Source organism: Rhamphochromis longiceps, linkage group LG3 (assembly GCF_057381845.1).
Source record: "Rhamphochromis longiceps isolate RC_006_pf linkage group LG3, R_longiceps_female_GT1.1, whole genome shotgun sequence".
Taxonomy (NCBI): Eukaryota; Metazoa; Chordata; class Actinopteri; order Cichliformes; family Cichlidae; genus Rhamphochromis; species Rhamphochromis longiceps.
The window spans coordinates 36,024,273-36,168,451 of record NC_140559.1 but is presented as its reverse complement, the minus strand read 5'-3'; the positions used below and the strand labels follow the sequence as shown (position 1 = coordinate 36,168,451).

Genomic DNA, 144,179 nt, shown 5'->3' with positions numbered 1-144,179 from the left:
TGCTCATTCACCGAATGATTTGTGAACATCCACACAGGAAAACCAGAAGCAGCTTTCTTTTGGAGGAAGTGAACAGTGCCATATTGAAATATCTGACAAAAGATATGCAACAAAAATCAATTCATCTGCATGAGAAGCTTTTTGTTTGAAAAAGAGAACATTTTCATTATAACACAGTAGGTGTATGTGTGGGTGTCAGGGTAAAAGATAAAGTAACAAAAAGAATAGCCTCTGGGTATTAAAGTGAAAAAAGCAACCCCACACTTGCACAGCATACACACTGATATGTTAACACACACACACAGTGAACTTCGCACAGGTCAGTGTCACTGAAGTTCAAAACCACCAGTGAATAACTGAGGAACCGACAAAGCTCCAATGTGATGTAAAACACATTAATGTGTGAGTATGACGTGAACGCAGGCAGAGTGGAAGACTATTAAATTCGCATTATTGCCTCATAAAGTTTATTTGCAAAGATGTTGCTAATGATTGCAAGTAAGAGTTTCATACAGACTTTTTTAAAGCCTGAAAGCTAACCCACCTGAGCCTGAATAAAACCCACTCTTTGATGCTGAAATGCACTCAGTATCCCTTGCTGACAAGACATTGATTTGGAGCTTTGTTATTGGTGTCATTTAGATGATTTTGAATGAAATCAAAACGTTGGCAGCTAGACAGTGTAGTGGCAAGACTACACACCTTTAGAAAGGGAGTTGTAAGTTTGATTCCCACCCAGTATACAGTAAGGGTCCTGGTTAGAACCCCCATGCTAAAACCAAGCCCTGGAATGGCGCGGCTACGTCCACCGCTTGGACTCAAGCATTTTACTACATGTTGTACTCTGTATGATTGTGTGACAAATATAGGTTTGTTGTTTGTTTGGACGATTTTGAATGAAATCATCTCAAAGATAATAATGCCTGCTGTGAGGCACTTCTTCTTCTTCTTCTTAAGTCCCTTGCCGAATGGTGTTGACAAACATGGTCCTCCAAAAATGCCGTTTCTTCATCCAGTCTTTCATTCCAGCAGTGATGGTTTCGCTCCTTCTGCCTCTGTTTCTTTTCACTTTCATTTTTCCTAATGTAACATCATATTCCAATCCTCCTCTTCTCTAAAGAATCTTATCTCTGATGTTCTTATACACTGATCTTTTGTTGTTTGCTCTTTTTTGTATATCAAAGTTTTTTTAAAACATTCCTTAGTCTTTTGGTGTATGATTGCCATCATCTTCATGATGAACCACATCTCTGCTGCATTAATGCTGTTGTTCATTTTCCAATCTCAATATGTGAGGATAGGTGTAATGTGTCTGTAAGTTAAAGGAAAATCTTTGCTGGATCAGAGAAAGCTTTGTTTGCCATTGCAATCCAAATCTTGATTTTATGCAATGTTGCTGTGAGATATAGCCCAGCTAAAAAGTCTGCGCTCTAGTTTTAGTGAGTGAAATTCTAGTATTTTTTCTTGTATGCTTGTTTGCACTAGTTGCCATGTATTTTTTTCTTTTCTTTTAAATGTTCCTGCACAACAATCATACCTAAAGCAATATGAAAGCTTAAAGGAACAAATGTTCATCTGCACATACTCTGATTCCGTCTCAGATGAACACACAGTTGCTCTTTGCAGCCACCTGATGTATTGCTGCTGCACACATATAATAATAGTTGCAGCATCTAAGTGGAAAGGAAAATACTTCTCTGAGTAATGTCTTAGTCTGACACAGTCATCCATCATAATCATGCACAATCAGATAATCAACATCTGGAATGAGATGGACATGAGTGCAAGTTGACCGTTTCCTCTGGGTTTTAAGATGTCTAATCAAAAAGTTTTTCATAAAAAGTCAAGTTCAGCTTGCACAATTGCTCCCTCTGCAAGCTGCTTTGCAACCCACTTCCACTTTAACCCTTAATGTTCTAACATTCATTGTTGTGACTGTCTTCGATCCCTGCCCAGTACTTGCTGCTCTCTCTGCTTTCCTCACTAAAGGGTGAGCTGGTCCCAGAAAAGACTAAAGATAGTAGTAAAAAGAGAGAAAAAAGAAATCTCTTTTGATTAAAGATGCTGACTGAAGTAATAATAAAAAAAATACGGCCAGTTGTTCTTTATACAACACAAGCAGAGAGGGCAGGTAAATTGATTTAAAAAGGCAGCCTGGGAAGCATTTCTCACATTCACTGAAAGTATCAGTAAATCTGATATTTATGTAGAGATCAACTGTGAGCATAACTGGGGAAAAAATACTCAGGGGCTTCAAAATCAGTCGCCAAGACAGGAAATATTCGGAGGCTAGATGAAAGAACTAGAGTGGAATACTGAAGTTGTGAAATGCTTTTGAATTCCCAAATCTCATCCTTTACAGCATGAGCTGGTGCAAAGGTAGAGTTAAGTAAATAAGAACAGCGATAAAATGAAGAGGGTCAGGTCTGTTCAAAAGCATCTAACAAAGAAAGCTAAGAAATGTGTCTGGGTACACAGCAAAAAGGATCTTGCAGATGTAGTCACAGAGGCGAGAAGTGAGACAAAGCACTCTGTTTGGTAAAGATGAATGACAAGAACAGATGACTTGATTAATGTTGAGCTCAGAATGAATTACCTCGCTCCCAGGATGATGTGCATGCGTTTAATCATTTTCACCAAAATGTAAGTTGGTGAGATTTTAAAATGGCCAGATAGAGCTGGTGGAGAAAACTTTAACAACAAAAAGAAAAGACGGGGCAGTAATGAGAAGTGTTTTGCACTCTGATTAATGAGTCCCATCAGGTCCCTCTGTTAAAATATTCTTATTCAGTGGTGATGCAGTTGGAAGGCAAAAGATTTGGGAGTGGCTGATCTCCACGTGTACATATGCTAATTATTTCAACAGGAACAAACTGTTGACTGTCAACATGAGACTAAGGGAAACTAACGAAGGGCTAAAAACCCCAAACTAATTTCATACCATCCAAAAAAAACATTTGTTGACATGGGGAATAGATCTCTGATGCCCTTATGTTTAAAATCTGCATATTAATCTTCTCTGTATTTGTTTCACTGATAGACCCAACTTCAAATGGCCTTTTGTTTATAACCTGAAAAATTGCATTTTCTATCATCAGGACTGGTAAATTTGGATTTGCATGGAAGAAATATTTCAAGTTAGTACTCCAAAATTAATTCAATTTCTGAAAAAAAAGTTTAAAAAATCAATAGAAGTCAAAGGACTAAAAAGCTGAAATATGGATCAATTACAGTCTTTGCCTTCTACAGTAATGGTCGATTCAAGCTCTAAAGAAGTCCAGGAACAATGAATGAAATTAGCACAGTAAAGCAGTTTAAACGCATGAGTCCATTAAGTGTAAAATGTGTGCTCAAGCAGAAGCAGTTTTTAAAAAGGGTTTTTTGTTAGCTACAAATTTTAAAAAAGGAATGGAGGTGAAGTTTACCTGATAGGTCAGATGAAGTATTAGCAAACAAAATGCTGCAAGCTAATATGATGAAGGTCTTCCCATGAAAAAATAACTGATCTCTTCAGGATCATCCCCTCATACAGCGCCTACTTTGAGAGCTTCTGCCATTATAAAAAGTCCATTTGTACTTGTGCATCTGTGATGTGCTTTTGTGTTACTTTTGTGTATTAGTGTTGAAACATGTATTCAGTTAGCCTCCTCTGTGTATGTCACCAAGTTGAGAAGATGGTATAAGAAGTTGTATGCTAGTTTGAACTGTCAATTTGTCAACCGTGCCATGTTGGAGTGAGGACCCAAATGCAAAGACAGAGAGGCAGGGTTAAGCCTATGAGCCTATGCTAAACAAGGCGCTTGCAAAACACAGAACCTCTAAAATTAACCGAAACATAACAAGGCAAGATATGAAGACTTAATATCTTCACACGAGGACTTTTTTTTACAGACTGTTTTCATTACTAGCTAAAGATCAGAGTTCCAAAAGTCAGGAAATTATTATTCCCCTTCACTGTCACCTTTTGCCTCCCTGCAGTCTTTGTTTTCCCCGCTAAGAAGTGTTAAAGTGACCTTTAAAGATATTGTTGAATTTTTAAACTCACTCGATCAGTCGTGTCTCTGATGATAGATCCGTTGGCCTTGCAGCTCCGACTGCTGCATCCATATTCATGCAGCTTGTTTCGGTTCTCAATCATCTGGCACTTACTCACACACACAAACACAATCGCTGGGCTCAAAAACAGCCTAAACCAAGAAGGCTCCATTGTTTTGGCTCATTCATTTTTCCGCCTCCTGCTCTGTCTTGCCACCCTCTATCCCTCTTTTCTCAGACAGGATGAGGTTGCCCTTTCCTTTTTGTCCAGCTGGGGAATGCTAATGGCAATGCAACGAGGCCAAGAAAATTAACCAGTAAACACACACACACACATACTATGGCGTAAGCAAAACTCAAACATGTTGTGCGTCAATGGACAACAGGAAATACACACTTGCAGGCTGAAGCCCATGTATAAAAGGAAACAATTGGTAGTGTCTAGCTTTTGTTTCTGCAATTCTGAACTTCAGTCCAGGACAGTAAAATAGAAGCGAGAGGTAGAGACACAATGACAGAAATGTGAAGAAACAGATAGACTTTGCTAGTGCTAACTGCATCCACAATGAAAGCTAATTTGATTTGTACAGGTTAGCTCATGACGGAACATGCAACACCATCTGCTGCACATGTAGCTCCACAGCCTCCCTCAAATCAGTACACTGTAAACTGACTGTGCACCAATCAAGTAAATTCCATTTGACCAGATTCCATTAAATGTAACATTTTACACTATGTAAGTAAATTACATGAAAAGATATACATGTAATTAATTAAAGTCAGCATTTTGGGTTAATTTCTAATAACCTTCACTTTTAAGGGTAGCAGTTGAAAACTAACCTGGGTAAAATACAAGCATGTTCAGCTGAGCAACTCAACTGCACAGAAAATCTCCCTAGGTGTTCCCATAATTGTTAAACTTAGCCGATTAATGATTTATAACAAATGCATCTCAGTGGTCTTTATGGTGATCTGAAAAAATCACTAAAGGCCAAGTGAGAGAGGGATCCCCCACCGAGTAATAGCAGATCTAAAGGGCTCTGGGGTGAGTCTTTGATCACCTTCCCTTGAACCCACAAAATGCTGTTTTTCACAGTTTTAACGTTGGGGGAAAAAATTAACTTTTAGATTATAATAAGCTGCAAAAGTAGATGGTATTCTCTGTGTTAAGAAGCAGACAATAAATCATGTTTTCATTATCCTAAAATATTATCTTATATTCTTAATTATCTTAAAATCTAATCTGAAAGAATAAAGTTCAAATATAGCAATCATCAAAACAAGTGTTACAAAGCTATAAAACAAACTAAAAGGAAATGATAAAAACAGATCATATATTAATTTAAATAGCCCATGCAAAACTCAAGTGCAACATCAGAATAGGGATAAAAAAATAAGATACACTGAGAATCCATGGTTACAAATAATTAAAAATGAACATAAAATTCTAAAAGCTAAAAAAACAACATGGTATTAAGCTGAGAATGTTAAAACATTTTAAAAGAAAACCTGCTAAGATGTATAAAAAACCCTGATGTATGTAAATAAATCTTTGGCAGTGAATTCAAAGCACACGGAGACAAACCAAGCCCTAACAGCAAAAACTAGCTTGCATTTTGTCTTTAAGCATGATGTGGGAACAGCTGGCTGGTTTCTGCCTGAGAATCTCAGGCTGTGCACTGGTTGGGAACAATGATTTGAATATGTGTGTGTGTATATATATATATACATATATATATAAAAAACACCCAGCACGCCCCTGCGGGCGGTTTATCCTTCAAGCTCGGGTCCTCTACCAGAGGCCTGGGAGCTTGAGGGTCCTGCGCAGTATCTTAGCTGTTCCCAGGACTGCGCTCTTCTGGACAGAGATCTCCGATGTTGTTCCCGGGATCTGCTGGAGCCACTCGCCTATCTTGGGAGTCACCGCACCTAGTGCTCCGATTACCACGGGGACCACCGTTACCTTCACCCTCCACATCCTCTCGAGCTCTTCTCTGAGCCCTTGGTATTTCTCCAGCTTCTCGTGTTCCTTCTTCCTGATATTGCTGTCATTCGGAACCGCTACATCGATCACTACGGCCGTCTTCTTCTGTTTGTCTACCACCACTATGTCCGGTTGGTTAGCCACCACCATTTTGTCCGTCTGTATCTGGAAGTCCCACAGGATCTTAGCTCGGTCATTCTCCACCACCCTTGGGGGCATCTCCCATTTTGACCTCGGGACTTCCAGGTTATACTCGGCACAGATGTTCCTGTACACTATGCCGGCCACTTGGTTATGGCGTTCCATGTATGCCTTGCCTGCTAGCATCTTGCACCCTGTTGTTATGTGCTGGATTGTCTCTGGGGCATCTTTGCACAGCCTGCACCTGGGGTCTTGCCTGGTGTGATAGACCCCAGCCTCTATGGATCTTGTGCTCAGAGCTTGTTCTTGTGCTGCCATGATTAGTGCCTCTGTGCTGTCTTTCAGTCCAGCTTTGTCCAGCCACTGGTAGGATTTCTGGATATCAGCCACCTCCTCTATCTGCCGGTGGTACATACCGTGCAGGGCTCTGTCCTTCCATGATGGTTCCTCGTCTCCCTCCTCTTTCTTGGGTTTCTGCTGCCTGAGGTATTCACTGAGCACTCGGTCAGTTGGGGCCATCTTCCCAATGTATTCTTGGATGTTCGTTGTCTCATCCTGGACTGTGGTGCTGACACTCACCAGTCCCCGGCCCCCTTCCTTCCGCTTAGCGTACAGCCTCAGGGTGCTGGACTTGGGGTGAAACCCTCCATGCATGGTAAGGAGCTTTCTTGTCTTTATGTCAGTGGCTTCTATCTCCTCCTTTGGCCAGCCTATTACCCCAGCAGGGTACCTGATCACGGGCAGGGCGTACGTGTTGATGGCCCGGATCTTGTTCTTACCATTCAGCTGACTCCTCAGGACTTGCCTGACCCTCTGCAGGTACTTGGTGGTTGCAGCTTTTCTAGCGGCCTCTTCATGGTTCCCATTCGCCTGCGGGATCCCCAAGTACTTGTAACTGTCCTCTATGTCTGCAATGTTGCCTTCTGGTAGTTCAATCCCCTCAGTTCTGACTACCTTCCCTCTCTTTGTTACCATCCGACTACACTTCTCCAGTCCGAACGACATTCCAATGTCATTGCTGTATAGCCTGGTAGTGTGGATCAGTGAATCGATGTCTCGTTCACTCTTGGCATACAGCTTGATGTCATCCATGTACAGGAGGTGGCTGACAACTGCTCCGTTCCGTAGTCGGTATCCGTAGCCAGTCTTGTTAATGATCTCACTGAGGGGGTTCAGGCCTATGCAGAACAGCAGTGGGGACAGAGCATCTCCTTGGTAGATCCCGCACTTGATGGTGACTTGTGCTATGGGCTTGGAGTTGGCCTCTAGTGTTGTACGCCACATCCCCATTGAGTTCCTGATGAAGGCTCTTAGGGTCCCATTGATCTTGTACAATTCTAGGCATTCCAGTATCCAGCTGTGGGGCATTGAGTCATAGGCCTTCTTGTAATCAATCCAGGCAGTGCACAGGTTGGTCAGTCTGGTCTTGCAGTCTCGGCTGATTGTTCTGTCTACCAGTAGCTGGTGTTTTGCGCCTCTGGTATTCTTGCCAATTCCTTTCTGTGTCCCGCTCATGTATTGACCCATGTGCCTGTTCATCTTAGCCGATATGATGCCTGACAGGAGCTTCCATGTAGTACTGAGGCAGGTTATTGGTCGGTAGTTGGAGGGGACCGGTCCCTTCTTGGGGTCCTTGGGGATCAGGACCGTCCGGCCTTCAGTTAGCCATTCCGGGTGTCTCTCGTTAACTAGCAGCTGGTTCATTTGTGCTGCCAGACGCTCGTGGAGTGCAGTTAGCTTCTTCAGCCAGTAGGCGTGAACCATGTCGGGCCCTGGTGCTGTCCAACTCTTCATACTGGAGACCCTTTCTTGGATATCTGCCACTGTGATGGTTACTGGACCCTGTTCAGGGAGGTCGCTGTGGTCTGCCCTCAGATCCTCTAGCCACTGAGCATTGCCGTTATGGGTTGCATCCTTCTCCCATATGCTCTTCCAGTATTGCTCCGTCTCCAGCCTTGGTGGTGCTGTTCTCTTATTGTTCCCTTGCCACTGAGAGTACACCTTTGCTGGTTCTGTGGAGAACAGCTGGTTTATTCTCCTGCCTTCTATCTCTCTGGTGTACCTCCTCAAGCGGCTGGCCAAGGCTGTGAGTCTTTGCTTGGCAGTTTCCAAGGCCTCAGGTATGGACAGCTTGCTGTATTTCTTAGGCACCTTATTCGTCGCACCTTTCTGCAACTCCGTTAGTTGGCTAACCTCTCTCCGTGCTACTTTGATCTTGCCCTCTAGCCTCCTTCTCCATGGAGGGTACTGCCCCTTGTGGCTGTTCAACTTGTAGCCAAGCATCTCACTGATCACTGCTGCCGTATTGTAGATCAGCTTGTTAGTGTCGGTAATCGTGGTTGTAGGTATTGCCCGTAGTGCTGCATTAACATCATCTAGCAGACCTTCTGAGGGTACTTCACGTAATCTTGGTAACCGGCTACGGGGGATCCAGGTTTCAAGCTTGGCCATGATCCTATTTTTCAGGTCAGTTCCTCTCGCACTCAACGATCCTTCTCCTATCACACTTGGGGCTATGTACCCAATCTCGGGTGGGGGTGATGATATCTCCCCCCTGACCTGGCGTCCTGACTCCTCCTTGCCGTAGCATTTGTGTTGTACCTCGTCAATCTCTAGCTGTGAGAGCAGTCCCTTCTTTCGAATGTTGGAACACTGAGCTACTAGTTGTTTCGCCGTCATTGTGGATGTTGGGTATCGAAGAATCCATAGGTCCCTCATCCTATTCATGTAGCCCCTTCCGCCGGGGTTACTTGCGTAGTAGCATTCCAACAACGCCCTGTTTTCGTCCCTTGCCCACCGATGCCTTCTTGTTCCAGTAGCCCACTTTTCGTCAGGGTGCCCTGGTTCCTCAACACCTGACGCGGACCTTGTTGATCCGGGCGACGTCCGAGCCGGCATGCCTTCATATTTATCTGTCTCGCTCATGTCTGCGGTAGGCTTGCTTAGCATAGGGGGTCTAGCCTTAGGACCCTTACTGGATACAGACGCCCCGGGCAGGAATCGAACTTGCGATCCTCTGTTCCAAAGGCGTGTAGTCTAACCACTACGCTATCCAGCTGCTCTATATATATATATATATATATATACACACACACAAAATACACACCTGTATGTGTGTATTTGTAAAATACACACCTGTATGTGTGTATTTTGTATGCAGAGGAATTCATCACAAAACTACATTTACTTCTGACACAGATCCTCACCAAGAGTTTAGGATGTGAAGAAATTGCACATTATCTTATGTCCCTTGAGACCTCCAACCATCTCCAGAACCACAAACTTCACTTGGGTCTTTTCAGGAACACCACTTGCAGGTTTTCCAGTATAAACCTGCATAAGTTTTCCTGGCATCACATGCTGTACATATCTTTATGCTGTGTTTAGACTAGAGATGGCACAATACCACTTTTTTATGTCCGATACCGATATCATAAATTTGGATATCTGCCGATACCGAAATGAATCCGATATAAAGTGTTTTTTAATCAATAAAACTGTTTTTTTAATATCTTGCTGCATTTTGTATAAGTTCATACTCAAGTTCAAATAACAACAACACTAAAGCTATTCTGTTATACCTGTATGTAAAAAATACACTGCACCCAAAATATTTCATAGTTCAGCAACACTGATCAATCTAATAAACTTAAACCTGCTCCATCCTGCCTATTCTGGTATTTTAAAGAGTCCTTAGCAGAAATATTAAACAACCTAACTAATAGGGTTGCAAGCTTCCAGCAAAAAAAAAAAAAAAATAGGGAACCACACCCCACCCTCCACCTCATGATGCTTAATCAACGTAATCAACTTTAATTTGATGCAGCGTGAAAAAAATGCACAGAAATGAATTTTTTTTCAAGAATAATTAAATAGATTCAACATCTTTCTTCAACAGAATTGCAGACTGCACAGATGGTAGGAAAAAGTACTATAGCTTACTAGGGTATATTAGACTTAACAGTTACTATATACAGTAATGGACTTCTATACATTTTACACCAGATTAAAACTTTGGGTGTAAGATTCAGATAATTATTTATTAAAAGCTAGACATTTTAAATGAGAATAAGAAAGAAAACTATGTCTTTGTGCCCCCTTTTCCCTGTTAATGCCCTATCGGCCCTCCTGGCTAAACTTTGCTAGATCCGCCCCTGCACAGTTACCAGCCGTCAGCTACGTAGAAAAAGATCCTGGTGTAGAAAGTGATATTAAATAAATTCTAACAACAGCTTATCAAGCTTAAACGTGCTGCTGTTGTTCAGCTGCTGGTTTCCTCTTTCTGGCTTGAAGTGAGCGATAAACAAACAAGAGACGGGAGTCATGACAGAAAAGCCGATCAGCTGATCATTGATCAGTTTCATGATTGAAGTGGCAGCAGGAGAGAGGGAGAGAGAGGCAGCCGCTCCATATATCGGTTGTTAAGCTTAACGCGGGAATGCTTTACAAACATTCAGAGATGAACTTACACACTTGCTTTACTTCTCTCTGGGAAAACTTCCTCGGAGATGAAATGCTGGTTTGGTAGCGAGACTCCAAAAACACACAGCCGCTCTATCACGTGAGCACACTGCTCCTACGTGCTACGGTTATGAGCCGAGTTACGCCGTTTCACAAGTTTTGTGAGGTGCTTTTTTGATATTTAATGGATAGATTAAATTTTTTTTATTTCTCGACCGATATCCGATCCAGTAATTTACGTCAGTATCAGACCGATACCGATACGTAATATCTCTAATTTAGACTGCTTGTTTGCTTGGCATATACTGTTCAGAAAGGAAGTATCCCCTAAAACCGATCAGATGCTCATCAACTGTGATGTTTGAACATGGGTTATAGATGAGTTGCTAGCACTCCACACACTTGTCCCAAACCTCTCTGATCTATGCCAGTTTGTCTTGTGGATGACAACCTAGTCTATCACGGCTGTCAAAGCAAATCAGCCGTAACAACATCTAAAACTTCTGCACTGACATTGTGGACCAAAAAATTGTCCATCTAAATTCTGCATCCCATAAACTGTTGGTAGATTCATTTCTAAATCTATACACACCACTCAAAATCAAGACTTGTGTGTGCTTTGATGTCTTTCTGGGTTATCTCTTTGCTATTGCCTTTGTAGGTACGTTTCCCTTCCAGGTTAGTCCAGGTTCTTTACATTTTGCTGTCAACAAAATTGATGTGAAGCTTTCTTCTGCCAACTCGATAGCCTTCATCCAGCTGTTCTACGATGCTAAGCCTGTCAATAAGGTTGCTATTCTCCAAGTGGCTACTTTTCTGTTAAGTATTTTAAGTTTGGGAATTCACTGTGGTCCACAAGGCTTTGATACCAGGACTTTGAAGCAGACATGGAAAGCACACCCCGCATTCAGTTAGTCAAACGTGTTTTTCATACAGCTTGACTGAGAAGGTCCATGTATATGTTCCACCAAAATCCATTGACTGCTGCTGAATGTTTCATTCTTGATAGTTGGGTCCATGCTTTTTAATTCTCTCTTTTTCTTCGACCAATGTAAACGTAAATGTTGCTGTAAATAAACAACTGAATGTAACTTTAAACTTGTTTGTATTGTATTGTTTCAACAGCACTCAAAGTTGCCATCCTGAGTCAAGAGCTAGCTAACAAGAGATGACTGTTGTTCAAGACAAGAGTGCCTGTGCTGTGACTATATGTGAATGATGTGAATTGCGAATTGAGAAGTGTCAACACAGGAGTTATTCGCGTGCACGAGAGGCTCTGCTGCTGAGCAAAGGTTTCCATAGTGGTTGCCAGGGAACCGAAGATGTGACATCACCAAGACTATACAAATGTTGAATGAAAGACAAAAATCTATGCAAATTAACCGAATTTATTTGGCATGTTCCTTTGAAGTATGTCAGTGATTTTCACTTTTCAGCAACAACTGGCACAATCACAATCCCACAAGCTCTCGTTATTGTTTAGATTAATATCCCTGTCCACCAGGAAACTACTGAGGCCAGGTACAATTACACAGAGTTAGAGGAAGTATGAGTGTGGGAGTATCTTGCTGCAACACTGAATCACATCACTCAACCCAGGGGTTTAATTATTTTGCTGTAGTCATCTGTCTGAGACATTCTCCAAAATGATTGCTCGAACAGCACACAGCTCACACATTCTTACATATACACTTATACGTTTAAGTGCACGTGTTTTACTCATCAGTTGTCTTAGACATATTGCATATTTTAATTAACAGTGGGCGTACAAAAAACATATGCTTGATTGTTATTCTAGTACTCATGGAGTTTCCTTGTCTTTGTCAAATGAACAAAGCAAAAACACAAAGTGTTTGGGGTTTTTTTTAATGTAATTTTGTTTAGTTTGTTCAGTGGCAGAAACAAATTTCCATACTAATCAGTGCCTTATGTCCATGTAGTGCTGTTTGACTTTTCATATTTGTAAAAGCAGATGTTTTAGCAACATGTCACTCATTGAGCCTGGATTCTGCTTTTATAATGGATTTTGTTCAGTTTCTCTACAGTTGAGTCGTTATTTATAGGTCATGGTGTTGTTCCCCTTTTTGTTGTCGAAACTTTTTCGTCAATTTGAGCCACAGTAGCTCATCTGTTGGATGGAACAACAAGGGCCATTGCTCCACCCTGTCACTGGTTCACCACTCTTCAATCCTTGGACCACTCTTGACAGACCGGGAACAAGAGCTGCAATTCAGCCCTTGTCAAACTCGCTCAAATCGTTACGTTAGCCCATTTGTCCTGTTTCTAGCACATCAACCTTGAAGACAAAATGTTCACTTGCTCCCTAATATATCCCAACCACTAATAATTGCCATGATAAAGAGAGATAATCAGTGTTATTCACTTTACCTGTCAGTGTTCATAATGTTATGCGTGAGCGGTCCACGTCTGCCCGTGTCTTCTAAACTTTTCATGACAATGCTACAGGCCTACCCTGTCTAGCCTCAAACTAAATAAGGGAAGTGATAACTAGTATTTTCTATTGAATATTCAATGCAGATATCTGCTACATTAGTGGTTTAACATTAAATATCACAGCAATATAGGGATCATCAAGTTCATATGAAAAATCCAGTCTTTTTGTAGGTTTAATCAACCACACTAAATGATTTTAATCAAGTCACATCTCAAAAGCAGCCAGTCTGGGTGCATAAACACTTTACTTGAATTTGTTTCCAACCTCTAACCAGTTTTCCCATTTCAGTAGGAAGCCAGCATTGACTAATTCAGCCAGAACAGAGTTAGTCAAGTATATTTGCTCACATTCTTTAACAGTGATACCGAAAATACGAGAAATTCATGTGCTTCAATGATGTAATGTGACTGTGGCTGAGAAGGAAAAATGGGAAATCCCATAAAAGCCGAGCTATCTTTTTACTCTCCTCCTCTCTCTCATTTGAAGAAATCGTGCTGCAGCTGCAACTCCGAGGTGAGCACCAAAGACTGCAAAGCTGCCAGCTCTCAGTCAGCTCCCTCTGATTGTGCAAAGCCAACCGACTGAAAGCCCGTTTCCCAGCCCTCCACTGATCAATAGCTCATATACGGTTTGGCAGCGCCAGTTTAGCTGCGTATCACCCGGCCCAATGGGCAGTATCTGCACCAACACAATTTAATCAGCCTCAGTTATTGGTGGGTCTGTGACTGTGAATAGAACTGTGGGATGCACACACTTACCCACACACACACAACACATACACAATCAATTGATCAGGTGAATAACAAAGGAAGAAGATTCTGGAAACACATGCCAGTGTGTTCCAGTGGACTGTGTGTTTGTATGAAATTAAATTGGCAGGGATCTGTATACAGTATGTCTGTGTGAGAGTGTGCATAATAGACTAAAAGGATAAGCTTATGACTGAGCATGTGTATTCTCAGGGCACGGTTATTTTAAATTCACAGCCCACCTGTAATTATCCCCTTTTCTTTACTCATCAATCTGTTTCTGAGTTTAACTTGTAGACAGAAAGTAAACTAAGGTGTAGACACGTGCTCAGTGGTCCAGATGGTGGCAGGTTTGATGCAAATCTGTGTAGATGTACAAGAAGGCTTAACTACCATTTTTTAAAAATCGCCACAATCAGGTGTTCATGCTTAAAAAAAGTAAAATTACCTGCAAATCTAGACAGATGAGTCCCATTTGCTGCTTGCATTTACATTTCCACCTTAAATAACCTGCATTTCCAGGAGAACTACAAATGCATTTTGAGGAAGTGGTGCTTCAGAGACAGTAATGAAGCGAGGAATCCATCATTCAGAGGCGGATCTGCCGATTTCACAAGTGGCACCAGCCTTAAGGGACTGCGATTCAATGCAACATTGGGTTGTTGTCATTCAGCGATGATGTAGACGCGCTCCACTGTGGCCACTTAGACATAAAATCCATATCTGAATGCAGCACTACTCGAGTCCCACGCTTGTGGTTAAAAAGTTGTTTGGGGAAATGTTAAGACTTAATTGAAGTAAAGCAGGAGAAGGCAGGTTGAGGGAATAATGAGGACATGCCCAGGTGGTTGAAAGTGGAGAGCTGTAGCTCGAGAGCCAACCTGCAACATGTGAGCTGCTGTAAATAGAATGAAGGCATGTAGCATGTTTGCTCTCAGGAGAACAGAAAAATGAAAAAGTACACTTTGCTACAGTCAAAAGTGGCACTCAGTCTGTCCCAGCTCCATCTGAAGACACAAAATCAATTTCCACACCTCTGCCCCCTGTTGCAGGCTGTCACTCGGCCACTGAAGGTGTCTGTAGGACGAAACCGAGCAGGAGGATTTTTCTTTTTTAGAAGCAGAGCACTGAACTTATTGATCTGGACAAATCTCCAGAGCTCAACTGCTACACTGATGACCGCCATCTGAGGATTTTAGGGGAGAAAAGCCGCAAGAGGCTTCTGGGAGTAGAAGTCAGGGACGCAAACTTCAAATTAAGGTTAAGATGCTGCATTCTTCACCAGTGGCTCGCATCTCAGTCATATGCAATTAACCCCTTAAACCCCAGGAGGCTGTTTGACTTTTCAAACTGTGCAAAAAGGTTTCGCTCTGTGGAGGAAGAGAATTTTGAAACACACTAAGTCTTCTTATCTCGACCTTCAAGACAGAGAGAGAATCGACAAATTCCTCCAAGTAGTGACAACCAACTTTCTCTTAATGAAAACTGTAACAGTGAGGCGATGACACTGATGTTATTGAACCAGTGCTAAAAAGCTGTCAAGAAATGACACGTTTGATGCAATAATCGAGGCACTAACTCCACACTATGTTATTTACAACTTCCAATAATGTTCCCTAAAGCAAGCTTGTGGTACAAAAGGCGCACCTGGATAAACAGGAAAACAAAAGCCTAAGGAGAACCTGGCTGTGTGTTTGATTATGTGGCATGGAGTGACCCTTGTTTCCAGAAATGGGAAATTTGACATGGAAGCCAGAGGCTAATTTCAATCCATCCATCCATGTGTGCTCTATGGCAGAGTTTCCCAACCTTTTGGAGCCACATATTTCACATTAGAAAAATCACAGGGCACACTACCAAACAAAAATGTCACAAAAAGCATATTGATCATTTTACCCGTGCACCAGGCATAACAGAATTGGTTCAGTTTGTCCTGGTATACCTTTTTTGCTTTCTTCTGACCAATACTCATGTTAGGGCCTTCATCTGGGTCGTAATTTTCTCCAGGACCATATTTATCTATTGCTATTACACGCTGCGTTTTCTCGCAGCATGACTATTATGTAATTTCTTTTTCGTCTTCTTCTGTTTTACTGGCAGTTGGCAACCCATTTAATTAGAGTAGGTAGTTATGTCTCTGGTAGAAGACAATGCAATTATTCTGTCCGTTACTCACACCGATCGCTTACTCACTACTCTTTTTTTGGGTGGGGTGGGGTGGGGTGGGGATTGCATAGGTAATGACTGAAGTGTGCTTTGCTCAGGTCACAAAGGATGTGTCTCCTCAGGGACAGGAGTGCCTTACCACAGTGGAAGAAGTCTGTAATAAGAGTAATAAAGGCGGGGTCTAGTGATTTCAGCCACAGATCCTTAGGTTTTGGAAGTAATCTCAAACTCTGACCTCGGACAATGTGGACTGAACAACTGATGGACACTGTTGATTGTGAGAAGATGTTGGAGAGGCTTAATTATAAAAATGAGATGGTTAAAGAGCAGTGGGACAGATTCTGTGAGTTCTTATCTAAAGACGAAGCAAAAGCTTAATTTGACGTAAGTCCGATAGCGTCGAATGGATGTTTAGTCAAAATGTTTTTCTTGTCTTTTCTTTTATTGTGTAGTGTTTTGATGGTTTAGCAATTAATTCAATAAAAATCCTTTAATAAAAAAGGCAGATGCAATAACACTTAAGGTAAAAAATGCAGAGGTTTGCTGTGACATGATGATCCACAGTGGTGACTCCTAAAGGCAGCAGCTGGAAAAAGAAGATGATGATATTTTACTGTCATATGCTTTGTTGTTTTTTGATGTTCTTATTTCAGTTTTTTGTAGCTCTTGCACATTTAAAGTTGTGCTTGATTTCTGAAAAGAACCTAAGCAAAATAACTAGAAGTTATTAAAGTATAAAACCCATAATATTTATGCAGAGATTTACTGGTTGCAGTTTTAACTGCTTCAAAGCTTTGCTCATCCCGAGGCTGCCGGCTTGCAGTTGTCTCCGAACTTTGGATAGCTTTAGCTTTAGCCACAGTCCTTTTTGTTTCGACTCTTCTCAATATTACATGCAATAGATACTTCACATAACTATAAAGAAGCATAAAAATGACAGCCATCAGCGTTAAACACACTCTGAATCATACTCTGACTAGACAGAATGCAAACACTAAATATAATTAGTCCATAAATATTGGCTCAGACTATGACACCACCACCATCTCCTCCCTAAATTCTCATTCGGTACTCCAATCTTTGAGAACGACCGATCTAAATCTTCACTTTTTTCTTTTCTAAATGCTACCAAAGCGCCCTGTGGTCAGCCTGGACGCATCCTGTCTAGACTTTAAACATCTGCTGCTCTCCGTTTCTGAACATTAATCCTTAACTCAAGGTCTGCTGAATTAAATCACACTAGAGATTAGAGGAGTGGATGAATTATTAATTATATTTGTTTATATTACAACCACAGCATCAATCAAAAGTCACTGTTTGGCCCACGGGCAAAACAGGGTCGCAGTGGACTAAAAGAAACATTTGCAATAAATCAAATGTTTGTTTCATGAAGACAAACCCAGCAACTCTTATTTTAATTTATAAACAGTCTGAAGCATCATCCCTGAAGGAAGAGTGGGGCCCCTCATGGCGCACTACTGGCCTCTAGTGGTAGTAACACAAAATCCCATCCTGCACGTCACAGCAAGGATTTCAAACTCCGTTTGATCTCAAGTAGGCTGGAGCAATAACATGTAATATCAACCTAATTTTCTTTTAAAAATAAGCCCAATTTCAACAGCGTGTCTCATTTCGTGAGCATTACAGATCAGAGCAGATCTACACTCAACTCAGTCTCCACATGAACTTGTATGAGCCGGATAATTTCTCGAGACTTAAAAATACTTTTCCCAGATAGATGCACTCATGTGGAGTATGGCTGCGATGATCTACTTTAAATGATCCATAAAGACTTTCAGTGTATGTAGGCTTTTAATAATTATCCTTTTATTTTTAAACAAATAACTGAAATAATTGTATAAAGGACCTTCCTAAGAGGGTGTATGTGATAATGTGGGTTGCTCTTGGTCTTGCATCACCATAATTAATGTCAAGCCCAGGTTCAATATTGCACGTGACCAATCAAATTATTGTGATGTCATAGTTTTTTTGATGTAAAAAAAAAAAAAAAAAAAAAAAAAAAAAAATTTCAACGTCCATTCAGGGAAAAAAAAAAAAAAAAAAATTCGAAAACAGGGGCGGTTAGGGTTGGGACTTTCTGTTAGGTGTATGTGATGGTGCTTTCACATCACAAAACTTGACATCAGAATGAGATTAGTCACTTGAGGTGCTGAACCTGGACCAACACTACCTTTCATGATCCAGGAACACCAACACGGGGATATTAGATTGTGTCTTCAAGGCGTCAGCAGTTCGCTCATTGTGCATTGCGACAGTTAATCACTATCACACATTTCAGTCTCTCTTTTTTAACACTCTCATTAGTAATCACTTTCCTGGCTATCCTCAAAGTTGACTGGTTGATTGACTTCCTATTGCTTTTCCAGTAGTGCCTCAAGCATTTGTGTCCTGGACGAGCATCAGTAAAAAGAGGTTTCTTCCTGTCAAAATGGAGTTTTTCTTTCCCACAGTCGCACTTCGTTTAAGGAAGAAACAAGCTGCATATAGTAAAGAGCGTTTTTATTAAACATAAAAGCAAAACAGAAACACTTCTTTATTTTAAGAGTACGCATGACAGCCACTTAAAAGTAGTACGGCATCGTCTGATCGTCTTTTATACAAATAATTTGCATAGCAATAGTAACATGATGAACACTGTACAATGCATGAACACGCAAACACACGCATACTTTAACTTGAAGAACATGGTAACATACAGAACTTGTGGGCCTGTGCATAATACGTCTTGGAAAGTAAGATTTACAAACACATTTTAAATCCAGTAAAACACACACACACACACACACACACACACACACACACACACACACACACACACACACACACACACACGTTGACAAGTTAATAATCAGGATGTTTTTTTCCCCCCTAATCTTTAAAAATGTATAAAATACATGCTATAGTTTTCTCAAAGGTAATTAACGTCTTGCAAACAAACGCCCACATTAAAAATGCCTTTACATCAAATGGGAATTATTGTCTTATTATAATATTATGGTATAAAGGACAGACTACACAACACATAAATATTAAACATATTCACATTTTATATACATGTTTCCTCTTGAGGGAAATTTGAAAAATACTTTCACTCATCTTAAGCTTCATTTTCCCAACTTCTGAACCAGACACGTCACTAAGAGCTCAAGGCTTTCTCCAAAATGTCGATACTGAGCAATGGCAGAGACGCAACTTCAAAAAACACCCTGAAAACATATTAAAAGAACCGATCGTTAGCCAAAAACAACATTTTGAAATTATTCTAGCGCCTGTAATCTTTCATGAAGACTTACTTATGTGAGTATTTGTTCTTGATGGCTCTCAGTTTATCATCAGGAGGTGCTGAGAGCATCGAGTAGATTCTCCTGACAACGGGCGCCAAATCTGACGCCTGATAGCCCGAGTGAAACTGCAGGATGGGAGACTGCAGGGAAAAAAAGAGCAGCACTCATTTAAAAAAAGAAAAAGAAAAGCCAGCCATGTTGAACCCCTTTAAAGTTATTAAAATCCAATACAACATTACACAAAGATAATATTACTTCTAAATTGCCAAAAGCTTACAGGAGATGATTCTGGAAGCCGGCGCAGGCAAGAAATGAAATTACCCACCACCCCTAACAGCAAAATGGAAGCAATAAGGGCTCAATTTTACATACAAAAAACAATTTATATTTAAATTGGGAGGACTGTTCAGGAGACAGAGCTGCAAATGAGAGGCTGGTAATGTCGCACGAACTGACACGGCATCAGATTTAACAAAGTCTACATTTAATGGAAAGGATGGAAATAACACGAGGAAGAGAAGCTTCTTCAGTGCTGCAAACATTACACATGTTAGAACAGATCAAGTAACGTCATTAGATGGTGTTTACTGTAGAAAAGAGTGCTTTGTATAAATCATTCTGAGAAAAAAGGTTAAAAGTTGCCAGCAACCAAACCCTTCCCCTGCTTCATAGTCAGCTATAATAATGCAAGTTGTTTGTATTGCTCAAAACTTTGACAAACAAAAAGCAGTCCAGGTGTCTTTATTTCAAATGCCTTATGTTACCTTTACCAGGGTGACCAAGAACATGCAGACAAAACACATGTTCACATGTCAGATTTCATCCACATTTTCCAGTCATGTGACCGACTCACTACCCTGAATGGGCAAAACTTTCCTCCATAATAACGGGCAATAGTGGACAGTCTGTAGTACTGCAGGACAAAAGCATTAAGCTTATTTTTCCACCTGACTGGAGCCAAGACTACTTGGATCATCCATCCGTGGAGGAAAACAAATATATGAAGTGAAACTATGGGTTTTTGGGGACTTGGGATCCATTTTTATATTTAAATCCCTGAAAGTGGTTGAGTGACATCTACATGCATCTTCTACAGATTCCCTCACCTTACCTTGCTGCTAGGATGAAAGCATGTACTTTTGATCTGGATGGGTTAATAATGCCGGCACGTGACAGGTGAAGAGCAAGAAATTGTTCATTGTTACAGCAAAAGCAAACGCTACATAGCTAGCTTAAAAAAAAAAAAATTCAATTCCATATTAATAATCTAGTACCAAATCACAACAAATGTTTCCTCAAACTGCTTGACATTATAGGAAAAAGACCCTACAGTAATACAGAGAAAACAGAAAACACCCCCAAAATGACCCCTTATGAACAATCAAAAGGTGATAGAAGAAAAAGTCCCTTTTAACAGGAAGCAACCTTTGGTAAAACCAAAGCTCAGGGACGGGCAGCCATCTGTGAGTGGGGGTGAGGGGAAGAAGAAAGCACAAGAGACAAATGCAAGTATGGGACTATTAATTTGTCACATTAATGTGGTGTCATAACAGTAAAGCTGACAGAATTTTTCCAATGTTGGGTAAATAGTGTTTACGGTGTAAATGCCACTGACAGCCTTGGTCGCTGTTGACAGCAGGGATTGGTGCAATTTGGCTTGAAAGGGAGGAATAGGACAGGTGTGTTCAGATGTTGGTGCTGTACTCATTTCTGTAAAGAAATCTGATAGTCCAGCAAGCTTTGGCCAAGTTAGACTCAAAGACTTCCAAGGACTGGGCTGGAGGGCGCCGTGTGGGTATATCCCAGTAGCTCTGACATCGTGTGAAAACTGTGGATTGTGGTCTTCTATTTATAACTTGAGTATCTGGGTATTGAGAAATGGCCTTAGTAAAAACTCAAAAAGAAAGAAAACCTAACTTGCCAAAAATCAACTTAGGAGAGCGAAAACACTAAAGATCAGTGTCAGACTTTAGGGAAGTATTTTAGACTGGTCCGTTAGTCTAATGCAAGCAAGACAAGGAACAATATGGAGGTAACCTACCCATCCTCCCAGGTCTTTGGTGACCAGCGCCATCAGCAGGCAGGCCGAGGCCACCAACGAGCCTCTCTCTGGAACAAGGTCCATCTCCATGAGACTCATCTCGCAGTAGTAGCGAGCCAGAGTCAGCGTGTCCATGCTGGCGCTCACGCACTGCAGACACAGCCACAACAAACATTCTCGTGAGATGTGAACGCAGGTCGAGTCACACAAAAACAAACAGAGAGCTGCAGTCAGTGGTGGAGTAACCTCTCCTGGTCATGCACACCTTGGCATAGCGTCTGAGGAATCGATACGGGATGGGGATGTTGATGTCAAAAGACAGCGTCTGCAGGATGCTGGCCTCCATGGAGATGAGCTCCTCCCTTTTGTATGCGTCGTCACAAATGTACAAGAAGTCGTCGACGCAAGGCGGGCTGTGCTCCTGCGGGATGGTTAAAAAACACGAATAAGCATTAGGTTGAAACCTGATTGCAATTCGACCGTCCCCTTTAATGCATTTTCGAGTCCTGCAGTCATTTCACTGCGTATGCACAAGGTCAGGTCTCACAGTCCGTTTGATCTCATTTCTGTTTCATGTTTTGAGCCTCTGGATAGTTGCTCCCCTTCAGTTTTCTCTACGTGCACTTCAAAATAAAAGCCCTAGGCTGTAACAACTTTTACATGCTTGATCTAAAGCTGGAAAAGCTCATGCCAACTGTGCCCGACATCAGAGGAGGCTGAACTTCTACTCTGGCCGCGGTTACGACAGAATAAATAACACTTTTCACCCATTTCTAAAGACGTACAGAGCTTGAAAGCACCGAATGTCAAAAGTTTATGTTTTTTCTGAAATTCAGTACGTCCTCTGACAACCTTTCTTCTCTGGCTGGTCTTCTATATGTACACTCTGGCCACTTCATTAGATAGGGCTTTCGCTCCTTACTTAGACCCCCAAAATGGCGGATCGGGCCAAAATCCTTTCCACGCCCACCCCCGTGACATCACGCTCCAAAGCCCTATACACCTGTTCAACTGTTTGTTAATGCAAATATCTAAAGTGTGGGCTTGGGGGGCCCCTGGTGGGCCGCAAAGATATTGCAGAGGGGCCGCAGTTTAAAATTAATTAAAAACTGTGTACAGCTACATAGTTTACAGATGTATTTTCTTATGTAAAAAGGGAACTTAAACTGGTAATAGTAGGTGGTTAGTTTGAGAGATAACTCATTATGACCTAAACTCACTGCCCTTGTATTTAAGTTTGCATTTTTTGTAATAACATTTTCAAGGAAATCCATCACTGTCTCATGTTTTTTGATTAGATGGTATTTTATGTTTTTTTTAAAGCACTCAGCTTTGTAAATGGCTGATGGCATGTAAATAATGGTCAAGACGATCTGCTGAGAGTCAAAACCGAGGATCGGAGCGGAATTAGAAAACCTGCAGCCACGCTGTAAAGAAGTGTGCACTGAGTGTGTGTCTCTGTTACATCGAGGAGCCCTGATAGGTGCAGTTAATCAACCTGGGATTGAGACTCCGTGACTTGCCTCCCAGGAGCACTTAAGAGCTGAATATCTCCGTTCACGTGTGCTTTTTATCCTCACAGCCTTGTTTTTTTTACTTTTCACCATTTAAAAAAAAAAAAAAAAAAAAAACAAAAAAAAAACTTTTTTTAGAAACACATTCACCTTACAAGCAAATGATTGCGCTCTGTTCCCATTAATAGACTTGTATACTAGTTTAATACCTTTCTTTACCATTACTTACCATAGCTTGTGAGACATCCTATGAGAAATTTCAGACTCCCATGTGCCACAGTTGGGTTCTCACCTCAAATTTGGAGGCTACGAGCATGGCGGTAGAGCCAACGAGCTGCAGCATCTCCCTGTGGACCGGGGTTTTAGCCAAGTAGTGGTCCGTCATCTTTACCGCCAGGTAGAGGGTCTCATGGTACAGCTCGAAATTCTCCTAAATAAAGGGAGAAACAAAGTGTCACTCAGAGCAAGCAAGTGTTTCTAACACAGCAGGAATGCGACGTTTAACTAACACCTCACCTGTACTTCGACCAGCCAGTCAATCAGGATGGCCCTCATCTCTGAGTTGAGGCTGGGCTGCGTGGGCATGTAGTTACAGAGGACAAACTTCTCCTGCGGACGATAAAATTAAAGAGAAAGGAAATGTAAACAAAACCTGTGTATATTTAAATTTATTTAACTCACAAAAAAAGAAAAGAAAAAAAGTCCAGTGCGATAAAGGCTTTACAATTTGTCTCACCTCTCTGTTTTTAAGGTAGTCAAAAATATCCTTTGCATACTCTGGACACATGTAGCAGTCCTCAGAGTTCTCAGAGTCAATGTCAAACTCCTTTGGGATCTGCATGGATGGGTGAAAAGAAAAGGAAACAACTCAGGAAAAGCTTTTCACAGCGTCTCTAGCTTTCTATAAATCTATAATTTCCCTTACTTCTTGTCTCCGAAGGTGTGCCGGCGCTTCACGGGCAGCAGGAGACGTAGCAGCAGCAGCCTGCTCTTCTACAGGAGCTGCCACATCGACCAACGTGTCCCCTTCCTTCTCCTCCTCCTCCGTATCGGTCCTCTCTCGCTCGGATATCGTTCCCTCTGAGCTCACAGACGACGACGACCTGCACGGAGGGAGAGAAGAGGGGAATTAAAGAAGTCTGCCACCGACTGGCGCAAGGCATGAAAGGGGAACAAGAAATTTAACCTGAGGGTTATTAGAACAGTTAAATGGACCTACTTTTTCAGGTTAGCTAGGTTGCTTGCAGACGCTGAGGTGGAGCTGGTTTTCTTTGCAGTCTTCTTCCCTGGTTCCTTCTTCTTCCCAGGAAAGCTGATCTGTACCTTATGAGCCTGGGAACATGACGAGAATTAGTTTTAAACATGGATCCAGTTTGTGATACATTTTACTTCAGACTCTTACAATTTGTCCTTTTATGCATGAAACAATTTCAAAATGTGACTCGAGTCCAGACAAATATTCCACACAATCGTTCTCTGACACACCGCTGGTTTGACAGCAAGCGTTCAGGTGATTGTGAGGTGAAAAAAAACAAGCAAAATGTTTGTTTCACACCCCCGCCAGGCAGCCGAGGACTAGGGATAGGTATTGATAAGATTTTAACGATTCCGATTCCATTTTCGATTCTGTTTAACGATTCGATTCTTTATCGATTCTCTTATCGATTCTTTTTTTTTTTTTTTTTTAAAAAGGAGAACACTAAGGTCGATTAGCTCAGAGCTTTGTTTTATATCTTCTCTTTGAACAAGATAGAAATTTAGGAGTAACATGGCCTTACAAACCCAACAGTGAGATCTTGAGAGATCCAGCCTACGGCTCTTCAATGGGGTGTCACAGGGTCCCCAGGAAAAAAAAAATTGTAAATGTAAAATAATAAAATAAATATTCTTGTGAGACATATCACATATTGACGGGGTCGGGTTATGTTAAAAAGTATAAATTGTTATACTTTGTTCATTGGTTCAAAGGTACCCCACACTTCTTTTTTTGTTTGCTTGTTTGTTCTGGTGTATTTTTCATTTGAACTGTTACTCTGCCAGAGTACTCATATTTACAAGATGGCATTGAACGCCCCATTGGTGTATCAGGAAAACTATTTTGTACGTATGTTCCTTGAAGGGGATTGAAGTCGTTCTTTTTTCCACCACAGCGAAGGGCTAGGAGTAGGAGAGGAGCTGCTGTATGTTTTTGTTATCGAATCGATCTGATTGTGAAATAAAGCATATGCAGTGAGAAAGCAACTCCAGGAGTCATCCCTGCCTTAAAGCTGCAACATTCTTCTGTAGCAATAACAAAGTATAACATAAATTGTTCTGTGGCAATTACACAAGAATATCCAGTAATGTCCTGCCTACAATTAAACACATTCACTTACCAAAAATCGGGGGCATCTGCTGTGGCAAATGGGTGCAAGCCTTTGACCACAAACTTAGACACTGCTCGGTGACATTCGTCTATCCTGGCCTGAAAGGAGACGCTACCGGTAGACTGCAGCGAGAACTGCCAGCGAGCGCCAGCCAGACTCTCTCTGTCTCTCTCATCATGGTCACCTACATGTACAGTAATGGCAGGTCTTGTAATAAGGCAGATCGCGCTAACATAATATGCACTGTTAGTTGATTATTTACCTGCCGCATTAACGGGAGAGGACGTGCAAACGTTAGCGCTGCTGCTGGGTTGAGAGTCACGAGTCCGGAGCGGAATTAAAAACGCGTGTCATCGCGTGTTTTGTGAGCAAATGCTTTTGCATATTCGTAGTGTTTCCTCCCTTAAATGAACTATCTACTTTGCAAGTTGCCCTGTTGTCATCGGTTCTCATAAAGTATAATCAAACTTTTGAGCGTTTGAGCCGCTTAGGCGCCATGTTTCCTGCCAGGTAAATGACGCTCCGCAACGTGGTGACGTCATTCGGGGCAACTGGAATCGATAACGGAATCGTTTGCAAAAATGGCAAACGATTCCAAGGAATTGAAACAGTGGGAACCGGTTCTCAACAAGAACCGGTTTTCGATACCCATCCCTACCGAGGACACATTCACACCACAGTGCAGATCCATCACACACTGACGCACTAAAATGTAGGATTAGAGTGTCGCACAGGCTTCAGACACCACCCTGACGGAGGTGGGATCAGTGAAAATGTTTAAAGTGGATTTTGTTTGAAACTTCAAATTGCCCAGCTTTATTAAAACATGTTTTGTTAAGTGACACACTTTCTCATTTAAGAGTTTGCCATTTCTTTTTATAAGAATTTTTCTTTATTAAGAAACCACGCATGTTTCAGTTTAAGCGTCGTTTTCAATGAATTGCATGCTCAAAAAAAAAGTTTTCTCACTCCTATTTCTTCATCATGTTGAAGCTCTACTTTGAACCTTATTAAGATCCAACCATGCAAAATATGATTTTTTTTGCCATTTTTCAAGTGATCGTAAACATTAAATGGAACTGTATCAATACGCCCTGTGATATCTGGGATAGGCTACAGTCCCCCAAAGACCTGAATTAAATAAGTGGAGAAAAATAAATTCAAAAAGTCCTCATACATGAGAACAGAGCTAGTAGCTGTCTGTAGAATACACCAAGCAAAGACTGAACACTCGAGCCAGGCTGGACTAGGCTGGAAATGGAGTATTTGAATTAGTGACACCACGTCTCCTACTGCTACTGTGTGCTAACTGTGCTCAGACCACTTTGATGGAATCCGTATCTGACGACTGTACCTTGTGCAAACCGTATGTGCAGCTGTAAGTTTTGATGGCAGCAGTAATGTCAGCCTTACATCAAAAGCAGAATAAAGTCCGATTTAAATGTTAAGAGGTCGACGTCGTAGCTGGCATTTATGCTCGCGATGGTGCATTACATGTTTGTTACCATATGGTTGTCATGGTGTTTTATATGCAGTGCCAGCCAACGGCGGGAAATGCCAGGAGTAGGGATGGTATCGTTTAGGTTTTATCCGATACCGGTGCCAAACCGGTACTTTTGAAACGTTGCCGGTGCTTAAACGGTGCTCGAACCGGTGCTTAAAGAATGGAGAACACAAACTTTGTCCAAAAACCTCTCATGTTCAGCTGTTTTTTTGTAAAAAGGTAACAATGTTAGCCTTTTCTGCAGCTATAGGGCATATATGGTATGGTATGGCTGGAAGCAGTGCTTAAACAATGGAAAAAACACAAACTTTGTCCTAAACCTCTCATGTTTAACTGTTTTCCACTTTTTCTTTGGTCATTTTAGCCTTTTTGGCCAGGGTGAAGGGAGTATCTGCCATCAAACAAGAAGACAGCCGCATGTAACTACGACGGTGTTTGCTAGTTCACCTTACATGCATTAATTTAATAACGTGGATAGCCTACTCAACGTAAATTACACACGAACAACATTAAGCTACTCGCCCAGAGAAGAACGGCTGCTGCTGCCATCATCATCCTCATCATTTCTGCTACACTGGCAGGGCTAGGGGCCAGGACTCTCCTCTTCGGGTTCTTGGGGAATGTTGCTAACTCCGGGACCGATAACAGGCACCACGCCCGTAGTAGGTACGGTGCATTTCTCGGCTTTAAAAAAACGCTACGTTGCCGGGTGTTTCATCAGATTCGAGGTGTTACCTCCTTTGCACAGTATCACCTTAAAGTACTTGTTGCAGGCTGCTGAGTTTGCATCTTTGGCTGTGAAGTACAGCCAGACTTTTGACAGCTTAGCCTCCTTTGGGCATTTTTAATCTGTAGCTAAAAGAACGTACGTACCTGGGCCCGCCTACTATGCTTGCAAAGGTAAAATGATTGGCTAGAATCTGAAGTGTATGACATCTGAGGAAATAAAGCACCGAAATGTGCGCTGCGTTTTGGTCTGGTTACTACCGTTTACGTCAGAACCGGTGCTATAATGGCACCGGATACCGGTACCCATCCCTAGCCAGGAGTTTCATCCCTCTTCTGAGTCCTCGCTCATTGTGATCTGATGTTTTGGGTTGTAATATATTTGTCCCTCAAGTTTTTTCCCCTCCATCTTCTTGTACAAACGCTCACATCACTCTCAATAAATTTTCTCAGTCTCTCTCCCTCTCCGTGAGTTTGACATTTGTGAGTCTTTACATGGATGCTGTGATTATTATTCATTGTACTGAGAAACTGTTTTTCTCTCACTGATAAATTCAAAAACTGTGGCAGAATGAAACAGGAGGAATCAATGCTGAACAAGCTGATCACAATGGTTGGGCCATACCACACATTTGTGTCGAGAGGAAAAGAAGTCAAGGATCATTTTATATTTGACGTTAGCGTGAAAACTGAACTAGGCAAAACAAACAAACAGTCCCACTGAAGCAGGACTTATAACTTTCTTATATGTCAACACAATAAAATGGTTAAATGTTGACAACTTTAACCTTTCACATACAAAAAAGCACACAAACTAGGAGCCCATGAAATCCTACGAAAGGTGACATCAACTGTCAGGAAGTTCAATCCCGACTCTTGATGAACCATCTTTGCGATAAATATGTCTCTTTGTGTGCTTATTGAAGCTCTGATCCTGCTGTTAAAGCCCAAGTCACAACCTTTAAAAAAAAAAAGAAAGAAAAAAGTACTTACATTGGTGATATCGATGAAAGCAGTCCTCTTCTTGGGAGCTCCACGAGGAGGGGAGGAGGACCTCTTAACCTGTGTCGCGTCCTCCTGTATGCACAAACAGAAAACACACCACATATATAAAGTTTTGCACAGTGCATGGGCAAAAGAAGCCTCGTTGCGTTGCATTGCAAAGCAGGCATCATCATCATCTCCATCCTTCCCATGCAGCCTTCAGGTGCAGCACTACCTGCTGTGTTTACATCAGAGCGAGCCACCAGAAGACACATGAATGCACGTGCATTTTACCTGGTTCTCGGACGCTGTTGCATTCAGTTTGGGTATTTTGCTGCCAGCGGCCGCTGTGGGTTTCCTTCCCCTTGGAAAAGGCATGGCTCACTCCCTGACGGTTTCTTCCTAAAAACAAAGCTCTGCAGCCGCTGCTCCGTGTTCTGCTACAGCAAAGAAAAGCACGCAAAAATTGCGGGATGATTAAAAGGAAACAGTAAAAGAAAAACAAACAGATTTAAAATTGTTTTGAGATAACGTATATGGCTAAACATCACATGCAGAAACCCTGGTATTAAAGCTTTACGCTAAGAGGGCGGAGTTTCTCAGGTGAATCGGTTGTGTACTAAAATTTTAAAAAATAGAACGCCAAAATGGCGCAGATAAATTTGTTTATCCTACCTTATGGTATAAAACTTTCTTCTTTAGTCCGGTGACTTGTTTTAGAGAAGCAAAAATGCATATAGTTTGGGTTACTAATCCGATTCAACTGTGTTGTTACTAAGACGAGAGCTCAAACAAAAGTGGTTCAGCCGAGGATCAAATCTGCTGCGCTTCGCTCTCATTGGATAGAATTTGAGTCTGGCGGACCAATCAGGACGTCGCTAAGGATGCAGGTTGCCAAGGAGCGCTGGTTTTATGTTAACAGCTACGCCCGGTGCGTCGATGGATACAATTTCAAAATAAAAGAGTTAAAAAGATCATTGATTGTTTAAAAAGAAAAGGCTCTATTTTATAATTTAACTAAGGTTTATTTTTAAAATTGGTATTTTCCTATTTAATTAAGGAAGCAAAACTTACGGTTAGCAGTTTAAACAACTACAGCTTCTGTGCCGCCCAAATCTTTTTGACAATATCAAGCAAACTCCAAAGGAGGAGCTTTCGCTATTTTCAAACCACCAAGCAACCAATAGGAGTTTTAAGCATCGAGGCTTGTATTTTATTGACATTCATATGGTTGAAACACGCTTTTGATCTTGAATTTGTACGCTAGTGCATATACTCAACACACATATATACACACATACCATTTAATATTCAATATTTGTTTTAATTCAAAACATCTTTCTACTATAATACTGCTGGGGTAGCTGTGAATCAGGAAGTATACTGAACACCATGTTGCTCTTTGATCCCTTCATTGGAATATGAATGTGTATAACTATTAGAGAGAAAGCACTTAAGCAGAAGAATAATTTGTATGAATGGGTGTAAATGAGTAAATGAGGCATGTTGAATAAAGTGCTTTGAAAGTATGATAACCTGTATCCGGTTGTTCAGTGATGACGCGACGAATCCTACTTCCGGGTCTAAAGTAGTCTGCGTTTAATATGGCTTTTGTGTTGTTAACATGTTTAATGTTATGTATTTTCTTCTATTTGATCTCAAAAAGCTCCTAAAACAGTCAGTGATCACTGTTGACCTCCCTCGGCTTTTATTACTGCTAATCATTTATTTAAGCTCAGTTTTTAAAACCTTAGGATGTAACTACAGCCCAGCCCATGCAGCAGTATATGAATGACTAACCTCGTATTGTGGATGGATTATCTCAGTTGTTCTCCTGGCTGAAGTTTGGTCCTTTTACAGCATCCTGCCATGCGATTACATTTGTTCCTGACCACCGAGAACACTCACGTTAACTTTTATCGAGTGGAAAAAAAGTTAGCTTGTTTATATTATGCTAACATAGCTGTGTCGCTAGCGGTCACGTAGCACATCATTATATACCAGCTAGCCCAAGTTCAGTAACCCTACAAACGTCACTGCTGTTTAGTTTTCTGTCTTCATTTATGTTGGAAGTGATAAGAAAGCTGTACGTTTTAATTTGTTTCCAAAACCCCGCAGTCAGGGACATGCTATATTGTATTTAGATAGAAGCTAGCGAGCTAACATCCTGCTAACTTCTAACTCCGTTAAATGTCATAAATTCCGTTTTCATGGATGCCTGGATGTTAAACTCAGTTGTTACACCTGGTAGAGCAGAACACTGATCATTTTATTAAAGATGAAAGACTTTAGACAGTTTTTCAACTCTCAGTAATGCCATAGTGATCGTTTGATATATGGACCCGCAGCGGAGTTTAGACCCAGACACTGCTAGTGACGTCAGACTGAACAACCGGATAAGAACCAGTCCATTTACCATAACAGATTAAGGCCAGTGTTATGCATTTATGTCATGTAGCTGAGCAAAGGATGCTGAGCACATTTATATTTCAACTTTAAGTGCTCAAATTTTGATGTGTTGGAAGGCAAACATGAAATCTAAACTTACAAATAAACTAAGCCATGAAAGAAAAGTAGAAAGAAAAGTAGAAGTGTTATTAAATAAGTAGAAACCTATAAATCTTTATTGCCTATGAATGATGTGTGGGTGGGCAAGCTGGAGGTAGTAGTGCTAAATATGTTAAGATTTAAACTGGGAGTTACCAGAATGGACAAGATTTGAAATAACTATGTCAGAGTGACAGCTCAGGATGGAGACTAGAGGCTAGGCTGAAATGGTTTGGACATGTGCAGAGGGGGGCAGTGGATATACTGGCCAAAGGATGTTGAAAATGGAGCTGCCAGGCACGAGAAAAAGAGGAAGACCACAGAGGAGATTAATGGATGGAGAGAAGGAGGAAATGCAGAGGACTGGTGTGACAGAGGAGCATGCTATTGATAGGGTGAGATGAATACAGATGATCTGTTGTGGTGACCCCTAAAGAAAGCTGCTGGAAAAAAAAGAAGAAGAAGATTGGTTTAGTTTTAGTACAAAAATAGTTTTAGTTTAAAACTCGACAGCTGTCTGAATTTGCATCGTGTGAGAGATAAGCTTTGAACTGACTGCATTATAGAGTCACTGACATTGTGTTCCACATAGTCTGGCCCGGTGCTCTTCAGGAATCTGTTTCTGTGTGTGGCACACCCAAAATGCATGGCCACTTTTGTGTTAATCATTTAATTTAATTTATTTAATTTGTTTATCAGTTATTTTCTGTGGCTATTAATATCCAAAATGACTTTGACAACATGACCAACCTAACCAGTGCATTATTTTGTCACATAAACTGTATAGAAGGTACAAAGAAATGGAGCAACACCCCAGGTGGAACTATTATTCCAAGACAGGTGCAACCCGGTTGCTTTAGGGGGATGGACTTCCGCCCACGAGTCAGATGCAATCTGAGAGGCAAACCGAGTGCACCGTCTTCATTGCTCCTGAACTTTACCTGTGTTTGCAGGTTGGTACCTGGTAAAGAAATACTACTACTGTTTGTACATAACAATGTTTTATCTCCATGTTAACTTGTGAAGAAGTAGAACAGTACCTGTAACACTTATGGGCACTGCCGCGCGGTCGACTCGCATCAGTGTGAGACAGCGGTGTCAGGCTGCGCAGGCCGCTAGCAGAAACGGCGCGGTAATGTTTTGTATTGTGGGTCGTTAGCGCCCAGAGCATTGTCTTGTAGGAAGGTCATTCATATCGATTTCTTTTCTTTTCATTATGAAGGTTGGTACTCCCGCACACTTTACTATTTTATATAAAGCTTATGATACAAAGATGTTTTATTGTTAAGTGTCATTGAGGTTTGAAAAGTATATAGCTGTTTAATATGTGAGTGTTAATGACATGTGAAGTAGAAAGAAGTTGTCCATGTTATGCAAAAGTGAATTTCATCCTCAGTGTGCTGTAAATGTGTGTCTAATTCTGCTCAATTTCAGTATTCAGAATCTGTACAGTCGTATATTGCTGTAAATTCATTGTAGATTACAGTGGCTTCCAACTACTTAAGTAAGAGCAGGTGTGTACTTTTGTTTTGCTTAGACTGAGCGATCGCATGAAGTACATGTAAAATAGTGGAACGTGTAGAGTGTGAATTCATTTATTTTTCTACTTGTGACTTTGGGGAAATGGACAGATATGGACACTGGGACTGAAAAAGTCATGCACACGTGGATATTGTTAATGCTGTTCATGTTTGTTGAAACTTGAATAAGAGATGCAATCTGAGAGGCAAACCGAGTGCACTGTCTTCATTGCTCCTGAACTTTACCTGTGTTTGCAGGGATTTCTTCTTTGTTATTGTGGCACCATTCCTGGGGCCCGTAACAAATTGTGGGGGCTCGTCCGGGATCCACTTCCTGTTGAGTCTTCTAAGGAAGAGGGTCCAGAGATACTAGAACCAGAAAGTCAACGTGAGATGGCATCGCTGTAGCCGAGACGACAGCTGGTGGGTGTCCACAAAGAGAAGTCAAGATCTGTACGAGGGTCTTCACTCCACCAACGGAACTGCACCTCTGTGTCTCATTAGTCGAAGCTCATCATGGCAGCAGCGCGCAAGGAGCTGGTTTGGAGCATCAAAAAGAACTTGTATAAGCTTTCAGGTGCAGAAGCCTATCAGCTCGCAAGGGACCTGGTCACAGACAGCCAGAGTAGTGAATTAGAGTCCACTGATGAAGAAGGTTGTGTGGATTGCATTATCAACTATATGCAGTCAGATGCTTTGTTAAATTCTGAGGATGAGGGAATGAGTCAGTTGCTGGTGCTAAATGATCTTGTATGCAGTATGGTTGAAAATCGTGGCCTATTGAACACTGCTAATGGGGTGGCGCAGCCACTGGAGTCACCAGTTGTTAGTGCTAAGACAGTCGAGCGCACTACAGTGACACATGCTACCTTAGGCCAGTTACCACCAGTTACTAACACTCAACAGCATACCACCCCCTTACTTTCCATCCCCAGAGAGCCTACAACATCACAGCAGACTGACTTTGGTGCACAGGCTCGCACCACCAATCTGAGTCCAACCCAGCCTAGAATCATAAATGATGAGCGGGGTGGAGAGCCATAGCATTTTAGAAATGCAAGTAACACACATCCTAGTGGGGCACACAGTATAGGTGACCCAGTAACACATGCAGCAATACCTCACCCCTCATCACATGTAACCACTGAGAGAATGGTTTCCTTAAAGGACCTCTCTTACCTCCAACGGAGGGAATTTAAGGTACATGGTGGCCAGATTGGGGACCACAATGCTGACATAACTTATAGCAGCATGTGTAAACAGATAGATGAAGGCATTAGAGAGGGTTTCACAGAGACTGAGGTTATCCGGGGTGTACTGAGAATTGTAAAGCCGGGTGTCTTCAAGGATATGCTCATCAACAAAGATGAAATCACTGTGAATGAACTCAAGGGCTTTCTCAGATCACACCTGGGTGAAAAGGCCAGCACTGAATTGTTCCAAGAGCTTATGTGTGCAAGACAGAGTGAACAAGAAACCCCACAACAGTTCTTGTACCGCATGATTGGACTCAAACAGAAGATCCTGTTCCAATCAAAACAGGTCAGTACAGACATTCGTTATGAACCCAAAACTATTCAGGAAGTCTTTCTTCACAGTATCCACCAAGGCCTGGGCACAAAACATACTGACATCAGACAGCAACTAAGGCCACTCCTTTCAAACAGCAACGTCACTGATGAGGAGATTCTCAGACAGGTTATGAAGATGATTAGCGATGAAAATGAACACCAGCGTAGGTTAGGTCATTCCCCCCTGTCAAAAAACAACACATACACATAGTGTCCAGGTGGAAGGAGGGGATGTGAGTGCAAACAGTGGGGATAATGATGCAATCCAACAGCTTAGTGCACAAGTAGAGGCTTTGACTAACATGGTTGCGACTTTAATGGGCCAACAAGCGGCAGCTATTCATACAACCCAATCAAAGACTGCACCTTTCCAAACGCCAGGCCAGGACCAATTCCATGGCACCCAACCTCTTGTTAACCAGGCACTCACTCCTCCACCAAGTCAACCTTCAGCTGCAAGGAGAGGTAAAATACCCAGCTGCACCAAATGTATGCAGCAAGGCTCAGAAAACTGTAATCACTGCTTTGTGTGTGGGGATGCCGGGCATAGGGCAATTGGCTGTTTAAAACGAACCAACCAGCCGGGAAACGGGAGCCGGTCTCTGTTGAGGGACAGACAGAGACCATCCCAAATCCCCAGTCCCACTCAGTAATGCCCACTAGCAAACTGAGACGTCTGAAGGGAAAGGGAAAAAAACGCTGCAAAGAAGAAAGCCAGCCCTCCCCACTGAAAAGCCAAGCAGTTACTGACAGTACAGCCCGAACAGTGCCATTGATTGGTAAAAAGAGCCTACTAAATTGTTTTGTCAACGGCTATGCTGTGACAGTACTATTTGATACTGGCTCACAAGTGAGCATCATTGATAGATCCTGGAAGGAGACGTTCATTCCCCAATATGCAGTGAGGCCCTTACAAGAACTTCTTGATCCTGGGGAAAGCCTTGACCTGTGTGCAGCAAATGGACAGCCAATCCCATATGATGGGTGGGTGGAGCTAACAGTTAAACTCCCGGGGAACACCGATCCCAACCTTACAATGGAAGTACCCTTCCTAATCAGCCAGCTCCCCCTCCCCCAGCCACTACTGGGAGCCAATGTCCTCCAAGGGATGATTAATAGTCATAAGTGTGATGCAGATGCACACACTATGATCCTCAGCCTTCTCCGCAAAGCCCTAGGAGTGGAGGAAGAACAGGCAAGAGCCATGGTCAACTTTATCAATCTGCAGAAAGAGTCAAACCACAGTATAACCACCATTAGGGTAGGGAAGGAAAATGTTTATGTTCCACCTGGTAAAACGGTAAATGTGCGATGTAAAGTACCATCTACCTTTGACATTTCCAACCCTGTTGTCCTGTATGAGCCACTAGAGGATAGCGCCACGCTAGAGCAGCTGAGTGTGGGGGAAGGATTGTTGGAAATCAGTAACACCAAACAACCATTTGTTAGTGCCAATTTCCAACCACACAAACCAAGTAATCACTCTGCCAAAGAGGTCCCAACTTGGCTCCATCCAACATGTTGCCAAAGTTCTGGAGCCAGGCGAACAGGACGTTGGAGATGGGGGTCCAACACAAGCTTGTGTATTGAAGGCTGAAGTTAATGTGGCCTCTCCTGGCACTCCCCCTGCTGACCTGTGGCGACCACCGGTTGACCTCAGTCACCTTAGTTCAGAACAGCAGAGAATAGTCGAGAAAATGTTGAATGAGGAATCAGCTGCTTTTGCACGGGACGGCAGTGACATTGGATATATACCCTCTCTCCAAATGTCAGTTAGACTCAAAGATGACACCCCAGTCCAAAAGGCTTATGCGTCAGTCCCAAAGCCATTGTACAGGGAGGTTAAAGAATATATACAGGAGCTGCTTGTGAAGGGGTGGATTGTAAAATCACACTCGCCATATGCTGCCCCTATTGTTTGTGTGAGAAAGAAAGACGGATCATTGCGCCTGTGCATTGATTACCGGCTTCTCAACAAAAAGACTGTGCCAGATCGGCACCCCCTCCCCCGCATACAGGACCTGATTGACTCACTCGGAGGCTACAGGTGGTTTTCCATCCTAGATCAGGGCAAGGCTTACCACCAAGGCTTTATCGCGGAGGGGTCCAGGCACCTGACTGCATTCACCACCCCATGGGGCTTATATGAGTGGGTCAGGATCCCGTTTGGCCTTTCTAATGCACCAGCAGCCTTCCAAAGAAGCATGGAGGAAATGTTGGACACACTCAGGGATGAGTGTTGCATCCCTTATCTGGATGATGTGCTATGTTTCTCCAGGTCCTTTGAGGAACATGTTGAGGTCTTGCGGCGTGTACTTCAAGCTCTGCAACGCCATGGAGTTAAGCTCCGCCCTGAGAAATGTGAGCTACTTCGCAAAGAGGTCAGGTATGTAGGCCGCCTGGTGTCGGCAGATGGAGTGAGGATAGACCCAAAGGACCTAGAGGCAGTACAGGCGCTAAAGCAAAAAGCCCCTCAAACAGTCGGTGATGTCAGGCGGCTACTGGGTTTTCTGAGCTACTACCGGGCTTATGTGCAGGACTTCTCCCGCATAGCCAGGCCGCTTTATGAATTGCTCAAGACAAACCCCAGCCCACCTCTAACTAACCTTGTAAGAGAAAAGGGGAAGGGGCCGCAGTTATCTTCACGGACTCCAGTAGAGTGGGGCAGCCAACACCAACAGATTCTTGAGCGTCTCATAGACATTCTAACAAGCCCACCAGTGCTAGCCTACCCAGACTTTGATCACCCTTTCATACTGCACACAGACGCGTCCCAACAGGGCCTGGGGGCGGTCCTGTACCAGAAACAAGATGATAAGATGAGGGTGATAGGTTATGGGTCACGCACACTGACCCCAGCAGAACAGAATTACCACCTCCATAGTGGGAAACTGGAGTTTCTGGCCTTGAAATGGGCAGTATGTGAAAAATTTGTCGACTACCTGTACTATGCGCCCCATTTCACGGTCTTCACGGACAACAACCCCCTGACCTACATTATGAGCACAGCCAAGCTCAATGCTGTGGGTCATCGCTGGGTGGGGCAGCTTGCCGATTTCCATTTTGAAATCAGGTATCGGCCAGGCAAACAGAACATTGATGCAGACACGCTTTCGCGCTGTCCACTTGATATCAGTGTTTTTATGGATCAGTGCTCAGAAAGACTACCAGAAGAGGCAGTGTGTGCCACCTGGGAGGGAACTAGGACTGCAGAAAAAGGGGATGTAGCATGGGTGGCAGCCCTCAACATAACATCACAACACCAGACACATGCAGACACTGGAACATTTCCAGTCATCAGCTGCAAAGAGCTCTCAGATGAGCAGCGGAAAGATCCTGTTATCAGCAAAATGTTAGAGTTAAAGGAGAATAACAGAGATCTAACTGATGAGGTTCGTAGAACATTGGACAAGTCCACAAGGAAATTGTCACGAGAATGGAGTAGGCTGCAGGTGGAAAATGGCTTACTCTATAGGAAGACTCCCAGCCGAAAGCAGTTAGTCCTGCCTGCCATCTACAAACAAACTGTCCTCTCACACCTCCATGACAACATGGGACATGTTGGTGTGGAAAGAGTCCTTAGCCTAGTAAGAGATCGCTTTTATTGGCCCTTTATGAAGAGAGAGGTTGAGGAATATATCACCAGACGATGTCGTTGCATTAAGCAAAAAAAGCCAGCCTTACCTGACAGGGCACCTATGGGGAGCCTTACATCGAGCTCGCCCCTAGAGCTCGTATGCATTGACTTTCTGCACCTTGAGACCAGCCGGGGTGGGTACGAATACATACTGGTTGTAGTCGACCACTTCACCAGATTCGCACAAGCATACCCCACTAAAAACAAGGCTGGAAAGACAGCTGCAGAGCGAATCTTCGGTGACTTCATCCTACGGTTTGGCTATCCAGCTAAGCTTCACCATGATCAGGGCCGGGAGTTTGAGAATGAGTTGTTTAGGGCTCTCAGACAACTGGCCGGTGTAAACCATTCTAGGACTTCCCCATACCATCCACAGGGCAACCCTGCAGAGAGGTTCAATCGGACTCTGCTACAAATGCTCAGGACGTTGGGCGAGAAAGAGAGAGAGAGAACTGGAAAGATCACCTGTCTCACGTTGTGCACGCATACAACTGCACCAAACATGGGTCCACTGGGTTTTCTCCATATTACCTCCTTTATGGTCGCCATCCACGTCTCCCCGTCGATCTCCTCTTTGGGTTGGTAGCTGAGGACGAGGCCGACACTCCAAGTGGATATGCAAAACGATGGAAAGAGAAAATGATCGAAGCGTACAAGATAGCCAGCACGAACAGCCAACATTCGAGTGCCAAAGGCAAGCACTATTATGACAAACGGAACAGGGGTGTAACCCTACAACCAGGTGACAGGGTTCTTGTTCGCAACGTTGCAGAAAGGGGAGGTCCATGCAAACTGAAACCCTATTGGGAGAAAACTATCTACATTGTCAGAGAGCAGGTTGGTGACAACCCAGTTTATAAGGTCAGCCCTGAAAACAGAGGTCACCATACTCGCACCCTCCACAGAAATTTGTTGCTTCAAGTTAATGATCTACCAGCAGACATTACAGATGATCGCATGCCTGATAGACCGCCAAGGGCAAAAGGAAAGTCAAATCAGCCACGGGAAACGGTCGACCAAATAGAGGCTGGTGATGTAAGTGGATCTGAAACGGATGAGGAGGCACCTTGTTACTGGCTGCGGGTACCCAGAGAATCATTAAGGACCAATCGGGACATTCCTAATCAGGTCCCAGTGAGCGGGTCATTGGTTAGTCCTGAGACACCTGGTGACATGCAGGGTGGCGATGTTCCTATGGGATCAGAGTTTGACCGAGTGAGTGTAGGAGAGATGGAGCAGGAGAGAGAGAATGACATTTCGCCCCCTGTGGAGGAACCAGAGTTTGGCGAAGAGCAGCTGGCGCCCCAGACCAATGACTCCAGTGAAAACACTCAAGGGTCTCAACCTGGACCTCAGCCCGTACTAAGGAGATCTACAAGGCAGAGGAGACCTGGCCAGATACTGACCTATTCTTCCCTTGGCCAGCCAACGTATCAGCCACGTCTTGCTGTTAGTTCTGTGGGTGTAGAGCCAGTGTTCTATATGCACCAGTGTCCACAATCGTACTGGCATTCAGTCCAACCCATCCATATTATGCCTGGTGTACACTCCGCTGTCACTTACCCGATCTGCTGCTGAGTTTAAGACGGGCATAGGACCTTGGGTACATATAGTGTTGGGTATTCAGAAAATGTAGAAAATCATTGCACACCCATATGTATTTGTAATTTGTGAGTATATTGAGTGAAGAGTTAAAGTTTGATTCAGAGTTAATGGAAGTTTACACTGTTAATTGCAAGTGTCGGGAGCCACTTTTGGTTTGTAGGGGAGTGTGTGGCACACCCAAAATGCATGGCCACTTTTGTGTTAATCATTTAATTTAATTTGTTTATCAGTTATTTTCTGTGGCTATTAATATCCAAAATGACTTTGACAACATGACCAACCTAACCAGTGCATTATTTTGTCACATAAACTGTATAGAAGGTACAAAGAAATGGAGCAACACCCCAGGTGGAACTATTATTCCAAGACAGGTGCAACCCGGTTGCTTTAGGGGGATGGACTTCCGCCCACGAGTCAGATGCAATCTGAGAGGCAAACCGAGTGCACTGTCTTCATTGCTCCTGAACTTTACCTGTGTTTGCAGGTTTGTACCTGGTAAAGAAATACTACTACTGTTTGTACATAACAATGTTTTATCTCCATGTTAACTTGTGAAGAAGTAGAACAGTACCTGTAACACTTATGGGCACTGCCGCGCGGTCGACTCGCATCAGTGTGAGACAGCGGTGTCAGGCTGCGCAGGCCGCTAGCAGAAACGGCGCGGTAATGTTTTGTATTGTGGGTCGTTAGCGCCCAGAGCATTGTCTTGTAGGAAGGTCATTCATATCGATTTCTTTTCTTTTCATTATGAAGGTTGGTACTCCCGCACACTTTACTATTTTATATAAAGCTTATGATACAAAGATGTTTTATTGTTAAGTGTCATTGAGGTTTGAAAAGTATATAGCTGTTTAATATGTGAGTGTTAATGACATGTGAAGTAGAAAGTTGTCCATGTTATGCAAAAGTGAATTTCATCCTCAGTGTGCTGTAAATGTGTGTCTAATTCTGCTCAATTTCAGTATTCAGAATCTGTACAGTCGTATATTGCTGTAAATTCATTGTAGATTACAGTGGCTTCCAACTACTTAAGTAAGAGCAGGTGTGTACTTTTGTTTTGCTTAGACTGAGCGATCGCATGAAGTACATGTAAAATAGTGGAACGTGTAGAGTGTGAATTCATTTATTTTTCTACTTGTGACTTTGGGGAAATGGACAGATATGGACACTGGGACTGAAAAAGTCATGCACACGTGGATATTGTTAATGCTGTTCATGTTTGTTGAAACTTGAATAAGAGATGCAATCTGAGAGGCAAACCGAGTGCACTGTCTTCATTGCTCCTGAACTTTACCTGTGTTTGCAGGGATTTCTTCTTTGTTATTGTGGCACCATTCCTGGGGCCCGTAACATGTGGTTTAAAAAATGCTCACAGACAAACATGAACTTGTTCAGAAACATTGTGCAAAATTGTGACATTTCTGTATCTAACTAAAACTGGTTGTGTAACACTAACAGGTTTTGGCAGCTCATAGCTACACAGCAGTCCTATAAATGTTCTTTTCCCGGCTTATATTTTTCAGGTTTTCAGATTTTTTGTGTGTCAGACACCTCTGGCATTTGTATGATTTTTAAAATGGGCAGCCACACAAGATCGAAACGACCCTTTAAATTTATTTAAATCATCGTGTTGAGCAATGACCTCACTGACGCAGAGAAAAGTATTTCCTGGATTGGAGGGGAAAGAGTACAGAGGGCCTTCTCGGGCTCACAACACAGCGTTACTGCAGTAACAGCATGGGTAATAGAGTCACAGGACTGTGGATTAAATGGGTTCAGGATGGACAGTGGGAGTAGCTGGCAGCTAACATCCACCCACACGCCAGGAGTTGGGAGGGTGTCATCTATGATTCTTTTCTGAATAATGGGAATTGAGGCCATAAAGTGTATCTAAGAGAACAAAATAAACTCATTTCTAACCAGGGGACCTCAGCCTCAGCCACGTCATCCTCAAATCCACCCTCTGATCACATCATTACATATCTCCGGACACCCTCATCACCACCAAACTGAACAAACATTCCTCGGTTTTCATTTCAACGCCAAAGCCAAGCACACAAGAGAGCAGATTCAACAAAATTTTTAAAAAGGCCAAACAAGTCCCTCGGCTTCACCCGTTTAAACATTTCCCCCCATACTTTCAGTTTATTTGAACAGGACACACTAAAGCAGCTACAAGACCTGCAGTTCAAACATGGAATTTGGTGTCTAATGAAGTCAACAGAGAGATATCATCTCACGACACAGTTTTTATTTCATCTCCTCTCCATGCTGTCCTCCTTCCAAGACGAAAAGTCTTCCAGATTGCTTCCATCGGAGCTTGGAGGAGTAGTTTGTATGATTCTGAGGATTTGGTTAGAGCTGCAAAGAAAAGAGTGGAGTTTCAATGTTAAATTCAGGGTCATGGAAGTAGTATATCACGTAATATTATTCAAAAGTGATCAGACTGTGGGCTCAGTTCCAGTGGTTGGATGTACAAATTCAGGCACTTGGACCCTCTTTTTATGATTTGTCATGTTCTTTCTATGCAATGGAAAATATTGCAGTGCTTATTGCTCATTAAAAAATGGATGGTTTCCTCACGTCTCCAACTAATATTTATCATATACACAACACATTTATTAGACTACCCCCCAATGTAATGTTCATACATTAAAAATTAACAGCATTTATATGTTTCTCTAATAGGTAATTCACCAGTATGTGAAAGCTATTTAATCAAAGTGATATTTTTAAGGCTAAAGTGTCTGGATTTTTACTTGTTACAGATTAGCTTCACATAAAGGCTCTGAATTTTTCCATCACCAGTAAAATCATCTGTGTCTTTTATCTGCTGTTTGCCCAGACCAGGGGTGCCCAATCCCGGTCCTCGAGAGCTACCGTCCTGCAGCTTTTAGATGCATCCTTGTTCCCACACACCAGAATCAAATGAATGGCTTGTTATCAGGCCTTTGCCAAACATGATGGCATGCTGAAGAGGTAATCAAACCATTTGATTCAGCTGTGTTGGAGTAGGGATGCATCTAAAAGCTGCAGGATAGTAGCTCTTGAGGACTGGGATTGGGCAGCCCTGGCCCAGACTTTTCCTTATCTTCTTTTTTCAAGGTAGATGTAAGTCAGGCGGTCGAGAAGCTAGCTTATCAATCAGAAGGTTGGTGGATCAATTTCTGACTCCTTTAGTGCACATGCTAAAGCATCCTTGGGCAAGATGCTGAACCCTAAGTTGCCCTGATGCATCCACCGCAGTGTGTCCATGTTAGAAAGCACTCAGACATAGATTGTATAGTATTGTGTGATTGGGTGAATAACACTTGTAGTAAAAACTGCTTTGAGTGTTTTAGAACTAGTCCACTTACGTCTATAAGACCAAAAGTGCTGTTGTAACCACAGCCATTGCTCCCTTTGAGGCCATTGAAAAGAATGCAGGCACTTTTGTTTTGGCTACACGTTTCAGACCCATCTATAATTATTAATAAAGGTTTTTATTTATTTTTTTAAACAAAGGTTTAAGCAAAGTCATCAACATTTGTAAGCATTGTAAACAAAAGATTAAAAAAAAGGTATTGCAGCAATGTAATGTGTTTTCTGAACATGCAACTGTGTAAACCTTCTAGACAAAGCACAAAATAAATACAAGCCTGCAAATGAGCACAACATGGTGAGTTTTCCTTTCATACATAAAATTGTTTGACCGTTGCGGTGCACCAAACTGTAAATAAGAGTACTGTATTTTTAAAAGAGTAAATGGTGAGCATCTGGAATGCTTTACCTCCTTCATAACCTCTCCTCCTCTGCCCTTCATCTGATCCTCTTCTGTTTTAACTCATGAACAAAGGAAGACGATTAAGCTGACAGAACCGTTTTATATCAGACCCAAATAGGTTCATCTAATGCCCATGAATGTGTCATTTTTTGTTGTGTCAGTGAGTTATATTTATGCACAATGGCTGATCATCTCTCTCTCTCTCACTCTCTCTCTCACACACACACACACACACACACACAGGAAGTGAGTAAAACTTCTGAACTTCTTTGTCAAACCACTTCCTTGTACACTCATTTGCACTGGCTGCATTAAAGCGTCAACTGTCACTCTTCTCCCAGCTGGTAAGTTTCTCTAAATGTAGGCAGTTTAAGTTGCCTGATATTTACTGCATCTTGTTTATTTTTATTTTTATACAGTTCTGTAGTACGTAACTTTTGAGGCATGTAACTTTTACTTTTAATCGTATCCAAATGGCCTTCAAGATTCCTCCTGAGTCTTGCCATATACCTTTAAAAATCAGAAGCTGGCCATTTTGAGCTGCCGTACTTCATACATTGTACACTGTGAGTTGATTCTGGTTCTGTTTGGGCAGAAGTCTAGTTGCATGAGTAAATTTGTAAATCCTTATTTGTACGGATGTTCTTGAGCTTTCAAAGACTCAACCTAATTCAAGATAGGTTGAGACAAGATACAAAGCAAAAGAAAAAACTTTGGATTGTAACACTGAAACTGGAAGAGGAAGAAATAAAGGTTAAACAGAAGGTCATTGTAGGCATCGGCTCTTTTTTTTAACCAGTAATTTGCATCTCTGACCTGCCTTTGTGCTGTTAGCGTGGGCGCTAGAGAGAGTAGGCGAGGTGTGTTAGTGTAATCAAATTAGGGACTCACAGGATTGTGTAACACAGCAATCACAGGCCCAAATGTTCCTGTCTCCATGTGGAGGTCCAAGTCATATTGCCAAGAGAAAAACATTTTTTGTTTTAGCTGCAATTTACTCCACATCTGCACTTCATTCCCAGTCTCAACCTCATCTTTGGGCTCTGTCCATTTTGAACAGAGGATGGTGGTCAAATTAATGGGTAATGACAGGATAATGGTGTGACACACCATATTAAATGTGCAACATGTATGCCAGTAAAGTAAAAATCATTTTACATTGTGGCTACATGAGGAAAACAATGGGAAGGAGAAAATTATTGTTTTTAATTTATATTTACATTCAAGAGGTAAACGATCCTCTAAAAGCTGCAACTGAACCAGCCAGCCTAGAAGGCCAATAATGCCAATTCTGACATTCACAGCCAGATTCAGAGACCGTAAGCTAATAATAACACAATAACTGTGATGAAACTAAAGTTAAGGAAGTCATTCACGGTACTAATTTTAGTTCCACATTTCTGACTCATTATTACAATTCAACTAGAACCGAGGATTGGTTCAAAATTCTTATTTTTATTAGTTTAGAAAATACAGTTTTATGCCATTAATGCATTTCTGTACTAGCAAAGTAAAGCTGTGTTGAGAGGAGTAACTATATCGTTAGCCCCCTCTCTTTATTTTTGTCTTCCATCTTGCCTAATCTGTTTTGTAGTTCCTCATTCAGAAAGCAAACTAAAACAACAACAAAGTCTCTGCCAAAAAACACCAGAATTGGTACTTCGTGAGGAATGGTTGCAAGGTATTATTTTCAGTAGTTTAGATGAGAACATTTGATTGCAATTATGTTAGCAAGTGCTAACAAATTCAGTAACACACTGTGGGCTTTGCGAGAGAGAAGACATACTTAAAATACAGGTCTATAGATCTGTTGGTTACCATCTGAAAACAACCATTTGAAAAAAAGAAATAAGTATTCAACAGGTCTGTAAACACTTGCAAACTATTCCCAAAGCTGTAGTTAAACAGTAAAAAGTAAGACATGAACCAGAAACTTTTCATATTTTGAAATGTGATTGTTACACTGGTAAGGCACAAATGTTATTTTCAAGGTGAATGTTCATCATGTCTGGTTTCCATTGCGCTTTTTCAAGTTTCAGTACAGCTCACAGAGCTAGTTTCCAAGTCTGTCTTGTGTTTGCAGAAAAGTCATCTTACGTGTAAACTGCAGAAACTTTCGAGCTACCAAAGCAAACAAAAGCAGGTGTCAAGTGCAGCACCCTCTTTACAGTCGATGTCATCCAGAGACTCCCATTAACAATTTGCCAACTGAGATTACACATTTTCCCATAGCAACCATAGGTTGCCACAGACTTACGAACCAGTCTCCAGGCCTACAACTGAGACCTTAAATAAGCTCATCTCATCTGCTTTCTAATCCCAATAAACAACCAAATTAACACAGAGCAAGGACTGATAGAAGATATTATTTTCAGCGGCTATAACTGCTGTTTGAAGGTATTAATGTCTTTGTAATCTAGTTAGATCAAGCTATACCGAAAGCAGTTTAATCTGCTTTGTAATTTCTGAGTCAAAAGGAATACTTAGCAACTATCCATCCATCCATCCATCCATCCATTTGCTTCCGCTTATCCTTTTCAGGGTCGCGCGGGATGCTGGAGCCTATCCCAGCTGTCATAGGGCGAGAGGCGGGGTACACCCTGGACAGGTCGCCAGTCTGTCGCAGGGCAACTAGGAAGTATTAAAATAAGATGCATTTTAAATAAGTGTCTTTTTATCTTTCTATGCCAGCCTAAACATACCTTGAAACACAACCTAACTAGTACTCAGTGATAAGTAGTTAAAAGGTGTTATCCCCCCAGTATTTTAGATGAAATAATTTGATGGAAGTAATTAATTAGTCAGCCAAAGTTACACTAATACTAATAAAGCACAGGGAGCAATTCGCACATCTCACATCCCTTTGAAGCTCACAGGTTGTTGTTAGTGGTCATTTCAAGCTTCACTTCAGTTCAGTGTATTTACTGTCCAATCATAGGCCAGTCACCAGTGTCCTATGCTCCTGTTGGTAATTGCTTCAATCGCTCGTCTTGAAGTTAAAAAAGTGTATCTCCACCTACTTCACATTGTCAGCAGTTTTTTTCACCCATAAGTACTGAAATTCATTGACTTTCTCTGGTGTCTGGTCACAACGTTGCTGTGGTTGCTCCCTATATGGATGCAGCTTAACGCCTATTAAGTTAACCAGAATTTCACACCATGTGGTCATAGGCCTACTACACTAAGTGACACACTGTGGTGACACACATCTCACAATGTGTCACATTGTTTTTGTAGTTTCTGAGTCAAGAAGCATACTAATAGTAAGGTATGTTTAAAATAAGATGTAACTTTAACAATAAGGGCAAATCCCATTACACAAGCCTGTTTGTGCTCTCAAATGTCATGAGTAATGTTTATGTAAAAGGCCACATTTTGCCAAGAATTACATCAGAAGATCAATAGCTCATCTGCTCGCAGCCAGACAAATAAGAAAGAAAAACATTCCCCTATAACCCCCATAAAAAATAAAACATGCTGTTCTTAATTGTCATATTTTGAGAGATTTAAACAAATAACACATAAAGTTAATGATAAGCTTTAGAGATGGTGCCAGGCAGACTTTTATTACCACCACAGTGTTTGGATGTTGTTGGATGTTGTTGGTAATTATCTTCTCATTGAACTCTCAAAAAGAGGAAATAAAGAAAGGCTTAGTGTCTTTTACAATATTAAACTATTAATTTAACATAAGAGGAATTAGTAAAACAAAACAGGCTGCCTGAAATTTATTCAATCTGACTCTTTAGAACAGTGGCAGCTGTAGGACATTTTATGCTATTTAATGTCAATAATGCACACTCGGAGCCTCGAAATGAAGCTGGACTTGAAAAACAAAGACCTTCTAGAAAATTATTACGCCTGTCAAAAGCTATCATCATTTGCTCTCCGGGTAACAAACCTTTCTCCATTTCTGTACAAATTGTGCATCAGCTGTCGGGCGAGTTGGTGCTACTTGAGACCAACAGAGTGTTTCGTGCTAATCTAATAGCAAACCGAACTTCCTGGTTGTCACATCCTGGCTGGCTGACAGCTCATATGGTGACAGGCTGTGGTTGAGGCCTTAATCTTACTTTCCATCTCATTCTGCAAGGGGACTTCCTCTATTATTTCTGTCTCATTATTCTTTCTCTATGCTCTCCTTGCTAGACTTTCTTGTTTGATTTTTCTTGTACTTGTAGCATTCTTGTAATCTCATTTTATTTCTTGTCTAATCTGAAACAGCTGAGGGATAAGAAAAATGTTTCTTTGGGGGATGAAAGGAGAAAGCATACACCAAGGGAAATATTGACATCGTACTTAGCTTACACTGAGCACGCTGGCAAGTAATATTCAAATAAAAGTGCAAAAATAAACTAATTTTCCAAACAAGCAGTCCAAACCAGAGGTTATTTTTCTTTGCTTTCCATTACCTTCTGTAGCTGAAAAGAAGCTGCAGGAAAATCAATATCCCCTGCACTTTCACGGAGATTATTGTTTTTATCCACACAGGATCCAATGAAGACAGAAAGTGCAGATTCGAGGATGCCAGAGCCCCCTCCACAAGACCCTGGTATTCCCGAAGGCCTCAAAACAAGCCCCCTAAACACAGAGGCTCTCGGGGAGTTTGCCCAAAACATGTCAGAGCACATACTTCGATCAGTTTTTAGCCAAAAGGAAACAGTAGAACCTGAGGAGTCCATTTATAACCAAGAGCACGAAATGCTAGCTGAGGCGCTAGCATCTGCAGTGATTGAGATCGCTCTGAGTGAAGTGTGTAGAGGAAGAAACTTAAAGGACCACATGGAGGGTGCTGAAATAGAGATGGAGAACAACAAGGGTGAACACCAGTGTTTTGAGGATAAATCTAGAAGAGACCAAGAACACCAGACTTCTACCCAGCCTTGCCATCCACCTCTATCCCAGTCAGGGCTTCCCGCTGTGGGATCCCTCGACTACCCCGACGCCCCACCGACCACGCCTCTTCTCCCAGAGCTGGAGAGGAGCAGAAGCAGCTTCGCCCGTAAGCTAAAAGGAGGCCTGGCAAAGGTTTTCCTACCCTCGCCTCCTCCACCAACGCCAAAGGACAAGGAGGACAACGGAGACGCTTTGATCAGCGACCCTCATGTGGAACTGATGGAGCATCTCATGCAGTCGCTGTCTACAGATGATTTGGGGAGAGGCAATTTCGAAGTAGCACCTCTGCATGAACCAACTATAGAGACTTTTGCACAGGCTCTGTCATGTGATATTACTAAGTGGGTTCTGGCTGCCAAAAAAAGAGAACAGATGTCACATGACAGTGATCTCAACCTACTGGCCCAACAGCTGGCTGAAACCATTATCACGTCCTCCATTGATGAAGCTAAAGTGCTTATCTAGGATTTAAAGTGATTCATGGAGTCAGGTATGATGAATAGCCTATATATATGCACACACAAGCTCAGTCCATGGACTATATATACATAAAAGGTGGACATAGCCACCATAACACAATCAGTTTAATTGTCTTTTGTAGCTATCTTAGTGTTTTTAAGTCAGACACGAAAAGTGAACCACTTATTGGTTAACAGCTTATGAGTAACAAGTCATTAACCAATTAGCATTTCCTGGTTTATCCACCTTTCTGACTCAAATAATGATGACAGATTTACAAAGGAATTTCATACTCTGTACACTATGATGTAAAACTAGCAACTGAGCCTCAAAAAGTTACCAGGTATTCAGTGACATCAGAGAGTATGGAAGTACATCTATAATAGCAGATGGCTTTTTAGAAACCTGAGTAATCGCCCCCTGTTGGGCATCAGAAAGAATGCAGGTAAAAGCAAGATAGATAGAGACATTTCATTTAGGAATGTGGAATTTTATAGATATATACACTTGAAATTTGCCCAAGGACACAACGACCGAGACTGTCCAAGCCGGGGCTCGAACCGGCAACCTTCCGATTACAAGGCGAACTCCCAACTCTTGAGCCACGATTGCCCTATAGATAGATAGATAGACTATCTCTAGCATATACTTCTGTCCTACTCCACATACTCCTTCGCTACACGATGACATGACAAAACATTCTGTTCTGCAGCACAGGGAGAGAAGATGCCTGCCACTTTGAGTTCTCTAAGCCACTAAAACACTGTGGATTGTGGACTATCTTTAGAGTTGGTCTATATATACCCTTTCTGTGCAGCTTTTGACTACAATTCTCAGCAAGTCCATAGTCCTACCCATTACCAAGCCAGTACTTCTCTGTTGGTCACTCTGTAGACTTAGAAGCTAAATCTATCATTTATATATAGTCTGTGGGGTCTGTTACTGTTATTTCCTCTAAAGTAGGCAATACACATTATCTTACTCCAAGATTTGGGAATTTCATTTGTTACAGGAGTTAATATGATTCATTTGCATTTGATTGTAATATTATATTAATGCTATTTATTAATGATAACATATTATTATGAGTTCAACTGTGTATTCGTTTGTGTTTCTTGTTCAGAAATGAACTTGTCATTGAGGTTAAGTGGCATTTCTGCATCCTGAAAACTGCTGGATGATAAGTAACTGTTACATTTCATGATGAATTAAAGTACACTGGATCTGACTTTTATTTCTTTCTTACAAAACAATACTTGGCTCCAAAAGCAATAACCACATTTGTCCTTTGGATGGCAGCACAGTAAAGAAATTTCAGCATTTTTCAGCATGAGCTCAGCAGTGCTGACCTACTTGGGACATGACAACAACTGGAATTAATTTTGTTTTCCATTTAGGAAATCATTTACTTTTAAATGGTGGTCACCTGTCAGTAAAATTGTTTTGTTTTGTTTGATTTTGCTTCTATGGTCAGGTCCTGCCAAAAGGGAAAGCCCTGCTAAATATAATGCAGAGTACAACGACTTGCAGACTGCTATATCTGTAACAGAAGATGAAACTGGACAGCAGATGTTCTGTAGATGAACTTGTATCACACTGGATTATAATCAGACATAACATTGGCAAATTGTTTGGTTAGTTTTCTTTGTAATCACCCTCAAAATCTTTATGTATCCAGCATGACTCATTCAGCCCGTACACTGAGCAACGATACTGGCATTTTGGACAAATTTGTGTTCTGGCTCAAAGAAAGCTCGTTTTCATACTCACTTCGTCCTTGATGTCAGACCTTGGAAGAACAAAAAGAAAAAAGAAAAAAAAACAGGGCGCCACAGGTCTTAACCAAACACTGATGCGATCCTGGAATCGAATAAAAACTCTGTTTTCTTTTTAAATCAGTAACTACTTAAACACAGTTGGAGATTGACAAATTTACTGCAAGAAAATCTTTGCTGAACTTTTAAAGTGCTGTTTTGAATAAAGAGTCTCATTGTTCCTCTTAGTCACCGCTGTTTGAGTTCACACACTTTTTTGGTTCAAGAAACTAGGTAAGTGGGACACACAAACAGACTCAGACCCCCTTCCGCCCTCCCTTTTATTTTGCACAAACACAAAACACACACACAAAAGCCCCACCATACAATAAACAACCCAAACATGTGCAGATGATATGAAGCATATTTCTCTCTTTCCACTAAAAAAACCCCAATTAGGTCTGTATGTTAATACTTACAGACTTGTCTGGATGAGGTATAAACATATTAACAAAGAGTTCGAGCACAAATTACTAACATACAGCAGACATAAGACTTAGTGCTTTTATCATTTTCAGTCAACACTAGTAAGAAGGCAGTCAGTCGCTTCTGTGACGATGGAAATATTTGAAAACCAGTACGTCTTCATTCCTGGCAAGTCATAGTCTGCTCTTATTTTCAAATACAATGCCCTCTCTCAGACATGCACGAGGTGTCCTTTTTCCATCAGTGCCATGTTGTCTCAACAGTGAGAGAGGTCTCCCTCCCAACTTATACATTATTCTACAGATGTCATGATCCTTGTGTTTTGTTGGGTTCTTTTGTTGATTTTCTGGTAATAATGGAGTTTTAGTTATGGAGTTACTTAAGAGAATGGAACACATTGTCATTGTACATGTACAATGAACTTGTGAGTGCTCCACACCAACTATGCTAGAATAAAATATAAATAGTAGACAGCAGGAATAAATAGCAAGCAGAATAAATATATATGATGAAGAGGGATAGATACAAAACAAGAGAAATATATACAAAGAAAAAAAAGCCTTGGTCTGAGTGGAGTCTGTGTGTGAGTGATGAGGGTTACTCAGACTATGCCTCAGATGAGTGAGGTGGGTGGGCAGTTGTAGGGTGTGGGGGTTAGTGTTTGTTAATAGTCTTAATGGCGTACGGGAAGAAGCTGTTTGTGACTCTGGAGGTGTCCTTTCACTCTAGTATTCAGAGTCTACTTAGAAGAATTACTATGTTTTGACATTATTTATTGTTATATTTATTAATTTATCCTCTTCTTTTAAGTCATCATCTCTGTGTTGTTTCCTTGTTATGTTACTTGCTGTTTTATTTTGATAATCCTTTGTCTCACAGATCTTTATTTTAGTTATATTTCCCTTGTCTCATCACTTTATTTAATGAAGCCGCGTCTAGTTTCCCAGGTGTCTCCACTCTCAGCCTCAGTTTTGTCAGGTTGGGTGTTTTCACGCAAAGAAAAGTCAAAGTGAACTCCAAGCAAACTAAAATGCAGCTCTACAAACCACGTGAGAATGTTCAGCCTGCTAATTGGCCAGATGTGTCTGGGGCAGGAGCAACAAAAGTAAATAGAGGAAGAAGGTGCTGTGTTCTGGGCTATTGGAAAACACAGAGAACTTACCTTTATTTCATGGCTAGCTGCTAGCCTTTACAGATTATTACACATCTGTAATAGCGTCCAACAGTGAGAATACAAAGCATTCTAGGCTTGTAACATACAGTAATTAGTTTGGATTGGGGTCGGATCACATTCACACCACAAAAGTGATATTTTGGCAAGTGTGAAAGCACACTTTGGTATGCTTTGTGTGCTATATGTGTTTGTAAAGACTTTTGGAAACAGGAATTTATTTCCTGTTTTGGAATGTGACTTTCTTGGTCCCCTGTACTGAACTTTCTTAAAGTCCTTTTTTTTTGTGCCATTCTTCAAGTCTGTTTTGTGAGTCCTACATTTGGGGCCTTTTGTCCAGAAATCATAAGAGTAGAAAACATTTTTTCCTGTGAAGGGGTATTTTTTAACCAGCGATGGGCACCTAAAGTCTCAAAAGTTTAAAGCTTTACTTCTGTTTTTGGCAAAAAAGATCCAAAGTTTTGAGGCAAAGAACAACATCTGGTGGCGAAATGAAGGCAAAGCAACCTCCAGAGCACAACTGAACCACAAGCATACCTTATTGTTTCAATCTCAGATCATGAATAAAAGCTCTGAAAAGACTAATGAATGCATCACTATTATGCATTAAAAAAATAATTATCTGTTGTAACTTTCATTTCTGGTAAAATGTCAGTCTGTAAATGTACATTGTCGTGCATCTGGAGGAATCCGAGACCAACCACCGTAGGGTCTGACAATGGGTCCAAAAATTTGTCTTTAAACATGTCAGTCATCAAGGTACAAAAAAATCAAATCAAAAAATCAAAGTTGATTCTTTACTGTCCCAGAATCAACTATATGGGTCATCCAGATAACTGATGGCAGTCAAGGTGCAGTTGCCTAGAACTGTAGAATCTCATCTGTGAAATGCACAGGGTGCCAGTGTTGGACCTGCCAATTTTAGTATTCAATAGCAAATGTCAAATGGGCTCCGTGGTACCAAGCAGTGAGCAGCAGAGGATGACAGGCCCTCAGACACCCTCGTGTTCCTGTTTTGGTCAGAGACATTCTCACCATTGGCCTACTGGAGGTCATTTTGTAGGGCTCTGGCAGTGCTCATCCTGTTCCTCCTTGCACAAAGGAGTAGATACTTGTCCTGCTAATGGGTTAAGGGGCTTCTACAGGCCTGTCCAACACTCATAGAGTAAATGCCTGTCTCCTGGAATCTCCTCTCAGATATGATGCTATACTCTGATTTGAACTTTTTTGAGCAGTGTATTTTTATCTTCCAAAGAAAATGTTTTTGGTATGAGTTACAGATTTTTGTCAGGGCAAGCAAAACAGCAGTGCTTACTAGAGCAGGGCGATATGACCAAAAATATTTATCACGATACACATTTGAAAATTTGCAATAACGATATAACTGACGATATAAATGACACTAGACAAAATACTCCTCAACTTTATTAGTGCAAAAAAAAACAAAACAAACAACCATCAATGTATTTTCACTTAAACAAGCAGCTTTTTTATGTGCATTAAAGTTATATAAAAACGTAACAGTGCAAATTCCTTGCTGACAGTTTAACCAAAAGGCATTTCCAGTGGAAATTGGCCGACATATCCTCAGCATAACCATGTATAATATCTACAAAACTTAAAAAGAGGTTATACATACACAATACGGTAATATTATGTTGAAGCACAGTACGTATCACTCCGCGAGGCGCCTGCCTACGATAGCCGTAATGCTCCGACAATCCATCAAGCGGTGCGGCTTCGTAGCTTAGCAAAGTTGTACTAAAACATTTGACAGATTTTTGAGCACCATGTACCACATAAAATCATTTCGAGGTCAGTAAACACAACCAGAATTCATACATAAGGCGCACGGGATTATAAGGGGCACTGTCGATTTTCAGAAAAATAAAATGATTGATTTTAAGTGTGCCGCATTTTCCAAACAACACGGTAATAACGACGGCCCGCTAGCATGCTCTACCAAAAATAGTGCTCTGTTGTGTATCTGACGGACGAAAGCTAGACCAGTTCCACACCAGTGAAGTTGCAGCATTTTTACAAACCAATTCTGGTTCATCTGTTTCATTCAACGATCCGCTTTCGCTCTTCTCATTCTGCGTCGCCGCCATGTGCGTATGTAAACAAAGGCACTGCGCATGCGCGTTTTACCCATATTCTATCGCGATATTTCCTTTTCTTATCGTTGCCCAACATTACACCAGTATTACCGTGAACGGTATGATACAGCCCAGCCCTAGTGCTTACCCGTTTAAAAATAGACATAGATTAAAACCTACCAAAGCTCTTTCCCTGCATGTCAAACAGCACTCTCTTATAAACCTGTTTGTATGCATTTAAACTCAGAGGTGTGGACTCGAGTCACATGACTTGGACTCGAGTCAGACTCGAGTCATTCATTTTATGACTTTAAACTTGACTTGAAAAAATGTTCTAAGACTTGTGACTTGATTTGGACTTTTACACTAATGACCTGGGACTTGAATTGGACTTGAACCGGTTTACTTGAAAAGACTTGATATTTTACCCCAAATATAAAATTTAACATGCATATTGTATAGAAAGTGTGCATCATGTATTCAAACCACACGCCGTACGTATGTGTGTGTGAACTGTAGCACAGCCAATCAAATTAACCAGATTTTTTTTTAAAAGAAAAAAAAAAACGCTTAAAAATTTTATTTTTTTCAGGTACATAAACTATGAAGTAGTCAACAAAAAACCGAAATGCAATATGCAAAACATGCAAGAAGAGAATCACAGACAGATATGGAACAACTTCCAACTTTCTCCGACAGTTGAAGTTACATAAAGAACAGGAGGTGGTGCTTCTCTTTTGCTACAATGAGATAGCTGACTTCATCTAACTAGCAAATGTTGTCCAGGCTCCGTTGGTGATACAGTTTTTTTTAATGTGTATGATATTTTTGTCATGCTATTTTAAAGCCGGTCCTACAAGCGCATCCAAGAATAACATGCAGCTTATCTCAGAACTGTCGGTGAAAATTATTCTTGGAGCTAAGTTAAATTGAGCTGCATTTTATAGAGGTGCAACTTCACAATTTGTGTATATTTTCTAAGTTCACTATTTTGTCATGTGTTGAGAAAAACACAGATTTTAAAATTACATGGTCTAATATTTACATTTAGCATATAACTGCAACATTCTTTTTTCATTTTTTTTTAAAGACTCGAAAGGACTTGAAATTCAAAGTTTCAGACTTGTGACTTTACTTGGACTTTTACACCAGTGACTTGAGACTCGACTCTGACTTGCCTGACATTACTTGAGACTTGACTTGTGACTTGAGGATAAAGACTTGAGACTTACTTGAGACTTGAGGATAAAGACTTGAGACTTACCTGAGACTTGAGGATAAAGACTTGAGACTTACCTGAGACTTGAGGATAAAGACTTGAGACTTACCTGAGACTTGTGGATAAAGACTTGAGACTTACCTGAGACTTGAGGATAAAGACTTGAGACTTACCTGAGACTTGAGGATAAAGACTTGAGACTTACTTGAGACTTGAGGATAAAGACTTGAGACTTACCTGAGACTTGAGGATAAAGACTTGAGACTTACCTGAGACTTGTGGATAAAGACTTGAGACTTACCTGAGACTTGTGGATAAAGACTTGAGACTTACTTGAGACTTGAGGATAAAGACTTGAGACTTACCTGAGACTTGTGGATAAAGACTTGAGACTTACCTGAGACTTGTGGATAAAGACTTGAGACTTACCTGAGACTTGAAGATAAAGACTTGAGACTTACTTGAGACTTGAGGATAAAGACTTGAGACTTACTTGAGACTTGAGGATAAAGACTTGAGACTTACTTGAGACTTGCAAAACAATGACTTGGTCCCACCTCTGTTTAAACTACTGCAATATTGTGGCCACAGCTGGCTACAGTTTCTGGAAGCAGGTTTTTCCTCTGCTTAATTACAAGCTTTTGAAATCTGTAGCATCCATCAGTGTCATGGGTATGTCCGTGTTTTGTTATGAAGGTTGGAACTGGGCAAGCTGAGGTAACCTTTCCTGGTTTGCAATGTGAGGGTTCTGTCTGCCCAGGCCAATGAAAATTGTGAAGAATTTTATTGCTGTGTCCCCACTCCACAGAGATCTAAAGTCCTCCTGAGATGACTAAGGTAGATTAAACCTTTTAGCATATTTTGTTGCCTTAATGTCAATTTTAAATGCCTGACACAGCTACTACTAAAGTCTCTTGGCCTTGTTGCCTTGGTGATATAGCATTCAAGCACATCAACAATAAACTCCTCTCACCTCTACACAGCTGGCTAATCTTTCTGTGATGTTGAACAGTTACAGAAATGGACATTATCGGGCTCCTTTAATCAGACACTAGGGATGTATTCGGTCATCGAAACAAAAATTTTGGCCTTTAAAAAACGGAAACTGAAGATTTTGGACCTAAAAGGTGCAAAGCATACTTGCTGACTTAAGGTAGAAACACATTCAAAGAGACCACAATACACACACGCTGGCTTGGCTGCAGCAGTATGTGATAGTCCCTCAGCTCTGATACATAATATGTCATGGAATGCTTACTCTGAACTTTTAACTCCCACTGCTGATCACCATTGTGTTTTCCTACCACGGGACGCTAACTGACTGACACACTCACAAATATACACACTGACACACAGGCGCATAGATAAGCTGCAGGGCTGGGTGGACAGCTGTGGTGTCAGAGGAAACACACACATCTGGAGAAATGCTTGTTGTGTTGTCAGGTGGTTGGCTGCCAGAAAGACAAAGGGGGTGGAGAGGGGAGAGATGGAAAAGGGAAGAAGTGTAATGATACACATAGGAGGCATAGCAGGGGGGTTCTGTATACCCTAGTAGTAAATAAATTGCTGCAGCTGTCTCAGTCTATGGAAGGTAAAGCCATTGCTCATATGAACCCTGAATTAAATTTAAAAATAAATAAATAAAGAGAGCACCAAGATAAGCATTTTAGGGAAAACTAGGAAAAACTTGGGGTTTTACACTGTTATCACATTTCTTATGAAAGAAAATCACCAATGAGTTCGTAAGATTTAACACCAAATACTCAATGTATTCATAAATCAAGATAGATTTCTCAAAATCAAGCCACACAACAGAGAAGTTTCAAATAATGAGGTCTGTATATGTGCAAGTAATAATTCAGCTGCTTGTTTCAGATAGTTTGTGATCATTAAGGCCAAGTATAATTAGATAACATTTATTTGCAACTGTCACGAATTAAATTTAAAGCAATAAATGAGCATTTGATGCCTTCAGTACACACACATTGCTTTCTATGTGATAAATGTGATTTAATAAGCAGAACACCTTAAAATTCTTGGTCTCAGAGGTTTCTCAGTATTGCACGTAGAAAAGGAAAACTGCTGATCTGTGTGCTGATCTGACCATCCTCCATAAAGCTTTGTGGTCCAGAGCATTACAAGTGCCGTACCAGGTCGTGATATAACCAGACAGAAATCTCTTGATGGTGCATCAATAGAAGTTGGTGAGTATTCTAGAGTCCATGCCAAACCTCTTCAGCCATCGCAGGAAGCAGAGCTGTTTCGCTGCTTTTGTGATCAAATCCATGTAATGTGACCAGCTCAGGTCCTCACTGATGTTGACGCCAGAAACCTGAAGCATCTGATTCTCTCCAACCCTGTCCTGTCGATGTGAATGAGGGTGTGCTCTCCACCCCGCAGTTTGCTGTAATCTGCAATGAGCTCTTTGGCCTCGCTGATGTTGAGCAGCAGGTTGTTGTCCCAACACCATGATGTCAGGGCTCTCATCTCTGCTCTGTAACCAGACTTGTCTCCATCTGAAATGCAACCAATAATCGTGGTGTCATCTGCAAATTCGATGCAGTTTGGACTCTAGTGTCGAAAGGGCGTAGCCATGTTTTTTTCTCCAATTTTAAAATTAAGAAAAGGAAAACAAAATTGCAATAATTAAAATCTTTTATATCTTTAATAATCAGATTTTTAGATTTATGGAGTACTTGAGTGTATATTTCAATGGCAGACACTTTCATGAAAATCTCTTAGAGGATTTTAAGTGTTTCTTGCATCACCAAAGTGTTGCCAGCTGCGTTTCTCCCTTTGCTCCTTAAAGTACCTGACTACTCAAAGACCTTTTTCACCAGTCCTCCACTTGATCTTCTTTGATTTCATTTCAGCCCAATGCCAGGACCGCACAGCGTTGCCATGTGGATGGTACTTTTTGTTTTAAATAAGAACACCATGTCTTCTGATTTAATCCTGATCAAAAACACTGTATGAAAATCGTAACATTTGTTTTCAGTATCTTTCCAGTTAGTTATTCTATCATTTCACATAATGTCAGTTTAGATTAAATGGATTTGTTTTTTAAAAAAAAGACCCTTAAAGCTCTTTGTCGAGACCTACATTGATCTGATTGTGCAGCAGCAGGAGAACTTTATACACTGACTTGCTGTACTACTGGTTTCACTGCTTTGACTCACTGAGAAAGTGGTGTCTTTTATTCAACTTCAATTAAGTTGTTTGTTAAAGTCTTAAACCACCAAATTGTGTGCTGAATTGAATTTCTTAAAACAGCCAATAAAACTGAAAAACTAAAATCTCAAAATACAATTGAAGCAGGTATGAAGACAATTTTTCTTCACTGCCAAAATAGCCTGCAAAAACCTGCGCAGTGTACAGATTGTTCTATTTTACGAGGGTAAAACTGGCTCAGCATTCATAAATCAGAGTGAAGTGTAAGTTGGACACATGCTGTGCAACAATACTCGTATCGATATTGAACCGTTCGATACAGTGCTTTCGGTTTGGTGCGCATATGTATCGAGCAATACAACGTTTTTAATTTAGTTTATCAACTTTCCTTCTGACGATGCTGTCTGTGTTGAGCGCTCAGTGGATCTGCGCTCGACAGTGCAGCCTAGGAAGAGTAGTCGAACGCAGATTCACTGAGCGCAGGGCAAGCTAGCCAGACAGAAGTTAAGCTCTCCTTGCAACATGGCAAATTGAACCTCCCCCACCCTCATTCAGATCTGGCGTTTGGAACTATTTTGGTTTTCATGTGACGTATGACCCTGAAGGTAAGAGCGTCATGGACTAAAGTAAAACAGTATGTTGGATGTGCCATGCAATGCTCAATTACATTAGTGGGAACTAGTGTGTTAGCGCAGTTAGCTCGTTAACGTGTTGGCCGTCCAGCCCCACGCACGGGGCGATCCGCGGTAGCTCGTTAACGGAGATTTGCCGTGTTGTGGCGTTAACGTCATTTCAACGAGATTTATGCTGACAGCACTAGTGGGAACACAACGAATATGACTGCACATTTACGCCGACATCATCCTAGTGCAAAGACAAGTGGAAGCAGACAAAAACAACAAGCAAGCATGCTACAAACTTTACCCGAGTCATTTAGAAAGCCGTTAGCTCATGATTCTCCTTATGGGGACCTGATATGTTTAATATGCTGCTGAGAGTATAGCCCAGAAGAAGCGTATAGTATAGCTTTTATTTTGGAAAGAGACATTTCTCTGTAATAAACTGTCTTTTCCAAAGATGAGTGATTTCTCGATCAGATAGATTTATTTTTTTTATTACTTTGTTGTTTCAGCAACATTAAATTTAAAAACTGTAATTTTGAGTTAATATATATATTTATAATTTTAATAAATGACAAATTAAAAAGGCATGAACATTTTTTTTTGTATCGAAAAAATATCGAACCGTGACACCAAAGTATCGAACCGAACTGAACCAAACCGTGAATTTTGTGTATCGTTGTACCCCTGCTGAATAGGGCTGATAAGTTAAACAGCTTTTCATCAGAAAAATGTACTGCCATATTTGAAAAAACAACAGACAATTTAGCATGGTATCCACTGATGCTTAAATACTTTTCTTTTTCCTTTCCTCTGACCATCTGGTTGTGAAAATACTCCAACTGTTTGGAAAGTTGGCACTTTGTTCCTCTTTTTTCCAAATTGAATAAACATATATCAATTTTCTTGCTGACTTGTCCAACAGCGGGCTGGAGTCCATCCCAGCTTCCATAGGGCAAGAGGTCCTGAACAGGTCATGAGTCAGTCATGTGGCTACTACAGACAATCAGACATTTGCATCTATTTTGAATCACTGGTTAATCTAACATGCGAGTGTTTGAACTGCATAAACCCATGAAGGCACAGGGATAGCATGCAAACTTCACACATAAAGCGCCCAACTTACTTGTTGCGCAATGACAGTAGTAATCAATTTAATTCAACCCAATTTTATTTTATTAATATAGTGCCAAAACACAACAACAGTTGCCTCAAGGCATTTGATATTGTAAGGTAAAGACCCTACAATAATACAAAGAAAAACAGAAAACCCCAATAATCATATGAGGAAGCACTTTGGCGACAGTGTGAAGTCAAAACTCCCTTTTAACAGGACAAAACCTCCAGCAGGCTCAGGGAGGTGCAGCAGTCTGGACTCACCTTGATTCCTCACAAACTGTTTGTATGAGGTTACTGCTGAGTGTAATCTAACCTGCTTACATGAATGACAATTGTGAACAAATCAGAGCTAAGGAGTTTTCTAAATATGTAACATTAAATAATGGTCAAATTTAAAATTTCACCTGAAGGAGCAGACATTGTCAAAGTTTGGATCAAGCTGTAGACTTTTGTGATCACTTAGAAAGAATAACCTGAAACTAAAGAGAAATGCTGTCTTGTTCTCTGAATATACATCATAGAATCACATGAACTGTGGAAGAATACATACAGCAGCCCATTCTTTCCTTGTCATGCTTGCAGGCTGCATTAAATGCTCCCAAGGGTCACTATTAAAAAATAAATGCAAAAGTGAGTTGAGACAAGGAGGTCCAGATCGCCTTTCTCTGGAAACAGTTAAGTCCACCTTAATGCATCATGACGTTATGTCAGAGTTGTTACCAAATTAAATGAAGATATTTTTAGAAGGTAAAAAGATTAGATATTGTTTTGTAACTGTGACAAAGTCCCAGTATTAGTTTTTTTAATGGTAGTATTGCATAAGTTTAAACATTAAGCAGATATTAGAGAACAATAAGGGACATTACCACTTTATTGCCCTAACTGACAGTTATGGACAGTTTTTCTTGGCTTTTCTGGCAAAGTTTAACTTGGATTTTAAGTGATTTGAAAATATCCATTCTACACTGATTGTACTGCATGCCAGCCACATTGTTTCCAGGCTGAATCACTTGCACATCTCAACACTTACAACTTGTCCGAGACTTGCATGTGTATCAGTGCAGGTGCTGTGTATTACATGTGGGGTCAAACCCATGACCTTGCAGTGCTGAAACATCATCCAGTCAAAGACACCTCCCACAGTGGTGGCAGAATCAGCCCACCAGGGGTTAACTTTTAAACCCAAAACAGTGTCCCCTCCATCATAACAACCATTTTTGTGGACATGGAAAGAATCTGGCTCTTCTTTCACCATCTGTGTTTTTATTTCTTTCATTCCAAATTTGATTAGGTCTCACCTGCAGAGTACATCACAGTCTTCTTGGACACTGAGATTTTAAAGTCCCAGCAAGATGTCCCAGTTGGAATGAATAGCTTTTACATCTGGTTCTAAAACCTCTGGCACTTCTGTATCACACCACAACAACTTCCAATCTTCAAAAGGCTTTTCCCAGAAAAAGTGGCATTGAGAGCAGTAAACGCTCTCAGATTGTACTGCTACAGAGTTTCACGCATAAAAGTATCACCTATTCTTCAATGCAACAAAACTGAAAGAAAAACGAAACACGCGGGGAAGTGCCTCCGACTCTGGTTTCTCTGGTTTAAACATCCTCGGAGGCCAGTCCTGAAAATGTTTCAGTTTTTCTTCAGACTAAAGTTTTAAAAACAGAAGTGTTGCTCTCCAACTGGCAGCAATCCAAGGTTGCCTCCTTTGTCAACTCATTGCCTCCCATCATTGATAAACAGCTCTGATGCTGAACAGACACACGCAGCTGTTTGTGGCAGTGTGCAAAGGGCGTTGTTTAGAGCTGAACTGCAAACACTGTTTCTGACTGTCCACTAAAGCTTTAGATATGCACTAAATCATGATTTTATTTCCAAAGACAATAAGACAACCAAGACATTGGTGATTTAAAGCAGGATGGAGTCTTTATGCAACATTTTGACCCTAATAAAATCATCCCCAAAGGTCACATCTCTGAAAAGACCCAAACGCTGCTTTGTGATGTTTTTGGAAACTGATGTTAAAATATATAATTGTGGCTGCACAGATAAACTGGGGGGCGTTGGGTAAATATTTGCTCTCAGACAGGGTAAAGATTTAGAACAGACTACAGACATGCACACAAATGTGGCTCAGACAGCCGCTCAGAGAATACAAAGATTACAAGACAGAAAAGGAAAAACATTATTTCATCAATCTGTTTCAGCATATTTATTAGTGAAGACTAAGTAATGGGCAAAAATTCAGGTTTGAGAAGTTGGAACCACAAGATTCAGTTGTGTGTGTGTGATTATTGAAAGGTTTTTGTAAACAGCAATCTGATTGGTCTTTCCAGATCTCAACAAGCAGAGAACCTTCATGAGATCATTAGAAAGACTGCGTATTTAAGGCAACAAGATCCTGTGTTGAATGTCACTGCATTTTTGTGCTACTCTGCATTTAAATACTAGTATATATTAATGTCTGGCTCTCTTCCACAGCATCTTTGTCAAGTCTTCCTCACACACAACCAGTTGAGACGGATGGATGCCCCTCCCAATCCTAGTTCTTCTGGAGGTTTCTTCCTGTTAAAAGGGAGCTTTTCCTTCCCACTGTTGCCAATACCTTGCTCATAGTGTCACGGACTGCGATGGCAGACCGTGGGGATGTGGGGAAGTAGGACCCAAACAGACTTTGTGTGATGAAAGCTGTGAGTTTATTTACAGTGAAGTAAATTATATACAACAACAATAAATCCCCGTGCTTCCCCGACTCTCGTGCCGTGTCTTCTCCCTAGTGACCGTTCACCCCGTGCTCGCTACCCTCTCATTTTCGCAGTCCTCCTGAGATAAATCACAGAAGCAGACGTACGAACACTCTCACAGCGACAAGCTTACACTCAGACTGACTTGCCGGGAAACTGACGGGAACTCTCACGCAACGATCCAGCGTCCAGGGGAGCTGAGCCACACTGCTAAGTAGCTCCCCCCGATGAGGCTGACCAGCTGAAAGTGTGTGTCATCATCCTTGGGTGTGGCCAGCCACCTGGAAGGGTACACTCGCCGGGCCTGATGGTGCTTGTAAACCGGCCTACCGGATACACCAGCACGCACACCTGCAGCAGGGACACGGGGACATCAGCACAATACGCACACGCCTGCCATCAAAAATATAAACAAGTCCAAAAAACACATGAGCTCTGGGTTCCCAGACTCAGGCCCATGACACATAGTGTTTTGATTGTTGGGGTTTTCTTTGTATTGTTTTGTATATTGTAAGGTAAAAACCCTACAATATAAGGTGCTTAAGGTGACTATTGTTGTGATTTTGTACTAAATAAATAAAACTGATTTGAACTGAATTAAATGTCTTGCACGAATGAAAGTGTGACCGTTTTTAATGACAGATGGATGCTGACACAGCAGGCTACAGCTGGTAGTTCTCTGCTAGGTTGTGACTCAGGATGTACAGCAGGTTATCTATTTATTGGAAGGTTAATAGTTTGATTTCCAGCTCATCTAGTCTGCATGCTGATTTTTCTGTTTTGTGCCCTGCTTTTAAGCTATGGAGTCTTGTTTATGTTCCTTATAGTTCAAGTTGTTTTTGAAATTTCAAGTTATTTCTCATATGTTTGAGTTAATAAATCAAAATGGATTGGTAAATATGTGGAGTACACATGCTTGTTTCCACAACAGCAAGAACATAAAATATATATAGATATAATCTTTATTTTTTTATTTTTGCAGTTATGGAAACAAGCTTCCACAGTAATCTTAACAAGTCTTTTGTTGTGATTTTTTTAATAGACTATGGCACTCAGACTCCTTTCACTGCCTTTTTATAGAATCTGGCTCACTCTATACTCACTCTATAGAAGTAATCCTACTTACTTTCAGAAGAGATGTTTGTTGCCTAAGTACCTCTTAAGCTTTTGACACGGTGTTGGCATTAACACAAAACAATCCAGCTGAAGCCAAAAGGCAGGTAGACTTTTGCAGGAGCTCCTATTGACAGCCTTCTTTTTAAAAAAATCTTTCGGAGATGAGTCACCAGTCCACCAGTGGTTTTTGTGGTTTGCTGCACACGGCAAAATAATGTGTTCTGATCATCAATCTCCCCGTTGCTGTCAAAATGTTTTTTTTAATCACAGGATCTTCATAACAAAAGACCAGGGCACACCTTTCCTCACAGCACACCATTTGTGATCCACTTTTGATGAGTTGAAATGTGTTGTTTTAGTTGTACTTTACACACAGTCAAAGCACACACAGGTAAAAATGCACAGGCCAAAAAGTGTGTTTTATGTTACTTTGAAATTATATTAAAAATAAAATTTTTGATATAATTTTAAGCTATTTAAAGACATGAATCGCATCACACCAAAAGTCAATTAAAAACAGCATTACTCAAACTCACTCTTCCACCAGTAGACAGGATATTTAAAATGCATAGTGGAGGAACAATAACCAAACCCAGTGCAACACACTTCAATCTGTGACAGGTGGTTTAAATCAACTTTGCAAATTCACATCTGAACTTTAAGCAGCTTCGCCTACCGCCTCCTCCTCATCAAACCAGGAACAACCAAACCAGCAGGCAGCTAACGCAGAGAAATAATAAGAAACGCAACTTAAACTACATAACAAGATAATGTCAACTAACATTTACAATACAGTGGAATATAATAAAATAAAGAATTATTATTAATGTCTGATTTATTTATTGATTGTAGGATGACAATGCTAATAATAATAATTATTGTTGTTGTTATTATTACCTCATGTGTTATTATGTTGTCATGTTGCTTCAGTTGTGTGGATGTGGATTCAGCTGTAGCCAACACCATTAAACAGCTGTCTGTGTCTGTGTGCAGTGCACGCCATACAGTTTGAGTGCAGGTTACTAACCCAGCTGACCCGTTTGTTGATATGTCCAAAAACTTTTTATTTATTTATTTATGGCCTTCAGCATTGTATTGGCAGGTGTCCTGGTCCTCTAGATCAGCGGTCTCCAACCTTTTTTGCGCCACGGACCGGTTTATGCCCGACAATATTTTCACGGACCGACCTTTAAGGTGTCGCGGATAAATACAACAAAATGAAACTAGTACCGGTACCGAAAAAGAAGATTTATTCATAACACACGTGAAAAGACCCAGGAAAACCGAGTTAACGATAAAAACGATAACAAAAATAACACTGAAAACCCTGAAAACCATACATTTCACACCTGAGCCTCAACTCTCGCGGCCCGGTACCAAACGACTCACGGACCGGTACCGGTCCGAGGCCCGGGGGTTGGGGACCGCTGCTCTAGGTGAAACAGGAAGCTACTTACATGTACCAGCCACAGGTTGGGTTATCTATCATCTGTCACCTTGTATAGCATACTGAAGGACATCAGTGTAAACATCTTGTATTCTTCTGTTACATCATTAGACACAGTATTCAATTCACATTTTATTTATACAGCCCCAAAATCACAACAACATAAAGGCCCTACAATAATGTAAAGAAAACAGAGAAAACCCCTACGATCATTTGCCCACCTATGAGCAAAGCTTTGGCAATGGTGGATTGGAAAAACTCACTTTTAACAGGAAGAAACCTCCAGCAGTACCACACTCAGGAAGGAGCGTCCATCTACCACGACTGGTTAGGATTAAGGGAGGAAGACAAAAACATGCTGTGGAAGAGAGCCAGAGATTAATAATAACTAATGATTAAATGCAGAGGTGTATAAACACATAGTGAGTGAAAAAAGGTGACTGAAGAAGAATGCATCATGGGAGTCCCCCAGGAGCCTAGACCTGCACACATAGGGATACCACAGATCATTAAAAATGATGTGGGCGTGTGTGAATGTTAAAAGGTAGATTTTTTTAAAAATCAGTAAGAAACAGTAAATTTAAGGAAATAATGAACCCTTGAAGTTGAAGTTAGTCTCTCTGTTTTAGTTTGTGTTTTTGAAACATTTGGCAGCAGAGTCCGCGCTGAAACTGAAAGAACAGTGCATGGGAGAGAGAGCAAGAGAGAGAGCGAATTCCTCCACAGCTCCAGGGTGATGAAGAGGTTAAACCAGCCCCTCTCCGCTGTGCTCTCTGCCTCCTTTTGCGGCTCCAGTCCCGCTTTAAACGGCAGCTGAGCGCTGAGCGGACATGGACACATCCGAACTTTAACTTTCAGGTCTTTCTCCTCTCTTGCCCGCGCTCCTCTCCTCTCTTGTCCTCCCTTTCCGTCTCCCGCTGGGCTGAGCTCCGAGTGAGAAGCTGCGCTGGCAGCTGCCGTCTCATGGAAATCTAATTTTGCTCTAATTTTCGGTCAGTCGCTCAGGTCTGTGGAGGCTATTGTCGTTTCGCTGCTCCCTTGGTTTTAATGGTTCACTCATGCGTCGGGAATGCCATGGCCACTCCGAGCGCACAGCAACAGGATTATTTCAGATCGGTGAGCAGCGAATCAACCACCTACATGATGGTCCCGGCAGGCGGGCCGACCGCGGCAGCGCGCCGGGAAACGCCGTCCAAGATGTGGGTGGCTATGGTGGTGATAGTGGTGGTAGTGTTGCAGATTGCTTCGACCACGGGACTCTTTGTCTACCTGAATATGTCGATATCACAGGTGAGAGCTGGTTTCCACTCACTTTAACCTTTTCCCCCTCTTTTGTTTGTTTGTATTTGGAGCCACATGTGGTTCCTGTGTTGGCCCGATTTACCAGAAAGCCTCTCGTGAGAGGTCCTCGCTGGGCTCGGAACTTCCAAGAAACAGATCCAATGTGCGTTCAAATTCACAGCTCAGCGTCACATGCACACAATATTGTTGCAAGGCTGAAAGAAAACATACACAAACACACACACACCAAAATCTGTGCACAGTATTTGGAGTATTGCAAAATAAATAAGTAAATAATAATAACAGTCACAAAAAGTCGAGGGAAACAAGGCATTTGACAGCAGAGCTGCTGCAGGTGATTAAGAAATGTTATAGGAGCATTGCTGCTGGTTTATTTATTTATTTATGTATTTGTTTATTATAGAGTTAAGCGGGTTTACACATTTTTTCTTCATTTATTTCTGGAATGAGGTTTATGAGTAAAGTTCGCCCCGGGAGTTTGACTTGCCGGGCGCTCGGAAGGCAGATTTGCCTGATCGGACTTGTTAAACAACGGAACGCGGAATTTACAAGCAGTCAAGGTAGACGGAAATACACGAGCTTACCCGCGTGTGTAAAAAAAACCCAACAAAAACAAAACACACACACACATTGGAGGCATTTGGTTAGGGCGGCAAGTGGAGAGAAGCTGTAGGGCAAGAATGTGTGCAGAAATATGGACGTCGCTGGTGCATGTGTGGATGTGGGCTCCTCTTCCACTGGGTTCGGTTTTATTTACGCGTCTAGTAATCAATAAAACGCTACTGCAGCGACTTGTTCTGTTGCACATGTGCTCCTTAGAGGAACACAAGTGGCGTCAGTGAGCTGCTGCTCATTTAGTCCCAGCAGGGGAAAGTACACGATGACAATCAGAGTCATTGCTGATGGTGCTTGAGTGTAGGAGGGGGCATAAAATACGGGAGAGATAGGCTTATCAGTCAGAACTGCTAGTTACACCGCAGAAGTTTATTTTTGGCATTAAGGAAATGTGTTGAGAAGCGTTGCCTGTGATTTCTGATACACTGCAGTGGGAGGTGCACATATATTGGTCTGCAGGGATGAAGGAAACTGATGTATGATCCTGATGGTGCATGAAATCTGCTACAGTGGTGCGCTGTGTCTATCTCTATATGAGATCAACAGCTGTAAGCGTGTGACGCATAGAAGACGAAAAATGACATTTTGCATTGGATACGCTTCATGGCCACTTTTTTCAATCATGATATTGCAGGTTTGCATTCAAAGTGACAAAGAGAGTCAGAGAAGTTTGGCAGGACTGAAATGGTCCTATCTGTGGTTCAAAGATGACATCATGTGAAAACATAAAACCATTATAAAACCATGTATTTTATTGTTTGTCCCCATCAAGTCAGAGAGTCCAGCTTTTATTTCATTTTAGTGAAAAGTTTAATACCAGTCGCGAATAAAAGTGGATGTAGAGACGTTAAAAAGACAAGGATACCCCGTAGTGATGGGGCAAGGTACTCACTTGAAACACATGACATTGTCTTAAGATTAGCAACGGGACCTATACACTATTAGATAGGTGGTTTTAATGCTGTGACCTGATCTGTGCTTATCCAACTTAGACTCACTTGGCATAAAAGTAACAATCCTGTATCAGAAATTGAGCAATTTACCATAATCAGGATTTATTGACTTTTAATGTCAATATAGAGATTCTTGTTATGGGTTTAAAAGGTTATTTTATAAGCAGTTCACTTGATTTTAGTCTTTCTGGAGTTTTTTCTTTTAAACTTTTTTTGTTTGACATGTCAGAGGTAGCAGGAAATCGCACAAGGAATAGTTTAGAGATGATACTGGACAGAGACTAAATGAATTGCATGTGGGGAATCCCCCGGTTCTCATGCGAAGGCCAGCTATTCTGGAAACAGGCCCTTCTTTGAATTGCAACAGAGTTACACCCCATGCCTGTGCTGGTTGTTTTAAGACAAAAGATGTTTGCAACAATAACCATCGTACAAAGAGGAATTCTCCGGCACTGCCTCACATCTGTGGCATTCACATACAAGCAAACAGACACATGTAAACACCGAAGCTTCTGAACTCATGGGTGTGTCGCGCGCCCGCGCTTCGTTTTGTGTCCTTTGCTGCTGGATCAAGCACGCTTAGCAAAACAGTGAATCGCATCAGGCATAAATATACATGTTCTCTGAATGTTGGAAGTGTTACTTTGAAATAAGCAGCATTTCTTAGAAGGAGAAACTCTTTTAGCAGAGTCACATCCTAAAGAGTTAACATGTAAAGACATAAACACTAAATTAAAGCCTGTTCAGTGATTGGTTAGAATGCCACAGTACTCGTCTGGGCCGATACATCATTCAAACCTCAATATTGGCCAGTATCGGTCTCGATGAGTAATATCAGTCAATCACCATTTACCAGTGACAGTGGACAATGACAGTGGCTTGCTAAATGTCCAGAGGTGGTGTGATAAAGAGCTTAAAGAACTTAAAACATTTTAGATATTTAGTTCTAATGAACATTTCTTTGATTACCAAATGCTGGGATTAAATAAATAAGACCAAATGTCTTTTATCAGAATTTTCTCAGTTTATGCGACTTTGGTTTTTAACAACCTATTAGTGTGTTAATCAAGAAAAAATTTGCATATTATTTGAGAAACTGGCTTTTAAGCCATTGTTTGTATTTGTCGGTGTTGTGGTTGGTTAGGTCCTGGTAAGAGTCCAGCAGACATAGCTGTATCTGCATTTATAACTGTTAATAAATGAATATTTAAAACGGTAATAAAGAAATAGAAGAGGCATCCCTTCAACCATAGTATGTCCACCAGAGGGCCCTTTGTAACTTCATTGTTTACAATATGTTTGAAATGTATGTATGAAATTTATGTAAATCTGTTTGTTTCATGTATCGGAAAGAAAAAAAAATTGCTAATATATCTGATTTTTAACTCACCAAATATCAGTATCACTTTTAGAATTCCTATATCGGTCAGGCTCTAGTCCGAGGGTTGACTCCACCAGCCCGCTGGGCCCTTCCTGTGTGGAATTGGACCTGTGTCTGGAGTCCAAAGGACATGCTTGTTAGAGAGCCTGATAATGTGGAATTGCCCATAGGTGTGAATGTTTACCAGTTTCTCCATGATAGCCTTATGATAGACTGGCAGCCTGTCCACGGTGTACCACACCTCTCACCCTATGACAGCTGGGATAAACGCCAGCTCCTTATGACTGTGAGTGGGATAAATAGGAGAAAATAGATGGATTGATGGGTGGCTAACTGAGCTTCACCTGCTCTACAAATTACATTAACCTCCTAAGACCCGAACTCTTCCACAGCATGCATTTTTAATTTCTCTTTGATATTTGGGCATATTGGGGCCCGATGAATGTAAAAACAAAGAATTACCAGATTTTTTTTTACCCTATTTTTGTTTTTAGGAAAAATAAGAGCCACGTATTAGGATATTCATTTAAAATTTTGAAAGAACAGTAGCAGTATAATGTCCTCATAAGTGGATATCAGGCCCACTTATGAGCAAAATTTAGTATTTTGGTCTAAATAACCCAAAATGTGATGTCCACATATGTGGACGCCAGGTCCTAGGAGGTTACATACATTTTTTAACAGCAAAATCATCTGTGTTTCATCCAGTCAAGAGATAAAAGTTAGCGATCATGATGACGTATTGAAGACTTGGTTCTAAAGAATTTCACAAAAACTACTAGTGGGTTCTTCTTAAAATGAGGAAATTACTTTTTTGTACAACAAGTAATTTGTCATATATATTGGATATCTTTTAATGACTTTCTGAAGTTAAAATCTTCACTTCCGAGAAAGAGGTAGAGATTAGATTAAGCTATGCTTGCTACGATGCAGTGAATTACAAGTCTCATATTTTTGTAAGGAAACTTCTTTTATCACACACAAGCCTCCAGATCCGTATCCTGTAAGACTGTGGGTTCTCATGCCATTTCTGTAAATTTGTGTGAAATTTGGGGCTTTTTGGCGTTATCTGTGCTTTTGTGTTTGACTGACTGGCATTCCATTCCTTAAACTTCACTGGTCCACTTTATTATTGTTTGGGTTCACTGATAGAGTCTGACTCACCCTTACATGCAACAATAGAGCCGGTGTGTGTGTGTCTGTGAGTGTGTGTGTGTGGCCAGATTTACACAGATGTCGTTTTTACTTATTGTGGACGGTTGTTAGGGTGTGTGTGTGTGTGGCCTGTTCACCCCCAAAGATCAGCACTTTTTGTAATCTGTATTTGTGCGATTTAAGCGTGTCTTTTTATGTATGTGTTCTCATGATTTTATCTGTGTTATGAACAGATGGGTTCCAAGCTCAGGAAGAAAGAATCTTCAAAATACTGAAAAATCCACGGCCTACAGCGTACCCTTCACAGTTTTGGTTTCAGGTGTAGAATTACTTTACATTTTTGATTAGAGATTAGTGTTAGGTTACTTTATAGGTTAAAGGTCAAAGCAGAAGCCAAGCCAAGAAGCTGGCTTCTGAGCTGAGCTGTTTGACATCTTGAAGTCACAATGCAAACAAACACCCGCTCAGATGTTTTTGAGGGAACGGCTAAATTTAAAAGCAATCTCTTCATTTTTGTTCTTAGATCGACTTGTTTGAGATATTCAGCATGGGAAAACGTAATAAAACTGCAGGTGATGGACATATTTACAGGAAGTTAATCAGAAACCGTAGTGCTCCACACATTTATTAGACCACCACCCAGTGTAAGAGTGGTGCCCTAAATGAACACTGTTGCTAATTACTAAAAGTCTTTTTTTTTTTAATTCACCAGTATTCACAAACTTTGGAATCAAAATTCACATTTTTAATGCAAAAATATAAGTATTTTTGTTTTCCGCAAATGTTCAAATTTACTGTTTTAAAAAAACGCAAGAGAAAAAATAGTAGTAAGTTTCTATATTACTACTAAAATTATATATATATATATATATATATATATGAATAAATAATTTTAGCGGTTGAATCTTACACTTAATTGATTTCTGTGTGTCGGCTCAAAATTAGGTATAAAAAATAAAAATGTGAATTAAGTTTCTTATTTGTCTAATAAATCATTTTTAGTTTCAAACAGTGATTTGGGATTTCTGGTTTTTATTTCTGTTTATTTTTATAACATGAAAATTGAATGTTGGTGATGTGTTTGTTGGTATTTTACAAAGTAGTGACAGTGATACAAACCTATCTTAGTTTTTGATGCTATTTTTAAAATGCCTTAAACCTGCTTTCTTTTAGATAGCCAGTAGGGGGCAACTCCATAGAAATCAAATTCTGTAGAAATCCATGGGAAAATGACCCTACTTTTCACTTGATTTATCACCTGAGTAAACATTTTTCTAGCAAATTTATGATCTCAGCCATTAGGTCCATTAGGTTTATTAATGTTCATTTTGTAAGCCACTGCTGCGTTTGGAAAAAAAAATTGATCCCACAATTAAGACTTCAAAAGAGAACAAACCAATCAGTAATATCAAAGTAGCTGTTCCCATCTTTTAAATTGATTAAAAAATATACATTTCTCCCAGCCTGTCTCAGAGAAAAAATTCTCAATTTAACAGCCGTAAAATTTTCTTTATAACACGGTGAAAGTAGAAGGAGCAGACTGGACAAATCAACCAGTTTAACATTCACTCGCACCAAAATTAAACCGGGAATCTGGTAGCAAGAACTTAATGTCCCTTCAATTTTAGAGTTGATTTAATATGGGCTCCGCTGTGTTTGATTGCTGTCTACAGCTCACACTGTTGGACTGCTGGATATCTGACTTCTTGCAGATCTCTGCACAGGGGAAGGCCATTTAATTCACAAATAACATCCCATCAAAGATGCCTGTGGCTCTTCAAGTGCAACCGATCCACGGGGTTTGTTTGGCAACTTGTTTCAAAAAGCACTTCACTAGACAAGCAAAAGTCTCGTTACCTCCCTGTGTGGCCTCGGACGTTCTTGCCAAGGACTTTCTGACGCAAACTCGGATCACAGGATTGAATAAGATGAGCCAGTTGTTTCACTGGTACATAAATCAGCCGTATATTTACCCCAGCCTTTCACACTGGATTAGGTTTTATTGGTGAAGGCCAAGGTTAAAGTTACCATTAAAGAACCAGTGGTTGCCCTAACGAGAATGGAAATACATGCATGTGCAGAGGGGGTGCAGCACGTGTGCATAACAGGGGGTTAGGTGTCAATGTGTGGGCAATAGTGTGTGTGTGTGTGTGTGTGAGAGACTGACATTCAAGCTTTAACTTCTCTTTTGCACACACTCGCATGTTCATGATTGGCAAACAGTTTTGAGAAAAATCAAATCTGTCACTGCAAATATTTAGATTTAATTCAAAGCTACTAGTAACTAACCACCCTACACCAGGCTCCACTGCCAGAATACACAAATCTCCCTCTCTCTCTTTAACCTCCTGCCCCCTCCGTGTGCTATGCTTCAGGTCCACATCGGGGAATCGAGTTACAGTCAGTTTCAGGACTCAAGGGTGGGATGGATTTTTCAAGAGTGACACAAGCAGAGGTTTTCTTTTTGCCTTTTATGAGAATTGCAAGTTAAGTGATTCTTTGGCAGCTGGTGTGTGTGTGTGTGTGTGCGTGTGCGTGCATCTAAACAGGGCCTGGGCACAACTCCAAAGTTACGTAAGGTGTTTACAGTGGTGTAAAACATAAAACGAGAGAGAGAGAATGAGGAAAGAAGAGGCTTGCATGCACATGATTACTTCAAGAAGGTGGAAGACGAATATAGTTGGCGTTGCTTTTAACCTCATGTCTACGTGACTTAAATTAAAATGACAAGGTCCCAGTGACGTCTGTTAAATAACCTCTTGACAAATATGAATCAGACGTGTTGGCTGGAGCAAATAAACAGTTCTGGCTTTTTTCTGTCAAGAGTTGGTTGGGCTTAATAAGATACCATGATCATAAAATATTTTTGTCTTTTTTGATCCCATAAGAGAGAAGCTTTAAGAGAAAAAGGTGATGCCTCTGCTTTCTATATCACACACACACACACACACATACACACACACACACATTGGGAGACTTGTGGAGACATGTCCATGGAACACAGTGTGGCGTCAGTGCCTGGATGTGCACTCAATGTTTTCATGGCCAGGTCAGTTGGAGCAGGATGAAAAAGAAAGCAAGGATTGCAGGAAGATAGAGGGAGGCAAGAAGAGAAATTGGACCTGAGAGTTGACAGAGGAGGATTTGATTTGAATATTTAAAACCGTTAACCTGCCGTGAAGCAGTATATACACAGAAACAAGAACAATAGGCACACTTCCTTGACATCCACATTGTAAACACAAGTTAAGCTATGAATTTTACCAAAAAAACTCCAGGGTTATTTTTGCTGTTGCCCAGTGAGAATATTGCCATTTAAGGCATCTCATTTTTAATATTAAAGGTAGAGTGTTTGTCCAAGGAGACAGAAAGTATGAATGTGATACTGTCAAACTCTGGGTTTAAGCTTTGAAGATAAACACGGGGGCCAAAGTTTAGCATAGCATAATGTACATAATTCTTTTTTCCCTTTTTTTGGAATTTGAAATTCTTCAAATAGCAAGTTAGATTTTTAAATTCCTGTTATTGTGCCAAAAAGCATGTTTTTTTTTTCAACTTTGTGAGTGAGTTAAGCATCAGTCATGGGCCTAGAGGCCAGCTGGTGAGCCCCCTGGGAACCTCCAGCCAGTGGGGAAAAATCTGTGTTCCAACAGACTGCCATAGTCACACAGGTTGAGATGGAAGATGCCGACATGCCTACAAACACAGTATTAAAACCTGATACAGAACCGTAGAACGTTCACCTCCAAAGTCAAAGCTGCACCTTATGAAATGTGTTGGTTTCAACAGCGAGGCACAACTCTTACTTACTCTGCGTGGCACAGTTTTGCGTGGAGTAGTTGGTGAGTGTTTACAGAAAAGTCTGCAATGCCATGCAAACTACTGGCAACCTGCTAGTGACCAAAACAGTCATATTTAAGGTCTACCATTTTGTGCCAAATTTCACACTAGAAACTATCCAGCAATAATACATACAGAGAAAAACCCAACAATCGTATGATCCCTATGAGCAAGCACTTTGGTGAAAAACTCCCTTTTAACAGGAAGAAACTTCCAGCAGAACCAGGCTCATGGAGGGGCGGCCATCTGCGAGACCGGTTGGGGTGAGAGAAGGAAGGCAGGATAAAGACATGCTGTGGAAGAGAGACAGAGGTTAATAACAGATATGATTCGATGAAGAGAGGTCTGTTAATACATAGTGAGAAACGTGAAAAAGAAATACTCAAGGCATCATGGGAATCCCCCGGCAGCCTACACCTATTGCAGCATAACTATGGGAGGATTCAGGGTCACCTGGTCCAGCCCTAACTATATGCTTTAGCAAAAAGGAAAGTTTGAAGCCTAATCTTAAAAGTAGAGATAGTGTCTGTCTCCCGAATCCAAACTGGATTTGGATTCGGAAGAAGTTTCTTCAGTTCTAAAGGGTCAAATGGTGGAGAGATGACTGAGAACCTTCACTGGCATAATTTCGAAATATTTTATCGTTCAACTGTGAAATTTTTAAGTAGAACCAGCACAATTTTCAATATCATTAAAGACAAATCAAGCAATCAGGGGGGAAAACACTGCTCTTTTTCTTCTTTCTTTATGACAAATGCTTTAATGTGTCAACCTGCTAATTATTGCCATGAGGCAGCACAAAATTGTGTTTTTGGGTTCGTTTAACAAGTTTGTGGTTTTCATTTATACTTCCAGTCTTTCCCGCTTCTCACTGATGAGTCTGGTTTCACTACATGTGGCCATGCTCCTTAAAATCACTGTGATCTCAAATTGTAAAACTTCTAAAGCACAGGGGGATGCCTGGTTTCTTCACCAAAACATGTGGTAAAAAAGGTGTCTCTAAATTAAAATAACTAAAACGAGGAAGGAGTTGTGCTAAAAGAGGCAAATGATTAATAGAGTGATGTGCCGCATAGATTATTAGTAAGTTCAAAGGGAGCAGGACAGGAGTCTGCTGCTATACATTATGCTATCTGATTGAGTACAGATACAGAGACCCACCACACTCAGACACACACGACCTTGGGTTGACAGCTTGACACTTAAAAAGAGGATATTTGTGTTCCCACACTGGAATGCTCATTAGGCTGTGGCTACAGCTGTGTGTGTGTGTGTGTGTGTGTGTGTGTGTGTGTGTGTGTGTGTGTGTGTGTGTGTGTGTGTGTGTGTGTGTGTGTGTGTGTGTGTGTGTGTGTGTGCCAACAGCTGGTGCAGCACTGTGTGTTATCACATTGTTTGCTCGGTCAACATGGCTATAAAGTTCTGATAAATGTTGCTCATGAGATTTGAGGGCATTGATGCTCCTAACAGAGCTATCTCATAACTGTCATCCTTGCTGCTCATGTTTATAAACCTGTTTCAGTTTTTAAGAATCTCAGCTTAACTGCAGCGTTAGCTTTCGGTTTACTAAATTAATATGTTCACATGAGTTCTTGTATTAATTATTGATGCCTGATAACAGGCAGTACGTATATCAAACCCCCAAAACAACAACAGCAACAACAAACCCCTACAATTGTTCTATTAGAAGTCTTCTAAGAGAAACCATGTTTTTGGCTTTAGATTAAAGACCATTTTCTTTTAGTAGAAGCTTATTAAATTATACAAATGTTGTTCATTAACAGAGACCCCCCTCAAGCTAATAAGCTATAATAACCACCAAAACAGTGCCTGTGCAAAATTAGCCAGGTGATACACAGATACCTCTGCAGAGTTTTTTTACGAGTCTTGGAGTTGCCAAGAAACATGTGAATTTTATTGTGATGTAAACAAATTGCATTTGCCTTCTACAAAAAGTGGCTCTCCTCTCATTTCTAGTCTTCACTGTAAAGATCCACATGGCTTCCATCACATGGTAACTAAAGCCTTTTCATTATTTTCTATACATGTGTCATCAAAAGAGACCAAACCACAGCATATGGTATTGGAGTGGTTGTATAGGATGAGTAATTTTGGTAATGGTAAAAGGGTTTCTGAAGGATGAAAGTAATGGCAATGTAAAAACGAAGTCACTGTCAAATGTGAGTGTATTGTATATACAAAAAAAAATAAAGATAAACTCAAACGGAACGGTAAAAAAGAAGCAGATCGACTTAACTGGACAATAATGAAAGCTGGAAAAGAACAAAGAATGGAAGTAAAAGCACAAGAAACCAGTCTTCAAAGGGGCAAAACAGAAATACAGACAGAGGGAAACCTTATATCACTACTTCTTTTTAAATAAGAAAAAGTAATAGGAACAATACATGGAGAATAAAAAGACTACGACAGAACAATACACCTTTGTTTTTGAAAACCCTGCAAATTTTTATTGTACAAGTTGTGCTATAAAATGTGTCATATCAGAAACTCCATGGTTTCAGTTCTGTGGGGAAAAATCATTAAGTGACTGATCAGCAAATTAAAAAAAAAAAAATCAAGCAAAAACAACAAACTTTTCCAAGAATGAGGCGCTCACCTAAAAAGGCCTTTCTGCTCGTCTCTCCCTTGAGTGATGATAAATTGAAAAAGACAAAGCAACAACTGAAGTCACTTGAAGTGAAATCAGGTTTCATATTGACATGTGTTGTTCCTTTGCATGTTGTGTTCAAAAGGGTTAGATTTTAAGTACCGGGAGCTTTCTGGTTTTCATTTACTGTAAGTTTGAGCAGGCTTTATGGAGGAAAGCAGTCTTTTTTTATACACTTTTTTTCATTTTCATCATGGAGCAGGAAGTCTTGGACTGGATAACCGCTAGCCTAACTATTACCCTTGAAATATTGGACATCATCCCCAGAGGCTAGGCCATGTAATGATAGTCGATGGGTTCCCAGACTGTGTGTTAGCTGATTAGCCCTTGGTTCATTAGATGGGAAGTTCTTAGCTGCTTTTACATTATCTGTCCTTGGGAATCGACAGATATATCTCTCCTGGCATAAAGAGGAGACCCTTTTAGTCATTGCATAAAGGTTTTCTAAATCCAGTCTTTTCCTTCCTCTCTCTGTCAAACACACACATACACACACTTATTCTCCCTCTCATATCAACATTTTGTTTCTGAGCTGAGTAATAAGGCCAGCCTGATCTTCTGTCAGCTCTCATTCCTTTACCAATTAAACAACCACTGAACTCCTTTCTGCGCTTTGTCTTCTAATCATTTCCAAATTTCTCCAGCTGCTCAGGTCCCACTTCTAAAAACAGTTACCTCCCTAAACCACAGTGTTGTCTATCCTTTTGTTTTCCCCCAGTCTGTCACTGACTGTAAGGAATACTGTGGTTTTGGCTTGTGATCAGAGCCCATCGTAACCTATCATCATTGCTTTTTCAGATCAACAAACCTCAAAAATATTATCGCCGCTGTCCCACTTCCTTAGCGCCTCACTGAGCTATAAACCAAAACATATTTTTTTCCAGCTTCGTGTTTCACAAAATAACACTACTTCATTAGAAACCTCTAAAATTCTTGGACAGGCCATCCATGAATCAATGAATCAACCTCTGAGCGCTGATTTGGCTTTGTCTGCAGCTGCTGGACGAAAAACCCTCAATATATAAAGCTCTGGGAAAAGAAGTGAAATCATGAACCTGTCAGGCAGCCGCTTTCCCTTCGGGCCTTGACTTGTAACTAATGTTGTCAGTGCGGGTAGATATTTTTGTCTGTTAAAAGCTGGAAGGAAGGAAATTTTGGAAAACAGATCTTGGTTTGATTGCTAAATTAGAGCACCTTTAACACTGACCTTTTAGCTCTCAATGTAATGGGACTTTGGATGAACAAATCAGATCTAGATCAAGATGTGAAGCCGGGTCATCAGAATACAAGAACTAAAACATTCCTCTGGCATGTATGTAAAAAGATTGCGATTCAGTGCTTTCATTTAAGGTTTCATTGACCTTATTTTCAGTGCCTTAATCAAATTTCTCAGACTTTCCAGAGGCGGAAAGAAACATTAACATGCTGCAGTTGTTTGGACAAAAAAAGACTTGTTTCCAAAAATAGCTACATGGATGTCTTGGCTTCTTGTAGGGGAGATCTTGCCTGAATATTATGAAAACAAGACCAATGTAGAACTGGGTCTTCCAAAATATTGTGAACAGGAGGGGACGCCAAGAATTTTATACTGAAGACCCTTGTAGCCAACACAGAGGGGCTGTTTTTGCTTCTCCAAGAAGTCAAGATTTGTAGTTTCACCCAGTTTTTCTTAAAGGTTATCAGGATGAAAGCAGTAGTTGACATAACAGACTTACTCAAATATTGAGCTGGTAGAGCTGCATAGTCAACAGTAAGAGTGTCCGTAAGTGTTACTATTCAACTTAAGGGGAAATTAAGGATGATACCAAAGTGCATTGTACTACATCCTGTTTCTGTTCAAGCGTTTGACTTAATTTCACCTCAGGGTGGTGATAGCAGAGGGAGTTTATCAAAGGTATTAGGGTTCACTGTGTGGCAATCTTGGACACCCATTGGCCTCAAGGAACCTTTTGGTACTTCCAGTTTCACCAGAAAATATCTGGACTAAAACTTCCTGTTTTGTGTTGTTGTCACTGTTTATGAAAGTTGATGCATTTCTCCATAGGGACTGTTACTTGCATGCAACCAATGCGTAACTGGTCACTACTAACAGATATGTACTGGGACCACAGACAGAATGCAAATAAAACCAGAAATCTACCATTGGCATAGAGATTAATCATAAGAAGATTACCTATATCTTTAACAGTCTAGTCCTCACTGATAAGCTTAACTCCCAACCCTCATCTTCTCACGTAAAGGAAGGTTTTTAGTTGTCAGCAAGAGCTGGAGTAACTTCACCATCTTGCTTTGGATTCCAGGAAGCAGCATAATAGTAGCAAAGAATCACATCAGTTCACATGTCGAACAGGTTTTGGGAGTTGGCAAATTCTCGAGTTGGCAGCTTTAATCTTCTCATGGGGTGTTCAAGGTGTTTCTCAACAGACTGCACAAATACACAATGATTGGCTTTAACTGAATGGAGGAATTGGAGCGCATTGACAAATAGCAGCCGCGGAATAGGTTTTAAGTAGTGCCACGCTGGTGAAGCTTTGAATTGCAAGTCATGCAAAAGATCTCAAGTGGTCTGGTTTTATTTAATAATGCCAGGCTGATTCAGTTCACGGCTAAAATGAACAACACGTTGAAAAGAAATTCTGAAGAGAACGTGTCGGAGCTGTGCTCTTGTAAGCAAAGTGCAAATGTACTGCACTTGTAGTGAAATCATGAAAGCTCTCAAGTAAGAAATCTGAGTATATTTCAAGGATCTGAAGCCTAAGGTCAGTCATGGTTTTAGCGACAGCTCCTGATAGCCTTTGACCTAGCAAGCAGGGAAATAAAGCAGACAGGATTTACTCAGTTATCCAGTGCTATAATGTTACATCTAGCAAATGTTTAAACTGTTCTCTGCAGGGGAGAATTTACTTTGGGAATTCTTCTGTCAAGATTTAAATAACTGCAATGTGTGCCAATTTGCTTTCTGTCCCCAAAAGTGTCCACAGTGTGGTATCGGAAACACGTTTATGTCTCCACAACATAGGTACTATAAGGACACACAAACAAACTGCACCATCCAAGTAGTAGAGTTTTGTATACGACAGTGTAGCCAGAGCGGTCTGTGAGGTCAACTGTGTGTTTATTGTGGCGGCTGGTAACACTAACAGCTACTCATGTCTGAACAGTAGCTTCGTAGGCAGGCAGTCATCTATGCATGAAAACAAAAACACAGAAATGGTGGCAATGCATTTTTACCACCAGGAATTCAGTTGAGATGTTTTCAAAGTCATTCAAAGAAGGGACACAAAAACTAACTTACTGATGAGGAAGTATTCATTAAGTACTAAGTAACTAAAGAACAACTGCTAACACAAATACAAACTAAAAACATAGCAAGAAGGGCTTCTTGGGGTTATTGTATATTACAAGAATAGTTACCCCTTTAGTGAAACTAAAGGTTTAGATTAGGACCAATCAGCAACACCTAAGTAAGAAAGTGTAAATGAATTTACTAAAGTTTGTAATACAATTTGCTCTGAAAGAGAGGTCACATTACTTCTGTGTTAGTAGCCCTACTTTCTCTCCGTGGACAACATTTAAAGCCTTAAATGATTTTACTCCTGCTTATTTGGTACATATGTTGGATATGTACACTTCCTTAATGACTAATTAATGATTCATTAATATTAGAATTTCAATTGTTTTTCTGTAAATAGTAACTACCGAAAGACTTGCTGTTGCTAATGTGTTCCTCATTTGTTCTTCAAGGGCTAATAATGTTTTTCGGAGGGTTGGTAAAAGTTGTCTAATCCTAAATAATTTTAATTAAAATAGTCATGGAAACAAATTTAGTGCCACTTTTTCTCTCTACTATTATTTAATTAATTTTGAGAATTAGGGCTATAGCGTGTTTACATCACTCCCATCTTATATTCTTTACATTGGCTCCCAATAGAGTTTAGAATTCGCTTTAAAATTCTTGTTTTAACATACAGAGCACTAAATGGCCAGGCTCCAGATTACTTATCCAAGCTTCTTATAAAATACACTGCTGCTCGTCATCTCCGCTCACAGACTCAGAGTCTCTTAGTTGTTCCCCGTACACGATTGAAGACAAAAGGGGACAGAGCCTTTCAGTCTGTTGCACCAAGGCTGTGGAACAGTTTACCACTACATTTATGTTTGCTTGACTCTGTGGATTCTTTTAAAAAACAGTTAAAAACTCTTCTGTTCAAACAAGCCTTTTGTTGATCTACATATTTTATATTTTTTACATCATTTACATTTGATCTTTTACATTGTTTATAATGTCTATTGATTTTATTGTTTATTTTAATATTTGTGTACAGCGCTTTGTGATTGTCTGTCTGTGAAAAGCGCTTAATAAATAAAGTTTACTTACTTACTAAGTTTACTATATGAAAGGAAAATGCACTTCTAACACAAAACCCTAAGATAACTCAGACTTTCCATGCTTTTTCCTTCTTGTGGAGCCGCCTGGACATCAGTAGAGAAAACACATCAGCTACAATTTGTACCATTATAGTAACACTTGCATAGACTCCTCTTGAATCTTACTTGCTCAGCACCTCTACACAAAAACACATTTAACTTAACACCCTTGCCCACACATGGTGGACTTGCCCACCCAGAAGCATCTACAGGACCCCACAGCAGCATTCTGACCCACTCTGGTTCCCATAGTGACATTTTCCCCACACTTGCTGTGTATTATTTGGTCTAACAGCTGCTTTTAACTGGTCGTATTGCGCACAGTTTTAGCATTCTGTTCACTTTGATTTTTCCCAAGTATGATTCATGATGGGACGGTACAGTAGTATAACATCTAATCTATAATTTGGGTTTTACTGCATACAACAGAAATGTTAAGTGGTTCTTTGGAAGAACTACAGCTAAACAGTTTAGGGTTACTTCAGGTAAAAGTATACATGTGGGCTGCTAATGATATCCAGCTGTTTGTCTGATTGAAACTGGTTGTCCCCACAACCAGTACACACATGTCAGCTGGTGCTTTCCCACATCGGGGCTTGTGTGTTCAAATATCTACACAGACTGTGTCATGAGTCTAAACAGATCAATATAAATGAATCTTTTAAAAAAGTAGAATGAAAATCATCTTTGTAGTAGTTCTTCTAACACAAAGCTCATTACGTTCAAAGACAACAAAAACCAACCAACAAACAAAAATATCTTCAAACCTTCGAACCAACAGTTAAGCAGAAACTGAGATTTTTAATGTTGCTTTTGAAACACTAGATTATAGTCAGCAGGAAAGTTGTTCCACAGGAAAAATAAAATAATCCACTCGATGACCTGGATTTTAAATAGTGAGTTAGATGGACATATGCCAAGGGGCCGGAGCATTAAGTGCTTTATGCGCTATTAAATGGATTTTAAAAGTATTTTTATATCTGTAATTTACTGACAGGACTTAAATTGTGAAGTATCCGGTTTAAATTAGGTTTAAATAGCACAGGTGCTAACTTGTCTTGTATACACCATTTTCTAGCATGTGCTGAAATGCACCAAATCCTTTGCGAGAATCTCCATGCTGATCAGAATAAACATTTTTTTGCTTTCGCTGAGACTCGACTCGACTTTCATATCAGGCATAATTAACACATTTACTGTAAGTGTTTCTGTTGTCATTTGTGCACAGGTGCCTGAACCAGAAAGTCCTGATCTCTTCTCTTCCTCGGCTTCGCTTTTGTCACAATGTCTTTTTCCCTTTCTTTCTTCTCGGAAAGATGATGAAGAAACAGAAACTTAACCCTTGTAACCAAATCAAGCAGCAAAACCAACTTAGATAACGCAGCTCGCATAACCATAGCCTTGCATTACAATAGGCCCTGTGTCCTTATCACAACTAATCTTAACAGCTCTTTCTTTCTTTTTTTAGTTAAACAGCAATATTCTCAATTGTTTTACTAACAAGGAAGTTAAAAAAGAAAAAGGGGACACAGCCAGAAGAACAGCATGCAGGTCCGCCCTGCTTTTGTATGTCTTTAAACTTTATTTAAACTGGAGGTACTCCAAAACAGCAAAGCTGACAAAGAAAGGTCATAGTTCCACACGCTAAAGCTGGGAGTGGCGTTCTGCGTTCTCGATGGGGGTTGCGTACACTGTCACGCATATTGGCAGGGAAAGGCGTGCATGAATGCATACGCCCGAATGCACAGAGATGCATGCATACATTTGTATTGTAGCCGGCAGGTAAACTAATGATCAATAAATATGTCAAAGGCCTCAAAAAACATACTTGCTAGATAAACAGAACAGATAAGTCATCCAAACGCACATACGGGAAACCAATAAGAGCAGAAGGAAGTAACTGCCTGCGCCTGATGTCATTAATGCCTGCAAGCAGAAGCAGCCCGTCTTCTGGATAGAATTAAGAAAGAAGCAGCTATAGCCTTATTGACATCTTCCAAGCATGTATAAAATCCAGACTCTTTGTGATTTAAAGCTCAAAGAGAAACCTTTGACTTAACAGTGGGAGACGAGCTTGTTCAATTGTGTATTTATGGGCTTTTATTGGTGCAAGTCATCTCTTGAATATTTATCGAATCAGATTAGGTGAAGTTTCTCTGAACATGTGTGCTGTCTTTTGTTAAAATCATGTTCGCACATGGTTACCTTCAATTTGTCTTGATTTGGAGGAAATGATCTAGTTCCTGAGTGGATCTGGCTGCGGCTGAGTATCTTTTCTCACCAGGAAACTCTGCAATAAAACACTCATTGTTTGAATGTAGCGATATATCCATCCGCGCTATACCTGCTTTTATTCTGGAGAAACTGTGGGCAGCTGGAGTCTGTCCTGGGCGCCAGCGGGGTACATATAGACAGAGAGAAAACCACATGCTTCTCATGGTCAAATTCAAAGGGAACCTGGAGAAACTGCACGGCTACAGGGTGCACTGGCAAAACACAGCCACCCGTGAACCCAGAATAGTCTTGCTGTGAGGCAATGACTGTGCTGTGCATTGCAAAGCACTGCACCACCTGTAGTAACATCTTCTGAAGCAATTATACACATGCAATGTAGCCCTGAAATGTTCTTGACATTACTTGATGTATGTGAGAACCAGTTTAACTGGACATAACACAGTCTTTAACCAACCAGCTTCCTAGTACAAAATCTGTGTGAAGTCCCACGTAAGAAAAGAAAAGGTCACTGTGTGAATTCAGTGACAGAGCAGACAAACAAGTGTTTCCAGTAGTGAGAACACATCTGGAGCAGATTTCGGACACTGATGTAACCTGAGTGACATTGTCCGAAGTTCCTTTCTGAATAAGTAGCACTGTGCCTGAATATTTGACGATTCGACAATTTGTTTTTTGGCATTTTTACCCAATACCCAACAGCAATCATGATATTTCAGTTCACATAGTAACTCTGCCACAAGATTCAATAACTTTTCATAGCTTTTTGTGACATTTTTTTTAGACAAAACCATCCAGGACTCTGTTATACTCATGTCACATGGATCTGTGTACTCTTAACTTGTCTTTGAAGGCTCACTATTATTCTCACAGAGCCTGACTTGTTCTTTGATTGTGATTAAAAATCAAGATTTTTCAGGACCTCCCTGATTAATTTATAAAATTGCCCTTTTGGCTGCAATCAGTGGAGCTTTTTGTGTAGGAGCTAGCGGCTAAATACACACTCATTAAAGGCAAATAAGCAGAAATCGAACTTCAGAAAGATCAGAGTCAGAGAGACGTCACGGTGAAGCAAAGGTTGTTCTAAATTGGGGAAGATTATGGCAACAGCGTGATTGAAATTTAATGCAGAAGAAATTTAGGCAAAGCCGTGTGATCCGTTAAACCGATAATGGCTTTTACATAGTATTTGCGGCTCATAATGAAAGCGCTTTCAGTGCTGCACTAGGGCGACGGGGTCAGCTAAATGGCACCGAAAATGCGGTGTGAAATGGCAATATTTCCTTATCACAGGGCATGAGTGGCGATCTTGTTATTTGAACTCTTCTTCTGTTTATTCATGTCATCAAAAAAATTGTTTTGAAAAATATGGTCTCGACCTTGACAGAGTCCGCTCATCTTTACATTTTAAGGCACCTGCTGCTGCTGTCTGGGGGAAATTTGCAAAGACCAAACACTGACTCCCAAATAATGACTGGCATGTCACTGCAAAACAAGCGAGTCACCGAGATGGGGAAGAGGATGTAGAGTTTACAAGTCGAGGATTGGTTTTCGTGGTTTTTAATCAATTCCATGCCAGAACTGGCACTTCCTCATGTTTTCTGATAAACAGTGAATCAAGTTCTTTTGGTCACAGTGGGACCTGAAGGACGAAAGAAGATAGCTGCCTTCCCTGAAGTTAGTTCAGCCTGAGGTTTTTCTTTTTCCTGTTTACTCCATCGATCGTTGCCAAACCGTTACTCATAGTGGATTGCTGTGTCGTTGGGTTTCTTTCTATAATGTTTTAGAGTGTTTAAGATGTTGTTGTAATTTGGATTGGTTGGAAATAAATCTTATGCCACCAATAGTCAGAATTTTAAATGATGATTGCAAATGTAGTTGCATGTTGATGCACACTTTTTTCAGTTTATCTTCTTTAAAAATGTCGGCATTTCTCCAAGACTTTCCCGGGTTGGTTACTCTCCTGAAGCAAACTGATGTTGGCATGTGAGGCCCGGCTGGGACTCATGTGGTTGCATGAACCCATGTTAAAAATGGTGATTTCTGCTCCCCGGTGCTCTAATGATTGTGTCTTTGGCTCGAGTTTTCAAAATACTCCCCTGGAAGCTGTTTTGTATTTTGTGCTGCAATCTGGCAGGCCTCATGTGGGGGAGTGTCGGCCTTTTCTCTCCAGACAAAAACTTGGCCCGCACATTGGAGTGAGGTAGAAACTCGCAGTTTACTTCACTATTTACAATGAAAGCAGCCTATATTTTTATTTTCCCTCGTAAATACCATTTGTGCCTTATTGGCAATCAAGAGCTCCTTAGCAAAAAGATCCTGGTGTTTAACGTGATGGATTGCTGAAAAAATGGCCGGCCATTAAACGTGTAACGGACAACGCTGTCGAATAAATCAGTGTCAGCACCACCCTGGCTGCCTGCCAGATACAGCAGATAGTGAAGCTTGCACACAGTGTGCTAATAAACCTGCAGACACGCATGCCTTTAGACTGAAAACCGTCTCAAACCTATCTGTTAAATATAAAACTGCTCTTTCCCACCCATGCACAAATAACCAGAAGCTTGTACACCGATGCAAACACATGACTACATTCACTGCAGCTTTTAACGATTGCTCTGGGCCTTTTACTTAACAAAGGAAAGTGAGTAGTGGATGAAGAGTCAGACTCTCTTGCCAAAGGCTCATCTTTACAGTGAGCTGGGTGTTGCTTAAGTGCCGAAGTAATAAATCACCACAACGCCTACAATACTCCAGTGTTTATGACTGTATAGACTTTCTCTAAATTAGTTAAACGTGTACTTTTCTGAAGGTGTCACAACCTCCAGAAACATACGTGCTAATCATAGGTCTGAAGTATGTAAAAGCTATTAAAGCTAAAACATGTTGCCTGTTTTTTGCAGCATTTACAGATATCCCTTAGTTTCTCATGTTATTGATTTTCGTGTGCGTGACTGACCTGCTGTTTCATTGAACTTTATTGTTTCAGTGTGGTATGGTGTTCTTGTTTAGCTGTTTGTATTCAAGGAGGCGGCTTATTTCATTTTCCTTTGCATAAACCAAACAGTGGAAAGTGACATATCCATTACTTCCAGTTTACCAAACAGCTGTGGTTGCAGTTGCTAGAAACAGTTTGGATGAGGTAGAAACAGATTTCACAGCTGTGATAAGCTCTTTCTTTCTTGAGGTTCATCCTAGCTGTGGAAACGGCTTTTTGTATAGTTAGCTATTCAGCAAGACGAAATCATAGTGTATCTTAATACTGCCAAAACAGGATACAGGCTACACTGTGAAGTGACATAAAAGAGATTTTTAAAGTTGATAAATTTACTGTTCAAACATTTTGAACGTGCGTCAGTTAAATAATAACCGAATGCACAGTTTCACTCAAAACTTTCCCTCTGGCATCTTATATGATTAAAAAAAAGAATATTTTCTTTTATCTAATGTGAAATGATTGTTTAGGCATTTTTGTGAGTGGCAAGAAAATGATTGATGGAAGCATTGTCAATTAGAGCCCCACCGATATATCAGCTGAAACTAGCTATTCACCAATATATCAGTCTTGGCATTTATAATGGCCATGACTTGTAAGACTAAACCAAGTTTATTTTTTAAAAGCATGGTCGTGTTACATGTTGTAACACGTGTTGCCAACAGTGGACAAACTGTGTAACATCAGCACCCATAAAATGGCTAAAGGGCATTTTCCATATTTTCTTTACTTTTTAATGTTTTTATGTATCTATATCGATACATCAGCAGATTGCTAATACTGGATGAGCAGGACGGGCTCTGCCTCTATACCTCACCTGTTGAGGCAAGCAACCATACCCCGAAGGTTACTGTAGGAGCCTTGGTTCACTTCTGCTTCAGAGCATTTCCTTCAGAGGCATTCACGAATGGTCTTCAAATTTGACATACAGTTTAATGAACCAGTGAAAGGCTTTTTTTTTCCAAGTTACTACCTTCTTGTGTACTGTTGCTACTGATTCTCCTTCTGCCTAAAGACACGGATCGATTTGATGGTAATTTGTAGTGATACCATGTAGATTGCTCCCTAAAAACTAGACTCTTCCCTCCCACAGCCACGGGCTGGGGTGTAACTAAACATGATGAAGCTCGTTCCACCGTGTTGCACACTCAGTATGTTTTATTTGACTCCCGCACTCGTGTGTCTCCCTGCCGCTGTTTTTGGATGAAGTGATTTATGTGCAGTGCCACTGTGAGTGAGGCCTCAGCGGTTATTTCACCCTGCTCTCTGTCTTCCTCTACGTTAGCCGTTCATCTTGCAATGCACACACACAGACACACACACTCTTGGATCGAGACCTCTGGCCTGCTGGATTTGAGTTACGTGGTTGCCTTCTCCTCTTCCTAATCCCCTAAAATGAGAGTTGTGGACTGCCAAAGAACTCCCAGACACACACATACACAGTGAAACACAAAATTGTAGCTTGGTTTCCAAGTGGCCCTCTGAGATATTCTTTTCAGGCTTTGGTGTCCCACCGAGGGCCAAGCATACACACAAACGGTCATGCACATAGACACACATTCACTCAACTGCACATATGCACACACACACAGATGTACATGCACACACACAAAAACTCTCACACAGGGGAGGAAACAGTGAAGCATTGTTTGCTACTTCCTGAGAGAGCCGGCATCAGGATCACAGGAGCTCTGTCAGCCTCTCTCTGAAGCCCAGGCATCTAATTGAGTATGGACAGCCATGAGAGACCACATGTCTTTTGGCTAAGCACGCTTAAAAAGCGCATAGATCACTCATAAATGCATGTGTTTGTGTGTGTGATTTTCCACTCGTTGCAGCGAGGATCAGTTCCAAAGGCAGACCAATGGGGAGTGTATCCCAGTTTAGCTCTTGTGTCTGGAGAACAGTAGTTCGCCATCAATTATTCAAGTTCAGGTTCAGCAGTAAAATAACTTTTTGACAGGCTGAGAAATGTTTTCTTTTTTCCTGTCTTTGTTTTTAAGCAGTCTGCTGCTGTACCACAAAACTGGCAAGAAAAAAATATGATTTGGATGTTGGTGTGCAGAGATATTAGTCAAGCTACAGAGTCGTTACATAACTTGTGCTTTATTACATTTTAAAGGGAAAAGTGTAGTTGCACCATGTCAATACAGTTGTCAGTACAGTATACATTTCTACTGAGTTACCAGTCTTAGATATGAGATGCGAGCAATGATTACTATGCCATCTAATTTTAATTTTGGATTGTGCACTCATCCCAGGGCATCTACTGAGGTTTAAAATATACTCCAATATATTCTCTATACTACAACCACAGGCCTGAGGGACAGAATGGAGGGTTTTAAAGGGTCCTGAAGTGGTGTCTATGTACGACAAGTCGTGCATTTCAAAAATTTGTCAACAGGACCAGAACGAGCATTATCTGGTGGTGCAATATTTAGCAGAGCAAAAAGTCTGTGTTTCTGTGTCTTTGTGTTTGACTCACAAGGACAATTAATCTTCGCTTGACTCATAATTCTAAACTGATCATACATACATAGAACTGTCCCAAAGTCTTGAGCCACCCCTCACTTCTTTATATTTTGGTTGGAAAATGGGAAATACATGCAGTGATTTATTACTTGGTAATACAGTATATAGGACACAAACAGAGCTTGTATAATTCCAACAACCTTCAAAGTCAGTATTTGGCATGACTACCTTTATTATTTAACACAGCCTGAACTCTCTTAGTCAACATATCTTGTAATTTCTTTAAGTAGTCTTCAGGAATAGTTCTCCAGGCTTTCTAAAAGACATTCAGAGTTGTTCTTTGGATGTTGTCTGCCTTTAGATGATCCCACACTGGTTTAATAATGTTGAGGTCTGGGCTCTGGGGAGGCTAATTCATGACTGATAGTGTTTCATTGTGTGTTTTTCTATCCACGTCGGTTTGTGTAGGAGTGTGTTTGGGATCGCTGTCGTGCTGAAAAATTAGGCTGCTGCCAATCCAAAGCTTCCAGATGGTATTGCAAGTTGGATTAAAATCTGATGGTACTTTTTGGCATTCACAGTTCCATAAATTTAGACAAGGTCTCTAACACCACATGTAGCCTCAAACCATGACACGGCCACCACCATGTTTTACAGATGGCTGTATACACTCATGGTTGTACCTAAATTAAAATGACTGAAAATGGAGCTGGAGAATTATTGCTCTCTTTAAAACTGTGGAAGCGACATATGAAGAAATGATGGGTGGCTCAGAAGTTTTGCAGAGTACTGAAAATTCCAGTATATTCAACTTAATTGATGGTAGATTATTTTTTGCCCAATGTCCTCGACTAAACTACCTAACAATTCAAAAAAATCACCAGCCTTGCCATTTTATCACAAAAACAAGCAGCAGTTACAACACACACACACACTCAGAAAAAAAGACTCCATCTGACCATTTGCGCACAGGAAAATGATTTTTTAATTGCTCCATTAAAATCTTCAAAGTCAGTTTTGATATGGTTTTGATGTACTAAGTGTGTGACACTGGAAACCACAGTTCATGTTGTGTCTGATAACAACAGTTAAAGCTGGTTTGTTTTAGTCGTCAGAGTAATTGTTTTCTAACTTTAGCTGCCAAACTGTAATCACAATAGAAGCACAGGGTCCAACGCACTGCAAGTACGTTTTGGAAAGACAATGATAATGAACCCATTTTTCTGTTTTTCTACAAACTTCTGCCAAAGAGTTTAGCCAGATGTTTCATCTCTTAGTCCTCTTAGCAAGGCTGCCTGAGGGTGCATTACATCACCATGTAACCTGGATTAACAAAATATATTTTTTATGATCCAAATATATTAAAATTAATCTTCATCGCAGTTTTCAAATGTTTTGCGGAGAAAAAAAATGGATATGTCGCGATGCAACAACTGTCAGGGGTCTTTCCAAGGAAAACAACATCTACAGACTCTCATATCTATTTTTCTTTTCTTTTGACAAGCTAGCCAACATTATACAGTTATATTTGAGCAAGTTTAACAACACAGTTGAGAGTTACAAAAGATTTTTGCATGTTGCAAATGCTTTTAGCTTTTGTTGGTTTGGATTGGGCTGCGGAGGGGGCCCGATGGACTCATTGCTTAGGAGCCAAGGGAAGGATAAATGATTGATGTCAATACACTGAGAAAATACTTTGCTCAGGGGATAAGTGCAGCAAGACCAGAATTTAAGACTGTTTGTGTAAAATATATCATATGGCTTCAGAGAAAATTAAAGTGTGCGTTCATAAAATAATAACAGCAAAACTGCAAAGCAGATTACATGCTATCAATAAGATTAGAAACCCTCTTTAGACCATTGTTTAAGAATTAAAAGTAATTAAGTCTTTGTCAGAAGATATTTCTGCAAATTGTAAAGAAGTAATTCTGTCCTCTCACCAGCTTATTGATTTGTTCTTGTCGAATCACAGGGGTGTAACTTATTCCTGAAATGATAGCTAATAAAGGCAGTTTTGCAATTTAGGGGTTTTGGCAAAGAGGATTCAGGAACTGGCTGACAAACTGCTGTCAGTGGAGAAGTCAGGATGGATGAGGGGAGGGACCTCTTCATAATGCTCATGCTTAAAAACCTGTGGAGCCGTTCCAGATGGATGTTCTCAGGGCATGGTAATGATGTAGGGGCTGATTCCTCCATCTCTAGAGGCCTGCATGTCCACACTGGCCTACAGGAAAAAAAACACACTCACATTTTCTTTGCTTTTCCAACAGCTTTAAAAGGATTTTGAGTTCTGGAAATGACCGATGCAATCGCTTAAATGAAGAGTTCGTTTTAATATTATGGTTTCAAAATGAGTAAATGAAAGACAAACTGCCAACCAACAGATCGGAAGAATTTGGTTTACACGGACAGATCAGACAATTAGATTAAGTATTTATGGAAAGATCCTCCAGGGGAACCAAACATGGAAAGCAAGAAAGGCTGTGCTTGGCTCTGTGGTGGTGCTGGCTCCCAGCTGAAGCCAGACACCAGCCAGCTTTTGCATTGTAATCATGAGAGCTACAGCACGAAGACTCTAAATAAATGTGACAAAATTTGTTCCTCCAACCCATCTCTCAGTTGGGACTGGAAGTCATTGGGTTGTTTGTTCAAACAATGATCTTTTAGTCATATTGCACAGCATTGGGCAAAAATCAGCAATGTTGGTTTGCTAGCTGGTCAATCCACTATTGGTCAGGTTGGTCTTCACTAATGTGTCTGAACAATTTTGTAGAGACAGCCAACATTAGCCAATGTTTCAAAGGTTTTATTCCACACATCTGCATCACCTACTGAACGTGTAGGTATCAGTCAGGTCGGACAGGTTGTTTTTTCCTGTACACTGGGGAAATTAAAGTACCCTAAACAAAGTATCATAGCTTGCATTTCCATGACTTCTGTAAGGTCCCTTAGATCTAAGTGGCTAAAATTTTGTTAACAATTTTCTTTTTTTTTCTGACTGCAGAGATTTGTCTGTGGAGAGGTATTTATTATTTATACATAACAGAATTCCAGCTGAGGTAGTCAAACCTTCAGTGGATGGTTCATATTGTCCTGCAATTTCATTGTATGTGTACAACCGAAAACCATCCATCAATCCATCTTTTTCCAGTTTCCCAATTCTGGGTCAATTACCCAATGCCAATTGACATAGAATCAGAAGAAAATGATCACAAATTAAGAAAAGCATATACAATCATAATTGGAGGTACGTAAATATATTCACAGTGGTAAATTGATGGTAAGTTGTAAGTGCAATTTAAATACCTTTAGGTTATTTCACATCCAGTTAGTTTACTGCAAATTACAATTTGTTTCTTTTTAAATATTCAAAGGTTTAGTCCTAATTAGTGATGATGTCATCATTTCTCCACTGAGAGGACGTAGGATGTTTTTTTCACACTTAACTTACTATTAGTTTAAATTCAGAAACAAATAAGTGCATTAACTTTGTGATAATGTTTCTGTGGAAGCTCAGTTTGGCCTCTGGCCTCCTTTCCATCCACTAATGGAGCAGAAAGATTACTTCTAATCCTGTTTTTAGCTCTGTGCACTGATGTGCATGGGCTTTATCTCTTCACTAACATGGACAAGACTGTTTCCCATAATAGATCAAACACTCCCTACCGGCCCTGTCAAAACTTAATGGACACACATGCTTGCGTGCAAACACACTTGCAAAGCATGGTCTGTAAAATCTTTTATTTTTATATACAAAGGAACTCCTTAATAGCAATTAAATCCTTCAACCAGATCCACCAAAGCAGGGAGTGTGTTTTGGCAAAGGCGCCAGAAAGAAACGCAACTCACTTTCATTCTGTTTCGTGTGCTGAGTGAGCTCAGATCCACTCATGCATGTGTGAAACTCCCTATCACTTCTGCTGTCATCACTCCTCGCAATGCACGGGGTGTCTCTGCCCATACTCCACTGTCAGCAGTTTTTGTTGGGATGTATCCTGCTTGTATTCGGATGATCTAAAATGACCTGCTGTGCTTCCTTTTCTCTCATCGCAATGGTGAAAAACAATAGAGAGTAGATAGATGAGTGAGTTTAAGTCACTTCTCAAAGAAAGACGTTTTTGAGCCAAGTCTTCAAGAGTGACGCCAACAGTCACAAATGACCCTTAAAGTTTCACAAAACGCTTAAAATGAGCGTGTACTCTAATTAACTCAGCGGTATGTAATTTTGTGTGCGATTAAGTTTAACCTCATCACATGCAGAGAATACCATTAAATGCCATTAAGTTAAAGGATTTGCACATTTTTACCCTCTGCAGGTTTAAACAAGGAATACGTGGGACTTTTTTGGTAGCTATTTTAAGAAGACCTTTTATGCATTTCCTTATTTTCTGCCTCATATATATACTAGTACAGCTCTCAAATAACAGGGCCAGCATATAAAATTAATTCCTGCGAGCCACAAGCACCTACTTGAGGCTGCTCAGTTTCATATAGTATAATATATAAATAAAAAGCTGTACAGTTAATCTTAAAATGCTGAATTAGACAAAATGTGGCTACTTTGAAAGAGTTTGTTCTGTAGAGCTACAACTTAAATAAAAACCTTGTAGATCTATGTGATAACTTCAGATGTCGACTTGTTTTTTACAGGAGAAACAGTCAAGTTGCAAATGCTCTCCCTAACAGTAATGTATCCAGTGAAGACTCAACTTTCCATTAGATATTTTGTCTTCTTGTCCTTCTCCCAAAAAGCTGTCGGGTTCATGCTTGTGTTGCTACTGACACCGTCTTATATGAAACACAGGTTTTTGGGTCATGCAAAGGTCAGATAGGTCAAGAAAACCTTTTTGTCAGCTTTGCACATTTTGTAAATTTGACTGTAATGGATAATAAGAGCCTCTCAAAGTTGACCTCAAACTAGACATAGACTTGTAACTGGAATGTGTACCAACTGGAACCGCTGACATGTGTGTCTAATTAGACTCATTGGGATTTGTCCTTGAATAGAAGTGAAGTCATTAGAGACGTGAGTCATCTTTTGTCAGGGCTGGGCAGCAATGTTGAGATGTGGCCCCGGTGGTCTTTCCCGTAAGGGTTCTGTCCTTCTCACTTGGTTTGAATTAAATTGCCCACACAGTCGCAGGAAAGGGAGACAGACGTTTGCATCAGCATGAGCTGGTGTGGGAAAAGAAAAGGCAGGGGATGGAAAAGAACACAGAGGAAGAAAAGGGGTTTCATTAGAAAATGGAGGTCAAGCAGAAAAAAATTAATAAAAATACAGAGGAGGGTTGAAGGAGGGCAGGACTGTAATCTCTCTCCTCATCAGTGCTTGTTACAGAGTCATTAACAGGGCTTTCAGATCGTGATGCCGACAACCTCCCTGAAAGATATCCACACACGGATACACACACTTACACATCTGTGTGCATAACTCCAAAGCTAGAGCACCGTAGACAATCTGGTTCCCAAAGATGTTTTATTTGACCCATGCTGCCTAAAATTACATGAAAACATTTCTTATTTGGGATGGAAGTCGCTGCCAAACAGGAGGCGTAGCAAAACAAACAATTTCCCCTCTGCCCACTGAGGAATTGTTGATTCAATTGTCTCTTATTAGACTCCATATGTGTGTATGTCTGCACACATGGTAAGAAATGTTCACACTAGGAAAAACCCTTTACTAAGTGTTGTTGCATAAGTACCTGCATTTCAGTGGTGCACCTGTGCCAAAATATTCTCGTTACGTTTGGTCTCAGCCTACAAATCAATCCGAGACGAATGCCATTTCCCCCCCAAACACTTAAAAAAATGCACAAATTCTAAAATAATCCTCAAATTATTATTTTATCCTAGTTGTTATTGCTTCTGATTGACTTTTATTTACTTAAACCTGCTTATATCAGTTATTTCCATCCTTGAAAACCTGCAGAAAGGTTTGGTGCCTCAAGATAATGTTGCAGAAAAAAATAGCAGAAATTAGAAACACGTGCTCAAGGAAACTGACAGCACATGAGCTGATGCTCTGAAAATGCTGACAGAGTGATGATACACAAGAGTATGACTAACTGACGTGCATAAATATCAAGAGTAAAGGGAAAGAATAAATCAATTTAAGGATGTTTATGGACCCATGTAAGCGATCAGAAATGATTAATAAGACTTGATTTTGGGATAGTTATTGTGGAAACAGTTGTGATAACGATTGTCTTCTAGCTACTGACAAATATTATATGATACGCTGGATCTTTGGGTTCCGCATCTCATGAGGATCAATTTGCATCAAGAATTACTGTCATTTAACAGTCGTTTAACTTTCTCTGTTTTTGTCTCATGTTTGTCCTATAGGTGCGTAGCCAGGGAGTGACAGAGGAGTTAAAATGCCTGAGTTTACTAAATGCTCTGGATAAGGACCAGGACATCCCAGATCAGCTAGCCCAGCTCTTTGGCGAACCCTGCATCAAACTGGCCGAAGGCATCAAAGCTTACATCTCCAAGGTAAGAGATGGAAGGAAAGGAACATTACATTTACCATGCATCAACCAAATGAATAACAATATTATTAAGCAAAACATGTTTAATAAATTGATTTAAAAGATTTAATTGCCTCTCGTATTAGGGCATTGTTTTTAGTTTTAATACAGCCTTCAACATTGTAGGTCTATTAGTTTTCCAGTGCCGATATTATCTTGAAATAATAGCTTCACACACACTGACGTAAAACTGCCTCAGTTTGCATTCTTCCATTAATACAAATCCAAAAAGTGCACTGTGTGCAATACTTAGCTATGTAGCATGTATTTTGGCAGAGTAGTGTTGTCTTAAATCAAAAAAGATTGAATGATAAGTGCAATGTTTGACAGTGACTCAACCTAACTACTGCGTGTATCTCACAATTGCAATTTGTCAAACACCTGAACAAACACAACACTAGTTCTTTTACATTAACCCTCTGCAACCCAATAAACTTCTAATAGAAAATTCCAGATTCACAAGAATTCTGAAAGAAACTGGAAATCTGATTGTCACTTCAAACACCTAAATATATATATAACAAAAACTACTGGAAGCTATCACAAATAGCTTTTTCAAACCATATCTGACCACGTAAGATTTGTGCCTTTGTATGTACATCATCTGAGTTTTTCTTTAATAAAGAGTTTGATTAAATTCTAATATCAAATGAGAGTTAATTGGCTAATTGCCCAAGTCTGACAGTGTTAGATCCACTTCAAATAAAGTTCCAGTCACTGGTGTTAGCAAACACTAGCTAAGACCAGAAGCAATAAACAAACTGTTGCAGAAACCTTTCTGTTGTCAACAGCTGTTATTGTGGTACAGAGTACAGACGGTAAAGACTGCAATGAAAACTGCATGAACCCAAGTAATGCCACAATATGTTAAAAGTTCATATTTAAAAAATATATATACTCTTGAATGCTAGCCAGTTAGCATTAACTTAGCTAACTAGCAAACATCATTGTGATGACATCACCAACATGACGTGCACACTCTTAATGTGCTTAATATAAGACTAGATATCTTTTTGAATATGCACTCATGTGCTTAAGAAGGGCAAGTACAGAAGTAGAAGGTTTGAGATACACTTAACATGTTATAAAATTGATTTCAAGAATGCTAATTTAGTCAATGGCTATTGTGTATGTCTGGTACTTTGTATAAAAAACCCCAACAACGAACAAAAGTTAGAATGTAGTATTGCTCATTCAAGAAAAAATATTGCAAATATACTTTTTGTAGACTGGATGGTACATTAAATGCATCTTTACCAGCTAATACTCATCCAGTACTTTTCTGAATGATTATCTTTATATCCCATTAAGTTAACTGATGAAATCCAGATTTGAATTTTTAAAGCCCTCAACTAAAAGTTTTTAATGTTGCCACTAATGATGTGAGCCCAGACAACTCCGCTGACCCTGGGTTAAAGACCAGATGGAGCCTGGTTTCAGCATGAAGGAATCTGCACAGTTACAGTGAATTTAGAAACATCTGCAGTGACTGATGCAGAACTGGAACTCTGGCTGGAAGTAATTGGGTGTATTTGTCATTATAATAGAAAAAAAACTTCAGCTCCAAGGGAGAATCACTCAATCATCAGATAACTATATATGTGTATAGGACATGTGAGTTGAATTAAGAGGAATGGACAGTTTGTAAAGATACCATCCAAGGTTTTTGTCTGAAATATACACAATGTCCCACAGCATCTGACAGCAGTCCACTAATATACAGTATGTGTAGTAAATGGCTAAATGGCTTTTACTGAGTGACAAGTTTCAATGGCCTAATAGCTGTATCCAGAACAGATTATTTAAATAAACCAATCGTATGTGTGGCTCTTGTGAAAGCTTTCCGACTCTAAACTTTTTTCATGGTTTAATTGGAACTCATTGGTTGTTCATTGTACTCTCTATTACTGAAAATGGCAGGATGTTTTGCCATTCTTTCAATTTTACTTCATGGTCTTGGCTTTGTGGTCAAGTGTACCCTTTCAACAAAAAAAAAAAGAAAGAATACCATATCAGTCATATAAATGTCTTGGAAACCCAGATGTTTATGATGGATTAAGTGAAAGGGAATCATTATTAGTACTAGAAATGAGAGCGCTGTAAGTAAAACACCTAATTTTTCTAAGTTTGTGCTCAACAGTCAGAATCCCTGCATGTTTTTTTTTATAGTTTGGCTTATTTTCTTTGATTCTGTGGCAAGTTTATTGATAGTATTAGTAGAGATGAACCTTTGACCCAACAGACTGTCAGGTGTTTATAGAGTCATGCAGTCATCACAACACCAGTCAATAATTGACTGCATCAGGTGTGCCACTGGAGCCTTAATCCATTTATAATCTAACACCGCTGTTTTGCTAGACGTTACCATATGTAACCTCTATCTTACGCAATTCTGTACTTGTCAACACAAGCTTGATTTGAAAAGCTTGATTTGCAAATGTGTTTTTTTTTTGCATGTGTTTGCCTGCCAAATGTTTGGTTTAAACCTGTTTGGCCTTTATCATTGTAATCTGTAAAACTGCTCTCTTAAAGCACTTGGGCCAGTCAAACAAATGTGGGCAGTGACTTGCAGGCAAGATTCTTCATGCAGGGTTGTTACAAATTCTTGTGTTACTGAAAAAATTGTGGATTTTGTGCAAAGCTTGCATTCTCTGGTCATCATTTCGAAGTTGTAAAATGATGTTCTTTTGTTTGCAGATTGAAGAAAGGTGTGTTGTTTTTTTTCTTTTCCTGGACCCACAGCTCAGGCACTAGAGGGTTTGTTTATAGAACTGATAAAACTTTGTGGGAAGTCTTCATCTCTTTCAACCATATTCAGATTTTAAAATGTGGTCTTCCTTGACATTGACTTATTAGAAGTGATTATACAATTGTAGTTTTATATTTTAACGATGAAAAAAACTCTCAGTTTGATTGCCTGCAAGCTTCTCCTACATGATCAAGAGTTGAGCAACCAAAGCTGGCACACAAGTTCATTTTAGGCCCCTAAGGGTTCTTATCTTTATCAGATATTAAGACAGCATCATGTTTCCTAGCAACCAACAGGCTAAAGTTAACAATTTCTTTGCTTATGCACCTAAAAGACCATGGAAAAGCTTAGTATCATTTCGTTTCATGGCAGTAACTTGTCATTTATATTCACAACATATGAATTCTATTTACAAAATATTGAATTATGCTTAATATGATATGACGTCATTGTTTTGCCTAACAACGACCTAACGACAGACTAACGTGACATGCCAGAAAATACTGCTGCATTCACATGTGCTAGTTTGTGAAAAACCTCACATGTGTCATGAATCATGCTTTTTTTTCTACACTAAAGCATTAAAACTACTGAAGGGTGAAATGAAAAACATTGACCAGATGGGAAACCTTGCATACTGACAGCTATGTAGATGTTACTTTGACATACACCACCCACCTAAATATTGGTGGAGACCTAGTACACTGTGACATTTCAAGTGAACTCCCCGATGGCACTGGTCTCAAGCCACAGTACAATGCATCCTGCTGCGATCTGATGCACTGACCCTGCTACAAACTACCCAGACCCCATCCTGAGTTGTGCCAAAACAAGCCAAAGATCGAAACCCTCAAACCACAGGGCCCAAAGTAGCTGCTGTTAACCTTCTGGCATTGGATGCCCCAGGACACACCGGAATGTCATATGTTTATACCCCAATGAATATGATCTGTTTTTTTGACACAAGAGGGGGGGGGGGGGGGGGGGGGGGCTGCACAGTATTTGTCCAGTAGTTTTCCCACATGCCAGTCGATGTGGTCGACTGGCATGTGGTTTCCTTGGGGCTCAGAGGTCCAAACTTGGCCACCGCATAAGCAATGTAGACCACCAATGTAAGCCCGCAATACAATTACCCACACAACATCCCTGCTGTAGGTAAACAAATTGCAGCTGACACACATTAACGTCACAGTCGTCTCAGTGCATATGTTGAATCAGCTTCAACATACCAGTGACTCCAGAGAGCCCTTCGAGAATCCCACCACTGCTCTCACACACACACACACACACACACACACACACACACACACACACACACACACACACACACACACACACACACACACACACACACAGTCATTCATAAACCCACTAACCCACTCTACTGATATAAGTCCTCCTCTTGCAGACATTGCCAACAGGACTTTTCCCCTCAGTCTGAATGTCTGGACGCTCACAGCAGTATATCTTCAGCCCCCTTAGTTCCTGTTGCCCCCACTCAAAATCTCTTTTTGTGTCTGGCTTACATTCTACCTTTTTTTTTTTAACCTCTTCACCCCCTCCTCTCTCTCTGCTCTACTTGTATGAAACAATCAGAGAGTGCTGCTCCATGCCCCTGTGGTCCTCAGTGGACGGGAACAGGAATGTCTAGTTTTTCTCCAATGCATAAGTGGATAACAGAGAAAATGCAGGCGGGCAATCGCTGGTGACAAACACTTAAACATGTTTACATCTCATTACTTCCCTACAAATGCTCACACATGCAGACACACGTACTATCGTGCTAATTGAAACCCCCCCGGAATTTTCCTTCGGTTCATTTGTAAGCCATTGGAAGCCTGTCCACTTTTACTGATTCCTTCGAGCTGGTTTTGAAACTCAACACGTTCTGTTCTTCTTCAGCTTGCGTCACTAGATTGACTTTTTAAAGAGTGGAACTGGTACGCGAAAAAGCCAAGATGGTGGTTAAATCAAGCTGGCAGACCAAGGAGGCGCCATCCCTTTTCTTATAAAATGTTCCAGTGAAGTGACCGGAGAACCAGAGATGAAACTCCAAAGTTTTGTTGCCATTTTTTTAACAGATGAATGGAGAAGCTGGAAAGCAGTTATACATTCTCAATTATGACAGCTTTACAACAGCGAGAATGTCATATAACAATCAGACTGTGTCCTTGAGACAAACTAAAGCTAATCAGTAGCTTTCACAGGAATCACAACACAGTTGACTCAGAAAAACAAGCGTCCACCCCATCATGCCAGACAGTTTAAGATGACAGCAGGGTTAAGCCAAGAGCTCTGATGGGAACGTCGTGATCTGTGTAGCACAGGGCAAAATATACCCACTTATCACCTGACTGTCAGTACATTAAGAGGCTGAGAGCTCTTCCGTTAGTCTCAGAGTCAGTTTCCCATGCTAAACTAGTGATTTGCTAAGCCTTTGCGATTCACACAGTCTGCTTCACTGAACTGACTAACATTGAGACGTTTATTCCTCCTTCTCCTCCTTCAACTGATGACCACAGCAGGTCTTTGTGTAAGTGGAATAAAGCAAAAAGTCACTGCCAAACAACAAGCACAATTCTATATGACAAAAATAGGTCACGTCTGACCACAGCCACTTATAAGGCATGTTGTTGGTGTCTGTAAGGCACACCAGCTGTTTGCAGCTAACAGGTGCTGGAAGTGAGGAGCTTATCGCGGATCCTCACTGCAGCCACTTAAAACCATTTGGTGCTGCACTCTTTTGCGACATGTTGACATTTTGTTGACTTTTATTACTGTGCTTGCGTGAAAATGCGTTAGTGGGTGATGTCCATTTAAGTGCATAATTTAACAAACAAACGCACATGGCAAGAGGACATGGTTAATCTTGGATAAAGATTATTAAAGAGATATTTGACAAGTCCAACGTAAAAAAAAAAAAAAGATCTCTAGTTATCCACATGAAAGCAAAAAAGCTATCTAACCTTTCACTAATAATTTTGAGAATTCACTTCTTTCTTCACAAACTCTCTCTCAAGCACACGCAATGGCTCTGTGCCTCTTAGATTTGGCACGAAACCGACAATCCAACAAGTCCAAAACAGATGCTTGGATGGGATTCACTGATGAACTATGTGTGTTGGATAGGCTTGGGCTTGGCCGTGACATTTTGGTTAGAAAAGAAAAAACAGACTGATGAGTAGAGAGTGTGAGAAGGACAAAGTATTAAGAATCAGCTTGAGAGGAAAGAATGTAAAACTAATAAAGAGGCGACGATAAAAAAAAAAAGTAGCATTAAAGCAGATCTGGCTTGTCGTTTATCTTATAAAATGCGTTGGCTCCACATGGAGATTCCTCATCCATGGAGCGCATGGACCAAATGCACATTCCTACAAACTGTGCATGAGTGATGCGGTGATGATGTAACAAATAGAAACCGGTAAGAAAAACGAGAAGCCATCAACAAACCCAACCAGGCAGAAACAAATGGAGAAGGGGAAAAATATAGATGAGAGGCTGAAGAAGAACGGAAAACAGGCAGGAGAGAAAAGAAATAAAAAGCACACCATGAGATCAGACATTTTTCGCTTCTGACTGCCATTAAATCTCATGACCATTTAGACCTCTTCTCTTGGTTCATTTCAACTTGCAGACACTTAAAACCTGCCTGCGGTGTTCCTAATCCATCTTAGTCAACACTCTTCTTGGCACTTTCAAATTGGAATGGAAGTGGAAGCGATGAACATGGAATAAATGGAAACTAAAAAGCAAACTAATTTCAGACAACACCATAAAAAATGTAACTCTACCAACGAAACATAAGAGAAACATAAGTAAATTTGAGCACGGCTCATCATATGCACTAAATGTGAAGGATATTTACTTTACTGGTTGCTGTAATCACTTGTCTACCACAACTCTTCAAAAAGACATTTCATTGATTACAATCTCATGGGTCCATTGCGGTTGCCGCACTGGTTGTGTTGCTTGCAAACAGTGACACCGCCATAGCTTTGTATAATGTATATCAACACTTAGACCGTGAGTACACGTTGCAGTATTATATACTTTATGAAGGACAGGTGTAGCCATAGAGAACAATCTTCCAATCTACTAATTGGAAGGTCGGTGGTTAAATCTTTGGCTATGCTAGTCTGCATACCCCAAGTTGTTAAAAAAGCGCGTAAGTGTAGATGAAGTGCTTGGGCGAATGTGTCATGTTGTAGAAAGTACTTTGAGTGCTCAGGTAGCGTAGAAAGGTTCTATATAAGTACCAGTCTGTATACCGTTTACTTTTTGGCAGTAGCGTATATCACAATTATTTTAAAAAATCACACTGATTACTTCTTATCGTTATGGAGAAGAGTTATTGTACATGAAGCTAATTTTAAAACTGTCTATCTATCTCCAACTGCAGATAAACATGTGTTGTGTATTCATCCATGAGTGTAGATTGTAAAAAATAAAATTATTTCGTAATTACGTTGAAACAGCGAAAACTGAAGCAGTTGGATTCCATGAAAACAAATAGTGATAACTGCTAAATGAGACATCTTCATGTGTAGCAACAAACATGTTTCTTTCTGTTATTAATACCACATTTAAATGTGTCAGGTCTGCTTGATTTTATTTTTTCAATGTACCGTAGGAGGAAAAAAAACATTTGCACAAAAATACTTTTGAAGATGGATTTTCCTATTTCATACAGTTGAAGCCTCATGTGTACTTCAGCTGCAGTAAAAAGTAAAGAGAGAAGAGAGGGAGAAGAGATGTAGATGCAAACAGGAAACACGTAGGGGCTCTGCAGATGAAAGAGGAGAGAGAGAAGCTGACCCAGAATCAATAAAACGTCTCACAGCGCGGTTTTAATAACATACACATTGTGTGGAGGCGAGGAAAGGGGACCAAGTTAAACTTCACTCTAGATAAAATTATTTAGTTGACTCTAGTATATCTGTCTAACACTTTTATTGCACTGTGCTTACCGGTGTATGCATCTAAATAAGAGACCAGATGGTTCATGGCATAAAACAACCTTGCCGATATCCGCGCATCAGTTCACAGCTCAGAGTTTGCAGTGATTGATGACGCTCAGGGACTGGGTTGGTTTGAACTCAAAACACAGCAGGAAACTATATTAGACCTCTGCATGGTCTCAGCGCTACTCTATCTTTATCTTCATTGACTTGCAGACTGGCTTCTTGTCTTATTTTGCTAACTTCTGAAAACTGAGTGAATGAAACTGGAAAGATGAATACAGGGATTGAGGAGAAGTTCATTTTGTTTGAGGGGGAATTTTTGTTGCTCGCTCTGCTATAGGTCAAAGGGTCAAAACCAACTCGTCTTGACTGTTCAGAGCAAAGGAAAAGGATTTACCTTTCAATTTAGGGCGAGTGAGTCAATCCACACCCAGCTGTAGAGCTGCAGATTTACTAAGACTTTTCTGACCTGTAGCGAAACATTATCATAGCTATCCTCATATGACCTCAGCTTCTATTTAACATGAGCTTTCATGTGGTGTTATCAGGAGACAGGGCTGCTTATTGTCATGGAAAGGAAGACGTTTTTACATTTCCTTTCTGTCATCTCAAAGTCCACATAAAGGAGCATTAACCTTATTATCTAAACCTGCTGCTTTATCTTTGGCCAACATGGAGGGAGTCTCAGAAAAAGTGAAAATCTGAAACCCCTAACTTTACAACTGGGATGATGGAAAGCGCCCATAGAGACATTTAATGACCTTCAGATTCTTCTGTTATTAGCTTTGCATCTTGGCCATTGTATGCAAGCAATGTGTGAAAAGTTAACAAAAAGAGGAGACTACATTAGAAATCCCATTTACTTATGTTCCTCAGATCCACCTTTGTGACCGTTGAACAGCTTCGCTTTAATGAAATGTTACCAAATATCTGATGGTTACCAAAGTTCACAAAATATAACTAGGCTTGAGTATCAAGAAACATAGATTTTCTCCAGACCAAAATGACAGATGCTGAAACCTTCCCTGGAGCACAGTTTGGGACAAATAGCCAAACGGTCGTCTGACATGAAAAAAAGTTGTCTTGGTCTGGATAAATTCTAACCAAGGTTTAGTTTAATGTTCCAGCATTTTCTTCATGTTTAAGACATTGAGACCTACAGTAATCCAGGAAAATGGGAACCGATCAGTTAGTATGCTGATTACATGTCTGAGGTCAACAGCTAATATATCAGGGATTCCAGTGTGGTGAGGGGATCCCAGTTTAAGACTTCCTCTGCTGGACGTTATTTAAGGTTTTGCACATAAATTTTAAAAAGCCAATAAAGAACTGAATCCTGATTGGACAATGGCCAGTGTTCTTGCACTTAAAAAAAAAAGTTTCATATTTTTGCTTTCCACACGGAGTATATCAACACACAACCATAAGCCAAGCACTGGCCAGTACTCCTCTAACTAAAAATCTTATCTTTTGCCAGCATGTTCACCTCCAGATATCAGCGCTTACACAAAGTTTAGCCAGGTTTTAGAGGTTATAGCATATAAATGGGTGCCAGGAACACCCAGTTAAAGGAGCAGGCAGAGCCTAATGTGAAAAACGGTTCAATGTGTTAGAAAATAGACAAGAATTTCTCAAAGGATGAGGGAGAGAATGGAATGGTTATGCCACATAAAGCATCAACAGCATGTGAGGCGTTAATAATAATAATAATGGATACTTTATTGATCCCCATGGGGAAATTACTTGTTTTTCTCTGCATTTGACCCATTCACTCAGTGAAGCAGTGGGCAGCCCACTAAGCAGGCGCCCGGGGAGCAGTGTGTAGGGACGGTACCTTGCTCAGGGGTACCTCAGGGTAGCCGTTAAGTGGATTCGAACCGCCGACCTTCCGATCATGGGGCGACCACTTTACCTACTGAGCTATCCCTGCCCTAAGAAAAGGATGTTGTTCATTCACTTTATTTGATTCACCCAATTGGCAATAGTAGGCTACCTGCTGAGCTTACAGCATGCTGAGGTCAGATGAACGCCCATCTGGGAACCCATCACTGTCAAGTAGGTGGAAGCATATGGATACTGGATACGTGGTGAAAACAAGAAAAAGAGGAAGTTGTGGTGAGAATTTTCCACACACGCCTCATGGACATGAATGTTGAGATAATTTGAGGGTTTTAATGATTTCTTTGAACTGTTCTTTTTGGGTGGGTGTAAGTAAACTACTACCACTACACCAACCTTAGATATTTCAAATAAGGTTTAGTGTGCACACATGACATCAAAGTGAAACCACACCTAACCATATGAAATGTGTACAGTTTAAGACGAACATTGAACCTGTTTTGGTATAAAAGAAATAAAAAAAAACTAAGTAAGTAAAATTTAAAAAAGTTTAAAAAAAAGTAATTTCTCGCCTCTTTAATTCTTTTTTTACTCAATAGTTATATAATAATAATAATAATAATAATAATAATACTAATTTCAGAACTGTTTCAGATGACAAATATGAAAGTTTGTGCCTGTAGACACGTTACGCTCCAGTGTATTATTTGCAATCGTAGCTCAGTTTCCTTAGGAAACAAAGCTCCGTTGGTCTCTCTTTGTGAAAGCATTGTTATGTTATATCTCTAAATCTGCCCCCGTCTCAAAGCGGTGATGTCACAGCAAATATTTAGCTTTTGGCTGCTGATGCAGAACAGCTGCTTTGACATCAGTGTTTAGGGTGTGGATAGACGAGCTGCAGGCTTCAAAGGTTTAACCTTCATGCACCATGCAATGTAGTATTAAATTACTCTTTGAAGCTTAATTATTCACTGTGACTTCTGCTATTAAGACAAGAATGTGGTCTTGTTCAACAGCTTTATTATGCCACACCAAAACATCTTTAATTATATTAACCAATAACAGAAAAAAGTGTGTCTTTGATTCTCTGCCGCTCTCGTCTTCTTTCGACACTTGAAGTCTGAGCGAACCCTGTGTCTGAAAGATGTTTGTGGTTTATAAATGCACGGTTTAAAATCTTTGCTGAAATAACTCTTTTATTGCACTCAAATAATACTCTACACATAAAGGAAAGTAAGTGGAGTCAAACTTAACGATAAACAGTATGTTATGAATTCACAAAGCCCTGATAGACATCAAAGAGTCGGACCCATGACTCACAATTTATTAAGCATGAACATTTCATCACCATTATGAGTTCTCAAGGCAAGGCTTTGATGATGAAAAGGTCCTTAAAATAAGTTTTGCCAATATTAAAGTCAATGGTCCCAGTTCACTTTAGGACTCTGATGAAGACAGTGTAGTGTTAAAACGTTGGTGTTTACCGTTAAAGGACGTATTTGCTAGTGTCCTCCGGTCCCTTTGTTGTCCTCAAGCTGAAGCACCTGATTTGGCTGCATTTTGCTGGAGGAGAACCCTGACTTTTATTTTATCTTCTAAGAATAAGATAAGATAAGATAAGATAAGATAAGATAAGATAAGATAAGATAGAACTTTATTAATCCCTCGGGTGGGTTCCTCTGGGAAATTCGATTTCCAAAAAAGCACAGCACCGACAGAAGTTACAGGGTTATACACACACACATATATATAAATACAGAGACAATATAAATAAAATATACGAAGGGGATAAATAGAATAAATAGGAATAAAAATAAAAATACAAGTGAATTGCACATTTCAAGTATTGAGTCTATTGCACCGTTGACTATTTACAAAAGTATTGCACAAAAGGTATTGCACAGTGAGGTGAAGAGGCACTACAGCTTAGTTGTTCCCTCCTTTGTCCTCCTGTTTCCCCTCCCTCTCCCCTCCAGAGAGGAGTTAAACAGTCTGATGGCGTGTGGGACAAAGGAGTTTTTAAGTCTGTTAGTTCTTGTCTTTGGGAGAAGCAACCTGTCACTGAACAGACTCTTCTGGTTGTTAATGGCCGTGTGCAGAGGATGCCTGGCATTGTCCATAATGTCCATCAGTTTCTTTAATGTCCTTTTCTCTGCCACTGTCACCAGAGTGTCCAGCTTCATGCCGACCACAGAGCTAGCCCTCCTGATCAGTTTCTCCAGCCTGGATGAGTCCTTCTTTGCTGTGCTGCTCCCCCAGCACACCACAGCATAGAAAAGTACTCCAGCAACCACCGACTGGTAAAACATCCTCAGGAGCTTCCTGCAGATGTTAAAAGACCTCAGCCTCCTGAGGAAGTACAGTCGGCTTTGGGCTTTTTTATACAGGTGCTCTGTGTTGCATGACCAGTCCAGTTTATTGTCCACCCACAGCCCGAGGTACTTGTACTTGTTGACCACCTCCACCTCCTCCCCCTCTATCTGAACCGGCAGTGGACCTGCTCTAGACCTCCCAAAGTCCACAACCAGTTCCTTAGTCTTTGAGGTGTTGAGTTGCAGGTGGTTTGTGTGACTCCATGCGACAAAGTTCCTCACCAGACTTCTGTACTCCTCTTCCTGATCATCCCAGATACACCCCATGATGGCCGTGTCATCTGCAAACTTCTGAATATGGCATAATTCAGAGTTGTAGCAGAAGTCAGAGGTGTACAGGGTGAAGAGAAGAGGGGACAGCACAGTTCCCTGTGGTGCTCCTGTGCTGCTGATCACTGTGTCAGACGTGATGTCCTTCAGCCTGACGTACTGTGGTCTGTCGGTGAGGTAGTCGGAGATCCAAGCCACCAGGCAGGGGTCCACCTCCATCCTGTTCAGTTTTTCTTGAAGCATACAGGGCCGGATGGTATTAAAGGCACTGGAAAAGTCAAGAAACAGGATCCTGACCGTGCCTTTTCCCCCATCCAGGTGTGAGTGGGCTCTGTGTAGGAGGTACAGGATGGCATCCTCCACTCCGACACCCGCCTTGTATGCAAACTGTAGTGGGTCCTGGGCATGTTGTACCTGTGGTCGGAGGAGGTTGAGGAAGAGCCGCTCTAGAGTCTTCATAAGATGTGACGTCAGTGCCACCGGTCGGAAGTCATTCAGCTCATTGGGCCGGTTCTTTTTGGGGACCGGGACGATGCAGGATGTCTTCCATAGGGCGGGCACTCTCCCCAGTCGCAGACTGAGGTTGAAGACTCGTTGTAGCGGCTCCCCAAGTTCAGCAGCACACGCCTTTAGCATCCTAGGACACACCTTGTCTGGGCCTGCTGCCTTTCTGGGGCGAAGCTTCCTCAGTTGTCTCCTGACCTGATCCACTGTGACACTGGGAGATGTTTGGGAAGAGGGGAGGGGGGGAGATGTCTTGCTGCTGAGAGAGGGATTGGAGGAGGGGGGTGTCATGGTGTCAGGAAGGGGGGGAAGCGAGGGAGGTAGGAGAGTGGGGATTGGACTCTGTAGTGAAGGTGAGGGTGGGGGGGTTGTGGGCTGGTCAAACCTGTTGAAGAAGTTGTTGAGTTCGTTTGCCTTCTCCACAGTCCCCCCCCACTGTGCTTTTCTTGGTGTTGTGGCCTGTGATGATTTTCACACCATTCCAGACCTCCCTCATATTGTTCCTCTCCAACTTCTGCTCCACCTTCCTCCTGTAGGTGTCCTTTGCTTCCCTCAGGCAGCGTTTCACCTCCCGCTGTGCTGCCTTCATCTCCTCCTTCACTTTGCTCCTGAAAGCCTTCTTCTTCATGTTGAGGACAGCTTTGACTTCCTGTGTTACCCACGGTTTGTTATTAGGATAACACCGTACCGTCTTAGCAGGGGCGACCGTGTCCACACAAAAGTTGAGGTAGTCTGTAAGACAGTGTGTCGCCCCCTCTATGTCCTCACCATGTGGGCTCAGGAGCACATCCCAGTCTGTGGTGTCATAACAGTCCCTCAGAGCATCCTCCTTTTCTGGGGTCCATCTCCGGATGGAGCGCGTTGTGACCGGCTGCCTTTGGACGAGGGGTGTGTATTGTGGCTGTAGGTAAACCAGGTTGTGGTCTGACTTCCCTAGTGGGGGGAGGGGGGTGGCTCTGTATGCATCTCTCACATTAGCATACAGTAGGTCAATTGTCCTGTTGCTTCTTGTGGGACAATTCACAAACTGGTGAAAAGCAGCCAGAGTAGAGTCCAGTGTGGCATGGTTAAAGTCTCCAGATATAATAATGAAAGCCTCGGGGTTTTGTGTCTGAAGTCTTGCTGTGACTGTGTGTATTTTCTCACAGGCAGCTGTTGCGTCGGCCCTCGGAGGGATGTAAACACACACACAGATCACATGACTGAACTCCCGAGGTAGATAATATGGCCGCAAGCTAGCAGCTAGCAGCTCCAGGTCCGGACGGCATACCGAAACTTTAACGGAGACGTGTCCAGGGTTACAGTATCTGTTGTTAACGTAGACAATGAGTCCCCCACCTCTGCTTTTTCCGCTGGCCTGCGTGTCCCTATCGGCTCTCACGGGTGTGAAACCGCATAGGTCTACGTTAGCCTGCGGCGTTAGCTCGGTTAGCCACGTCTCCGTGAAGATAAACAAGCTGCACTCACGGTATAGTCTGTGGTTGTTCAGAGCGCACAGTTCGTCAATCTTATTCTGTAACGAGTTCACGTTGCCCATGATCACTGTCGGGATTGATGGTTTGAATCGCCTCCGGTGATCCGCTCTCCTCGCTCCAGCTTTGCAGCCTCTGTAGCTCCTCTTTAGCTCGGCCGGGATGTTGTGTCGCATGCCGGTCTGTCCCTTTGTTTTTAGTGCCAGCAGCTCCGCTCTCGAATAGATGAAGGAACTGGTTCCAGAAGTTTTAAAAAGTGCATTATCCATCTTGTATCGCTATATCTAAGAGGTATAAGTAGAGGAAGGTGAAAAAAAGTTTGAAAAGCCTAGTCTAAAAAGTTAAAGTTAACAAAAAGGTGCGGTGTTGCAGAGCTACTTGGAAAGGCTGCCGTCACTCCAGCGCCATCTTGAACATCAGTCAGAAAACTCTTATAAAATAATGTAATGGAAGTTGGTCAACAGGATTCGAAATGGGCAATTTGCCTGCTAGCATTTGGTTGCTAGCCACATGCTAGCTGAGAATAAATACCTTATCGTGGTTCTGACAAATTCAGCATGAATAAACACCAAATAACGTTAAATACATATAATGTCACACAAAAAAATCCTGCTAGCTTGATAACATTACTTTACTAAGACTAACTAGCTAATGCTAACTCACAGCATCAACAATGTGTCCTCGTTCTTCTGGCTGAAAACTGGTTGGTGGGCCTTCACCTTCGATTTTATATGTAAAATGATGGCTGATAATGGTTAGTGTTCCAACTTTTTGACTGTCACAAGTACACAGGTGCTTGTAATGCATTTCGTAGCCTTTTTTACTAGCACACTAGCAGGAAAGAATAGCAAGTGTGTGCACCAATGATACTTTGTGTAATTGTAATAGGTATTTCCTTTTAAGTTCCTGAGGAAAAAAGAGGCAGAAATCACACTTTATATTTTATCAAGAGCTTCATTGTTATAACAGTGGGCATAAAAAACACCAAGTACCACTGTTGACAAAAAACAGTAGTGTCTTGTTTCTCATGAAAAGTGTCACAATACACAACTGGTCTATATTCCACATGACAGACCTCGCAAAAACACATTTGCTCTTACAGTACCTTAACTGTTTCTTTGGCTGTCAAATGAAATAGATCAACTGTCACGTTATTCCATGGAGACAAACATGTGGTGTCCTTTAGGGACATCGTTGTCTTTAATAAACAACTCCCAGTAATGATTTGTGGATTTTTATTTGCTTTTTTCAACCAGGGAAAACCCCACAAATGGACCTATTTTAATTCTTCCTTCAGTTTACTCTAAAATCTTGCTTTGAGTTTCTCCTCCTTGTAGATGTGTATGAAGTCAATGTGTGTGAATATACTCAATGTGGTCAACTCAGGACAGCGCAGCCTGGGCTGATGAATAATGCAAGAACGGTTATATTTCAGTAAAAAATATGAACTTGAAACTAACATAGTAAGTTGTTTCAACTTTGTCAAGCTAGAAACAGTAATACTTTCTAATAAGTTAGTGAAAAGGTTATTGCATCCAAAGAAATAAAGTTTTCTGTATTCAAAAGAACACTAATTTGCATCTGGTAGCATGGTCCTGCTCTGGGACTCCTCGGTCCTTCCACTGGAAAATATGGAAAGCTGTGCAGTTGTTCATGAAAACAGATTCGATTTTGATGCTGGGTTACAAAGTGGCTTGCAAAATACTCACAGTGTTCAGTATCTTGCAAGAACATCTCGCTCACTGCTGTTGCTAAATAATTTTTGAATGAGCGTTAGTCTCCATGAAATAAGATGAGGTCATTGTTGGGTTTGATCTTTGGACTTTTTGACTGTGAGAAACATGGAGAACATAATTTCATTAATTCATATTTCACTGAAATGTAAATATATATTTTTTTAAAAACAAAAATTAGAAGGCACTTGTTTGACCTTCATCTGTGATGAAGAGATTGAAGGCAGCATGATGTAACTGGAGTGACAGACTCTTGGATTTGTCTGAGGATTTGTTTCATGCCAAGGGAACAAGTTGGCTTTTGAGCAAAACTCCCTTATCTTATTCTGCTCTACAGTTGGCTATTGAAAAGCAAATGTCAGTCACTGACATACTGTTTATGCACTAGCACACACACAGGGTGGAGTGGTGGGCTGCTGTGTTGTTAGTGATTTCCAGCTGATAGACAAACACAAAAGACCTCTGTGTCTGGCGTCGACCACCCTCCCTCTCTCTCTCCATTCATTCCTTGGGACGTGTTCCTGTCCAGCAAACCCCTGAAAATCCCCCTTACCTCCATCTTCACATCCTAAATACCTCACTGTAGCTTTCACATTTGCTGAGTTTCTTAAGCATCAGAAAAGCTTTCATATTGTCACGAAATATCCATTAAATGCTCAATTCCAGACTCACGTTATTTTTTTCCCCAAAGCAGAAGTTTTTCCTCACATGACCAATGCATCCATCATTTATGTATAGCACATCCCTAAAGTATTTCAACTTCATGTAATAGATTTCATACAAATTTTACATTAACTTTCAATGCCTTAACTTAAAAAACAACCAAAAAAATAGCCTACAGTGACCTTGTACACTTGGTGCTAACAAAAAGCAAAGCTTACAAGATGTACAGGTGCTCCAATCAATTTTTCACTCTTTCCAATAACCCATAACAGATGTATTACTTTCTCTCGGGCTCTTGTATTGGCTTACACTGTATGCTCTCTGGCCAGCGTTATGAAAATGCAAAATATTTTGTGGATCTCTGCAGGGTTTTCACCAGAAACCAACAGACGTGGGTTTGTTGGTGAGACCATGGCACAGCTGTGAGTCAGTTTAGGCTCAGTGAATCCTGTTTATATACCCAGTCTGAATATCCTTTAAAGTTGTTGTGTTAGTCTTTTTCAAAGGTTTTCTAGAAAAACAACGAGAGAGAGAGAATCTGATTTAGTGCAGAATATCGATAACTGCTGCGGGGATCTCTAACCCCTTCTAGTTAATAACATGTTTCAAAATGTCTGAGTTTATCGGTTCCTGGCATCATTTTCTGACAGCTGCACCTTGAAAAAACAATGATGTCAAACTCATAACAGCAGAGTTTTTGTATATGCAAACTTTTCCACTGTTTCTCCATTGTGAGAGATACTGAAACAATTGGATGGCTGCAGAAAACCAGTGCAGGCATATTTTTTTCTACAAGAACCAATAAGTAGAATCAGTAATTAGCAAATAGAAGTCAGAAGGGTTAAAAATGAAACTTGGAACGAGTAAAACAAACGTCACCCGATTGCAACACACTCAGCTCACACCTGGGGATCAAAAACACACATAAATCTTGGTATTACACTTCATATCCAATGAAGGTTGATTGGAAGATTTTTATTGGAAAATCACTGCAATGAGTGGATTCACTGGCATACTGCCAAAAAAACAAACTGTCAACAGTGACTTTCAAGGGAACTAAATGTCAGACTTCAGTAAATGGAAAAATTCAGACTAAACAGAAAGAGGCTGCAAGAGCAATTCCGACCAACTCGAGTGAGCTATTATGCTCCGAGCTTGCTAGCTTTAGTTAGAGGTTTTCTAGTGTGGTAGCAGGTGAAGATTCCTGTGGTTTCAGAAAGCCTGGTGAAAGTCAATGAGAAAACTCTTCTGCTGATTTTATTTACAAACTCATTGGGCGCCCGTTTCGCTGAGTGCGTTGAGCGGGCAACCACCACATACGGCCGAGAGCGGCCGGACCGGGTTTTAGTCTGTCCCTTTGCCGCATCTCTTCCCCCCCTCTCTCTGTCTGATCTACCATTTCATTAGTTTAAATGTTAACGAAAATCGTCTTTTTTACAACACTTTTTTTTTACAAATGTTTAGGTTCTAGTGCCTTTTGTGGTCTTATTATCTTGCTTTTTTTCACAGAATCTGATTTAAACATATCTTTGAGGGTAAAACAGGCAAGTTGCTCTAATAAACCCGTATAAGGATCTAAAGCCTCTGGGAAACAGCCCCTCCACACACACACACACACACACACACACACACACACACACACACACACACACACACACACACACACACACACACACATATTTGTTGATGGAGCGTTCACAGACGAAACATTGTTAGAACATCAAAACTGGTTGGTTTCCTCTCTTTGGCTTCTAGCCTTGGTTAAAAATTTTACAGTTTGTCTTTTGGGATAAACAGTATCTGTTTTAAAACATACTGTCTGCTTTGTTGCATCCTTAAAAATGTGACATTTGAGTCGGGTCTGATGAAGTCATGGTTTCATACTCACAATCAAGGATGCTCTTGTTGAGGGTTTATTGTTTATTGAGTTTCCTTCAGGGGAAATAACAGTCACAGGAAGAGCTTCTCTGTGGCTTCTCTGCTGTGTACTATGGTTTTATCATATATTATCTGCAGCCCTTACTTTTATCTTTTTTTTAAATTTACAGCATTTCTTTAGATGTTTTTTGACCTCTTGGAGCACACTCTGCCTTTTCTGCTATCGGCATAAAAATTAAAAATGGAAAAACTGGCGTAAATGCAAATTGGAGATGAAATAGTAACATATTACCCCAATGAAGTCACAGCATGGTAAGAAAGTCTAAAGCCACTTTTGATAAATGTGTCCTTTTTGGCAGGATAAACAGAATGAGTTAGAGTTTCACCACCTTCCAAGTCTGGAAAGACCCAACAGATTTGTTTTTTTCATATGAGATATTTTGCTTAAGGGCTTGGGTTTTTTTTCACGGTATTAAAAGAAAAAAGCTGTCATGTTAACCTGAGAGCTTTGTTTTAACCTGCCAGATGTAGCAAATGGGTGGGGTCACTGGACAACACACAGAGGTGAGCCAAGTTAGAGAGAGATATTCATCTGATGAGTCAGTGTGTTTATGGTGTGCTCTTATTTTGGATATTTGCCATAGTCAAGGTGCAACAAAGAAGACACACAATCGTTCTAATTCATACTAATCACTGAAGCAGCAGCTGAGGAAGGAAATCAATAACAATCTGGTCGAGACTTTTCAACTTTGGAAAAAATGTCAAATGTTTTTATCCAAATGTCACATCTCAGTCCAGTCCATTACTGACTTCCCTTCAGTAGTTTGGGGCGATCGTGGCTCAAGAGTTGGGCGTTCGTCTTGTAATCGGAAGGTTGCTGGTTTGAGCCCCGGCTCCGACAGTCTCGGTCGTTGTGTCCTTGGGCAAGACACTTCACCCGTTGCCTACTGGTGGTGGTCAGAGGGCTCGGTGGCACCAGTGTCCGGCAGCCTCGCCTCTGTCAGTGCGCCCCAGGGCGGCTGTGGCTACAATGTAGCATGCCATCACCAGTGTGTGAATGGGTGGATGATTGTGTATAGTGTAAAGTGCTTTGGGGTACTTAGGACCAAGTAAAGCGCTATACAAATACAGACCATTTATTACAAGTGCTACCCAATAGTTACCCTGTAGTTTTTACCTAAACTACTATGGAAAGTAGGGAAGGTGATAAGCACAGATTCTGGTGCATGCCCATGTAACAGTATTGTTTGGTCTGTTTGTGCTGTTGGCAAACTGATGTAATTAATCACATTGAGAAAAAGGAAAAATTAAGGGTGATAGATGCTTCATAGAAAATAAAAAAAGTGAAATATGGGACTGAGTGCTAGGCAATTTTTGCCTGTAATGCCCCTGCTCTACTGTAGTATATATAAACTTTCAGAGGTTAAGATGTACCTAGCCAACTGGCTGCTTAACTCTTGATTGTGTAGGAAGACTCAAGGAAGGACAAACAGAGAGACGGGCAGGAGATTTAGTGAATTATAGTAAGACTACTATATGCTACAGTGTTGCTTGATCTGGGATTTTAGTGGCGATTGAGAGGTAACAAATGACATCATACTATATCATACCCGAAGTACATTTTTATACACATGTATCATAACTTTATAATATCACTTTAATTTCACAACAATAACATCTAATTTATACAAAAAAAACTTTAAATGTAAAATGGTACGCAGATAAAGATGTACCCGAGCCCTAAGTTTGGTTGCTCAACTTCTGGTTATGTAGAGGAGTTTGCAGACAAACAGGAAAAAAAATTATTTTGAGTCTTTCTGCTGAATTTTCTCTCTAAAATCTAATCAGGACATTGCAGTAGAACTGCACATTGTATTACCATGGGCAATGAATTCTTGGTGTGCAACACTGTGAATATCAACAAAAGAAAAGGCCAAGCACAGTCCTGTTTACGCTCCTTACTTGGCGCATTGGCTCCTTGGTCGTTAGAAACTGTGGACTCTTCACCCAAAAACTGCCAGTGACTGCTGGGTGGTACATCAGTTACAGTTTCTGCACAGAGGGTTGGTTTGATGTAAAAGTTGATGTCTCCACAAGTTCAGAACAGCAATTTAAAAATAGCAGCCACATTAAAACAGTCCAGAGTTGCAAAGAAGATAGAATCAGAAGGAAAATAAGCTAAACATTTAACGGTGAATTCACAAATGTTGATATGGTGCCTAAAGCTGTATATTCAACCTGTGATGCAAATTCAGGCATCCATACTCGGTCACCTGCAGCAACTTTGTTTTTAGTTTTGTTGGCCTGTAAAATGTTTTTTTTAAATGTTTTTATCTCCTTTCTCTCATCCCCGTGATGACCAACTGTCCTTATGGGTTGGTGCCAACTGAGGAGCCCAAAGTGCTTCCTGAAACAAGAAAAGTGGTTGCAATGGGAGATATGAGGATATTGTGCAGGTCAATTATCATGCACAAGTCACTGCTGAGCCAGTGGTATTTGTTTTAGTGCTTTATCATGTCATAGTCAGAAATGCTTTTTATAATTCTTGCTGGGAAATGACACAAAGCAGCACTGATGACTCCAGCTGTGTACGTGCTGCAGTTCTGCTGAGATTTTTTTATTGTTTTATTCCCTCAATTTGATGTTATGGGATGTTTATTGGGAACACAAAAAGAAAATGCTTTTTTCAGAAACACGTGTCGCATGCAAATTCTTTTTGTCCTTTATTAAAGAACAGAGATCTCCCAGACACTGCTGTCTTCATTATGACATACCTTATAATTACTATTTGCAATGAAATGAAACCTACAATACTGAGTCAGAGAAACAGAAGACCGAGGCTGTAAGACAACTCTGCCTCTGGCCTGTGTTAATGTTGTTTGCTTCTTTAGGGGCGATAACCAAGTTTTAAAAGAGATTACGGGGTGACTGACAGAAAGATAAAGAGATGCAGGGAGGGAGGAAAGAGAGTAAACTGCTTCCTTGAATGCAGCCCTACAGTTGATTAGCTCTTTTGCAGCAAAGCCAGAGAGAACAATACAGAAAGAAAAACACACAAACACTTATAGGAAGGTAAATACACATAAGAAAGAAGCGATAATGCACTATTTCTAGCGTATAAACAGTTTTATCCTGTTTGCGTTCTTGGTTGTGAAACTATATTGTGAAAGTTATTGAGAACAGCAGGGCTAATAACTCAGAGTCCTCTTGATGTGACTGAAACTAAACTCCAAAAGCAATAAAGGGTGATACCAATCTCCCGGGTTTTTTTTTTGTTTGTTTTTTCTTCTTAAGCGTGTACAGTCAATGGCTTCCTCAACTGTACACAGCATTTTATCTGGCAGGAACCTACCATGCAAAAGAGGTCAGTAATCAGTTCCTGGCATCGAGCTGGTCGCTGGTGTGTTACCTGTCATGAAACCTTTCCTTGCTGCTTTTCAGAGATAAACCTAATGAACGACTCCTGTTTAGTTGCACTGGGAGTAAATCACAGACGGACAACTGTATGCAGAGACCTTAGACTACCGCTCCAAGTTAAATAGAAATATAAAAAGGATATATACTGTAGATTTTAGGTATTTATAGCATACTCTTGTTTTAATGTCAGTGAGGCAAACAAAGGGGATTTTAAATGCTTGAATAACAACACAAATTTAAGACAGCGTTCAGCCTCATCTCACGGCGTTAATCAAATGAATTGTTGCTATCACGTGGCTGGAAGGTTTTGGAAAAATTCCCAGTAAGAGTTCCTTGCGCCAAGAAAATCTTGTCAATCATCCAATTCTAAAGCCAATAAAGAACATTAATTAGGAAGGAATGCATTAAAGAAGACCTCTTATGGTTTCTCTGCTGTTGTGTATGTACTGTTACATTGGTGGTTGCTCTTATTAAATGTGACCAAACTTAAAATAATGAGGCCAACTTATGTGCAGGTAGGGCTGTGAGCCAAAAGCTCAGGCTTCAGACTGATGTAAACACTCTGTTTCCAACTGGATTTTATGAGGTCAATAAGACCAGTTTCCATATGTAATGATCTCAGGCACATGGCTCTGGCTGTGAGAAGAGGCAGCCAGTCAGAAGAAAGCTAGCTTAAAGGGAGCAGAGCTAAGACCTCAGTCACATGGGGTTAGAGACCAGTTGGAGATTGCCTTGCAACCACCGATCACTAGGGAAAAATATATATTCCCTGACCAGATGTGGGTGGTTGCTGGCAGTCAACGTGAAATCGATTGCCAATGCCCCAGCCACACAAGCCTGGAAACCAGTCAGTGACCTCCCTGGTAACCACCATTCACCAGGAAAAATGTGTATTCCTTGACTTGCTGTTGCTAAGTTCACAAGAACGTATACGCTGCTTCACTGAAAACATCTGTGTGCTTTGTTTGGATGTTAGCACAGCACAGCACAGCTACCCACCAAGCAGCAGCAAAACTACAAGAAAAAAAACACAAACTGGACACAGAGACAGTTTCCCATATCACTTCAGAGTAAAAGTTGCACCTCTTGAAACAGGTTTCAGCAGTTACGCCCAACATTTACTTTGAAGTCAGACAGCGTCAGTTTCTGGTTTGCATCATATGCTCGGTAGTTTGTCAAGAAGTGTTTACAGATATGTGAATGTTTTTCATATGGTGGCAATCTGCTAGTGCAGTCACAAGGTTTTTGGTGCAGCTCTCTCTTTACCCAGAAACTAGCAGCAGCCTCAAGCAATCACTTGCCAACCAGTCAGGGATTACCGGGATTTACAGGGAGTAGAGGTTGCTGACTAGAGGCCTAAAGCAGATTTTTTTTAAGATTGCGAATAATGCAGAGCTACTCTAGTATTCGCTGGAGATAGTTTAAGCACAGAGAGGAAAGTTTTGTGGAATACGACACATGGAAACCTTCCTGCCTCCTCTACTCTCATCTGATTATGCAAAGGAACCACTAAAATGTTGGGTCTGCAAGTTCAGGCTCCACTGACTTCTCTACAACAAAAGCAGTGAATGATCTTTCTTTTTTTTTTCTTTTTCCCTACACTTGGACTCAACTGGCTGGAAACGTTCCTGTGGCGATGCTGGAAGTACCCGTCCTGACACCACTCCAGACCAAACAGTCCATACATTAAATAAACCATAAATGGAGCTCATGTGGATTAGAATAACACTGTTCTGAGCCTTGATTCATTTCTAATGTTATGGCCCATTATTCCTTTATTGTACCATGTTTGACTCCACTGTCGAAAGGAAGAAGTGTGTGGGGATGTTTAAGCTGCTTTCAAGTTGTAACTCTGTATCAACATTGCTGATTTGGAAACACCTGTACGACTGTAGCGCTAAAGCCACATCTCTATTGATAAATTCATTTTTAAATGATTTTTTAATTTTTAAGCAAAAAAACCAAAAGCAAATAAAAAAAATATTTACCAGTTTTTCAGCAGATATAGAACATCAAAAGGTCAGGCAATGAATCCAAAGGCCAAAACTCAAGTAAACTGGCAGTTACTCTATTTACTGATGAAAAACCAAAAGTATAAATCCTGCCATCAAATGTGAAAAATATCTTCATCTGTTCAAATTTGTGCATGGCCCGTAATGTGGTCGGATTTCTTTCCATGGAGATTACCCTGTCAAGCATAAATTTGTGGTTTGGCTCGAGGGAGATTTAAGAAAGGAAAGACTGTCAAAGAAAAACAAAACATTGTTGATGCATACCGACTCCTGACACTGAGGTGTTTGTGAAAAAGAAACACCTTCAAAGCATTCAACCATAAAATGTTCATTTGTGCTCTTATCGCTCTGGAACTGGTGCTAGTCTTGAACAGTATGGCTTTACCAAGAAGACCAAAGTCACAGAGTCACCTTCGACCTGGCCTTAAATGACATTTGAGTTACAGATTAATCTTTTACCCACTTTTAAGGAGGCAGCCCTTGGGTACATAAACGTGGTAGTTCACCTCTGTCTTTGGTTAATGTCATTTTTTTATTGCACTCAGACAGTGTGGTATGACTTGCTTCCTAGACCAGATTAGGGCTGATAAGAGTTTGTAGCTTCCAGAAATACACAGTGAACCACACACGCACACACATACTGCCAGTCCAGGCCTGTCGGGGTCGAGCAGCATATTAAAGTATTGGGTTGCAGCTACTGCTAATCTGCAGAAGAAACGCTCCTTCATGTGCATACTTGTCCCTCTTTCACTCTCCTCTTTTCCCCCTCAATCCCCCCTTTCAGTTCCCCTTCTGTTCTTTTTTTTCCATACTTGTCCACTGTGACTCTCCTCTGTGTTTTCCCAACTTCTCCTTCTTTTTTTTTTACCATCATTCCTCTTCTTCTCTCATTTCCCATAATTGTCGATCCGTTTCCCTCTTTTCCCACCAGTTTCTGATTTTTGGCACTGGTGTTTCGCCCTAACAGCATCTGATTTTTGTCGTATTTCATCCTATTTGTTGTTCGTTTTGAAAGATACAGTCTTGTCTTTTTCAGACTGGATGTGGCCATATTTGTACACCAGGATGGATCTGGGGAAGGGCCAGTACTTGCTAGCTAACTTGATCGGCAGGTGCATCCCGTGTGGACCTGCTAAGTGGTGTGTGTTGTTGCATAAGAAAATTTTTGGTTAATGAAGACAATTCCACTACTCATTCACTCTCTGGTGGAGGCAAGCTACAGTTGCAGCCACAGGTGCCCTGTGGCCAATGCCAGTAGGTGAAGTGTTTTGCCCAAGGACACAATGACCAGGACAGACAGAGCTGGGGATTGAACCGGCAACCTTTTGGTTACAAGATGAGCTTCCCAACCCCCTGAACCACGATCGCCCCCTTTAAGCCTTAATATATGTAAGTTGTGGTAATATTCCTCTTTACAGATTTCCAAAATGAGGAAATTTAGTCATAAAGACCCAAATTGTGGTTACCATTGGTAGGGGGGGTCACAGCAAGAGTGTCCTGGGTTTAAATCCACAGGCTTGCTGGGGCCTTTCGGTGGGAATAAGGGGAAGAAAAACTGGTTAAAAAACCTGTTTATTTATGGTATAACGGAGGGAGTCTAACATTGGGATTGACTCACTAATGGAGCAAGCCTCAAGTGGCCATTAGAGTTACTCCAGTTTTTGGTCTCCTCCCCATTAGATTCAGTTTTTATCCCAGAAAGAACAGCAAGGGTGCTTTTCAGTTAAAGTGGCATTTTCAGTGATTCCAGCTGTGTGCCTCTGGTGTTAGTAAGCCAGCTTCTGGTTTCACTGCTGCCATGTCCAGGCTGCGTGTTTCCTCTGTATCACTCTTAATACATGCAGCTACTTCTGTACTTTAACTCCCATTATTGAATGGAGACTTTAATGTAAGCTCATCGATTGAACCAGTAAAATTGCCAGTTTATTAAGAAATATTAGGACATATTAAGTAGATTTTTTAATCCATAGGCATAAGATAATATGCATTCTGACAAATTAATCCAGCAGATTATTTAAAAGTTAGAACACCCTTCTGGACTCCCTCTTGACCAGTGTTCCCCCCATATCGGCAGTGCTGACAGAAAGCAGAGCTTCCAAGAAGACATTTTTAAGGATTTACTCGCTATCTTGTCTCTTTCTCTGTCTCTCTCCTTGTACCGTAACCTTAAATTTTTTCCCTCGATTTCTCCATTTCTTTCTTTTTTAAGCTTTTGGCCAGACATAGCATGACGTGAAGAAATCCAGTTATTTTTTATCTCTGTCTGTTGTTCCAAACAGGGTGAAAGAGGAAAGTTCAGGGCTTATTTGTTGTTGTTATTGCAGCTGGACGGGGTTCTTTTGGACTTGAGCTGTTTCAGGCTTCCCTAAAGCTCATGCATATTTGCACAAATGCGCACACGTTCGCAGACGCACCACAGCAAATGCCCTCAGGTCGGTGTAATCAACATGCACTCGCATAAGGTCACGTTGGCAGTGAACTTGAACTTTGAGGCTTGTCACATCAGAGCCTCCATAGTGATTTACTGGAAACAAAAGCAGTTTCCTTAACGAGGGCAGGAGTGCAGTCTTTCACCATAAACCACCAGCACACAGTGGCTGATAAAATCCTCATTAAGGGTAAAGCCACAAACACATAAAACTTACTTCCTTGTTGCAGAAAATAAGCCCAAAAGCATTCACTTCATGGTGAGAAAGAGGTTTTATTGAGCCCTTTGGTAAGGTTAGATGAATTATTGTTAGAGTTATGGCAATTATTTAGTGTTTCATCTGGGTTTCATGCATTGATAGGCATTCTTTAATTTTCACTGACATAAAGACTGTAATTTGCAATGAGCAAACAACATTTGACTGCAAATGATCCTTCTGAAGAGCAACGATTGTGCTTATTATCAGCTCCAGCTCCATATGTAGCTTATACTGGGTCTTGATGCGGCCCCTCGGTTTCTCTTCTATCTGAAAGAAACAGTTTTAATCCTCCTCTGACAGTTTTTATTCCTCAGCACAGTCTGAACTGTCTGAAGCAGCTTTCTTGTAACTTCTTTAAGTATTTTTCAGGAATAGTTGTTTTTTTAATGGCCCTGCACTGCTTCAAAAATGTTGAGGTCCGGCCTCTGGGGAGGTCAATCCATGACTGATGGTGTTCCACTGCGTATGTTCTTCCATCCAGGTATGCTTTTACTGCATTGGGAGTGTGTTTGGGATCATTGTCAAGCTAAAAAATGAATCCATCAGCAATCAGGCAAATTGCATAGTGGATCAATGGTGGACCATCATGTTTCAAAGGTGGCTGTAGACACTCATGGTTTTATCTCTCTCCTGACATCTTCCGTACATATTGACAACAACGTGGACCAAACATTTCAAATTAGGATCTATCACTCTGCTGCCACTGCTTTTCAGTCCGGTTCTTTGGTAATTTGCCATGCTTCAGCCCTTTCTCCATTTCCGTTCTTTAGGAATGGCTTCTTAACACCCATCCTTCCACTGAGACCATTTCTGGTGAGGCTTCAGTGAACGAATGAAGGGTTAGATAGAGGTTTTCGCTGGAGGTTTTTCTGTTTCTTAAGCACATGACTTTCAGGTGCTAGTTTCTTAGGCCTGACACTTACTCTTTTGTCCTCCATTTGTCCAGTTTCCACCAATTTCTTGAGGACACCATGGTGAGTTATGTTGTACTTTTGTCAAACTGTGTTGTTGGTGGTATTTTTCATTAGCTTCAACTATAGAAATGGGAAGAAATGATGTGCTTTTGTGAAAAGCTGCTGCTAAAGCTGCTGTGCCTAAAGATACAATTTAAAATTGGTTCTTCGCGAAGTTGTCTGTTGTGATACTACATTGATTCATCCTTTCATAGGTCAATGTTAAGTGGCTTGAAGAAAACAAAATCTCTAGAGATGGTCAGGTACAATAAGGGAAAATGAGTGACAGACCTTTAGAAAGCCTAGAGAACTATTGGTCAGAACAATTTTATATAACTGCTACTAAGTATCTCTGGCTGATTGTTCCTTTCTTTCCTGTCATTCTTCTTCCTGAATGGCACAAAAAAGTTCAGTAGGGTGAAAAGGTAAAGAATTCCTTTCTCAGCATTGGCGCCTTATCTTTGAGCCTTTCTTGATGTTCTCATTTTTAATCTTGACATATGAAGCTGTAAAACAAAACATTAGTGTGAGTGTGGAGGATAGTGTGTGCATGTGTGTGAAGGAGGCACTTAGAAGGATTGTGTGTGATTGATTTCCAAGGACATGAATGAACAGTTTAGAAAAGACAGCTTAAAAAAAAAGCCTTTTCCGTCTTATTAGACGAGCAGGCAGCTGACATGAGAAGAAAAAATCATTTAGAAGAAGTGAAGAGTCCTAAATTTAAAAAACTGTCAGGATACACCATAAATGAATCAATGCAAACAGTTCTCAAATACCAAGTGAAACATCAAAAGTAAAGAAGATAAAACCCCTGAAAATAAACAACCTCACCTGAAATGCAGCAGCTCCAATGCGTTGTCAACACAGCCTTTAGTCATTTGCGGGGAGCCATTTAAGTGGCGAATGACTCAAATAACTGTCTCGACCTCCGACACGCAGTAACTCTTTCCAGGCTTCAGATTTTAGATGGGCTCCATGGAATGCAAAGTCCAGTGGGGTTCAGTGGCTGGAGTGTAACTCACAGGAAACTGATGTGCATCAGTGAAGACTTTTATATTTTACTTCCAGGCAAGAAGTCCAATGTGTTATCCTCATTTACGGTACTGACTTTATGACTCTCTGCTCTCCAACAATACTGTGTCAGACATACATGAAGCAAAAATAAATAACAGATAGATGCAGAGCTGATGATTTGGTGTAACTGACATTTTTAATGAATGACCACCACTTAAAATTGTGATCCCATGGATGAATAACTATTTATACCTTTCTGGTTGCAGTTTGTAGTCCCAGTAATATCACTCATGTTTGACCAGGCTTTGGTTGCATGCAGATACAAAACATGAGAAGGAACCTATTTGCTGAAATGTAAATTAGACTAGAAGCTGTCTGATTTTCTATGACCATCATTTTGCTGTTTAGTTGCTTTTGTAAATTTATTTACATTTGTAAACAGCGATCAGTGGATGGAACAGGAAGTCTTGGTCTCGCAGGTCCAAAATATTGGCTGAAGCAATCCTCAGATAAATGGCTAAGATAAGGTGGATTCTTAGATTGCTCAGAAGATAAACAGGCAATCGACTTAGTGCTTCTCTAGTGCCGCAAACAGGTTGACATTTTTGTTTTTTAATGAAATGTCCATAAAAATATTTTACCTCAACCTTTAAAGCACCAGCATTGTCATGCCTGGTATGTTTGTACCCACTCACAACAGTCTCCATGCAAAACTGATGAGTATTCATGCATATTCATTTTTCTTTGTTTGTGGACATGGGCATGAAAACACACTTTAAAGGCCATTTGTGAATTGTTATTGGCAAAAACTGGCTGAGCAACAAAGTCTACAAGATGGCAGCAGGCCATGAATGAGCTGGCTGGAGACCTCCAGTGTGGTGTGTGGCATCAGTATCTTCTTTCAGCTACTTTGCACGATTACAAGAGGTTCTAACTTTGAAAACATATCACAATCTTGATACGTCTTCTTCTATACTGATGGGTCCAAGTCTCTTTTTATTTCTCGTTCCAACAGTGAAGCCTGAAATGGAAAAGTCCCCTCACTGGAGGTCTGCTGCCAAATTAGGAAAACAGATCAAATTCAAATAGTTTCCATAGTTTCATACCAGGAATGACTTCCATGTCAGTGTCACACTTAGCATGTTAGCATGCTGGAAATATTTCACAATGTCAGTCATTACAGCATCAGTTCAAACTAACTGTGATCAAGCATGTGCCCTTTAGCAACAATTTATGTCTTTATGGAAAATCCCGCAGGAATCATTTTTATCTAAAATGTGCTTTATCTTTTCACATCGGGGCCTGCCATTTATTTCAAGCAAGTTTGACGCCTTGTACACAAAACACACAACACCCACTCAAGTACACATTCTAAAATAAGACTAAAAGTGAGAATGTGCTTTATATGTATATGTGCAATATAGTCCAATATATTGTCCAATATGATTAAGTCTGTGTGAACTGTAGCCTCAGTTTCCTGTTCTTAGCTGACAGCAATGGCACCCAGTGTGGTCTTCTGCTGCTGTAGCCCATCTGCTTCAAGGATTGAGCTGCAGTCTGTTTAGAGACACTCTTCTGAATACCTTGGTTGTAATAAGCGATTATTATTACTTCCTTCCTCAGCTTTATTTCCTATTTGGTATTTGAAGGTCGTATTGACCATGCCTATATACCTAAATGCATGCAGTTGCTACCATGTGATTGGCTGATTGCATTAGTGAGCGGTTGACACCTTGTACCTAATGAAGTGGCCAGCGAGCATATGTTACTGCATACAGAAGGTTGTAAATAAAAACCAGATGGCAAATGGCAGTAAAGGAAACAAAGCACTATAACTCCAAGTGACACTGGTTTCACATTTAAAAGTGCTGCTGGTCCAGAATCTTTCAGGATGCCACTGAAACCTTCCAATCCTGTGTGCAGCATTATGCATGTAGCTGATGTCACGCTGTAGCCATCCCATAGTTTCCCAAGCGAGAGCTTAAGCATCAGAGACAGCAGACATAATGAAAACATGTTGCTCCAGAGTTGCCCTGAAAGAGCTTGAAAGCTTCTGAAACACTGTGTTTTTCTGGGTTGTTTTTTTTCCCCTTTCTTTCTTCAACTGCAGCCACATGCAGGGCAGAAAGTCTGTTGGCAATTTTCTCTCTTTAAGTGTGTGTGGGGGTAATTTTCTGGTTTCAGGACCCAAGGAACGTTAGGCAGAGACAGGCACGCTACGCCGAGCGAGACCAGCCGACACTCTGTGTTGCACTTTTCTATATTGTGTTCCCCCCTTAGAGTACATAGGATATACACAAGCCGTGGTGTCACGCTGACACACACACACACACACACACACACACATACTGAACCCCAGAGCAATCATGCTCAATTTGCAGGTTGAGCTGAGTGTTCAGTGCAGGAGAAACAATCCCACTGCCAAGAATAACATCACATGGGCAGCTGGGTGACCATTAAAAATGGAATTAATCATATTCAGGATATTGTGGTATTTCTGCAAATTAATCGCAGAGATTTATTTCAATAGGAGCTCAGTGCCCAGCTTCAGGGCACTTCAGATTGACCACATGAGCCCAACAGGTGGGCAGAGTGGGCAGACATGTAGTAGAAAGGGGGGAAAGGGAGAGAGAACAGGCAAAAGGGGGGAGAGAAGTAAAAGGAATTATAAATTAAAAGCTCGCTAAGTAAGTTAAAGCTGAGGGAAATCTATTTTATGCACAAAAGGCAACTGAAGCTTGATTTACAAAGTGGGAGAGACAAAAAAAGGAACACGTGTCAGTAGAGAAAGCAGTGTGTAGGAGAAGAAGATTTACTGAGTGTGTGTGAGAGACAAAACGCATCTGTGTGTGTGTGTGCACGCGTGACAAATTAAAGGAAGAACTTTGACCCTTGACCCTTGCCGTTATGGGGTCTGGTGGCTCTGTTAGGGGTTGGCTTTCTTGATTCCTTAGAGGAAAAGATCAGTTTAAAACACTTGTATTCTCATGGCAGACTCCAGGATGACAATGCCACCGAGTGGTTTGATGAGAATCATATGCTTTCGCTTTAAGTCACCAGCTTTCAGTTCGGTTTAACACCAGTGGGAGATCTTTGGGCCCATGCTTTGGACAGCACTCTCCACCACATCATCAAAACACTAAATAAAGGAATATCATTTGTTAGATTGATGTTCCAGAGACTTGAGGAATCAATGCCAAGGCACACCGAAGCTGTTCTGGCAGCACGAGCTGCCCAAACACTTTACTAGAACATACTTTGTGCTGTTGAGGGTCGGCTTGTTTTTTTGGCTGTTTGTTCTTTATTCTTTGAATTTGTCAGTTGTTTGTATTTTGGTCCTGGCTGTGTCTACACCTGGGATGAAACAAAAGCCACTCCCTGGGAACATAAATGATAGAGAGGAGCAGGAGAAATAAACCAGAGACTGGACGACGGGGAAGTGTGTGCTGTTGAGGGAAGAAAAGGAAAGTTTATATTTAAGAGTTGAGATGATGAAAGAAGGCAAAAAAGACAGGAGAGTGTAAAATGAAAGAAAAAAAGAGCATGTAGTGTATTGTCCAATTTTAAAACTAAGCTAAGTCTGAAACTTCTCCACACATTCTCTGCTGATGAAAATGTCCTGAATGTTCTTTCTCCTGTAGTCATTATTCATCAGGATCAGGTCCCTCTCCCTCATTCTCACTGAGAGAAGTGTACCAAAGTTAGTTGAGCTACGCTAAAATAATTCAGATTAATTATACCAGTTCACAGCAACACTCATCTCAAGGCACTTTGTTGTGACGTGAAGACCTGCAAGGTCTTAGAGGAAGAGCTCCACTAGCACTTTACGATGGCGGGGAGGAAGAAGCAGAGCCAGGCTCAGGGAGGGGCAGCCATCTGCTGCAACTGGTTTGGGAGTGAGGGGGTAATAGACCATAGGCAATAAACAGGACAAAAGGCAGTCTGGGACAAAAGTTAATGACATGCAATAGTGGTGTACAAAGGAAGAAAGAAGGGATTGGAGGAGTAATGGCATCATGGGAAATCCTCCAGCAATCTCAGTCTTTAGGAGCGTAACTAAGGGATGGTTCAGGGTCACCTGGTCCAGCATAACTATACGGAAAACTTCATCTTGAAAGAGTCTGTCTAACAAACCTTAATTGGAGCTGTTTCCACAGATGAGGGGCCTGAAAGCTGAAGGCTCTTTAAGATAAGATGGGGCCTGATTATTAAAGACTTTATATTTTAAACTTGATTCTGGATTAAACAGGGAGCCAAAACTAAGCCAAAATGGGAGAAATATGCTCTCTCTTTCTAGTCCCAGTTAGTGCTCTCAGTGCAGCATTTTGGGTCAACTGAAGATTTTTCTGTGAAAAAAGAAAATATCTTTTACCTTTAGCAGCTAAACTTAAAAAACCAAATATTACATCTTTATCTTTATCTGATATATTCACAATGATTCGTGTTGTAATTTCAATACTTCTGCTTTTGTCTTGTCCCTAGAACATGTTTGTTGCCTTAAGGTTTCCTCTCTTAGCAAACTTTCTTTTCCCTATGTGAATCAAAGCTGGGACGGTGTCGTAAACATCACGAAGCTCAACCATGACACATTGCTACTTTAGGGCTGTACAAATATTACTTAACTATAGAATCAATAAATTCATTACAGAACAGTCGACACAAACAAAACAACTGTGTCCACTGCAGCCACTTCACACCCATAAAACAACTGCAGGTTAATGATTCACTTTACAGTCAGAGTTAAATAACACCTTCGACTCTCACTCTAGCTGGACAAGCTCATCTTTATTAACAGTTACAAAGCTGTAAAAATGGACTGACAGACAACACTTACAGTACAACACAGTGCCTTTATCTTTAAATTGACTTTCATACACTTAGTGTTTTGTACTTTATCCAATTACAGACAACATTTGTGGGGGAGTGATTTATGGGACCAATAACTCACAAGTTCAAAACCTTATTGTGATGCTGTTTAATTGCTTTAATGATTAATTAAAGACTGATTCCGTGCATAGTTTAAGGATGTTGTGCTCCTGTGGCTATGCAATGTGACTGTGACTGGAGATCCTCTGATTTCCTGAAATAATTCAATCAAGCTATTTACAATTTTCTCAGTTATTTAATATGTACTGTATGTACTGTAGTTAACTTAAAGAGCAGTTTCCCCTCTCTCTGGAACATTATGGAAAGTTCATGTAACTTTGATTTATGCTCGTGTATTTACAACAGTCATCAGACCTAAGTTGACCTCCTGTCAGGCATTAGAGAATTAAGTTAACCATTATATTTTATTTGCTTATTGCTAATGTTTTATTATGCTTCAAAAAGCATTGGAAAAAATAGAAATGTAATAATTTAAATAAATAAATGTATTTAAAACATGTAAATAGTATATAGAGATTTAATTTTAGACAAAAAACAAAAAGTATACAAAATATACAAAAATAAATTAAATAAACTTTAAAAATTACTTTATTTTTGCTGATTTAGTTTACTTATCAACAAAAGTTTGAATGTTAGATTTTTACACAAATATTACAATTTTATATCGTTTTACATGTCCGGTAATTGTGGTGGATGGCATTAGATGAATCAGCTGTATCCTATCCAGCCCTGTGTGAATAATCCTTTGTTATTTGCGTTACTCAGATGAAACAAGCTAGTCTAGCTCACCATGTTACATTAACCTCCTTTTTATCCAGCAGTGAGTTTGCACATTCTTTTTTTTTAGGTCACGCTAAGATGTTAAATTTAACAGCATAAAGTGAACAATTCCTTTTTTTTTCTTATTCTCACATTTTTGTTGACTTGTATGTTTTTCTATATTTTCTTTTAGGTGGCAGATAGCATCATCTCAAAGCGCATCTTCACTGGTGAGCATCCCTTTGTCTACAGACACACACACACAAACACAGACAGACACACACCTTCTCACTAACTTTTTTAATGTTCTTTGATCCCCTTTCTCCCTTAGAGGCGAGAACCATGCCTCACAATTTCAACAACTCAGGGTCAAAGTTTATGAGCCCCGTGACCCAGAGGCCATCTGCCCACTTGACCCTCAGAGACGCCAGTTCTCAAGGTGAGGCATCTGTGTTTAAGCGGTCATCATTAATCTAGGCGAAAGATTTCGGGAAGTCGGAGAGGAAAATGAAAGTTTTGCCGCTGAGCCGTATGTTTTGCATGTGCCGAGCATGCACAAAACTGTGGGTTGATTGGTTAAAATCAACGATAAGCACATAAACAGTTTTGGTTCCTACATGGTGCAGACATCTGGACTGAATTAGACTAAGGAACACTGACGAGCATTGGGAGCAGCTGCTCATGAAGTTTAAAAAATATCTAAAGAAAAAAATCTGAAGAAGCTTCTCGGATGAAAGATAAAAAATCTTCAAGAAACTTAAAGAAGTCTAGAGCTTTTCTTTCCAAGCTCCTTAGATCACAGAAATGTAGCGCTACAGTCCGTGAGTGTCACGCACACCCAGTGGCTATTTTCAGATTTACACACACTACAGTCCTGTTTAGGAAGCTTTGTTTATTAAAATTATTCACAAAGAAATAAAATGTATTATTATCGAGTTCTTTGGTGCACACTGGGGCCTCTGGTTTCCCAGAAACCAAAAACATGTATGTTTGATTATTTATTTAATCAAAATTAGTGAACTGTGATGGAAGTCAACCTGTCCAGCCTGTACCCCACTTTTTGCCCAATGATAGCAGAGATTGGCTCCAGCCCTTCCACTGGTCCTATCTGTATAACCAATTAAAAAAGATGAATGGGTGGATTATTAAGTTATTCCATCTGTTAAAGTTCCAAATCACATTTTCTTCCCCATTTTCCTGTGTAGCATGTTTAGAAGCACATTAAAGTCTACTCTGCTGCTCTTTTTCGTACCACTTCCTGTGTGCCCGAGGCATTTACTAAGAAACACTGAAGTTTTAAGCTGGGTCTGTGAGGTCTACCAGTATGCTGTATGTGGCAGTAAAGTAGATATTTATATAGTTCACAGATCAGAATCACACACGTTATAAAACATGGAATTTAAAGTTGGAATGTGTTTTTCATGACTTTGGTATTGTTTCATCTGAATCGGTCGTGCAAGCTGAAGGGTGTTGACAATCTGGCAAAGCCTTCCTTATGTTATTTCCACTGAGTTGACAAAGGGTAAGAAATGTGCTGTGTGTGTGTGTGTGTGCAAGAGCTAGAAAGACTGTGTGTGTGTAAGAGGGTGAGGTTCACACATTAAGCCTGGATTTCTCATAAGGAAGTACTGGAGGAACTTTGATCCGCGATGGGTGTTTCTTAGAAAGAGAAGTTATCCTACACATGAAGAAAACTGTTTCACGCTGGCACACACAAGCTATGACCCGACTAATTACAACTGAGAGTGTAAAGAATTGAAGTCGTCACCATGACTTTGCCATCTGGGTTTCGACTGTCCGTTTTGAAGCTTCAGAGTTTGCCTTTTGGCTGTTGCCACGTTGGTTTGTTTGGAGCCCTAAGGTACCTTATGTGGACAGCAAAAGCACAGCATGCTTACGTATTAGTTAATGAAGATAAGCTTGCACACATTTTGCAGACATTAAGAGTTATGCCATGAATTATCGCCATGTTGGACATCACCATTTGCTAGTTGCAACTGCGTCTTTCCTGACTGGTTGTTAGGGTTTCTGATAGTTCCTGGCTGGAAATTGGTTGCACAGAAGTTGCTGCACCAAAAACCTCCAAGCAATCGATTTGTTTGGTAACAAACTGCCTCAGTTTCCTGTTTTTCATGTTTGTCTGCGAATGCTTGCTAACTATTAGCTGAGCAGCAGTGCAACTTGAAAAACTGTACAATAAATTTACTTTTACATTCAAAGTAAAAGTTGCACTGCAGAGGTGCAGCCAACAAGTTTCAAAAAATGCAACTTGTACTTAAAGGCACACCATCTCCGTTTACCGTTTTCCAGTTTCAGTGCATCTTGAAGACCAAGTTGTCACGACTGTCACACAGACAACAGGTCAGTAACACACGTCTTGGATGGTTTGTTCCATACAGTAAGTCATATTATTTTTTGGATAGTACCTGCTAAAACAGCACGTACACAATGGTGCAGTCCACTTCATTGACTAGCAGAGGTGAAGCTCTTTTGGGAAAACTTTTCATTTAAAGTGAATGTACCCCCCCATCCCTTCAGTATCCAGGTGGATGTGTTCTAAAATAAAAAATCACCCAGCATGGAGTTCTTATGAAGAGAAAAGCTAATGCAGTTTTTGGTATCAGGCTGTAAACATGTTTTTTAATGCAAGCCTTTGGAAAGTGACTTGTTTTTGGAGCCTCAAGTGGCCACTAAAGGAACTGCAGTTTCTCGCACTTCTGGATTGAAAATCATTTTTCAGCGTTGGATCAGATGGAAGAGTTTATTCAGTTAAGGTCTCTGTGATGGTTATGTGCTAATAAATCACAGCATTTACATTGTAGTGTTATAGACTTACGCTTCTATTGTTGATGGCAGTGTTTCAGATTTGCACACTAGTCACACAAGTACACGTGGCAGAGGAAATAAAGCCAGCATGCACGAGAAATCACTTGTGTTAAATGTTTAATTTCTGCCATGAGGAAAACTGCTACACATGGTTCTAGTCAGCAGTATTCAGTATTTCCTGCATCTTACAGGACTTTGGCTTCAAGTTGGTGCCTCTTACCGGTGAAACAGGCTTAACCAAAGATTAAATCACCACTTCTGCTTTAAGTGGCCATTGTACAAGTTTGAATGTGCACTTCAGAGTGCCCTGTTACAGAGTACTCAGAAGGAAAATCCACATCGCCTACATTGTCCAATAGACATGGTGGCTCAACTGTGTAATGTAAACATCGTTCACCAAAATTTTAAATAATACTGTAATTAAAAGTGCTTTTTTTTAATCACAGGATTTTATCTTTTTTAACTCAGTATTTCAGATGTTTCTCAATATTTTAAGGGCTTTAGGGGAAAAGGCAAACTATTGCTCAACTTTGGCGGCTGTAAGAAAGAAGCGCACTACTCTGGAGTCACAAACTGTATTTATTCAAGGTTCATTTTGCCAGCTGCTGCCGCTTTTGAGCTTTGGGCAAACACTCACTGATATGTGTCTTTGCTTAGTTTTTAAACCTGGTATTGATTTTTTTTTTTTTATTACATCCAATCTATGATTTCTAGGCTTTAGCTGGTTTGTTTTTCCCCACTCCTTTTATTTTCCATCCCCATGTGACAGTTTTTCTTCCCTCTTCTGTTTAGAATTTGTCTCTTGACACTTTTTTAATCTTTGCCAACAGGGTTTTCTTCCTCCCTGAGCATCATGCCTGGTCTTCATCAGTCCTGCCGCCATTTGGTCCGCTCATGGGCCAATCAGAGCCTAGGAGCTCACCTGCACAACATGACCCTGTCTAATGGGAAGCTCCGAGTGCCCCAAGATGGGAGGTACTATCTGTACTCACAGGTGAGAAAGCTATGCAGATGGAGGAGATGCTCCAGGCACTTTGCCATATTTTTGTGTGTTTTAACATGACAAGTTTGTCATTAATTAACCTTGTAGTGATAGCTGCTGAATAAAGGTGTCTGTGACTGTTGTATATTCAATTTTATTAACCATTAATTGTTGTTTACAACATGATTGGATTCATTATCGTAGGGTCTACCTTACAAGTAGGGTCTACCTGTAAGGTAGACTGCAGGAAACCTGCTTTTCTGTCAAAAACAAGGGCACGTCAAAGAGGAAAAAACATAAAACAAGTCACTGCATTAACTTATTTCCACCTTTGTCCAGGTGTATTTCCGTTATCCATCCCCATCTGCAAATGAGGGGGACCAGCGCAGCGTCAGCCACCAACTGGTGCAGTGCGTCTACAAGAAAACGTCCTACCCAAGCCCCATACAGGTACAGCATCTCTGTTTTCCTAAAACAATCAAAGATCACCCTGAAGTATTTGTACCTTTCAGCACTGTCATTAGCACTGGGATGATTTTCTCTACTTTGTAATTTTTTTCCAGCTCCTGAAAGGTGTGGGAACCAAGTGCTGGGCTCCAGACGCTGAGTACGCCCTACACTCCGTTTACCAGGGAGGACTTTTTGAACTGAGGGCCGGTGACGAGATCTTCGTCTCTGTCTCTTCCCCCACCATGGTAAATGCAGAAGAATCTGCTAGCTACTTTGGCGCCTTCCGTCTGGACCTCTGAGAGGAAAGGATTGGAGAAAAAAAAAAAGAAGCGATGGGACAATGGATGGATAAACAGATGGGCTGGAGAGCTTGGGGCCTTTTGAATATCCACTGATTGGGGGGAAAAAAATGGTCCTATAGACAGAAGAGGAAATGGAGGTCTGGATCGTCAGTGTTTGCTTGGGCAGATGCACTGAAGGATGGAAGAACTGGGGTTTGAAAGATCTACATGGGTGAAGAATACTGCAAGAGGATAGTGGATTTGCCTTTCCTGCTCTCTCGATTAAGAGAAAGCAAGACTTCAAGATAAAAGACATGTGCAATTGTGAAAAAGAAATAAATGTGAGGACTTTGATTTACAGTTGATTCTTAAGGGGGAATTTGCCACAGGAAAAAAATAAAATCACAACCTTCTAGGTGAAGTTCAGAAATTAGTCCACCATGCTATCTAGATCTCAATATAACATGACCCTACATGTGTGAATATGTCAGTGACCTTTTTATGGGAAAAAATTAAACCCTTGGTTTGGATTTGAAGAATTTACACAAAATAAAAACTTTACTCTCTACATCAACGGCTGCAGAAGAAAATGAAACAATCAAACCAAAGCAAAAACTTCTTTTTTAAGTGTGCGATGGGAGTTCTGTACATATGTATGGCTGAGAATGAGATTTACACAATGGACTGTGGTGATTTTAAAAGTAATTCATTTTTATTTTACCTTTGACTGGACTTAAAACCACTTGGGGAATCTAAAGACTTCCTACTTGCGAAACACTAAAACTGTGGATTTTATGTAAAGACCTTTAGTGGAGGAAGGGGATTGCCTCTGTGACAAACTGTAGAAAGAGCCAAGAGCTTTTTGAAGAGGAGTCTGCAAGCCAAGAAGAAGTGAAAACAAGGAGGGAGAAATCTTGATAACGCCAATAAGAATTAGCCCGGCACTGAAAGATTAAAGGACAGAGAGCGATGCTGTGGGTAGTATGCAGCCTGACCACTCTGCGTGGTTGATGTCTTTTCTTTCTCTTTCCCTTGATTCCTTCTCTTATCTTTTCATGTTAACTATTTTATCTATCTTGTCGAACCTGTGAAGCTGCATTATATTTGAGTTCATGGAGCAGTTATGCAACCAACCACAAAGCAACAATGTGAGAAGAAACACATGCAAATAGTCTAGTTTCACAATCACAGAGAGCATGGATTAAAGTGACATTTAGGTTGGGTTACATGGAGTTGTTGTTTTCACTGCAATGATCACTGGTTCCATAACATAAAAATCTCATTTTGGATACATGGAGTTAACATTGGTGTTATTGGTGTATTGCATTATCTTTCCAGGGTAGTAGCTCAACTTGAACATGGCAAAATGTGCACTTACCTAAAACAACTGCAGCATTTAGTAAAAGGACTGGTTCTTATATAGTGGACTCAAAGCAGTTCATACAGCTTGCCTCATTCACCCATTCACATGAGCACTTTTTTCTATGCTTTCTTTCACTGTAATTGTTGGTCTAGCTTCTGCATTTGGGGAAAGTTTAAAACCTGTCAAGCCTCTAGCAATGTCAATGCCTCAGTTAAAAAAAAAAGAAAAATCCTCTAGTATAGTAGCTAACACAGAGAAGGTGGAGATCCCTGGGAGGGTTGCATCAGGAAGGGCATCCAGCCTAAAAATCTGTGCCAAATCAAATATGTGGATGCATCCGCTGTGGCGACTCGTTTTAAATAAGGGAACAGCCAATAAAAGCTTTCTCTGTGCTAGCTAGAGTGGAACATATTGTCCTTCTATTTGCTGAAAAATGATTGGTGCTAAACATTTTAACCACCATCTGGACACTCAGAATGGAAAAAATCCACACCTTAAGCAAGAACATGGGTTTAGCAGAAAAACTCAAAGGAACATTTTGATAGTTTGAATACACAGTCACCCACTGGTTTGTGGACATTCTCGAGCTTTGAGTTTAGCATTGTGGTGGTCGGTATCTTCAGCTTGCGTCTGCAAACATTTACTCATCAGGAGATTGTTTACTGAGGTCAGACTTCGACATGATCGGACCTGTTTCTGCAACAAGAGATTTGCCCCCTGCTGGTTATGAGAACGACTACAAATGTAAAGCACTTGACTTGGCAAAAAGGCTGGTTTTTAAGCAGCCTGTGCCCAGGTTAAGGGAAGATAAACAATACTTTCATTATGTAACCTCAGCTATGTTATTATTGTAGACGTCAGTGACAGTGAAAGAAATAGGGTATGGAAACTAATTTAATGCATCGGTGCTGAAATTGTTTGTTCAGAAACACAAACAGCTGACTAAAATTGGCTGACAGTCACTTAGTAACACTGGTGCATACACATAACAATTGCAAACATTATGAGCAGTTCAGAAACTGTATTCTCAAACACACTCGGATGCTACAAATCTGAAACACAGGATCCCACACCAAGTCAAGCGAACACAGCCCAAGATTTGGAACGAGTGAGAGAGGATATTTGCAGACATAAACCATCCACCGCCTAGCACAGACACAACCCCTACATGCTTTTTTTTCTGTGTGCACATAAAAAAGTACACACATCACCTCACACTACATCCAGGCTAGCCTGTGCTATGTAGACACACACATCATCCAATGTCACATCCAGCGTGAAGACATATGCCCTGATTAATCTGGGCTGTCTAGCCTCCCTGTGCCATCTGGTAATTGTCAGTGATCTGGCATACAGCGAGGGTGCGCACACAAGAATATATGTTTGTTCAAAGGGCTTGGTTCACATAGATGATTCAGAAAATGCGGTAAAAAAATGTTTTTCACATGTGTTTATTTGCAAATGTGAGCTCCAGTTTGCTTTGTACACTTTGTACACTTAAGCACACATTTGATAGGGTAACTTCCAGACTAAGCCCCTCCTTCCCATACAGCACAGGATATCTTTGTATGCATACCGTGAAGAAGGTTATTTTATGGTGTAGTTTTGTCAGGCATGCTATGAAAACACAGCAACAGAGCTGGTTTATTTTCTACTCAAATCACAAAATGAAAGGCAAATCTCATATTGCATTAAATTACTGTTTTAAGCTCAATTTTTGCTGGGTGGCACGCACCTGCACATGTTTCTGTTGCTCTAACGCTCCCTGTGTGAAGTCAAGTTATATTCCAGTTAAAATAATATATGGTAACTTCAACAATTATGCAACATGTTAAATAATATTATAACTGTAAATCTCTATACCACGCATACAAAGTTTTCCTACCTTTTGCAGTTTAAATGGTTATTCTTTTGAGTGAAAAAACAAACAAACAGACAAACACCTTTACCACAAATACCTTTTGTGGAAAGGTATTTGTGGTAAATCTAAAATTGTACTTTCTGCCAACTAAACTGTTAGCCAGACACAAAAAAGTGTGATTGCTTTGGTTGCTAGCAAATTACTGAAGTTGCCGATAATTTGCAGGAAAGTTGTAGAATTATCTGCAAAGATGTTCCATTTACTGGCCAAGCCTTAGTAAAACTTAAAAATATACAATTCAAACCAGAAATCTAGAAAGTTAACTAAGTAAATGTTGTGCTTTGCTGCTATAACCAATGCGTTTCAAAAGATGCACCTTTTACTTTAATGGAGAACTGTCTTCATGTTGTACTTTCCTTAATTTCATTGCCTTTTGGTGACTAATTGGTGAGGGTTTGCAGACAAGTCAGTGTTTCTCATGCAACAGCAGCAATCTGCTAACAAGGTTTTTGGTGCAACATCCTCTTGGTAGCCAGTTTCACATAGTGACTACCAGTAACCTCCATTAATCACTCAATAACATACTGGAGACTTCACACTTTTACTTGTTGCTGCCACAGCGGTCATTCTCTAGGCCTGTATGACTGGGGTGTAGCTGGCAATAGCTAATAGATAATTAGCTTAGATTAGCATAGGTATCAGAAACAGTAGAATTGATAAGAAGTTGCATTGAAACTTTTCAAATGTTTACTAGTAGCAGCTTTATTAAATTCACAGTATAGAAGACAGGCTATTTGTGAGCAATTAGTGAGCATTGGGAAAAGTCGTGGTAATGGCTTCCATGTTTATTTTTTTGTGCTATGCTAGGCTAACTTAGGTTTTACAATTTGCAGGCAAAAACAATGTTACAAATTTGCTCCAGATTTAACAGAAAGGATTATAAAATAACATATTTCAGCATTTAGCTGTGTTGGGGTCTCTGTGCATAGTGATTTAGTGATTTAAAATGTTTCACAATGTGTCACAGAGTCACAAGATAATAACTGAGAAGTTTATGTCACGTAAAGTCACTTTTCCATCCATAAATGATTGTCCTCTGAGATGTATTCATTACGCTGAAGCCAAAGATTTTCAGAGATCCATATGTTGCAAGTAATTGGACAGTTGTTCTGTTATGATTTGATTTACAGATCATTTCATTACATTTCTGTGTACACACTCGTTACTCCTGCTGGTTGGTTAATTAAATTTCTGAAGCTAAAATGTTTTTCATGTGGAGTACCCTGCAGAGTGAGTGTGTTCATCTCTCAGCATTTCACTTTCTGTTAGATAATGTATAAATAAGGACACACGCTGCTTTAGTTTATCATTTAAAAACATAAAACATGAGCTTGTCAGCACACTGTGGGGTAATGTCACAACAAATCATCCAAGTAACTCAAAACATCTACATCAGATGGTGTTTGGTGGGGGTGAAATAAATCCAAGTCATTGGATTTTACTAGGCTGATGAGCAACAATAGTCGGTCCTAAACTCAGAGTACATTACTGGGTCAATAAAAAAAGCTTTCCCCAAACTACTCAAGGTTATCACAGAAATATTAACTAACACGATAGTAATGTAAAACAGTGACAAAAATGTTGCAACTTGAAATGAATCAAAGATTAGGTATTGCCACTGTCTAGTCTTGTGGTTGTGGGTGTTCTTTTATGTGTTGGACATAAGATGGACATAACATTCATGTGCCTTAAACCTACAGTCTTACTAATACCCAGCAGGGGGCGACTCTTGTGGTCGCAAAAAGAAGTCAGATTTTATGGAGGCCAATGAGCAAAAAGTCTAACTTTTTAACTTATCTGCAGCCACTCTAAACACATTGCTGATGTGTTTATGGTCTCAATTCCTACTTTTAAGCCTTACTAAATACAAAATCGTTGCTATTATATTGGCAAGATTGAAAGTATAGTGCATGAGAAAGCGAGAGCATAAAGTTAAATTGATGAGGCGACTTAAAGTAAAACCAAAGTTTATCATATGTAAATGCTGCTCATCCAGCAGATGATAATTAGAAGGGTCGTATTGTGAGATAGGAAGAGTACAAATATATGTGTGGTCTGCTGTGAACCCAACACGTGTTTGGTTAAATCTGTTGGATTGTGAATGATAAAACATCACCACCCAGCGACGTTTACCTTTGTAGTTCAGTTCTTATTATTGAGCAAGGCCTGTTTTTGATGTGTTTTGGTAAAATATTGCTTTTAGTTTGAAATCAGATCTTGTCTGTTTTCCTGTGCGTGTATCTGTGTGTGTGTGTGTGTGTGTGTGTGTGTGTGTGTGTGTGTGTGTGTGTGTGTGTGTGTGTGTGTGTGTGTGTGTGTGGGGTTATGCACAAAGGTGGTTTTGGACAACAGTTGAAAGCATTGCGCTTGAAACTGCCAGACCGCGAGTCAGACATGTCCATCTCTTGCTCTCTACGAGACCTGGAAAGAGAAACTAAGCCATCACCGTGGGGCACTCTAAAATCTAGACCTCATGTAAGTCAGCGTTGAGATCTTTTCCAGTTATGCTCTTTTTTGAGCTCCCATCCAAGATTCATGCTGTGTTTATATTTTGCAAGCAGCGTGGCTTGTGGAACATAGATATATATTTTGAAGGGGAGGGCTTCACAAGTCCAGTTTCACTTTGACAAACTGGGTGTCCAAACACAATAGCTTCTCCAGTCTTGGCTTTACACGGGGTGGGAAAAACACCACCTTCAAGCTCCTGTTTTGATCCCGGTGAGGATGTAGCTGTATTTAAGAGTCTGAGGTCGTGATTCCCCGACACAATAAACCATTTGGACACTAATAAACAAGCTGAATGCATCTTTTCTCATAAAACACACACTGAGAGCCAAATTTTGGAAGAACTTGAAGCATACATTTTAAATTCATAGCAACCATCTACCTTACATATCTTAACATGTTGCCATAATGATTTTGCACAGAACCACAAGTGAGACCATTATATGTTATAATTTGACCACAGTTCCTGCCAGTTAGCTAATTTTCTATGATTCAAGTTGTTCCCCAGGTGCAACCCAGCCATTATATTTGGTTTCAACACCAGCTCTAAGAAACATCTGTTGCTTATTAAATAGCTGCATGTTGCAGGACACTTAAAGAAATAATCGAATTTAAGTCTATTTAACAGCTCGAGTGACTGGCAGATTTTGAAATACACCCCCAAATGTTGGCGGAGTACCACATACACAGCAAATATGCCGCAGTGCTCTGTTGGCACCGACATGAAACAACTAACTCTATCAACTCATCAGGACCAGATTAGTTTTCCTTTTGCCAGTTTTTGCAGGGAACTGACACAATGATAAATACTGTTTTGTATTATTTGGCAAATTTATTGAACACGGCAACTGAAGAGGACAAACACAACCAGATCCCCCAAATGTCTTTATATCTCCACAGGCGTACTTGTCAGAAGTCAAACATTTATATTCTATTGCAAGCACCGAAACAGCCATCGAGGAGCTGAGGACAGGCAAATTTCCCCCACTGCAGAGGATTGGAACTGTGTACATATTTGAATATCTTACAAATAAAAGACAATCACTGTTACGCAATAAGTCGAACATATGCCAAACAAGCATCTGAAAACAGCAGAGTGCTTTTTTTAAATTGCTGCTTCTATTTCTGACTTTGATGTGCACCACTATGCAGATTTGTATCAGTTGTCACTAAGCAGCACCGCTTGCATAATTAAACATTAAATGTTTTGCACAAAAGCAGAACAAGTGCTGTTTATGCTTTGCCTGCATGCCTGTGTTTTCCAAGGATGTGAAACAAGCAATCTCATAATCAGCTGGCTGTCTAAGCTTTGGTCCAAAACCTCACATATAATTCTGTTCTTTCCAAAAATGAACACATGTCCTTTCCAATGCTAGCTTGACTAAGAGTACAAGAGTGAATGTGCTTTGAATTCCGGTGACCCACTCTACCACCAAATTACACATTTAGAATTTCTCCCAAGAAAGTAATCGCTCCATGGCCTAAAATGATGTAAACATCACTTTTACTAGTCATGGCTCAATAGATATGTAAATTAGCCCCAACCTCACCCTTTGGCTCATGGAAGCTACACTCATTTACTCACTCACAAGATTTCTTTGAACACAAACAAGAACAGCATTAGACCCCACTGTGTGAAGAAAATGCAGGGCTGAATTTGTGAATCAGACAGACCCATAACAGAGATAGTATTCTGTTCCTGCCAGTCAGAGTAGAGAAAAAACTCCCTGAGCGCATGAAAATGTTTACAGTTCCTGTAGCAAACTATCATCACAAGCAAAGAATTTAGGTGGATTAGCACTAGTTGGAAACTTTTTATTACAGTCACAGTAGTGTATTGTATTTTCCTGAAGTCGGCTGCTGTGGTTTTCACTCCTCTTCTCCACTCTGCGTCACAAACACAGTCTAGCAGAGGACACACTCGGTGAAACAGAGAGCAACTAAACAGCAGCAGACTTACACTGAGCTGAAATGAAGCACGTGCACACAGACAACATAAATCTTAGACTTCATTATGAAACAGCTTCTAGTGTGTTGTTAGTGTTAGATAAAGCTTGTTTCCAATTCCCCACTCTGACAAATCAGCTACATTGATGACTACACTACAGTCACGAGGCGGAGATTTTCGTTCATGATTGTTTCTGCTCATATATGTCTTCTAGTTTATAAAAAATGACATGTTAATACACTACAAACTGATTCTCATCACAGGGATCACTGAAACAAACAGTTCTCCATTAAAGCGGTTTATGAATGTAGATACTGTTCAACACATATCCTTTTGCTTTTCTTAAAATCACATTTGATACCAACTGAAGAATGTACATGTAAAGTTCTGCTGATTGCCTTGTGCCTTTTAAAAATAATGCTCTTCTGTGTCGTTTTGTGCTCAAATAAAGTGCCTACTGTCAAACAGGAATATTAGTGCCAAGTTGTTTGCTTTAAATAGAGATGTAAGTGACTGTGTAAGTGAATGTGGCATGGTTGTTGCTGTCACATGGGCTGATCTGCTGGGATGTTTCCACATAACCATCTCTAGGATTTACAGAGAATGGTCTGTAAAATGCCTTCTTGATTTCAGAGGTGAGGAGAATCAACACGCTCTCACTCCCAAAGCGTAACATTTTACGCTAGGTGACAAACCGTCGATATATTACGATATATTCTACATTACGAGATCAGAAAAAATGAAAACGTGAGAACGGTTTGGAATGAATCTACACATGTACGCTCAGGAGTGAGAACGTGCTGGGACAATGGCCAAACTCGACAGGAAAGTAACAAAAAGCATTCGTTATGGCCAAGTTATGCAGACGAACATCTTTGAATGCACAAAAAACTTGAAGCAGCCATGCTACAGCAGCAGAAAACCACAGCAGGTGCCACTCCTGCCTGATAAGATAATAGCAGCAAACTGATGCTTCAATTCACACAGGCTCACCAAAATTTGGACAACAGAAAACGTTGCCTTGTCTCATGGGGGTCGATTTCTGCTGCCACATTTAGATGGTAGGGTAAGAATTTGGTGTAAGAAAATACAAAAGCATGAATCATCCTGTCTTGTATGGATGGTATAGGTTGCTGGTGTTATAATGGGAACACCAGCAACCTATACCAATTGTTCATTTAGGATCTAAAACTCTTACAGTTGATTGTTCGGTTTGTCTTGAAACAACAGACCCAGTTTCTCAAAGCTATCTTGCCTGCCACTATGATCGGCTGCAGACGTAAACTCTTTGGCACTGTAATTACAAGATTTTAGTGTAATTACAACACATGTTTACTGTGTTCAGCTTATGTTTGCCCCTTTTCCTACAACTGCTCCCTCTGTCCAACTGGTTAAAAGGTTAATCCAGAACCAAGGCTCACCTTTGTTCTACGTCTCAACACAGGAATTTTATTGAGGATATCCAGTAATTTGTAATAATTGCTGACTCTATCAGTAATTTTAACCCTCTGTGAATTCAAAATGTCTCCAGTTTGTCAAGTACAAATTCCAACACAAATTGCCCACCATAATTTCCTTACGATGGTCTCTTGATAATACTGATCCTGTGCAAACTGAGCACTTTGTAATTGCAGCTGTAATTTGGATTTTGGCAGGATACTTCCATTTTCATCAAGTGGAATACAGCCACAGAGGTGAAATTAATGACCAAAGGAAATTTTGGTTTTACTTTACAAAGAAATCTTCAACTAAAACTTCTGTATCTGAACATGGCATCTTACAGT

The 144,179-nt window shown here is 40.6% G+C and overlaps 3 protein-coding genes and 1 long non-coding RNA gene across 5 annotated transcripts; 3 read left to right on the top strand and 1 right to left on the bottom strand.

Moving 5' to 3' along the window:
* Positions 1-18,496: 18,496 nt before the first annotated feature.
* On the bottom strand, positions 18,497-29,264 carry ccnb3 (cyclin B3). Of its 2 annotated transcripts, none has more exons than XM_085395838.1 (12): positions 29,107-29,264; positions 28,726-28,868; positions 28,441-28,524; positions 24,071-24,183; positions 23,777-23,954; positions 23,588-23,686; positions 23,368-23,460; positions 23,144-23,281; positions 21,603-21,758; positions 21,338-21,487; positions 19,306-19,436; positions 18,497-19,218 (listed from the first exon to the last, which is right to left on the bottom strand). In XM_085395838.1, exons 2-12 carry the CDS (start codon positions 28,807-28,809, stop codon positions 19,149-19,151), a joined length of 1,296 nt encoding a protein of 431 aa, XP_085251964.1. In that variant the 5' UTR covers positions 28,810-28,868; positions 29,107-29,264; the 3' UTR covers positions 18,497-19,148. The 2 variants fall into 2 exon arrangements, with proteins under 2 accessions (XP_085251964.1, XP_085251957.1); XM_085395831.1 differs by having other exon boundaries at positions 28,726-28,871; positions 29,107-29,260.
* A 10,242-nt stretch (positions 29,265-39,506) lies between these two features.
* On the top strand, positions 39,507-42,826 carry LOC146674424 (uncharacterized). The gene is made up of 2 exons (XR_014909255.1): positions 39,507-39,795; positions 40,618-42,826. It is a non-coding gene; the product is annotated as an uncharacterized LOC146674424 (long non-coding RNA).
* Positions 42,827-43,382: 556 nt separating this feature from the next.
* LOC146674423 (uncharacterized) lies at positions 43,383-48,888 on the top strand. The gene is made up of 2 exons (XM_085402388.1): positions 43,383-43,418; positions 47,566-48,888. The coding sequence occupies exon 2, from the start codon at positions 47,572-47,574 to the stop codon at positions 48,433-48,435; it is 864 nt and encodes a 287-aa protein (XP_085258514.1). The 5' UTR covers positions 43,383-43,418; positions 47,566-47,571; the 3' UTR covers positions 48,436-48,888.
* A 17,080-nt stretch (positions 48,889-65,968) lies between these two features.
* Positions 65,969-142,655, top strand: tnfsf10l (TNF superfamily member 10, like). Its single transcript, XM_085395811.1, has 7 exons — positions 65,969-66,668; positions 95,765-95,914; positions 130,313-130,349; positions 130,451-130,558; positions 133,776-133,939; positions 134,267-134,377; positions 134,491-142,655. The coding sequence occupies exons 1-7, from the start codon at positions 66,426-66,428 to the stop codon at positions 134,674-134,676; spliced, it is 999 nt and encodes a 332-aa protein (XP_085251937.1). The 5' UTR covers positions 65,969-66,425; the 3' UTR covers positions 134,677-142,655.
* The last annotated feature ends 1,524 nt before the right edge of the window (positions 142,656-144,179 follow it).

Excerpts from the sequence above, each read along its gene's own strand:
- ccnb3 (XM_085395838.1), bottom strand. The coding sequence starts at position 28,809 with ATGCCTTTTCCAAGGGGAAGGAAACCCACAGCGGCCGCTGGCAGCAAA. Across the intron at positions 23,461-23,587 it reads ACTACCTTAAAAACAGAGAG|GAGAAGTTTGTCCTCTGTAA; the intron begins GTGAGACAAATT and ends TATCGTCCGCAG. Across the intron at positions 21,759-23,143 it reads TCGTAGCCTCCAAATTTGAG|GAGCACAGCCCGCCTTGCGT; the intron begins GTGAGAACCCAA and ends ACCATCCCGCAG.
- tnfsf10l (XM_085395811.1), top strand. The coding sequence starts at position 66,426 with ATGGTTCACTCATGCGTCGGGAATGCCATGGCCACTCCGAGCGCACAG. Across the intron at positions 66,669-95,764 it reads TGAATATGTCGATATCACAG|GTGCGTAGCCAGGGAGTGAC; the intron begins GTGAGAGCTGGT and ends TTTGTCCTATAG. Across the intron at positions 133,940-134,266 it reads GGTACTATCTGTACTCACAG|GTGTATTTCCGTTATCCATC; the intron begins GTGAGAAAGCTA and ends ACCTTTGTCCAG.
- LOC146674423 (XM_085402388.1), top strand. The coding sequence starts at position 47,572 with ATGAAGACAGAAAGTGCAGATTCGAGGATGCCAGAGCCCCCTCCACAA.